A 144,179-nucleotide genomic window follows, 5' to 3' on the forward strand; every position below is an offset into this window, starting at 1 on the left:
ATGGCGATTTGCAAGGTGTGCAAGACTCGCCTGAGCAGGGGGAAAAGTATTAACAACCTCTCCACCACCAGCATGAGCCGCCACATGCTATCCAAACATCCCACTCTGTGGGCAAACGCGGCAGGACAGGGTACCAGCAACACTGCCTCCCTTGGGTTCACCAGACTCACCACCAGACCCGCCTCAGCAGCAGCAGTAGCCCAGCCATTGCGTGGTTCACAACATTCACAAACATCAGACGACGCTGGCACTGTCACTTTCCGGAGTAGTGCTCTTGAGGTCTCCCAGTGTTCATCAAACACAACAACCAACAGCCCTTCCGTGTGCAGCGCTACGGTTCAGTTGTCTGTGTCGGAGATGTTTGAGCGCAAGAGGAAATTGCCAGCAAATGACCCCCGGGCCGTGGCAGTAACAGCCAGCATAGCCAAGCTTCTGGCCTGCGAAATGCTGCCATATCGAGTGGTGGAGACAAACAGCTTCAAGGGCATGATGTCAGTGGCCATCCCACGTTACGTGGTTCCCAGCCGCTACCACTTTGCGCGCTCTGCAGTGCCTGAGTTGCATGAGCACGTGGTCAGCAAAATAACCCGAAGCTTGAAGAATGCCGTTGCCTGCAAGGTTCACCTCACCACTGACACTTGGACGAGTGCGTTCGGCCAGGGTCGATACATCTCCCTTACCGCGCACTGGGTGAACCTTGTGGAGCCTGGCAGCGATTCCTCACCTGCTACGGCGCGGGTGTTGCCCACGCCGCAAACAGCTGCACCGCCGTCCCTCCCACTGGATAACAACAGCAGCACCTACCTCTCTGACTCCTTCTCCTCCAACGCATCTCAAAGCTGTACCTCATCCAGAAACGCTAACCCAGCAGCAGTAGGATCGTGGAAGCAGTGCAGCACAGCTGTTGGCATGCGTCAGCAAGCGTTGCTGAAGCTGATCTGCCTTGGGGATAAGCAGCACACAGGGGAGGAAATTTGGAAGGGAATAAAGGAACAGACGGATTTGTGGCTGGCACCGCTGGACTTGAAACCGGGCATGGTTGTGTGTGATAATGGGAGTAATCTCATTCGCGCTTTAAGGTTGGCTAAGCTGACACACATCCCTTGCCTGGCGCACGTGATGAACCTAGTAGTTCAGCGGTTCCTGAGGACATACCCAGGCGTGGCCGATCTTCTGTTGAAGGTGCGTCGAGTGGCCAAACATTGTAGAAATTCCAGTACTGCTTCGGGGGCACTCGCCAAGATGCAGGAGCGCTTCAATCTCCCCCACCATCGCTTGCTGTGTGATGTCCCTACGCGCTAAAATTCTACGCTGCACATGCTAGCACGCTTTTGTGAGCAGAAGAGTGCAGTGGTCCAGTACATGACGGCGCAGTACCGAGGCGCATCCGGCCAGCTGCCAAGCTTCTGTGGATCCGATTGGGCCAACATGTTGGACCTCTGCCAAGTCCTCCAAAATTTTGAGCAATCCACGTTGCTTGTGAGCAGTGACAACTCTTCAGTCAGCATTACCATACCACTGCTGTGTTTACTGAAGAGGTCAATGTTGAAAATCAAGGAAACAGCTGTCATGATGCAACTGGGGGAATCTGAAGGAGAAAACGATCAGCGTGATGGTACCAACATCAGGCCATCCGCCTCAGGGAACGCTGGCCCCAGCAGCTATGACGAAGAAGAGGAGGAGGAACAGCTGGAGTTGGAGCAGGAATTTCATGCCACCACTGATGAGGGCCAGAGCGGTGCACGTTGGACTTCCACAATTCAGCGCGAATGGTCAGCAGAAGCAGACCAGGAGGAAGGTGACGACTATGATGCATCACAACAACTATCACAACGCTCACAAGAGGATGATGAGGATTCTGGTAGGACTCTTGCACACATGGCTCAATTCATGCTAGACTGCATTGAACGCGACCCACGCATTGTGCGCATTCTGGACAACACCAATTACTGGGTTTATACCCTTCTGGATCCACGGTACAAACACAATGTTCCAAAACTGCTTGAAGAAAGAGTCAGACAGGTCAAAATGGAAGAATACCAGCAGGCCCTTGTGGAGACTTTAGAGAGGAGATTGACATCCTCCCCCTCCTCTAGCCAGTTGTACGCCGACAGACTGACTTCCGCAAACCCAGGACGACCAGGAGGGCAGCAAACAACGCAAGCCGCAGCTAGTGCCCAAAAGGGAACGGTATCGGCAGTGTCCTTGGAGTGGGAAAATTTTCTGACACCCATGCAGCAGCAGCCCACTGAACAGGAAGCGTGCAGATCCACCTCCAACACCGATCGCCTGGAGAAGATGGTCAAGGACTACATGTCAGATGACGTAGCTGTGTCGAACAATCCATCTGCACCCTTCAACTATTGGGTATCGAAGCTAGACACCTGGCACGAACTGGCAATGTACGCAATAGAGGTGCTGGCTTGCCCGGCAGCCAGCGTTATGTCGGAACGCTGTTTCAGTGCTGCCGGAGGCATCGTCACAGATCGGCGTATCCGCCTCTCCACAGAAAATGCAGACCGTCTGACTCAAATTAAAATGAATCAATCCTGGATTGGAAACGACTACGCAACACTCCAGGACCCCAACCAAGTAACATGACCAATGAACATCTGGGATGGTGTAGCGTTACCGGTCCCTGTTTATTGAACCTCTCATCTGTATTACATTTATGACTGCATGGCGGCAAAAAGCATTGCTGCTATATCCGCATGCTTTTTGTCCTCATGCAAGGCCTGGGTTGTTGTGTCTCACAAAGCGTGGCCTTCTCCTCCTGCGCCTGCTCCTGTTCCATCACGTGTGCTGCTGCTGCTGCTGGGTTAGCGTTGCCGGTCCCTGTTTATTGAACCACTTATCTTTATTACATTTATGACTGCATGGCGGTACCTCATGCAAGGCCTGGGTTGTTGTGTCTCACAAAGCGTGGCCTTCTCCTCCTGCGCCTCCTCCTGTTCCATCACGTCTGCTGCTGCTGGGTTAGCGTTGCCGCGTGGTCCCTGTTTATTGAACCACTTATCTTTATTAAATTTATGACTGCATGGCGGTACAAAGCATGCTATCCGCACGCTTCTTGTCCTCATGCAAGGCCTGGGTTGTTGTGTCTCACAAAGCGTGGCCTTCTCCTCCTGCGCCTCCTCCTGTTCCATCACGTCTGCTGCTGCTGGGTTAGCGTTGCCGCGTGGTCCCTGTTTATTGAACCACTTATCTTTATTAAATTTATGACTGCATGGCGGTACAAAGCATGCTATCCGCACGCTTCTTGTCCTCATGCAAGGCCTGGGTTGTTGTGTCTCACAAAGCGTGGCCTTCTCCTCCTGCGCCTCCTCCTGTTCCATCACGTCTGCTGCTGCTGGGTTAGCGTTGCCGCGTGGTCCCTGTTTATTGAACCACTTATCTTTATTACATTTATGACTGCATGGCGGTACCTCATGCAAGGCCTGGGTTGTTGTGTCTCACAAAGCGTGGCCTTCTCCTCCTGCGCCTGCTCCTGTTCCATCACGTGTGCTGCTGCTGCTGCTGGGTTAGCGTTGCCGGTCCCTGTTTATTGAACCACTTATCTTTATTACATTTATGACTGCATGGCGGTACCTCATGCAAGGCCTGGGTTGTTGTGTCTCACAAAGCGTGGCCTTCTCCTCCTGCGCCTCCTCCTGTTCCATCACGTCTGCTGCTGCTGGGTTAGCGTTGCCGCGTGGTCCCTGTTTATTGAACCACTTATCTTTATTACATTTATGACTGCATGGCGGTACCTCATGCAAGGCCTGGGTTGTTGTGTCTCACAAAGCGTGGCCTTCTCCTCCTGCGCCTGCTCCTGTTCCATCACGTGTGCTGCTGCTGCTGCTGCTGGGTTAGCGTTGCCGGTCCCTGTTTATTGAACCACTTATCTTTATTACATTTATGACTGCATGGCGGTACCTCATGCAAGGCCTGGGTTGTTGTGTCTCACAAAGCGTGGCCTTCTCCTCCTGCGCCTCCTCCTGTTCCATCACGTCTGCTGCTGCTGGGTTAGCGTTGCCGCATGGTCCCTGTTTATTGAACCACTTATCTTTATTAAATTTATGACTGCATGGCGGTACAAAGCATGCTATCCGCACGCTTCTTGTCCTCATGCAAGGCCTGGGTTGTTGTGTCTCACAAAGCGTGGCCTTCTCCTCCTGCGCCTCCTCCTGTTCCATCACGTCTGCTGCTGCTGGGTTAGCGTTGCCGCGTGGTCCCTGTTTATTGAACCACTTATCTTTATTAAATTTATGACTGCATGGCGGTACAAAGCATGCTATCCGCACGCTTCTTGTCCTCATGCAAGGCCTGGGTTGTTGTGTCTCACAAAGCGTGGCCTTCTCCTCCTGCGCCTCCTCCTGTTCCATCACGTCTGCTGCTGCTGGGTTAGCGTTGCCGCGTGGTCCCTGTTTATTGAACCACTTATCTTTATTACATTTATGACTGCATGGCGGTACCTCATGCAAGGCCTCGGTTGTTGTGTCTCACAAAGCGTGGCCTTCTCCTCCTGCGCCTGCTCCTGTTCCATCACGTGTGCTGCTGCTGCTGCTGGGTTAGCGTTGCCGGTCCCTGTTTATGGAACCTCTTATCTTTATTACATTTATGACTGCATGGCGGTACAAAGCATGCTATCCGCACGCTTCTTGTCCTCATGCAAGGCCTGGGTTGTTGTGTCTCACAAAGCGTGGCCTTCTCCTCCTGCACCTCCTCCTGTTCCATCACGTCTGCTGCTGCTGGGTTAGCGTTGCCGCGTGGTCCCTGTTTATTGAACCACTTATCTTTATTACATTTATGACTGCATGGCGGTACAAAGCATGCTATCCGCACGCTTCTTGTCCTCATGCAAGGCCTGGGTTGTTGTGTCTCACAAAGCGTGGCCTTCTCCTCCTGCGCCTCCTCCTGTTCCATCACGTCTGCTGCTGCTGGGTTAGCGTTGCCGCGTGGTCCCTGTTTATTGAACCACTTATCTTTATTACATTTTTGACTGCATGGCGGTACCTCATGCAAGGCCTGGGTTGTTGTGTCTCACAAAGCGTGGCCTTCTCCTCCTGCGCCTGCTCCTGTTCCATCACGTGTGCTGCTGCTGCTGCTGGGTTAGCGTTGCCGGGTCCCTGTTTATTGAACCACTTATCTTTATTACATTTATGACTGCATGGCGGTACCTCATGCAAGGCCTGGGTTGTTGTGTCTCACAAAGCGTGGCCTTCTCCTCCTGCGCCTGCTCCTGTTCCATCACGTGTGCTGCTGCTGCTGCTGCTGGGTTAGCGTTGCCGGGTCCCTGTTTATTGAACCACTTATCTTTATTACATTTATGACTGCATGGCGGTACCTCATGCAAGGCCTGGGTTGTTGTGTCTCACAAAGCGTGGCCTTCTCCTCCTGCGCCTCCTCCTGTTCCATCACGTCTGCTGCTGCTGGGTTAGCGTTGCCGCATGGTCCCTGTTTATTGAACCACTTATCTTTATTAAATTTATGACTGCATGGCGGTACAAAGCATGCTATCCGCACGCTTCTTGTCCTCATGCAAGGCCTGGGTTGTTGTGTCTCACAAAGCGTGGCCTTCTCCTCCTGCGCCTCCTCCTGTTCCATCACGTCTGCTGCTGCTGGGTTAGCGTTGCCGCGTGGTCCCTGTTTATTGAACCACTTATCTTTATTAAATTTATGACTGCATGGCGGTACAAAGCATGCTATCCGCACGCTTCTTGTCCTCATGCAAGGCCTGGGTTGTTGTGTCTCACAAAGCGTGGCCTTCTCCTCCTGCGCCTCCTCCTGTTCCATCACGTCTGCTGCTGCTGGGTTAGCGTTGCCGCGTGGTCCCTGTTTATTGAACCACTTATCTTTATTACATTTATGACTGCATGGCGGTACCTCATGCAAGGCCTCGGTTGTTGTGTCTCACAAAGCGTGGCCTTCTCCTCCTGCGCCTGCTCCTGTTCCATCACGTGTGCTGCTGCTGCTGCTGGGTTAGCGTTGCCGGTCCCTGTTTATGGAACCTCTTATCTTTATTACATTTATGACTGCATGGCGGTACAAAGCATGCTATCCGCACGCTTCTTGTCCTCATGCAAGGCCTGGGTTGTTGTGTCTCACAAAGCGTGGCCTTCTCCTCCTGCACCTCCTCCTGTTCCATCACGTCTGCTGCTGCTGGGTTAGCGTTGCCGCGTGGTCCCTGTTTATTGAACCACTTATCTTTATTACATTTATGACTGCATGGCGGTACAAAGCATGCTATCCGCACGCTTCTTGTCCTCATGCAAGGCCTGGGTTGTTGTGTCTCACAAAGCGTGGCCTTCTCCTCCTGCGCCACCCTCCTCCTGTTCCATCACGTGTGCTGCTGCTGGGTTAGCGTTACCGGTCCTTTTTCCTGGAACCTCTTATATGTATTACATTTATGACTGCATGCCGACAAAAAGCATGTTACCTGTGCAAAGAAAACAGACATTTCCCGCATTTAAAAGACAGTTTTCCCTTTGAAACTTTAAAATCGATTTTCTCAAAAACTATAACCTCTTTTTGCTAAAAAAAAAATTTCCTCTTGTACCCACTCCCAAGGTGCACATACCCTGTAAATTTGGGGTATGTAGCATGTAAGGAGGCTTTACAAAGCACAAAAGTTCGGGTCCCCATTGACTTCCATTATGTTCGGAGTTCGGGTCGAACACCCGAACATCGCGGCCATGTTCGGCCTGTTCGGCCCGAACCCGAATATCTAGATGTTCGCCCAACACTAGTGGTCAGTCACTACTAGATTTGACAACTTTGCCTTAATGGATTACTTCTTGTCTGGGTTGTCAGAGGAGGTCTCCGACTTAATGTTAACCGTGCCTGAGCCCAAGACGGTTGATGAAGCCATATCATCGGCCATTCGAGTGGATCGCAGGTTGCGCCACCAGAGGCAGGCTAGGGGCAGTCACCGTGTCAGGGTGACATCGTACGTGGCACCATACGCTACACCCCTAGTGACACCTTCTCCGCCTGTCTCACCCTCCCCGGCCTTGCCACCGCCCGAACCAATGCAGATTGGTCGGTCAAGGCTGACCCAGGTGGAACGAAGGCGGAGAATGACAGAACAGCTGTGCCTGTATTGTGCAGCAGCAGGGCATAGAGTGCGAAACTGCCCTAACAAGTCGGGAAACGAGTTTGCCTAGGAGTAGTGGGGGGTGACACCCTGGGCACGCAAATTGCACCCCTTAAAGAGAAAAAATTACTTCTCCCTTGTACGGTTACATGGGAGGATAAATCTGTATCCACTGAAGCCTTTATTGATTCTGGCTCAGCGGCTAATTTTATGAACTTCGAATTTGCTCAGGAGTTGGGCCTCCCACTCACTCCTGTGAGACCCCCCATTCAGGTTACGGCAGTGGACGATTCCCCTCTGCAACGGAATCATGCCCTGTCACAGACTCCGATGGTGAGACTTACCATAGGGGTTCTGCATGGGGAAGAATTACAATTTTTTGTGCTGCACATGTCAACCTCCACTATTATCTTAGGCATGCCGTGGTTGCAAGTCCATTCACCGCACATCGACTGGGCCACGGGTCAGTTAACCTCCTGGTCTCCCCATTGTTTTCATCAGTGTTTGGGGAAGCTAACATTGGGGCAAACCAGAATTCAGGTGGAAGGGGTACCAGACCAGTATGCTGAATATTCTGATGTTTTCTGCCCTAAAGCTGCCGATAAATTGCCTCCACATCGCCCTTTCGACTGTCCCATTGATCTCCGTTCTGGTTGTGTACCCCCCCGGGGTCGTTTGTACAATTTGTCGGGGCCCGAAAAATTGGCGATGCAGGAGTACATTAGGGAGAATCTGGCCAAAGGCTTTATTCGGCCGTCCCGGTCGCCTGCTGGGGCAGGCTTCTTCTTTGTAAAAAAGAAAGACGGAGGTCTGCGGCCTTGCATTGACTACCGCGGTCTCAACAAGATTACAGTAAAAAATCGCTATCCGCTACCCTTGATAGACGATCTTTTTACACAAATCACTGGCGCCCAGATCTTTTCTAAGCTGGATTTGCGAGGTGCGTACAACCTGGTACGCATAAGAAAGGGCGATGAATGGAAGACGGCCTTTAATACACCAGACGGGCATTATGAGTACCTGGTAATGCCCTTCGGGTTATGTAATGCCCCGGCCGTCTTCCAGGAACTCATCAACGAGGTCTTCAGAGAGGTGTTGGGAAGATTTGTTCTAGTTTATCTAGACGATATTCTTATCTTCTCCAACAGTCTCTCTGAACATAGGACCCATGTGAGGTTCGTTTTGAACAGACTAAGGCAGAATCTATTGTATGCTAAGTTAGAAAAATGTATCTTCGAGGTAACATCTGTCGCTTTCCTGGGGTACATAATCTCTACTACTGGCCTGTCCATGGATCCGGCCAAGGTCTCCGCTGTGTTAGAATGGCCTCAGCCGGTAGGCTTGAAATCGCTTCAGCGGTTTCTTGGCTTTGCCAACTATTATAGGAGGTTCATAAAGGGGTACTCTACGGTGATTTCTCCACTTACCAGTCTCACCAAGAAGGGTGCAGATACCACTCACTGGTCTCCCGAGGCGTTACAGGCTTTTGCCACCCGGAAGGGCTTATTTTGTTCTGCACCCATCCTCAGGCATGTGGATACGTCTTTTCCTTTTATTGTTGAGGTGGATGCCTCAGAGGTCGGGGTGGGGGCTGTGCTGTCTCAGCGATCTGGCTTGCAGGGTAGATTGCACCCGTGTGCCTACTTCTCCCGTAGATTCTCCCCTGCGGAAAGGAACTACGATATTGGCAACAGAGAGCTCTTAGCCATTAAGTTAGCCTTCGAGGAATGGCGACACTGGTTAGAGGGAGCGGAGCATACGGTCACGGTTTACACTGACCATAAAAATCTAGAATACATCGAGGGAGCTAAGAGGTTGAGCCCTCGCCAGGCTCGTTGGTCATTATTTTTTTCTCGATTCTCTTTCATTATTACGTATACACCGGGTAGCAAGAACACTAAGGCGGATGCCTTGTCCAGGTGCTTTGAGTCAGAGACAGCACAGCCCTCCATTCCAGAGACTATTGTTCCCCAGAGGTTGGTACTGGCCGCAACAGAGACTTGGGAGGATTGGAAGGGGACTTTAATTCCCTTCCAACAAGACATCCCAGAAGGAAAACCCGCAGGGGTGCTGTTCATTCCGCTACCGTTCCGTCTCCAGGTTCTAGAGATGTTCCATACGCATAAAAATGCTGGGCATCCTGGAGCATCTAGAACACAGGATCTGGTAGCTAGATGTGCTTGGTGGCCTTCCTTGGCAGCTGATTGCAAGGAATTCGTGAGGGAATGTGCGGTTTGTGCTAAGAGTAAACCCTCCCGGCTGGCACCTGTGGGTACCTTGCAGCCTTTACCCACCCCGAGTGAGCCATGGACCCATTTGTCCATGGATTTTGTAGGTGAACTTCCCAAGTCAGAAGGCATGTCGGTCATTTGGGTGGTAGTCGACCGCTTCAGTAAAATGGCCCATTTCGTGCCCTTGAAAGGACTCCCCTCGGCCCAGGAATTGGCTGACCTGTTTATCACACATGTGTTCCGGCTGCACGGCATTCCGGAAAACATAGTGTCGGATCGGGGAGTCCAGTTCATTTCTAAATTCTGGAGGGCATTCTGCCAACAAATGGGCATGAAGTTGTCATTTTCATCGGGCTACCACCCACAGACCAATGGGCAAACGGAGAGAATCAACCAGTCTTTGGAGCAATTCTTGAGGTGCTATGTTGCAGAAACACAGAACGACTGGGTCAAATTTCTGCCTTTCGCGGAGTTCGCACAAAACAATTTAAAAAGCTCCTCCACCGGATTCTCTCCATTCCAGGTGGTGTCTGGAAGATTGCCCAAGTTCTCACCATTGCCAGTGGCCTCCTCTCCGTTTCCAGCTTTGGAAGCCTGGCAGAGATCTTTTAAAGATATTTGGCGCACGGTGAGAGATAATTTACGAAAAGCTTTTGTTAATCAAAAGGGTCAAGCTGATAAGAGACGTTCAGTAGAGTGGAGCTTCCAACCTGGAGACTTGGTTTGGGTGTCTACACGTCATTTGGCTCTGAAACAACCTTCTGACAAACTTGGTCCCAGGTTCGTGGGCCCATTCCCTGTGACTAGGAAGATCAACGATGTCACATATACCGTTGATCTTCCCACCAGCATGCGGGGAGTGAGGTCTTTCCATGTATCACTTCTCAAACCCGCAGTCCAGCTGGGTCCCACTCCTCCTCCTCCTGTCTTAGTCAATGCCCAACCCGAGTATGAGGTGGAAAAAATCATAGATTCACGTACTGTACAGAACTCGGTGCAGTATCTCGTACATTGGAAGGGGTACGGCATTGAGGAGAGGCAATGGGTACCTGGGAACCGCATGCATGCGGATGAGTTAGTGAGGGAATTTCATACGGTACATCCAGAAAAGCCTGGAAGGAGTTGTCCGGAGTCCACTCCTCGGGGGGGGGGGGGGGGGGGGTACTGTAAGGAAACGCGGAAATGCCGCCGTCTCTCAAGGTGAGGCGGCTGTTTCCGCGTCCAGCATGGCGTCACAACGCGGAAAAAACGCTGCATGCCGCATAGGCAGTGCGGCGGAATCCGCATCAGAGGCGGCCCCCGCACTAGATACATTGCATGACAGTACTGGTGTGGCTGGGACTGATAGTCCACCAAGATTCAGACTTACACGCGCGCGAGCAGAGAGGCAGAGTTTAAATAGCAGTTAGAAGGGTGTTGGCTGACCAGCTGGGTCAGCTGACAAATTCCACTGCTCTCATTGGACCAGCAATTAGGGAGGTCCTGGAAAGGTCCTAGAGTATATATACTGCTGGTTGTTCACTTGCTCTTTGTCTGGCGTGCGATCACATATGTGGGAGCACCCAGATCCGTAGTCAGATCCTTAAGTGTGCCGGGACCAGCTGGAGCTGTAATCCTACACTTAGCTAGATTATTGATAGCTAAAGTACTAGTTTGATTGTGATTTTCTGTTATGACTTTTGCCTGCCTCGACTATCCTCCTGAACTCTGACCTTGTACCTCGATATTTCTGATACTCTGTTGCCGAACCTCGGCTCGTTCCTAGACTCTGTTTCTGCCTCCTGATTTTGTACCCCGATATATCTGATACCCCGTTGCTGAACCCTGCCTGTACTTTGACTCCGCCTTTGCCTACTGTATTTGTACTTTATCTGTCCGTGTGTGTACGACCTGGCTTGTCTGACCTCGAGAACCGACCTCACGATTGGAGGCGGTTCCCAGTCCTGTTAGTGACACTTCTTCCTGAGTGTCACTCTCGGACTTTCCTTCCTACTGTCAGTCTGACTCCTCCCGTCTTGGAGAGCTCAGGTCTGCGGAAGGAATCCGTGCAGTTCTCCTTGCTGCACTGAGGCCTAGGCCTCCTAGTGTTACTGTTACACCAAAACACTACACTCTACTCAGGCGAACAGAGGTTAGTTTGTATATCGGATTATCGGTGAGACTGCAGATCACTTATAATCTGGTATATATCTGTATTTCCGGCGATACTGCAGATCACCGGTAATCAGATACTCTCTGCGCCCACCGATCGTTACACCTTCCCTGTAGGATCTTTACGCTAGCAGGTGCAGAAAAAGAGCAACCAAAATTGCCTCTGACCCCTCTCACCCAGGTCACTCCATCTTCCAGCGCATGCCTTCAGGAGTAAGATTCCGGTCAATCGCTACCAAAACCTCCAGACACAGGAACAGCTTTTTTCCTTAAGCGGTAGCCATACTTAATGCTGAACCATGTTAGAGCTGCTAGGACTTGATAGTAATCAGCACAGAACTGTAAATGAACAATTCTCACATTGCTTACTGCCACTACACTTATAATGTCCTTGACTTGTAATATACACACTGTCTGCCCTTGTATTGTTTTTGTTTGTGTTTGTTAAGCAACTGCCAAGACAAATTCCTTGTAGGTGCAAACTTACTTGGCGAAATAAAATTGATTCTGATTCTGATAACTACCTTTTGTGTTCAGTGAATCCACCTCACTGCATATACCTAGCATCTCCCCGAGATGGACAAAATGGACAAACCAGGTAGAGGAAGAGGCAGACCCAGAGGAAGGACACCTGGCACCGGCAGGTCTGTGCAAGGTTGTGTTGATGTGATTTCGTGTGGCCCTGGCCCAAATTACAGTGCTCAGAAGAAGGCACGTCCCATCACTTCCCATAATTGTGAGGACGTGCTTGACTATTTAACACAGAACACCTCATCTCCCGCAGCCACCAGAGCTACTACAAGCACCACATCCACTGCATTTGACACTTCGCAGGAGTTATTTGGTGGGGAAATCACTGATTCACAGCCAATACTGCTACAACAAGATGAAGGCGCTAAGCAAGTTACACCACCTCATACGTCTGAGTTAGGTGGCGATAGTATGGACGTAACATGTGAGGAGGGGGATGATGGAGTACCTGGTGTTGGTGTAGTTTTGGAGGTGTCTGAGAAAGCAAAGCTGGGCAGGAGGATTATGATGACGATTATACGGATGCCACGTATGTTCCCAATAGAGGAGATGACCAGGGGGACAGTTCAGAGGGGGAGGCAGAGAGGGGTAGGAGGAGACGAGTCCATGAAAGAAGCAGAGGGAGCCCGTCCTCAGAAACAGTTGGGGCAGTGTCCGGCGCCATGTATTGCCAGCTATGGACAGCCAGCCAACATGCCTTTTCAGCTGCTGATTCCACCATAGTGCCATCACCCCAGGGGGGCTCAGCGGTTTGGAAATTGTTTTACCTGTGTGCCTCAGATCAGTTGTCTCTGCCTCCAAAAATTGAGCCGTGGAAAGGCCAACTCTCACGTAGGGACAAGTGCCTTACGAAGGCACCTGGAGAAAAGGCACAAACAGCAATGGCAAGAACACCTGAGGAAAAGCAGCACCCAAAAGACTAGCCACGCTCCGCATCCTCTTCCTCCTTCAGGTGCAGCATCTTCAGCCTCTTTCTTCCTTGAACCTTCACAGCCACCCTCATCCACACTGCCTCTGCCCTTGAGCGGTTCCTGCTCCTCTGCAAACAGCATCCAGGTGTCTGTGAAAGAAGTCTTTGAGTGGAAGAAGCCAATTTCTGCCAGTCACCCTCTTGCCCGGCGTCTGACAGCTGGCGTGGTGGAACTATTAGCTCGCCAGCTATTACCATACAAGCTGGTGGAGTCTGAGGCTTTCCGTAAATTTTTGGCCATTGGGACACTGCAGTGGAAGATACCAGGCCACAATTATTTTTCTAAAAAGGCCATACCCAAACTGTACCGTGCAGTTGAGAGGCAAGTGGTGTCATCTCTGGCGAAGAGCGTTGGGTCAAGGGTCCACCTGACCACGGATGACTGGTCTGCCAAGCACGGGCAGGGCCGCTACATTACGTACACAGCCCATTGGGTCAACCTGGTGACCGATGGCAAGCAGGGAGTACGTGGCTGCGCAGCGGACCAACTTGTGACACCTCCACGGCCTCCTGTCACCTCCTCTCCTTCTCCTCCTGCTACATCCTCTTCGCTGTCATCCTCCTCCTTGCCTGAGTAACAGTCCAACTCTAGTGGTGCTGCCATCTCCTCCTCTCCAGCTGCACAGCCCCATCTCCCCAGAGCCTACGCTGCATGCCAGGTACGACAGTGTCATGCCATCTTAGACATGTCTTGCCTTAAAGCAGAGAGTCACACTGGACCAGCTCTCCTGGCTGCTCTTAACAAACAGGTGGAGCAATGGATGACCCTGCACCAGCTGGAGATCGGCAATGTAGTGTGTGACAACGGCAGCAATCTCCTTTCCGCTTTGAATTTGGGAAAGCTGACACATGTAAAATGCATGGCACATGTGCTGAATCTGGTCGTTCAAAAATTTGTCTCAAAGTACCCAGGCTTAGAGGACGTCCCGAAGCAGATCAGGAAGTTGTGTGGGCATTTCAGGTGGTCTTACACGGCCATGGCACACTTTGCGGACATTCAACGGAGAAACAACTTGCCGGTGAGACACTTGATATGCAATAGCCAGACTCGCTGGAATTCGACCCTGCTCATGTTCACTCGCCTGCTAGACCAGGAGAAAGCCATCACCCAGTACTTGTACAATTACAGTAGAAGGTCAAAATCTGGGAAGATGGGGATGTTGTAGCCCAACAACTGGACACTGATGCGAAATGCATGCAGGATCATGCGGCTGTTTGAAGAGGTGACCAACCTGGTGAGTCACGCTGAAGGCACCATCAGCGACTTGATCCCCTACGCTTACTTCCTGGAGCGTGCCGTGCGTTGAGTGGTGGATCAAGCTGTTGAGGAGCGTCAAGAAGAACAGTTATGGCAGAAGGAGTCGTGGGAGGGATTTTCATCAGAACCAGATGTTTCCTCAACACCCGCGGCAGCACAGAGGGGGGAGGAGGAGGAAGAAGAGGAGTCGTGTGGGGAAGAAGAGGAGTCAGACTCGGATGATGAGGAAGGTGTTTCTGTGGAGGAGGAAGAGGCGGCGGCAGAAGAACAACCACAGCAGCCATCACAGGGGTCTTGTGCTGCTCCCCGTTCCTGTGGTATTGTTCGTGGCTGGGGGGAGGAAGAGGACTTACGTAACGTCACTCAGGAAAAGCAAGAGGAGATGGATAGTACGTCTGGATCTGACTTTGTGCAGATGGCTTCTTTCATGTTGTCCAGCCTGTTGAGGGACCCCCGTACAAAAAAAACTCAAGGGGAATGACCTGTACTGGGTTGCCACGCTACTAGACCCTCGGTACAGGCACAAAGTGGCGGACCTGTTACCAACTCAACAGAAGGCGGAAAGGATGCAGCACTTGCAAAAGAAGCTGGCAATGATGCTTTACAATGCATTTAAGGGTGATGTGACAGCACAACGCAATAAAGGTACCACTGCCAGTAATCCTCCTCCTCCCATGTCCACCCAGGCAAGGACAGGACACTCCAGCGATCTCATGGTGATGTCGGACATGCGGACATTCTTTAGTCCAACGCCTCGCCGTAGCCCTTCGGTATCCACCCTCCACCAATGCCTGGATCGGCAGGTAGCAGTGGCGTCCCTACCATGGGGCGGCCAGGAGCGCTCCGCTCCGGGTGTCAGCTCCAAGGGGGGTGTCATCAAGGCCTCCCCAGAAGCCTTGATGACACAGGAGGGGAAGCAGCGCTGAAGGAGGGGTGGCAGCGTCGGCGGGGAGGGGGGGAATACCCCCCCACATCTCCCTCACCTGGGTCCCCTCCTTCGGCACTTCCCCTCCAAGGGCAGAACGGGCACTGACAGGGCGGCTGATAGCCGCCCTCAGTTTACCCGAGCAGGGCTACAGGAAGATGGCCGCCGAAGCCCGCACTGGAGACAAAAATAGACGGCAAGATGGCCGCCGACGCCATCTTGCCGTCTATTTTTGTCTCCAGTGCGGGCTTCGGTGGCCATCTTCCCGTAGCCCTGCACTGATGACGCAGCAGGAGACGGCGCGGGACATTCAAGAGGAGCTGCGGAGGCTGCCTGGGATTCGGAAGAGAGGTTTCATCTGCAGGTAAGTGAATGTTTTTTTTTTCTTTTACAGGTGCACCGGCCCGGCCACCCACCGCTGCTGCCCACCTACCCACCGCTGCTGCCCACCACCTACCCACCACTGCTGCCCACCTACCCACCAGGCTACCCACTGCTGCTGCCCACCTACCCACCGCTGCTGCCCACCTACCCACCACTGCTGCCCACCTACCCACCAGGCTACCCACCGCTGCTGCCCACCTACCCAGCAGGCTACCCAGCAGGCTACCCACCGCTGCTGCCCACCTACCCACCACTGCTGCCCACCTACCCACCACTGCTGCCCACCTACCCACCAGGCTACCCAGCAGGCTACCCACCACTGCTGCCCACCTACCCACCACTGCTGCCCACCTACCCACCAGGCTACCCAGCAGGCTGCCCATCTACCCACCACTGCTGCCTACCTACCCACCAGGCTACCCACCACTGCTGCCCACCTACCCACCACTGCTGCCCACCTACCCACCACTGCTGCCCACCTATCCACCACTGCTGCCCACCTACCCACCACTGCTGCCCACCTACCCACCAGGCTACCCACCACTGCTGCCCACCTACCCACCACTGCTGCCCACCTACCCACCAGGCTACCCAGCAGGCTGCCCATCTACCCACCACTGCTGCCTACCTACCCACCAGGCTACCCAGCAGGCTACCCACCACTGCTGCCCACCTACCCACCACTGCTGCCCACCTACCCACCACTGCTGCCCACCTATCCACCACTGCTGCCCACCTACCCACCACTGCTGCCCACCTACCCACCAGGCTACCCACCACTGCTGCCCACCTACCCACCACTGCTGCCCACCTACCCACCAGGCTACCCAGCAGGCTGCCCACCTACCCACCAGGCTACCCACCACTGCTGCCCACCTACCCACCGCTGCTGCCCACCTACCCACCGCTGCAGCCCACCTACCCACCACTGCTGCCCTCCTACCCACCAGGCTACCCAGCAGGCTGCCCATCTACCCACCAGGCTACCCACCACTGCTGCCCACCTACCCACCACTGCTGCCCACCTACCCACCACTGCTGCCCACCTACCCACCACTGCTGCCCAGCAGGCTGCCCACCTACCCACCAGGCTACCCAGCAGGCTGCCCACCTACCCACCACTGCTGCCCACCTACCCACCACTGCTACCCAGCAGGCTGCCCACCTACCCACCACTGCTACCCAGCAGGCTGCCCACCTACCCACCACTGCTGCCCCCCTACCCACCAGGCTACCCACCATGCTACCCACCTACCCACCACTGCTGCCCACCTACCCACCAGGCTACTCAGCAGGCTGCCCACCTACCCACCACTGCTGCCCCCCTACCCACCACTGCTACCCAGCAGGCTGCCCACCTACCCACTAGGCAATCAGGCTGCTCACCCTTTACCACCTACCCACCAGGCTATCAGCTTGCCAACACTCAAATCTGCTACCGATATTGTGTATTTTGTGGTCAGATCTGCTACCGACATTGTGTATTTTGTGGTCAGATTAACTGCCGACATTGTGTATTTTGTGGTCAGTTTAACTACCGTCATTGTGTATTTTGTGGTCAGTTTAACTACCGTCATTGTGTATTTTGTGGTCAGTTTAACTACCGTCGTGTATTTTGTGGTCAGTTTAACTACCGTCATTGTGTATTTTGTGGTCAGTTTAACTACCGATATTGTGTATTTTGTGGTGAAATCTGGTGCTGACATTGTGTATGTTCTGGTCAAATCTACCGCAAGATTGAATGATTTTTTTCTGGTCAAATCTGCCGACATGATTGAATGTATTTTCTTGTGAAATCTGCTCACATAACGTGTAATGTCTGGTGAAATGTTCTCGCATTACGTGTATTTTATGTTGAAAGCTTCTGACATTTTGTGTATTTTCTGGAGAAAAGCTGCGCAATGATGTGAATTTTCTGGAGAAAGGTTGACTAAAACTTGGGTGCACTTTTAAATTAGCTCCGCCCCATCCGGTCATAGCCACGCCCATTTTTCGCCGCGGCGCGCTTAGCGCGCCGCAGGTGGCGGACCGTGGGTGGGGGGGTGTCTTTCAATACCTAGCACCGGGTGTCAAATGCCCTAGGTACGCCACTGGCAGGTAGCGACGATGAACCCTTGGACTACTGGATGCACAGACTTGACCTGTGGCCAGAGCTGTCCCAATTTGCCATACAACTTCTCTCTTGCCCTGCCGCAAGCGTCCTGTCAGAAAGGACCTTCAGTGCAGCTGGAGGCATTGTCACTGAGAAGAGAAGTCGCCTAAGTCACAAAAGTGTTCAGTACCTGACCTTTATCAAAATGAATGAGGCATGGATCCCGGATGGCTACTGCCCGCCCAAAGACTAAGTCAGTCCCCACACACAGCATCTCTGCCTGCAGGCCGCTTGCCTTCTCCACCACTACCAACAGGGTCCAGGGCTCCAGGCGGATTCCTGAATTTTTAAGGCCGCTGCTAGCAGCAGCCGCAATACTAATTTTTCTGGTGCGTGTACAGCGGCTGCAACAACCAAACAAAAGGCATGTACATGTGCCTATTCCCCTTCGTGATCATTACCTTGCTGCGGTGAAGGGGCTTGCGCATCACAATGAAGCAATTACCGCCGGCTATATGAGTGTCTCGGGTGGGGGTGGCACACCAAAGATAATAAGGTTGTTGCTTCATTGTGGTCAGACCAAATTTGATCAGCTGGACATCCACTGTTGTTCTATCATTGAGCTACAACAGCCCGGAGACCATATGGGCTGGAAAACCGCCACGGCCTGCACTCTGGCCATGTTGCGCACCAGTCCAGCACGGCCGTCACTATGCAAACATCTGTTTGCGGTGCGTTACAGAGTGAGTTTGGTGTGTCAGTGTGAAGCAGTACCCTAATTACACTCCCTGATTGATGTATACACATGCAAGATGTTTGAAAGTCTTTTAGGCCTGCAATTTAGCATTCACTGTGTTTTCTGCCCTTAAAACGCTGCTTTGCGTCAAATCCAGATTTTTCCCCAGGACTTTTGGCATGTATCCCACTCCGCCACCTGGGGGTCCAGGTGTTAGACCCCTTGAAACATCTTTTCCATCACTTTTCTGGCCAGCATGAGTGTTTCCAGTTTTCCAAGTTCGCCTCCCCATTGAAGTCTATTGCGGTTCGCGAAAGTTCGCGCGAACCGAACCTTCCACGTAAGTTCGCGAACGGGGTTCACAAACCGAAAATCGGAGGTTTGCGACATCTCTACTAAGGAACGCACGATACCCAGCATGACCGCGCAAGGTGCTCGGAATTGGTTTTTAATTTGCGCTTAGTGAAAATACCACAATGTCCCCTATACTTTCCAAGTAGTTTTGGGTCACCTTGAGCTGCTTGGTTACTCTGTTGTTCTGGTCCAAGCCCCTATCCCATACAGCCATATCAATCCCTGCCATGCACTGAGGAGGAACAAAAGTCCGAAACAGGCTGTCTGCATGTGGGGTTGATGTGGCTGTATACATTTTATAAGCTGTAGGTTTGCTATACATCAGTGGTTCTGGATGTAAGCCTGGTTTCAGGGGCATAAAGAGATACTTTGCATATTAAATAGCAGTGCATTGTGGGAGCCCACAGTTTCTCACTCAAATACCTTCTGTTTGAGGAAGGCAAATTACAATAAGTAATACCCAGATAGCGTTTCACTAAGAAAGTATAAATCGCTAAAAGAGACTAAAAAGCCCTTTATAAAAAACAATGCTAAATGTAAGCTTGTTGTAATGATCTGCTCAGCTGCCTGTGCAGGCAGGCAGCTTTTTAACCATTGTTTAGGTTTGCATGCTGCAGGACTCTGGAAAGGAGAGCTTCTGTCAGTGTTGCAGCTTGTGCTTGCTGAGGAATTTGCATACGTTGTCATGCAAATTGCCTGGCCACATTCATTGGAGGCGTGTACTATAAGTACTATGTGTTTCCCACAATGCTTCGCTGGTCATAAGGATTCAGTCCTGTGTAACACTCCTGGAGGAGTGTCAGCCTTGCTCTTTGTTTGAAGATCAGCTTAGAGTAATTTCTGGAAAACTGCACTAGGCAGGTTTCCTTAGTGCAGTTAGGATTGCTTATCTGTCTGTTTGTTCTGTTGCGATTGTCCTGTCCCAGCGGTGGTCGAAAGGAAATGGTTCTGATCTCTGTTCTTGGAGTATAGCTGGTGCAGCGGTTGCTACCAGCTATCTCTTCTGATCTGTCTGCCTGGATCGCACTCGCCTAGCGCTAGTGCTGTGGATCCTTCTGTTCTGCTACTCTGTACCTGGATCGCGCTAGCCCCTTTCGCTAGTGCTGTGGATCCTTTATCTCGCTTGTCCCTGTTTTCGTGTGTCTGTCTTGTCTGCTACGAACGCTTGCTGGAGGCTCGGTGAGGTAACCGTTAAGCAAGCGCTCGCGTCCTCTGTTACATGTTTGTCTGTCGATGGTTAGTTAGTCGTGCTTGTCTCTATTGTGCTTATCATGTGGAGACCGTGCTTCGTACAATTCCTGTCTGGCATTTGTGGAGGTACAGAGGATTGGTTCCTCTGCACTCCTCAGCGCCATCTGCAGACAGGAATTTCCCTCTACGGGTGCGTAGCACCTTTTGCTGGGTTCCTGCAATTATACGCTTGTGGAGGATTTCTGCCGTATCAGCGTGCGCGTTGTGCGCTGATCACGGAGAAAGTTCCACAAGCATTACACTGGTAAAAGAAAAGGTGTTAAAGTGGATCCGAGATGAACTTTTACTCATTCCATAATTGTGTTCCTTTCCTATTGTTTATAGGGCATTCCTCAAGCCAAATACTTTTTGTTTTTGTTTTAATACTCTAATTCCCTATAAACTAAATAAGCCCCACCCACAGTTTTCAGAGAGCCCTGGTACATGGGAGCTGAGTCTGGGCAGGAGGAGGGGGAGGTATTACTAGCCAGAGATTTCAGAGGCAGAGGGAAGGAGGGAGGAGGAGGGGGGATTAGGTTTTTTTCAGTCTGAGTGCTGATGGTGCAGATAAGCCTGCCTCTGTGTAATGTTTACAAACAACATGGCTGCTGTCATTGTATCACAGGGAGAAATAATCACATTCTATTAAAGCTGTTTGCAGCTAGATTTGCTGTGTAAACTATCTAAACTTTAGATAAGATATATAGACAAGTTGCTTGTTATAGTTAGCTTTTCATCTTGGATCCGCTTTAAGTGATTTGCATATTCGGGAGTTATGCATCAGTGTATATGCTATAGGCTTTCTACACCCCAGCGGGTCTGCATGTAAGCCTGGCATAAAGAGATGATTTGCACATTCAGGAGTGGTGCATTATGGGAAACCACAGTTGCTCAATTACAGCTGAATTATCACAAATGCCTTTTGGCAAAATTACATATTGGACACTAAATGACGCATCTGTGAATTAGTCATATGAAAAAGTCTAAACAGGTGAATGAATGGTGAAAGTATTATTGCTATTCTTACCTCCAGATGAATTATTATCTGAAGAACATGCAGATGATGACCCTCGGGGGAGAAGAGGTGACCTTTGATGAGGAGGGGAATTATCTAGCAAAGTTTGACATTTTAAACTTAGTGATGTGGCCAAATTCAACAAAAGAGACAAAGACAGCTGGATATTATTCCCAGAGGGGCGGAGCTTCCCAGATACAGATTGATGACAGCGCGGTATTGTGGAATCCAGCTTTCACTCAGGTATGTTCTGCCTGCAAACAACAAATATTATCTCTACAGAAGCTGATGCACTTCATGTCCAAACCGAAGCAGGAAAGAGAGGACCAGGAAAAAGCTGCCATGGTTTAAAGAGGAACTTTATCCAAGGACTGAACTCCATCTCAGTCAGTAGCCTTTTAGGACCATTGTAGTCCCTTACACACCCCAATGAGTTCTGGGTCACCATGAGCTTGCTGGTTAGTCTGTCCCTCTCGGTGTTACAAGCCCTACTGCATAGAGCCAAATTAATCCATGCCATGCACTGATGAGGGTCAAACAATCCAAAACAGTCTGTATGCATGTTGGGTTATTCTGGCTCTGTACAGATTAACAAGCTGACACATCATTGCATTCCAGCGGTTCTGGAGGTGTGTTTGGCTTCTAAGGGTACAATGGTTAATTTGCATATATTCAGCAGTGATGCATTGTGGGAGACATCTCAAGCTCACTCCAACCTGAATTATCGCAAATTCTTTCTGTTTTAGGAAAGCAAACTTTTGTTTTTCTTAACATCTTAGTAAGGGGGCTTTTAGGACTATTGTAGTCCCTTACACACCCCAATGAGTTCTGGGTCACCATGAGCTTGCTGGGTAGTCTGTCCCTCTCAGTCAGTAGCCGATACCCCTTTTCCTATGAGAAATCTTTATCGTTTTTTCAACTAGAGCATCAAGGGTCTGTGTGACTGATATTGTGGTGAAACCCCTCCCACCAGGTGATGTCATAACCATGGCCCCTGACAGTTTGCTGTCTGTTGTATTGTGGGAAATAACAGTAGTTTCCAACTGCCAGGCAAGCAGCATCTTCCTCTGTGCATAAAACTCTCAGTAACAAACATTCCGTACAGATCACCTGGCAGAACTAAAGAGGTCGCCACCAGTGATACATTTCAGAATGTAAATCAGGGAGAGGAATTTTTTGTGATACTGAAAGATTTTCACCTAGGGAATTGTTATTTTATCCCCTTTTTGTGGAATGAATAATTCCTGGATAATATATACCTTCATTTTTAGATTAGGAATCAGGCGCGTCTCTTATAGCCAGGGCTCGTGCCACGGATATGTTTTGGGATGCCCCAGATGCCCAGCATAAGTGCCCCAAATCTTGTCTAGCTGCGGCCTCTGGATGCTTAATACAACAGCTGCCATTTTGTGGGCGGCGCTCGCTGCTTGTGACAGTCAGTAGCTCAGCCTGCAACTTCACCTATGGGCCGGCTGAACTCTGTACACCGCCGCCCCTGCCAAATCACTTATTTAACCTATTTTGGTTCCTGGACGTAGAAACTACATCCAGGAACCATGTGCGCTACCGCGCGCCCCCGCGGCCGATCGCGCGCATGCACGCACACTCCCTGCCACGGATTCGGTAGCCAGGGAATCAATGTATCGGGCTATGGTGCCCGATCACTGATTCCTCTCCCCCGCTGAAAAAGCGACAGCTTCTCTCGGAAGCTGCGCCTTTTCTGGCCGTCCCCTCCCCAATGCATCACTCTAAGCGTGTGTTACGCTTAGAGTGACGTCATGTAAACAAACTCATGGCCGCCATCTTGTGGCCAAAAAGTAATACTACAACTGAAAATAAAAATACATTAAAATGAACACACATTTACATTATAAATCTATTGTTTACCCCCCACTCTCCCAAAACTACCCAAATAAAATGTTTACTATAAAAAAAAACATTACAATAATAAAAAAAAAACATGTAAATATTTACCTAAGGGTCTAAACTTTTTAAATATCAATGTAAAGATGAAATATTTCTATATTTTTTTATTTTAAACTTGTTAATAATGATAGATGCAAAATGGAAAAAATGCACCTTTATTTCCAAATAAAATATTGTCGCCATACATTGTGATAGGGACATAATTTTAACGGTCTTATAACCAAGATATATGGGCAAATACAATACGTGAGTTTTAATTATGGAGGCATGTATTATTTTAAAACTATAATGGCTGAAAACTGAGAAATAATGAATTTTTCCATTTTTTTCTTATTCTTCCTGTTAAAATGCGTTTACAGTAAAGTGGCTCTTAGCAAAATGTACCCCCCGAAGAAAGCCTAATTGGTGGCGGAAAAAACAAGATATAGATCAGTTCATTGTGATAAGTAGTGATAAAGTTATAGGCTAATGAATGGGAGGTGAACATTTCTCTCATGAAAACCACAGAACCTGAATGGGTTAACCACTTAGTGACAATGTTACAGTATATCTACACCCCTGGAAACTGTATCTTAGCTTCAGGAGTGTAGATATACATATCTTGCCACAATCGTTCTATGCGCGCTCTCACGTGTGTTCACATCGCCACCCGTTAGTACACAGATCAGTGTATTGGCACACAGTTTCCATTAACCAATCTAAGTACCTGCAATCAATGACCAATAGCATCAATAAGATGCTGTGGTCAAAGCGATTTTGTGAGCATTTGCGTTTTTCCTGTACCCTCCATTGAAGCAAAATCACCTCAAAAATGGCCCATGTACCGCTTTTCTGAGCAGATCGGAAACAAACCATGTTAAAAGTGGGATTTGTAGTTTAAAAACAAAGTCTTTTGGAGACCAGAATAAATCATTTCACAAGATGTGGTTGTTTAACCTATTTTGGTTCCTGGACGTAGAAACTACGTCCAGGAACCATGCGCGCTACCGTGCGCTCCCGCGGCCGACCGCGTGCGTGCACGCGCACTCCCGGCCGCGGATTCGGTAGCCAGGGAATCAATGTATCAGGCTATGGTGCCCGATCACTGATTCCTCTCCCCCGCTGAAAAAGCGACAGCTTCTCTCGGAAGCTGTGCTTTTTCTGGCCGTTCCCTCCCCGAAGCGTCACTCTAAGCGTGTGTTACGCTTAGAGTGACGGCATGTGAACAAACTCATGGCAAAAAGTAATACTACAACTGAAAGTAAAAATAAATAAAAATTAGCACACATTTACATTATAAATCTATTGTTTACCTCCCACCCTCTCAAAACTACCCAAATAAAATGTTTACTATAAAAAAAAACAAAAAACATTACAATAAAAAAAAACATGTAAATATTTACCTAAGGGTCTAAACTTTTTAACCACTTCCGGATTCCGGGTGGTTTGGCTGATCTGTGCTGCGGGGGCTCTTCAGCCCGCAGCACAGATCAGAAATCAGGCAGGGCGATCAGACCTCCCCCCTTTTTTCCCCACTAGGGGGATATCCTGCTGGGGGGTCTGATCGCCGCCGCGCTGCTGTGCCTAGCGGGGGGGGGGGGCTCCTCAAAGTCCCCTCCGCAGCACTAGTCCTCCCTCTGCCTCCTTCCCTCCCTCTCCCGTCCCCTGTGTGCGGCGCAGGACGGAAAGCCGTCCTGCGCCGGATAGGATAGGCTTTAGCCTATCAGATGCCGGCGATCCCCGGCCAATCAGAGGCCGGGGATCGCCGATCTCCTCTACGGCGCTGCTGCTGCGCAGCGCCGTATATATGTAAACACCGGGGAAGATCTTCCCCGCGTGTTTACATTTACCCTGCGAGCTGCGATCGGCGGCTCGCAGGGTGTTCACGGAGACACCCTCCGTGAACTGACATGGAACGGCCGCTCATACGAGCGACTGTTTCCATGCTATCCACTTCAGGATTCAGGGGCGTAGTTAAGCGTACGCAGAATCCTGAAGTGGTTAAATATCAATGTAAAGATGAAATATTTCTATATTTTTTTTTACTTTAAACTTGTTAATAGTGATAGATGCCAAATGGAAAAAATGCACCTTTATTTCCAAATAAAATATTGTCGCCATACATTGTGATAGGGACATAATTTTAACGGTGTAATAACCGGGACATATGGGCAAATACAATACGTGAGTTTTAATTATGAAGGCATGTATTATTTTAAAACTATAATGGCTGAAAACTGAGAAAAAATGAATTTTTCCATTTCTTTCTTATTATTCCTGTTAAAATGCATTTACAGTAAAGTGGCTCTTAGCAAAATGTACCCCTCAAAGAAAGCCTAATTGGTGGCGGAAAAAACAAGATATAGATCAGTTCATTGTGATAAGTAGTGATAAAGTTATAGGCTAATGAATGGGAGGTGAACATTTCTCACGTGAAAACCACGGAACCTGAATGGGTTAATTAGGCATTATTGATCTTCCATGAATATTCAAAATTCAATAAATCAATAAGGTACAATTCTTAGTTATATTACAAATAGTTGCAAAATATATATAAACAAATTGAATTGAATTGCTGAGTAATCTGTAGGTATATTAAGGAAAGGCCTATTGTTCTGGTTTGTGTGTTTGCATGGGTGTGGATGTGTGAAAGGCTGAAGGAAGCTAGTCAGCCTGCTGACTCCCGCCTAAAACTCTATACATACGAAATGGGATGGTCCCAACATGCCTTACGATACTATCTCTGATTGGTCTAATTAAATAATGCTATAGTCTCTATTCGCTGACTACCAAACTTAGCTGCTTCAGTTAACTTCATTTATTCCAGAGAGAGCACATGTTCCATTCTGGCTGAAACCAGACTTGGCAGTCGTTTGGTATGCCTTGGCCAGAGATAATGAGAAACATGGGGGAATGGTTAACATATACATTCCAATCGAGAGGGTAGTTTACAGACATCGTGGACCAAGTCTTATGTTAACATTCCCACTAAAGCCTTGTACTCCTATCCTAGATAATTAAAGATTTCTTTTCAATCAAGCTTATCAATATATTACATCTCCCCCTGATTATAGAAGTTAAATCATCTATTAAAATTACTTTCACTTCTATAAATACATCTTTGTATAATGTTATCATTATCAAAAATTTAGTTAAAATATAACAATCATATTCTTTCATCTTTCACTAATAATTACATTCAAATTTTGCTATGTAATGTTGTGGTGTTTGGTGTATACACTTCAGAGTTTTCTGATTATTAGTGATCCGCAGTATCACTAGTAATACAGATATATTTGATTATATGGTGATCTGCGGCATCACCAATAATACAAATATTTATGCGTACTCTGGAAAACAAGGTACAGAAAACTTGTGGAAAACCCACCACACTGACGTTAACTCAGAGGGATGGAGACCTCTGGAAGGAAGGGCAGTGTGTGCGATTCTGCGACTAGGATAAGAACGCAGAATTGCGTTCCTCAACAGTAATGATATGCTGAGGAGTTACTGAGTTCCCCGCAAGAAGAACTCAGCAGAGTTAACCCTTTAGTGGAAAACCCACTAAAGGGGGCAAAGTCAAACGGAAAAACGGTTCGGTATCAGAACTGGCAAAGAAGTACCGAATCGACAGACAGAAATCAAGATCAGAGGTCAAGCCAAGGTCAGCAACGGGAAATCAGATGAGCAGAGGTACAGAATCGAGAAACACAAGGGTAGTCAGAAGCCAAGCCAATAGTCGGTAACGGTAACGGTACGGGCTGGCGAAGTACAAAATCAGGAGACAAGAGGATAAAGAGGTAACAGGCAAAAGGTCATACACAATATAATGCAATAGTACTTTAGGCTATCAACAGAATCTGGCTAAGTGTGGATCCCCAGCTCCAGCTGGTTCTAGCACACTTTGGGATCTGACTAGGGTCTGAGTGCTAACACACAAGTATTCGCTGACTGCAGACAACTTGCAACTGACAGAATGCCTGCTTTTATACTGTGCTGGACTCAAACAGCCCGCCCAGCCATTCAACCAATCACAACGTGGCTCAAGGACCTTGCAGTACAGCTCAAGGACCTTGCTGAGGTCAGCTGACCAGCTGGTCAGCTGACTCTCTTTCTAAGAGTATAAAAGGCTCTACTGCACACGCGCGCGGCCCCTACGGGGTCCAGACTGTCATGAGAGGTGTCTCGGCGAGCAGCATGCCATGAGGCCTGTGAAGGTGTTCCAGGAGTGCAGCCTCGACGTGGAGTACGCTGAGAGGTCTGCGACTGAACGGTGGATCGTGCTACCGCTGCGGACGTGGACGTTTCTCCGCGTTCCGCATGCGGCCATGCGGGCGGTTGCGCTGCTGATGCGGACGCGGACACACGTCCGCGTTCAGCCTGCTGTTGCCTCATTACAGTAACCCCCCTTTCAGGCATGACCTCCGGGCATGCCCCACCCGGTTTCCCAGGATACAACTCATGAAATCTCCTCCTTTTCTCCTCAGCATGAAGATCTCGAAGGGGAACCCATGACCTCTCTTCTGGCCCGTACCCCTTCCAGTGCACCAGATACTGGAGCTTGTTGCGTGAGAAACGGGAATCTAAAATGTCCTGGACTTCATATTCCAATTCCCCATCCACTACCACAGGAGCAGGGGGAGTAGAATCTACCCTTACCGCAGGCTTCAATAAAGAAACATGATAAGTCCTGCCACATCTCATATTAGTAGGTAATTTTACCTTGTAAGTGACCTCATTGATCTTACTCTCTATAGGGAAAGGCCCGATAAAGCGAGGACCTAATTTTGATGATGGTTGCCTGAGAGGAATGTGTCTAGTAGAGACCCAAACATAATCCCCTGGAATAAAGTTCCACTCCGTGGAACGTCTTATATCAGCAAATTTCTTTTGAACAGAAAAAGCTTTGTCCAAATTATCTCGGACCTTCCCCCAGATCTCTCTGAAAGTCCCCTGCCATTCCTGGAGAGCTGGAAGAGGTGACTCCTTGACTGGAAGTGACGTAAACTTGGGACACTTCCCATTGACAATCTGAAAGGGAGAATAACCAGAGGATGCGTTTTTCAAGTTATTGTGGGCAAATTCAGCAAATGGGAGGAATCTTGTCCAGAGATGTTGTGCATCTGCTATGTAACATCTAAGAAACTGCTCCATGGACTGATTGATCCTCTCTGTCTGCCCATTAGTCTGGGGATGGTAACCTGAAGAGAATGATAAAGAAATCCCCAGATCTTTACAAAAGGCCCTCCAGAACTTTGACACAAATTGTACCCCCCTATCAGATACAATATCCACCGGAATTCCATGTAACTTAAAGATGTTATTAATAAATAAATCTGCCAATTTACGGGCAGATGGAAACCCAGACAGAGCAACGAAATGTGCCATTTTACTAAATCTGTCCGTAACAACCCAGATGACAGTGTTACCTTCAGATTCAGGCAGCTCCCCCACAAAATCCATGGAAATGTGGGACCATGGAACCTGTGGAGAAGGCAGGGGCTGAAGAGAGCCTGCTGGAGCTTTTCTGGAGGACTTACTCCTGGCACAGACAGAGCAGGTCTTAACAAATTCCTCACAATCAGACATGTAAGAAGGCCACCAGACTGCCCTATTCAAGAGTTCCTGGGTTCTGGCAATACCTGGATGTCCCACATTCTTATGTTCATGAAACATCTGGAGCACCCGTTCCCGAAAACGAATAGGGACGTACAGAAGTCCCTCAGGTTTTCCATTGGGAACATTGGACTGGCATGCAATAAGCGATTTTGACAAGTCTTCGGAGATCTCAGTGGCTGCCAGAAAATACCTCTCAGGTAGAATATTGACAGGAGTGGCTGGTGGGGCAGATTCAGATTCAAAACACCTGGATAAGGCGTCAGCCTTAACATTCTTATCCCCAGGCTTATAGGTTATGATAAAATCAAACCGGGAAAAAAAAAGTGCCCATCTCGCCTGCCTGGGTGTTAACCTCTTGGCCTTCTCAATGTATTCGAGGTTCTTATGGTCAGTATAAACAGTAAAGGGAAATTCTGCCCCCTCTAACCAATGACGCCACTCCTCTAGAGCTAACTTAACAGCCAACAATTCCCGGTTCCCCACATCATAATTCCTCTCTGCCGGTGCAAACTTTCTTGAAAAAAATGCACAAGGATGAACCTTATTATCAGGTCCAAAAGCTTGCGAGAGGACTGCCCCAACCCCAACCTCCGATGCATCTACCTCTACTATGAAGGGGTGGGTGACGTCAACATGACGCAATATGGGGGCGGAACAAAAAGATTTTTTTAATGATTGAAAGGCCTCAATGGCTTCTGGTGACCAGTTAGTCGCATCAGCGCCTTTCTTGGTCAACTGGGTCATGGGGGCAACAACTGAAGAGTACCCCCTAATAAACCGCCTATAATAGTTAGCAAAGCCTAAAAATCTCTGCAGGGCTTTGAGGCCTGAAGGTTGCGGCCAATCCAACACTGCTGAGACTTTGCTTGGATCCATTGCCAGTCCAGAGGTGGATATAATATACCCTAAAAATGCCACCTCTTTCACCTCGAAGAGGCATTTCTCCAGCTTAGCATATAACTGGTTCTCCCTGAGCTTCTGTAACACAAATTTTACATGCTTCCTGTGTTCCTGTAAATTTTTTGAAAAAATTAAAATATCATCAAGATAGACCACTGTAAACCTGCCAGACACATCTCTGAAAATATCGTTTACAAACTCCTGAAAGACAGCTGGGGCATTGCACAATCCAAAGGGCATAACTAAATACTCATAGTGACCGTCAGGAGTGTTAAATGCGGTCTTCCACTCGTCGCCCTCTCTGATCCGAATAAGATTGTATGCCCCCCTCAAGTCTAACTTTGAAAAAACACAGGCCTCAGTAATCTGAGTAAACAGGTCATCAATGAGTGGAAGAGGGTATCGATTTTTTATGGTGATTTTGTTTAGCTGCCTGTAGTCTATGCAGGGGCGAAGACCACCATCCTTCTTTTTAACAAAAAAGAAACCTGCACCAGCAGGAGACTTGGAGGCACGGATAAATCCCTTCTCCAAGTTCTCCTTGATGTAATCTTTCATTGCCACCTTTTCAGGGCTGGAAAGGTTGTACAAACGACCCCTAGGAGGCAGTGTACCCGGTCTCAATTCAATGGGGCAGTCATAGGGTCTATGTGGAGGCAACCTGTCAGCAGATCAAGGACAAAATACGTCGGAAAAATCAGTGTACTGAGGTGGGACCCCCTGGACCTGGACCTCTGAAGCACACACAGAAATGGATTTAAGACAATTCTCCTGACAATAGGAGGACCAGGCAGATAATTGGCCCTCTTTCCAGTCTATTTGAGGGGAATGCTTCTTCAACCATGGTAGCCCCAATATGACGGATGAGGTGGCCATCTTTAAAACATAGAACTGGATGACCTCAGTGTGCAATACTCCAACCTGAAGTGTGAGCGGCGGAGTTTGACAAAGAGGTGTCTTGTTCTGTAAAGGAGAGTCATCGATTGCTGTAACATAGATGTGTCTTTGTATGGGAAGAATGGGAATGTTAAAGTTTAAAGCCAGGTCTCTGTCAATGAAGTTGGCAGCTGACCCAGAGTCAACAAATGCAGAGGTTAGGAAGTCACTGTTCTCCCAATGAAGAGAACAGGGCAGCAAGATTTTATTCTGACATGGAGGTAGAACTGGCTCGCTTAGGGTGGTACCTCCAACCATCCCTAAACGGACAAGTTTTCCGCCTTCTTACTGCAGTTCTGCACTCGATGACCCTTTTCCCCACAATATAGACACAGACCCTCCTTCCTTCTCCTAGCTTTCTCAGCGACTGAGAGTCGTCCGTGCCCCAACTGCATTGGCTCCTCCTCTGGAACCTCAGGGGAACCAACAGTAGAGGGCGCTCTAACTAGCACAGATGACCTGCCCTTTTTATGATAGCGAATGCGTCTATCGATCTTAACCGATAAGGCAATAGCTGCATCTACATCTTTGGGCTCAGGGTGGCTTATCATGACATCAATAATGGACTCGGAGAGACCGGTCATGTATGTGTCTAGAAGAGTGAACTGATCCCACCTCACTGAGACCGCCCACCTTCTAAACTCGGCAGCGTACTCCTCAACCATACGATTGCCTTGCTTTAGGCATCGGAGTTTACGCTCGGCAGTGCCGGCTAAATCAGGATCCTCATATATGATGGCCATGTTCTTGAAAAACTCGGACACTGAAGATAAGGCAGAGTGACCCTCAGGTAAGCTGAAAGCCCATGTCTGAGAATCCCCTTGTAACAAAGTTTTAATAAAAATTACTCTCTGTACCTCAGAACCAGATGATATGGGCCTCATCTGAAAATAGGCTAAACAACGATTTTTGAAATTACTGAAGTCGGACCGAGAACCAGAAAATCTTTCAGGAAGAGCCATCTTAGGCTCGCTACTGGCTGGGGAGGGTAGAACATTAAGTGGTGCCGGCAGTTTCTGAAAGGCCTCAGTCAGCTGGTTGATCTGGACCTGCTGAGCAGCAACGGTGTTTCTAAGCTCATCGACTGCCACAGTTAAAGTCTGCAACTGCTCGGCAACTCCCTCCATGTTACTTTTACTGGTCTGCAGTACTGTAATGTTGTGGTGTTTGGTGTATACACTTCAGAGTTTTCTGATTATTAGTGATCCGCAGTATCACTAGTAATACAGATATATTTGATTATATGGTGATCTGCGGCATCACCAATAATACAAATATTTATGCGTACTCTGGAAAACAAGGTACAGAAAACTTGTGGAAAACCCACCACACTGACGTTAACTCAGAGGGATGGAGACCTCTGGAAGGAAGGGCAGTGTGTGCGATTCTGCGACTAGGATAAGAACGCAGAATTGCGTTCCTCAACAGTAATGATATGCTGAGGAGTTACTGAGTTCCCCGCAAGAAGAACTCAGCAGAGTTAACCCTTTAGTGGAAAACCCACTAAAGGGGGCAAAGTCAAACGGAAAAACGGTTCGGTATCAGAACTGGCAAAAGAAGTACCGAATCGACAGACAGAAATCAAGATCAGAGGTCAAGCCAAGGTCAGCAACGGGAAATCAGATGAGCAGAGGTACAGAATCGAGAAACACAAGGGTAGTCAGAAGCCAAGCCAATAGTCGGTAACGGTACGGGCTGGCGAAGTACAAAATCAGGAGACAAGAGAATAAAGAGGTAACAGGCAAAAGGTCATACACAATATAATGCAATTAGTACTTTAGGCTATCAACAGAATCTGGCTAAGTGTGGATCCCCAGCTCCAGCTGGTTCTAGCACACTTTGGGATCTGACTAGGGTCTGAGTGCTAACACACAAGTATTCGCTGACTGCAGACAACTTGCAACTGACAGAATGCCTGCTTTTATACTGTGCTGGACTCAAACAGCCCGCCCAGCCATTCAACCAATCACAACGTGGCTCAAGGACCTTGCAGTACAGCTCAAGGACCTTGCTGAGGTCAGCTGACCAGCTGGTCAGCTGACTCTCTTTCTAAGAGTATAAAAGGCTCTACTGCACACGCGCGCGGCCCCTACGGGGTCCAGACTGTCATGAGAGGTGTCTCGGCGAGCAGCATGCCATGAGGCCTGTGAAGGTGTTCCAGGAGTGCAGCCTCGACGTGGAGTACGCTGAGAGGTCTGCGACTGAACGGTGGATCGTGCTACCGCTGCGGACGTGGACGTTTCTCCGCGTTCCGCATGCGGCCATGCGGGCGGTTGTGCTGCTGATGCGGACGCGGACACACGTCCGCGTTCAGCCTGCTGTTGCCTCATTACATGCTACCTCTAATTAGTGTTGGGCGGACACCTAGATGTTCGGGTTCGCGAACGTTCGCCGTACATCGCCGCGATGTTCGGGTGTTCGCGCCGAACTCCGAACATAATGGAAGTCAATGGGGATCCGAACTTTCGTGCTTTGTAAAGCTTCCTTACATGCTACATACCCCAAATTAGCAGGGTATGTGCACCTTGGGAGTGGGTACAAGAGGAAAAAAAAATATTTGAAAAAGAGCTTATAGTTTTTGAGAAAATTGATTGTAAAGTTTCAAAGGAAAAACTGTCTTTTAAATGTGGAAAATGTCATGTTTCTTTGCACAGGTAACATGCTTTTTGTCGCCATGCAGTCATAAATGTAATACAGAGAAGAGGTTCCAGGAAAAGGGACCGGTAACGCTAACCCAGCACCAGCAGCAGCACACGTGATGGAACAGGAGCAGGCGCAGGAGGAGAAGGCCATGCTTTTGAGACACAAAAACCCAGGCCTTGCATGAGGACAAGAAGCGTGCGGATAGCATGCTTTTTACCGCCATGCAGTCATAAATGTAATAAAGATAAGAGGTTCAATAAACAGGGACCGGGCGTCAACGCTAACCCAGCAGCAGCAGACGTGATGGAACAGGAGGAGAAGGCCACGCTTTCAGGTGCCACTCAGGCCTTGCATGAGGACAAAAAAATGTGTGCGCAAAGCAATGCAATGAGTAGTTTTCAGGACACAATGGGCTATTCGGAGGAGCTATTCCCACCCCCACAATCTTCTACCTGTGAAAGGTCAATGGAACAGCCACAAATGTTGTGCCCGGATTCACAACCTTTTTCTGTGGAAAATGCACCTCACACTGAAATGCAAGGCGAGGCCGAGGATGAACATGACGTCAACAACTCAACATGACGCAAAATGGGGGCGGAACAGAAAGCTGCTTTCAATGTTTTGAAGGCCTTAATTGCCTCCGGTGGCCAGTTAGATGCATCATTCATCACACCCAAATCCCAGAGCAATGTGTGCAGGAATTTGAATCTCAGGAGGTGTACCGAGATCATCTGGACAAGTGACCAAGTGACCAAGTGACAAGTGACCAAGTGAAAAGTGACAAAGTGACCAGTGACAAAGTGACAAAATGACAAAGTGACAAAATGGCAAATTGACAAGTGACAAGTGACAAAGTGACAAGTGACAAGTGACAAAGTGACAAGTGACAAAGTGACAAAATGACAAAGTGACAAGTGACAAAGTGACAAGTGACAAAGTGACAAGTGACAAAATGACAAAGTGACAAAGTGACCAGTGACAAAGTGACAACTGAGAGGTTGTTCTGGGGAGCTCCACTGCACTCAGTCGCATATGAGGATAGGTCTCGTCGGGACTGCTGATCCTCCTCAGCTTGCTCAAAGCCTTGAGGGTTCCTGAAGATCCTCTGCTTGGAGTTCGCCGGGGTTCAGCTTGGTGTCGGGGTCGGCGGCGTCCTCCTCACTCCAACGTGGCAGATCATCTGTTGAAGGAAAAAAAAAAAACATTGTTAAAAGTCCAGTACCGCTTCTGAAGGACTCACCAAGAGATGCAGGAGCGCTTTAATCTAGCGCACCATCGCTCGCTGGGTGATGTCCCTCCCTACGCACTGGAATTCTACGCTGCACATGCTAGCACACTTTTGCGCAGTGCCGAGGCGCATTCCAGCAGCTAGCTACCAAGCTTCTGTGGATCTGATTGGGCCACCATGTTGGATCTCTGCCAAGTCCTCCAAAATTTGGAGCAATCCACGTTGCGTGACTGAGCAGTGACAACTCTACAGTCAGCATTACAATACCACTGCTGTGTTTACTGAAGAAATCAATGTTGAAGATGGAAACCGCTGGCATGATGCAAGTGGGGGATTCTGAAGATGAAAACGATCAGCGTGATGATACCAACATCAGGCAACCTGCCTCAGGAAACGCTGGTCCCAGCTATGACAAAGAACAGGACGAGGAACAGCTGGAGTTGGAGCAGGAATTGGATGCCCCCACTGCCGAGGGACAGAGCGGTGCACGTTGGACTTCCACAATTTAGCGGGAATGGACAGCAGAAGAGGAAGAAAGTGATGCTGGTGACGAATATGGTGCATCACAACAATCACAATGCTCACAAGAACATGAAAACAGAGGAGTCTGGCAGGACTCTCTGGCACACATGGCTCAATTTATGCTAGACTGCATTGAACGCGGCCCGCGCATTATTCACTATTCATTATTATTCATTATTCTGGAATCTGGACAACACCAATTACTGGGTTTATACCCAGTTTATACAAACACAATGTTAAAAAACTGATTGAAGAAAGTGTCAGACAGGTCAAAAATGGAACAATTCCAGCAGGCCCTTGAGGATGGAGACTTTAGAGAGGAGATTGACATCCTCCTCCTTCTCTAGCCAGTTGTACGCCGACAGACTGACTTCAGCAAACCCAGGAGGACCAGGAGGGCAGCAAAGAACACAAGCTGCTGCTAGTGCCGAAAAGGGAATGGTATTGGCAGTGTCCTTGGAGTGGGAACATTTTCTGACACCCATGCAGCAGCCCACAGAACAGCAATCGGGCAGTTCCACGTCCTCCAACACCAATCGCCTGGAGAAGATGGTCAAGGTCCAGGACTACATGTCAGATGGCGTAGCTGTGTTGAACAATCCATCTGCAGACAGATGGTGAGTGTGACAGGCAGCACAGAAGGACCATGGCAACTCACTCATAGTACCACAGTTTGATAGTGCTGCCCAAAAAATTATATGGATCCGTGGACCCGGGCACTGCGGGCAGTACTGGGAAGTGGGAACGCAGATTTTAGTACCTAAACACACGATACAACATGTTTTCCGGGGTCGGACTCTGAGGCACATACAGATGGTCCCGATCATCATCCTCATCATACAACTCTTCTCCTGAGTCTGACCCACCCACCACCTCTGCCACCCCAACATCCCCAGACACAGACCCCTCATCGTCCTCAACATTAACTTGGGATGCTGGCCTGAGCCAGACCTCCTCCTCCACATCAGGCCCCATGACCGATGGACACAACGTTCTCCTCCGGGGAGGGCTGCTGCTGCCCACTGGCTGCTGGGGTGAATGTTATAGCTTGCGTGGGGCATTGGCTGTTGCTGTTGTTGGGAGTGCTGCTCACAGCGGAGGTCTCTGAGGAACTCATGGTGAGCTCATATAGTGGTTGGCGGTGAGTGGAGTATTACTGATCCCAGCAATATACACACTGACTGGCAGAGTACGCAATGCTATATAGTCTGGCTGAGCGGTGTACACAGAGTGGCAGTACACACAATGCTATATAGTCTGGCTGAGCTGTGTACACAGAGTGGCAGTAAACAATGCTATATAGTCTGGCTGAGCCGTGTACACAGAGTGGCAGTAAACAATGCTATATAGTCTGGCTGAGCGGTGTACACAGAGTGGCAGTACACACAATGCTATATAGTCTGGCTGAGCCGTGTACACAGAGTGGCAGTACACACAATGCTATATAGTCTGGCTGAGCCGTGTACACAGAGTGGCAGTACACACAATGCTATATAGTCTGGCTGAGCGGTGTACACAGAGTGGCAGTAAACACAATGCTATATATAGCGTGGCTGAGCGAGGTACACAGTGGCAGTACACACAATGCTATATAGTCTGGCTGAGCCGTGTACACAGAGTGGCAGTAAACACAATGCTATATATAGCGTGGCTGAGCGAGGTACACAGTGGCAGTACACACAATGCTATATAGTCTGGCTGAGCCGTGTACACAGAGTGGCAGTACACACAATGCTATATAGTCTGGCTGAGCGGTGTACACAGAGTGGCAGTACACACAATGCTATATAGTCTGGCTGAGCCGTGTACACAGAGTGGCAGTACACACAATGCTATATAGCCTGGCTGAGCCGTGTACACAGAGTGGCAGTAAACACAATGCTATATATAGCGTGGCTGAGCGAGGTACACAGTGGCAGTACACACAATGCTATATAGTCTGGCTGAGCCGTGTACACAGAGTGGCAGTAAACACAATGCTATATATAGCGTGGCTGAGCGAGGTACACAGTAGTGTTGGGCGAACACCTGGATGTTCGGGTTCGGGCCGAACAGGCCGAACATGGGCCAGATGTTCGGCATGTTCGGCCCGAACGCCGAACTCAATGGAAGTCAATGGGACCCCCGAACATGCCCATTTTGGGGGCCCTATGGGGTCGCAGGCATAAGGGGGGAGCATGCCCCGATCGCGGGGGGGTCGGAAATTCCCCCCACCCCCTCCGCTAGCGCTCCCCCCTCTGCCCGCTTCCCCATAAAAAAAGTTTAAGGCAAGTTAAATAGTACTTGGTGGCTGGCCTGGCACTGGCAGTGGAGTGAGGAGGAGGAGGAGTCCGAGTAGCAGAGTGACGCGTTGAGGCCGGGCAGCGGGCGGTTCAGCGGTAGTACCCTTGTGGTACTTCCGCCCTTTCTCTGACCTCACGTCCTCTACGTGATGACGCATACGAGGGTACGCGTGATGCGTACCCTCGTATGCAGAGGACGTGAGGTCAGAGAAAAGGCGGAAGTACCACAAGGGTACTACCGCTGAACCGCCCGCTGCCCGGCCTCAACGCGTCACTCTGCTACTCGGACTCCTCCTCCTCCTCACTCCACTGCCAGTGCCAGCCACCAAGTACTATTTAACTTGCCTTAAACTTTTGTATGGGGAAGCGGGCAGAGGGGGGAGCGCTAGCGGAGGGGGTGGGGGGAATTTACGACCCCCCCGCGATCGGGACATGCTCCCCCCTTATGCCTGCGACCCAATAGGGGGGCCGTATTGCGGCATGTTCGGGCGAACAGGGCCCTGTTCGGCCGAACAGGGGCCCTGTTCGGCCCTGTTCGGCGGCCATTCAGTAGTTCGGGACGAACCCGAACTTAAAAGGCCGAACACCATCAGGTGTTCGGCCGAACTCGAACATCACCCGAACAGGGTGATGTTCTGCAGAACCCGAACAGTGGCGAACACTGTTCGCCCAACACTAGTACACAGTGGCAGTACACACAATGCTATATAGTCTGGCTGAGCCGTGTACACAGAGTGGCAGTAAACACAATGCTATATATAGTGTGGCTGAGCGAGGTACACAGTGGCAGTAAACAATGCTATATATAGTGTGGCTGAGCGAGCGGTGTACTAATGTTCCCAGCAGCGACACACAATGACTGGGGGGGACCCTGGCTAGCGTGGCTGGAGAGCGAACTACCCTGCCTGCCTACCCAAAGCTAAACCCACAGAGAAATGGCGGAGATATGACGTGGTTCGGGTATTTATTTTTCCGAACCACGTGACCGTTCGGCCAATCAGAGCGCTTTCGGGTCCGAACCACGTGACCCGTTCGGCCAATCACAGCGCTAGCCGAACGTTCGGGGAACGTTCGGCCATGCGCTCTTAGTTCGGCCATGCGGCCGAACGGTTTGGCCGAGCACCATCAGGTGTTCGGCCGAACTCGAACATCACCCGAACAGGGTGATGTTCTGCAGAACCCGAACAGTGGCGCCCAACACTACCTCTAATTTTTAGACAAACCAACAACTTTTATTTAAACTAATTGCATTTATATGCTCTTCATACATCCCCTGTGAATGAACTGTAAGAGGGGGGAAAACACTTTTAACCACTGCCTTGCTGGACTTAACTTAAACAGCTAACTTCCTTTGTTCTACATGTGTAATTGGGGGTGTGTGTTAACCCTTTCACTTCTTGTTGTACAGGAAACTTTACATTTGACAAAAATGGTAGATTCTTCTTAAAATTAAACTAATACCCTTAAACTAAACATGCAAGCGTGATGACAAATCTAAACTTTGAATCTCATTACTTTTTCTTCCATTTTTAAAATGATCATAAAACCCTTTTTTTTTTAAATAAAACAATCATAATCCATTGGATCACCTACTAATGTTAAATAACACTAAAATGTATTGCTTTCCAGCTACTAATATCATTAGTATGTTATACACTCATCTTGATGGAATTCATATCACTTATTTATCCATCCCAAATCAATATGAATTAATGTATACCTGTATTCTTCAATTATGTCATATCTCCTTAAAAAATGTGTATTATTATTTGTAAATATCTATAATATATACAGTTTGAACTTTCAAACATATCCTAATCAAATATTTTTTCCATTATTAATCCAAATTAAAAATATTAAATCATAAAAATGTATCATTTAAGGACATGATACTGATGCAATGTGTATAATACCTTAACGTCATCTGATTTACATATAATTATGCTATCTAACTAGCCCTTTGCTCTCTGACAAGCCTTATCATCCTTAAATCAGATTTCAAAGTTTCTTAATACAACCCATTAAACATATAATCAATGATTTTTGCACCATCTAAAATTCCTTTTCTAATATTTCAATCAAACTCTCAAAATAACTTTACATACAAGATATATTATGGAAACCCCTTTCTATCAAAAATATCCATTTCCAAACATTAATCAAACATTAATCAAAAATGTACCTTATTTCTTCCAAAAATGATTGGATCTATAGGCTATTGGATAAAAAAAACTTTCCTTAAAGAACCTTTTCTGTTCTTATCAATATTTTTTCCTAAACTTTTCATTACTTTATGAAAACATCACATATAACCTAACCCTGTTCTGTAACAAACAAAACATAAAAAATTGAACATTAAGACACCAAAACAAAAAATGCAGATGTCTTTTTCATGTGCGTCAAATGAATTAAAAATTATATGTGTGTAAAGAGATTAGATTTTCAGTTCAGTTCATAAAAGGAGGGAGGAAAAAAAAAACAACAAGAAAAAACTCTTCAAATTCTTCAAGCACTTCTGTTCATTCCTTTATCAATGGAAGCATGGAATCTCATCTCAATAGGCTCATTAGCATGTGAAAGCCTTGTAATCTTCGCCATCTTTGCATGTGACCTTTTTTGTCAATCAATCTTTAGAGATACTTCTATAAACAAAATATGGTATCAATAATCTTGTCTCAAGAAAATAACTTTAAACTTTTGTTCTATGTGAGAATCTGCTCAGCTGCCTGTCCAGACAGGCAGCGTTTTGACCACTGTTCACGTCTGCATTCTGCAGGTCTCTTTAAGAGAGACTTTCTGTCAGTTCTGCAGCTTGTGTTGCTGAGGAATTTGCATACATTGGTCATGCAAATCCGTTACCTGCCTTCTTTTGATGACTAGCACTATAAAAGCATTCTGCTCCCAGAATGCTTTGCTGGACATTTCCCTTCCATGGTCTGTTCCTGATGGACACTGCTGGAGTGTCAGCCATTCTCGTTTGTTGAAGTTATCTTAGTGTAATTCGTGGGGATGCACTAGGCAGTTCCCTAGTGCAGTTAGGATTGCATTATCTGTTTTGCCTGTTCCGTCTGTCTTGTGTTTGGATCGCACAAGCCCTAGCGTTAGCGGCTGTGGATCCTTCTGATTGAGTCTGGAGTGTAGGTTGGAACAGCGGTTGTTTCTGCCTACCTCATCTGTTCTGTCTGCCGTGTGTTTGGATCCTTCTGTTCTGTCTCCTGGGATCGCGCTAGCTACTTTTCGCTAGCGCTTGTGATCCTTCTGTTCTGTCTCCTGGGATCGCGCTAGCTACTTTTCGCTAGCGCTGGTGATCCTTCTGTTCTGTCTCCTGGGATCGCGCTAGCTACTTTTCGCTAGCGCTGGGGATCCTTCTGTTCTGTCTTCTGGGATCGCGCTAGCCACTTTTCGCTAGCGCTGGGGATCCTTCTGTTCTGCTACTCTGTACCTGGATCGCGCTAGCCACTTTTCGCTAGTGCTGTGGATCCTATCTCTCGCTTGTCCCTGTTTTCGTGTGTCTGTCTTGTCTGATTCGAAACGCTTGCTGTAGGCTCGGTGAGGTAACCGTTAAGCAAGCGCTCGCGTTCTCTGTTTCGTGTTTGTCTGTCTTTGGTTAGTTAGGCGTGCTTGTCTCTATTGTGCTTATCACGTGGAGACCGCGCATAACCGCGTGCACTGTTGCGAATGAGTGCGGTGTTCGCGGTTAGCTAGCATTTGTTATTTTCCGTATTTCCTTATTGTATTATTTGCTGTGCCTTTGCTACTCTCGTGCTCCGCCTTGCTGTACCTTGTGTCACGTCTGGCGATCGCACCTCTCGCGATCGCGTTCCTGTTTCTTATCTGCTGTGGTGTGTGCACAGTCGCGGGTTGGCGACTAGTGATGCTCAAATACCCCTTTTTAAAATTCGAGTTTGGTCGAATTCGAATAGTAAATTATTCGAGGTCAGTCGAATATTCGAGTCGAATAATTTTTACTATTCGATTCGACCTCGGACTTCGAGCTCACTATTCGAGTCGGTATTCGAGCTCACTATTCGAGCTGACTATTCGAATTGGCCTTAAATAGCTTCCAACACTTGTTTTGAGGGTGAATGATGCAAGAAACATCTTTTTTTCCAAGTAACAACAGCAAGTGATTATGTGGGGATGTTCCTTTAAAAAAAAATGTGGAAAGAGAAGTTGTGTCCTAAATTTTGTTCAGTAGTGTTACTGTATATACTTGTTCTTCTTCTTCTTTATCTTTCTTCTTCTTCTAGATCTTCTTCTTCTATATCTTCTTCTTCTTCTTCTTCTTCATCATCTTCTTCTTCTTCTTCTTCTTCTTCATCATCTTCTTCTTCATCTTCTTCATCTTCTTCTTCATCTTCATCTTCTTCTTCATCTTCATCTTCTTCATCTTCTTCTTCTTCATCTTCTTCTTCTTCTTCTTCTTCATCTTCTTCTTCTTCATCTTCTTCTTCTTCATCTTCTTCTTCTTCATCTTCTTCATCTTCTTCTTCTTCATCTTCTTCATCTTCTTCTTCTTCTTCTTCATCTTCTTCTTCTTCATCTTCTTCATCTTCTTCTTCTTTTTCATCTTCTTTTTCATCTTCTTCTTCATCTTCTTCTTCATCTTTTTCTTCATCTTCTTCTTCTTCATCTTCTTCATCTTCTTCTTCTTTATCTTCTTCTTCTTTTTCATCTTCTTCTTCATCATCTTCACGTATTTCTCTTTTCAATTTTTTTTTAAAGAAATGCAGCTATTTTTGAGCGTAACAAATAGCTGGTGGGCGCACGCATGTTGGAAGCGCCATTGTATGTGCTCCCTGGCAGTGGAAACACAAAGACAGCAGGAGGTAAATTCAGCAGCAGGAGAAGGAGGATGAGTGTGTGGCAGCAGGCAGTCAATGAGGCAGGCAGCTCGCCGTGACATAATAGCCCTGGTACCTAGCGGTGATACCAGGGCTGTAAATAAACACAACAGGAGGTCCCAGACAGCGGTCGTGCAGCCCACATTGTGTCCAATACACAACTGGGACAACACAGTTTTCAACCCGGGCACCTCAGAAAAATTAAACCTTTTTTTTTTTTTTAATGGTTTTTTGGTTTTTGGTTTTACAACCAATATAGCTATTGTTTGACGTAATAGCTGGTGGCAGAGTGGCAGCAGAAGAAGGTAATGCTGTGTACCCTGGCAGTGGGAAACACAGACAGACAGCAGCAGCAGGAGGAGGAATGGAGGAGTAGGCGAGCAGCTATTGTTTGACGTAATAGCTGGTGGCAGAGTGGCAGCAGAAGGTAAATCATCTGTGTACCCTGGCAGTGGGAAACACAGACAGACAGCAGCAGCAGCAGCAGGAGGAGGTGTGGAGGAGCAGTGTGAGTGTGGCAGCAGGTAGGCAGCGTGACATAATAGCCCTGGTACCTAGCGGTGATACCAGGGCTGTAAATAAACACAACAGGAGGTCCCAGACAGCGGTCGTGCAGCCCACATTGTGTCCAAATACACAACTGGGACAACACAGTTTTCAACCCGGGCACCTCAGAAAAATTAAACCTTTTTTTTTTTAATGGTTTTTTGGTTTTTGGTTTTACAACCAATATAGCTATTGTTTGACGTAATAGCTGGTGGCAGAGTGGCAGCAGAAGAAGGTAATGCTGTGTACCCTGGCAGTGGGAAACACAGACAGACAGCAGCAGCAGGAGGAGGAATGGAGGAGTAGGCGAGCAGCTATTGTTTGACGTAATAGCTGGTGGCAGAGTGGCAGCAGAAGGTAAATCATCTGTGTACCCTGGCAGTGGGAAACACAGACAGACAGCAGCAGCAGCAGCAGGAGGAGGTGTGGAGGAGCAGTGTGAGTGTGGCAGCAGGTAGGCAGCGTGACATAATAGCCCTGGTACCTAGCGGTGATACCAGGGCTGTAAATAAACACAACAGGAGGTCCCAGACAGCGGTCGTGCAGCCCACATTGTGTCCAATACACAACTGGGACAACACAGTTTTCAACCCGGGCACCTCAGAAAAATTAAACCTTTTTTTTTTTTTAATGGTTTGTTTGGGTTTTGGTTTTGCAACCAATATAGCTATTGTTTGACGTAATAGCTGGTGGCAGAGTGGCAGCAGAAGAAGGTAATTCTGTGTACCCTGGCAGTGGGAAACACAGACAGACAGCAGCAGCAGGAGGAGGAATGGAGGAGTAGGCGAGCAGCTATTGTTTGACGTAATAGCTGGTGGCAGAGTGGCAGCAGAAGGTAAATCATCTGTGTACCCTGGCAGTGGGAAACACAGACAGACAGCAGCAGCAGCAGCAGGAGGAGGTGTGGAGGAGCAGTGTGAGTGTGGCAGCAGGTAGGCAGCGTGACATAATAGCCCTGGTACCTAGCGGTGATACCAGGGCTGTAAATAAACACAACAGGAGGTCCCAGACAGCGGTCGTGCAGCCCACATTGTGTCCAATACACAACTGGGACAACACAGTTTTCAACCCGGGCACCTCCGAAAAATTAAACCTTTTATTTTTTTTAATGGTTTGTTTGGTTTTGGTTTTGCAACCAATATAGCTATTGTTTGACGTAATAGCTGGTGGCAGAGTGGCAGCAGAAGAAGGTAATTCTGTGTACCCTGGCAGTGGGAAACACAGACAGACAGCAGAAGGGCAGTACACAGCAGCCCACTGTAGGTGTAAAATGTGTGGCTGCAGGCGACGTAATAGTCAAAGTGAACCAGGCTGGCTTAGTGAGCAGGAGCCAGGAGGTGGTAAAGGGTGGTAAGGCACATTAACGATGGTTCCGGCAGCCAGTTCATGTCCCCCTCTCGCCGACAACAGGGGCCAGGAACTCGCCTTCCACCCACGCCTGGTTCATCTTGAGAAACGTCAGTCTGTCCACAGACTTGTGAGACAGACGTGAGCGTTTCTCGGTGACCACGCCACCAGCTGCACTGAAGCAGCGCTCGGACAGCACGCTGGAAGGGGGGCAGGACAGCACTTCCAGGGCGTACTGCGCCAGCTCGCTCCAGATCTCCATGCGCTTGACCCAATACTCCATGGGATCAACAGGGGCATCGCTGTCAAGCCCGCTGTACGACCCCATGTAGTCAGCCACCATGCGGGTCAGGCGCTGGCTGTGACCGGAGGAGGATGCTGCTGCATGCATCTCCTCTCTAGTCACTGCTGCCGGAGCCTCTACAGTCCTGTAGAGCTCGTGGCTGAGAGACAGCAGGTCTGTGGGGCGCTTGCTGCTGCTGGATGCAGGCACCTGCTGCTGCCTCTGTGCTGGCTGCTGGACAGTGGGGGTGGAAGGCTGGGGGAAGGCTTCCTCCAAGCGCTCAACAAGGGCCTGCTGCAAGCTCCTTATTTGTTGCGCTGGGTCTCCTCCTGCAGGCGGCAGGAACTGGCTCAACTTCCCCTTGAGGCGTGGGTCCAACATCATGCTGATCCAGATGTCCTCCCTCTGCTTCATCTGGATCACCCTGGGGTCCCTGCGCAGGCACGTCAGCATGTGCGCTGCCATTGGGAAGAGGCGGGCCACGTCTGCTGGCACATCGACGTCAGTGCTGTCCTCATCCTCCTCCTCTGCCGCCTCATCCTCTCTCCACCCCCGCACCAACTCAGCTGCGCTGTGCTGATCCCCCTCATCAGCAGCCAGGTCAGGGACCTCCACCAAGTCCTCCTCCTCCTCCCCCTCAGAGGTGGACTGCGCAGCTGGTTGCCGCTCCTGCTGGTCCAAGGCTGCCGCTCCCTGTTCCAGCAAAGCATCGAGGGCCCTGTTCAGCAGAGAAACCAGGGGCACCCACTCGCAGACCATAGCATGGTCCCTGCTCACCATGTTTGTGGCCTGCAGGAAGGGAGCCAGCACAAAGCACACCTGCTGCATGTGCCTCCAGTCATCATCGGGGACGATGGACGGGATGTTGCTGGTCTTGTCCCTTCTCTGAGCTGCGGAAACAGTGGCCAGGGCAAGGTACTGGTTGACAGCGTGCCTCTGTTCAACCAGACGCTCCAACATCGCCAGGGTGGAGTTCCAGCGAGTCGGAACGTCAAGGATCAGCCGATGGCGTGGCAGATCCAGCTCCTTTTGCACGTCTTCCAGGCTCGCACAGGCTGCAGCCGAGCGCCGGAAGTGACGCACAACATTCCTTGCCGTTTCCAGCAGTTCGCCCATCCCCTGGTAGGTGCGCAGGAACTTCTGCACCACCAGGTTCAGCACGTGGGCAAGACAGGGGATGTGGGTCAGGTTTCCCCTGTCTATTGCGGCAACCAGATTGGCCCCATTGTCGGCCACCACCTCTCCGACTCTGAGGCCTCTGGGGGTCAGCCAAATCCTCTCCTGCTCCTGGAGTTTGGCCAACACATGGGTTGCCGTCAGCTTGGTCTTCCCAAGGCTGACCAAGTGCAGCAGCGCTTGGCAGTGGCGGGCCTTCACGCTGCTGCTGAGGCGGGGGGTTTGGCCAGGTGTGCCGGAGGATGGCAGAGGATCGGAGGAACCTGCTGCAGTTCCCCTGACCCTGCGGGGTGGCACCACCCACTGTGTTGCTGCTGCTGCTGTGCCCGCTGCTGCTCTCCCATCCTCACCCCCTTCCACCAAGCTGACCCAGTGGACAGTGAAGGACAGGTAGCGGCCTGTCCCGAAGCGGCTGCTCCAGGAGTCCATGGTGACGTGGACCCTTTCACCAACCGCGTGCTCCAGCCCTCGCTCCACATTGGCCATCACAAAGCGGTGCAGTGCAGGAATGGCCTTGCGGGCAAAGAAGTGTCTGCTGGGGAGCTGCCAGTCTGGGGCTGCGCAAGCAAGCAGCGCACGAATGTCGCTCCCCTCCTGCACGAGCGTGTACGGCAGGAGTTGGGAGCACATGGCCCGTGCCAGCAAGCCGTTCAGCTGCCGCACGCGACGGCTGCTGGGAGGCAGAGCCCTAACCACCCCCTGGAAGGACTCGCTCAAAAGGCTCTGGCGTGGCCTTTTGCTGGCACGGGAATCAGCAGACACAGCGGAGGAGGCCACTGAGGACTGGCTGCCAGAACAGGCCTCAGTGTCGGCGGCAGGAGTTGCAGAGGGGGGAGGAGCAGTGCGTTTCCGCACTCCTGCTGGTGCTGCTGGAGGAGCAGGAGGGCGGGTGGCTGCTGTTGATGCTGCTGCTGCTGAAGGCTGTGCAGTGATGGGTGTGGTGCCACTGCCAGCACCAGATGCCTTCAGCCTCTGGAACTCCTCATGCTGGTGGAAATGTTTAGCCGCAAGGTGGTTGATGAGCGAGCTGGTGCAGAACTTTAAGGGGTCTGCACCTCTGCTCAACTTCCGCTGACAGTGGTTGCAAGTGGCGTACTTGCTGTACACAGTGGGCATGGTGAAATATCGCCAGATTGGTGACGTAAACATCCCCCTACGGCATGGAAGCGCTGCTGCCTGTCTCCCTGTGGTGGTTGGGGGGGGGGCTTGGGGGGCTTGGGTGCGGCTGGTGGTGGTACTGGCAGATGCTGCTGCTGCTGCTGCTGAGCCTGAGACACCAGCAGGCTGTGGGACCTGCCTACTGCTGCTGCCAATGCTTGCAATGATGCGCCTCCTTGCAAGGCCCACAAGAGCATCCTCCTCCTCCTCCTCAGAGCTGCTGAGGACGACATCCCCTGGAGGTGGTGGCACCCAGTCTCTGTCTGTCACCGGGTCATCATCATCCTCCCCCTCCTGAAACATGTCCTGCTGGGATGAGGACCCCCCAAACTCCTCTCCTGATGCATGGATGGGCTGCTTGACTGTCGCCACAGTCTTGCTGTCCAATCCCTCATCCCCCAAAGTGCCCATCAGCATCTCCTCCTCAAGATCGCCAACAACAGCAGACAATTTACTCATGATGCCTGGGGTCAAAAGACTGCTGAATGACAGGTCGGCGAGTGACGGTGAACTGGCCTCCTCCCCAGACCCTGCTGGGCGGCTGCTGCGAACAGGGGTGGTGGTGGTGGTGGTGGTGAGGGTGGAGGCCTCGGATGCAGAGCTGATGGCGGGCTGCTCATCCTCCGTCATGAGTTGCACCACAGTGTCTTCATCCTTTTCCTCAATGGGACGTTTCCGACCCGGCTGGAGGAAAATGGGAGCAGGTGCTACACGCTGCTGCTGCTGTGTCTCTGCAGCGTGAGTTGCAGATGCTCCTGCTGGGCGGCGCCCAAGGCGTCCACGGCCAGTGGCTATGGGAGGAATGTTAGCCACTGACGCTGCTGCTGCTGCTGCGGAACTGTGCATGGTGGCGCGCCCGCGGCCGCGGCTTGCCACAATGCTGCTCCCTCTCCTCCTGATTCCCTTGCTGCCCTTCCCCTTGCCCAAACCGCGCTGGCTGCCACTTCCAGACATCTTCAATGTTTTGGGCGTATAGAGAAAAGTTTTTTAAAAGGGCGGCTGAAAAGTGGGGTACTTTAATGGAGTGGGTTGGTTGGTGAGGTGACTGAGTGAGTGTCCCCTAGTACAGTAAGTAAGTAGTAACAGTCAGGAAGTACAACTAGCAGTTACAATAATCAGTAGTAATCACAAGTAAATTTAGTGTGTGTACACTCAGACAGTGAGTGCACGCACACAGGAGCTAGTAGCCTATGAACACAGTGACTGAGTGTCCTAGACTCCTAGTACAGTAAGAGTAAGTAGTAACAGTAAGTAGAACTAACTAATTACAATAATCAATCAGCGATCAGAAGGAAATGGAGTGTGGGTGTGTGTACACTCAGACAGTGAGTGACCGCACGCAGGAGCTAGTAGCCTATGGACAGTGACTGAGTGTCCTAGACTCCTAGTACAGTAAGAGTAACTAGTAACAGTAAGTAGAACTAACTAATTACAATAATCAATCAGCGATCAGAAGGAAATGGAGTGTGGGTGTGTGTACACTCAGACAGTGAGTGCACGCACGCAGGAGCTAGTAGCCTATGAACACAGTGACTGAGTGTCCTAGACTCCTAGTACAGTAAGAGTAAGTAGTAACAGTAAGAAGAACTAACTAATTACAATAATCAATCAGCGATCAGAAGGAAATGGAGTGTGGGTGTGTGTACACTCAGACAGTGAGTGCACGCACGCAGGAGCTAGTAGCCTATGAACACAGTGACTGAGTGTCCTAGACTCCTAGTACAGTAAGAGTAAGTAGTAACAGTAAGTAGAACTAACTAATTACAATAATCAATCAGCGATCAGAAGGGTGTGTGTACACTCAGACAGTGAGTGCACGCACGCAGGAGCTAGTAGCCTATGAACACAGTGACTGAGTGTCCTAGACTCCTAGTACAGTAAGAGTAAGTAGTAACAGTAAGAAGAACTAACTAATTACAATAATCAATCAGCGATCAGAAGGAAATGGAGTGTGGGTGTGTGTACACTCAGACAGTGAGTGCACGCACGCAGGAGCTAGTAGCCTATGAACACAGTGACTGAGTGTCCTAGACTCCTAGTACAGTAAGAGTAAGTAGTAACAGTAAGTAGAACTAACTAATTACAATAATCAATCAGCGATCAGAAGGAAATGGAGTGTGGGTGTGTGTACACTCAGACAGTGAGTGACCGCACGCAGGAGCTAGTAGCCTATGAACACAGTGACTGAGTGTCCTAGACTCCTAGTACAGTAAGAGTAAGTAGTAACAGTAAGTAGAACTAACTAATTACAATAATCAATCAGCGATCAGAAGGAAATGGAGTGTGGGTGTGTGTACACTCAGACAGTGAGTGCACGCACGCAGGAGCTAGTAGCCTATGAACACAGTGACTGAGTGTCCTAGACTCCTAGTACAGTAAGAGTAAGTAGTAACAGTAAGTACAACTAACTAATTACGATAATCAATCAGCGATCAGAAGGAAATGGAGTGTGGGTGTGTGTACACTCAGACAGTGAGTGCACGCACGCAGGAGCTAGTAGCCTATGAACACAGTGACTGAGTGTCCTAGACTCCTAGTACAGTAAGAGTAAGTAGTAACAGTAAGAAGAACTAACTAATTACAATAATCAATCAGCGATCAGAAGGAAATGGAGTGTGGGTGTGTGTACACTCAGACAGTGAGTGCACGCACGCAGGAGCTAGTAGCCTATCAACACAGTGACTGAGTGTCCTAGACTCCTAGTACAGTAAGAGTAAGTAGTAACAGTAAGTACAACTAACTAATTACGATAATCAATCAGCGATCAGAAGGAAATGGAGTGTGGGTGTGTGTACACTCAGACAGTGAGTGCACGCACGCAGGAGCTAGTAGCCTATGAACACAGTGACTGAGTGTCCTAGACTCCTAGTACAGTAAGAGTAAGTAGTAACAGTAAGAAGAACTAACTAATTACAATAATCAATCAGCGATCAGAAGGAAATGGAGTGTGGGTGTGTGTACACTCAGACAGTGAGTGCACGCACGCAGGAGCTAGTAGCCTATCAACACAGTGACTGAGTGTCCTAGACTCCTAGTACAGTAAGAGTAAGTAGTAACAGTAAGTAGAACTAACTAATTACAATAATCAATCAGCGATCAGAAGGAAATGGAGTGTGGGTGTGTGTACACTCAGACAGTGAGTGCACGCACGCAGGAGCTAGTAGCCTATGAACACAGTGACTGAGTGTCCTAGACTCCTAGTACAGTAAGAGTAAGTAGTAACAGTAAGTAGAACTAACTAATTACAATAATCAATCAGCGATCAGAAGGAAATAGAGTGTGGGTGGTGTGTGTACACTCAGACAGTGAGTGACCGCACGCAGGAGCTAGTAGCCTATGAACACAGTGACTGAGTGTCCTAGACTCCTAGTACAGTAAGAGTAAGTAGTAACAGTAAGTAGAACTAACTAATTACGATAATCAATCAGCGATCAGAAGGAAATGGAGTGTGGGTGTGTGTTCACTCAGACAGTGAGTGCACGCACGCAGGAGCTAGTAGCCTATGGACAGTGACCGAGTGTCCTAGACTCCTAGTACAGTAAGAGTAAGTAGTAACAGTAAGTACAACTAACTAATTACGATAATCAATCAGCGATCAGAAGGAAATAGAGTGTGTGTTGTGTGTGTACACTCAGACAGTGAGTGCAGTGCGCACACGCAGGAGCTAGTAGCCTATATGAACAGTGACAGTGAGTGTCCCTACGGGTACAGTAAGAGTAAGTAGTAAGTAAGTACAACTAAATAACAATAATCTATCAGTAATCAGAAGGAAATAGAGTGTGTGTACACACAGACAGTGAGTGAGTGCACACACGCAGGAGCTAGCTAGTAGCCTATAAACAGTGACAGTCAGTGAGTGTCCTACTCCTAGTACAGTATAACTACAATACTATTAGTAAAGGACAGCAGAAATACTGGTATAGATGAGAGAAATAAACAGAGGACAGCTGCCCACAGAGGCAAGGCCCCCCTGAGGCCTAAACCTGTAAGCTTGCAGCAGCTGCCTGTCTCTAATGTAACACACAAGCTACTAACTAAAATACAATGTCTATCTAACTAACAACAATATAGGTGTATATGGCAGGTGTAGGTGAGCAAAAACGCTAGGTAAATGATCACAATAGAGCACTTGCTAAGCCAAAGCACAAAGGAGCAACTCTCTCTCTGTACAAGTCTCAGGCAAGCATGGAGAAACGGAACATGGCGGCCGCTATTTATAGGGTAGGGGCTGGCCAGGGTCCCCCTCTGTGATTGGCTGCCGTCAGAGGGCCTGGGAGCCCTCTGATTGGCTCTAAGGACATCAATCTGGGCTATGACGCTATTCGAGCTCGGTACCGAGCTCGAATAGCGCCGGGTTGCTCGAATAGCTCGAATAGTGAATGGGCTATTCGAGTGTACTCGGATAGCCCATTCGAATAGCTCCAGCTATTCGGAGCTCGAATACCGAGCTCGAATAGCTGGAAAAGAGCTCGAATATTCGAGCTACTCGAATATTCGAGCTCTGCTGAGCACCACTGTTGGCGACTAATTTTATGCACACACACACAATCTGTCTCTGTGCTCACTTTCAATCGCTTCTCTTGCGATTGCGTTTCTTCCCTTCGTACAATTCCTGTCTGGCGTGTGTGGTAGGGCAGAGGAGCTGTTCCTCTGCACTCCACAGCTCCACCTGCCGACAGGAATTTCCCTCTGCAGGTGCATAGCACCTAGCCTGGGTGTCCTCAATTATACGCTTGTGGAGGAAATCCGCCGCGTCAGCGCACGTCTGGTGCGCTGACCACGGAGACGATTCCGCAATCGTTACAGAATGTCCAGCCAAACCAAAATTCCCAGGGCAGAGGGAACCTTCGATTTTGTTCAGATGTCATTGCCTGAGGCAAAGGCATATGTGGATCCTATTATAGGTAGGATCGCACACTACATTAAAGCAGTTAAAAAGTCTGTCCTCGTTCCTGACCCCAACCCATATGGAGATTACCTAGATACTGGGTTGTTTGAACCGCCATTTGCCTCATGGGAGATTGGGGCCTTGTTGGAAGAGTTTGATTTCGATTGGAAAGCCTTTTGCGATTTTTATATCGCAAAGAGCGCGGATGACCTGAATGATTGTCTCGACTCTATGTACCTTTTGATCGATTCTGATGAATGTGATGAGTGTGATGTGGATCTGGTGATTTATGTGTGGCAGACTATTTTGGACGAATTGCACACACACCAACCAATTATTTCCAATAAAGAGACACCATTGTCACATGATTATTCCTGTCTTTCTGGGGTAAAGCAAGTGAGTTTGGACACTGTGCGACCTGAAATGAATGGGTGTGCCTCGACTGTGGACACCTGCGCGAATTCTGATGGAGTTTCTCCCGTTTGTTTAGAGGTTAAATCTGTGCGATCTGATGCCGGTTTCTCAGATGTTCCTGTCGATTGTGATCGGCGTGAGTGTGTCAGCTTTGTCAATGATTTGTGGGATCCCTTGCCATGTAAAAACAGATCTTCTCTCAGTACTACTTTAAGATCCTCCATCTATGATCTCGCTATGGGGAAAATTCCCAAACGATGCAGTTTCAAGAGTAAAATTAATATGATTCCTCATGTTGTTGTCACAACTTCCCCTAACATTGTTCAGTATGAATGCTCAGACCTAGTCAGGTGTGAATGGGAGCCCCCGTTCCAGAAAAAACAGCTCGAAGCGTTGGTGTATGAATTGGAGAACGATTCAGAGTCGTTTTGTGAGTACTACATTGCCAGAAGTGAATCTGTCTTGAGAGCATGTATAAGTTATGCTTCCGCCTTAAGAGAAAAAAAGGGGTGTGAATTTGACTTTGTAAGTCCGCTGATTTGTATGTGGAAAATGATTCTGAATGAATTACGTGTACGTCATTCAGGTGACGTTTGTAAAGATACATTGTCAGCTGGCGTTTCTGAGATCCAGCAATCCAGCCTGGAGACCTCAGAATCCCTGTCTTTGGAGTGTTCGGTTTCGCAACCTAAAGCGATTGTGGATTCGCAAATTTTGCGTTCTGTCTCCTCGGATTCGACATCGTTAGCCGAGTCTAAGAGTGAGACAGCACTTTGGTTTTGTAAACCTGATACTGAAGCACCTTTGCTCTGTCCAGAGAAGGTGTCTCTGAGCCTGCCCTGTATCATGAATAAAGACATTATGTCCACTCGCATTGACATTTGCGAGTCTAATTCTGAAGTAAGTACTGACTCTCCACTCAGTAATCTGGATGAGTCAATATTACCTTGTTTAAAATGTCCTGCAGTGTCCCTAGAGGCTCGTCTAGGTATTGCAACCATTGTTACCTGTTTCTCTGCTATTTTGGAATTGCAGTCTGGTTTGACTGCTATGGAGGAATTTCCCTGCAGTGAAACGAAACTCAGAAAGCCAGAGTTAGTTTCACTAGATATTTCTGTGTATCCCTGTCCTGATGATGAAATTCAGTCTCAGTTTATGGTGGAACCTTCCCTGGGACATCTGCCCGGTTCACAAAATAAAGTTCAAGCCTTGCCCTGTAACATGGATAGTTCAGAATCCTTCTTAGGAAACTTGAAAAAGGATGTTCCTGAGGTCCTGTCTGACCTCCTGGAGATCTCCGAGTTCCTCCCAAAGGGTGCAGAACTTGTAGGAGACGTCTCCTGCCCCCCAAGTCCTTCTGAGATGTTGCCCACTTCAGTAGGCATTGCTGCCTTGCTGGCTACCTTTTCAGCTCTGATGGAGCTTCATGCCTGTGTAGTCAATGATGATATTATTGTCACAGAAATTTCTGAATTTGTATCCGAGTCTTCTTTTGAAAGTCCAGTGCCTGTGACCTCCACTCATGATGATTCTTTGCCCGGTACTGGTTTTGGTCTTGACGTGCCGGACTCTGAGGTTGGCAGTTCCCCGACATGTCCTGAGGTTTCTCCTGTGCTGGTGTACCCCAGTGTGCTCTGTGACCCAGAAAGCCCAAGTGTGCCTCGGTTACCAGCGTACTCAGATGCTTCCTCGGTGGAGACATGCTCTGATATGGCCTGCCTGCTTGCATGCCCAGAAGTGGTCCCTGAAAGTCTTGATCTTGATGGGTGTCCTCGTAATTCTGAATCCGGAATTGTCATTGGTTCCATGGGGGTTCTTGGTAATTCTCCATGTGAGCCTGGTGATTGTTCTACCCTCTTGGGATCTCTGTGGAGCTTCAAAAGGTTCTGGGAGATTCCGGGAGAGATTTTGCTTGGTACCCTGGATAAGATCAACGGTGGCTTTTGTGTTGTAAGGGACACTTCGAACAGGTATTGTGGCAGGTTTGGTATTTTCGGACGCTCCTTGGAAGGTGGTGGGTATTGTCTGGAGGGTGTCGATGGCTTCTTCTCTGGCGTTCACAGTCCTGATGGGTGTTATACTGAGACTGGTAGTACTGATGGGCATGTTTCGGTGGCTTCTGTTTCCGATGAGGTCGGTTTCGGGTGGACTGACTCTGGAATTGGACCTTGTCGGGCTGCCCCGACCTTCATGAGTCTTCTGTTAGAATGGTTTGGAGATATCAGTTTTGAGGGTCGTCTGGAATTCGACCCTAGAAGGGGGGGTACTGTGAGAATCTGCTCAGCTGCCTGTGCAGACAGGCAGCGTTTTGACCACTGTTCACGTCTGCATTCTGCAGGTCTCTTTAAGAGAGACTTTCTGTCAGTTCTGCAGCTTGTGTTGCTGAGGAATTTGCATACATTGGTCATGCAAATCCGTTACCTGCCTTCTTTTGATGACTAGCACTATAAAAGCATTCTGCTCCCAGAATGCTTTGCTGGACATTTCCCTTCCATGGTCTGTTCCTGATGGACACTGCTGGAGTGTCAGCCATTCTCGTTTGTTGAAGTTATCTTAGTGTAATTCGTGGGGATGCACTAGGCAGTTCCCTAGTGCAGTTAGGATTGCATTATCTGTTTTGCCTGTTCCGTCTGTCTTGTGTTTGGATCGCACAAGCCCTAGCGTTAGCGGCTGTGGATCCTTCTGATTGAGTCTGGAGTGTAGGTTGGAACAGCGGTTGTTTCTGCCTACCTCATCTGTTCTGTCTGCCGTGTGTTTGGATCCTTCTGTTCTGTCTCCTGGGATCGCGCTAGCTACTTTTCGCTAGCGCTTGTGATCCTTCTGTTCTGTCTCCTGGGATCGCGCTAGCTACTTTTCGCTAGCGCTGGTGATCCTTCTGTTCTGTCTCCTGGGATCGCGCTAGCTACTTTTCGCTAGCGCTGGGGATCCTTCTGTTCTGTCTTCTGGGATCGCGCTAGCCACTTTTCGCTAGCGCTGGGGATCCTTCTGTTCTGCTACTCTGTACCTGGATCGCGCTAGCCACTTTTCGCTAGTGCTGTGGATCCTATCTCTCGCTTGTCCCTGTTTTCGTGTGTCTGTCTTGTCTGATTCGAAACGCTTGCTGTAGGCTCGGTGAGGTAACCGTTAAGCAAGCGCTCGCGTTCTCTGTTTCGTGTTTGTCTGTCTTTGGTTAGTTAGGCGTGCTTGTCTCTATTGTGCTTATCACGTGGAGACCGCGCATAACCGCGTGCACTGTTGCGAATGAGTGCGGTGTTCGCGGTTAGCTAGCATTTGTTATTTTCCGTATTTCCTTATTGTATTATTTGCTGTGCCTTTGCTACTCTCGTGCTCCGCCTTGCTGTACCTTGTGTCACGTCTGGCGATCGCACCTCTCGCGATCGCGTTCCTGTTTCTTATCTGCTGTGGTGTGTGCACAGTCGCGGGTTGGCGACTAATTTTATGCACACACACACAATCTGTCTCTGTGCTCACTTTCAATCGCTTCTCTTGCGATTGCGTTTCTTCCCTTCGTACAATTCCTGTCTGGCGTGTGTGGTAGGGCAGAGGAGCTGTTCCTCTGCACTCCACAGCTCCACCTGCCGACAGGAATTTCCCTCTGCAGGTGCATAGCACCTAGCCTGGGTGTCCTCAATTATACACTTGTGGAGGAAATCCGCCGCGTCAGCGCACGTCTGGTGCGCTGACCACGGAGACGATTCCGCAATCGTTACATTCCACCTTTGAACAAACAACTTACATGACATTGTCTAAACCATTGCAGTCCTTTGATGAGGACACAACTTTTACCATGAACTTTAATAAATCTCGTTTATCTAATAAACATACGTTTCATAACCTTAGATAAACCTAATATAAAGCTCAATAAAATAAAAAAAACACCATGTCATCTTAAAACCATCCTTCACACTTTATTGTGAGGACAGCAAAGTTATATTCTCTGATGTAAATGTGTAATAGCATGTTAATATGTGTGTGTGCGTTTACATAACATGCTAATCTCATGTGTATATGTCATTATTAGTCTACCTGCTGTGTGTGTGTGCAAATTGCAAGTAAACTAAATGATACCTTTACATTTCTTACACAATGATAAACAAAAATGATCAATACATTATCTATAAAGACTTTTCTGACGTATCTTGACTCATGCAGTTTGGGTGACTGCAAATGATTCAGATTACATGACTCCAGCTGTTCTTAATTAACCCTTCTCTTGCTTAACATGGATACCACTGTTTCTTATACAAACAGACGAAAGCATCTCCCAAACAACTTCTGCTAAAACATTTCTATGTCACTAAAAAACTTAACTTGAAAACTTTCTTTAATTTTTATTTAAAATGACCTCATCTTATATACTTGTTACTAACAAATTAACATAACAAGATATATTCTTTTTACTCTAATCTCTTGACATAAGTCTCTTTCTTATGATTAAACTTTACTAGCTCACTGAGTCTATACAACTGGCCTACTAAAGTACATAGCAACTGACGTAACCAATTACTAATATCCAAAATAAACTCAAAGGAACATGAAATCCACTTTTCTATAAACAACTGATACTCGAATTACCTTTAAATTCAATATCCCATCCAATATTGTACCTCAATTTTCATCAATTTACAGAAAGGAAGGAAATCACCACCATCTCTGATTCTCTTCACATACTTCTCAGGAAACAAAATTTAATAATTAAGGAGATAGAATACATGTTTACACCAAATCATAAAGGGGAAATAAAAAATGTTATCACATAAGCACATATAGAATAAACAAACAATAACTTTTGTCAGAGTTCTGCTTTAACCTGTTGTCCTTTAACCACTTGCCGACCGCCCACAGCCCATGGGCGGCGGCAAAGTGGACGCCTAAAGGACCGCAATACGCCTTCAGGCGGCGCGTCCTTTAGGCATGCCGGGGGAGCGATCGCGTCATTGATGACACGCGCTTCCCCCGGCAACTGGCTCCGCCCACCCGCCGTAACATCCCGCCGGCCGTACGGAAGCGCCGGCGGGATGTTAACCCCGCGATCGCCGCATACAAAGTGTATAATACACTTTGTAATGTATACAAAGTGTATTATACAGGCTGCCTCCTGCCCTGGTGGTCCCAGTGTCCGAGGGACCACCAGGGCAGGCTGCAGCCACCCTAGTCTGCACCCAAACACAATGACCTCCCCCCCCCCCCCCGCCCACTGATCGCCCACAGCACCCCTCAGACCCCCCCCTGCCCACCCCCCAGACCCCTGTTTGCACCCAATCACCCCCCTAATAACCCATCAATCACTCCCTGTCACTATCTGTCACTCCCTGCCCCCTCCTGATCACCCCCCCACCCCTCAGATTCTCCCCAGACCGCCCCCCCCCAGACCCCCCCCCCCCCCTGTGTACTGTATGCATCTATCTTCCCTGATAACCTGTCAATCACCCGTCAATCACCCATCAATCACCCATCAATCACCCATCAATCACCCCCTGTCACTGCCACCCAACAATCAGCCCCTAACCTGCCCCTTGCGGGCAATCTGATCACCCACCCACACCAATAGATCGCCCGCAGATCCGACATCAGATCACCTCCCAAATCCATTGTTTACATCTATTCTCTCCTCTAAACACCCACTAATTACCCATCAATCACCCATCAATCACCCCCTATCACCACCTGTCACTTTTACCTATCAGATCAGATCCTAATCTGCCCCTTGCGGGCACCCAATCACCCGCCAACACGCTCAGATTGCCCTCTGACCCCCCCTTATCAATTCGCCAGTGCATTAATTACATCTGTTCTTCCCTGTAATAACCCACTGATCACCTGTCAATCACCTGCCAATCACCTATCACCCATCAATCACCCCCTGTCACTGCCACCCATCAATCAGCCCCTAACCTGCCCCTTGCGGGCAATCTGATCTCCCACCCACACCATTAGATTGCCCGCAAACCCGCCGTCAGATTACCTCCCAAATGTATTGTTTACATCTGTTATCTTCTCTAAACACCCACTAATTACCCATCAATCACCCATCAATCACCCCCTATCACCACCTGTCACTGTTACCTATCAGATCAGACCCTAAGCTGCCCCTTGCGGGCACCCAATCACCCGCCCACACGCTCAGATTGCCCTCAGACCCCCCCCCCCCTTATCAATTCACCAGTGCATTAATTACATCTGTCCTTCCATGTAATAACCCACTGATCACCTGTCAATCACCTGCCAATCACCTATCACCCATCAATCACCCCCTGTCACTGCCACCCAACAATCAGCCCCTAACCTGCCCCTTGCGGGCAAACTGATCACCCACCCACACCAATAGATCGCCCGCAGATCCGACATCAGATCACCACCCAAGCGCAGTGTTTCCATCTATTCTCTCCTCTAAACACTCACTAATTACCCATCAATCACCCATCAATCACCCCCTATCACCACCTGTCACTGTTACCCATCAGATCAGACCCTAATCTGCCCCTTGCGGGCACCCAATCACCCGCCTACACGCTCAGATTGCCCTCAGACCCCCCCTTATCAATTCGCCAGGGCATTATTTACATCTGTCCTTCCCTGTAATAACCCACTGATCACCTGTCAATCACCTGTCAATCACCCATCAATCACCCCCTGTCACTGCCACCCATCAATCACCCCCTGTCACTGCCACCCATCAATCAGCCCCTAACCTGCCCCTTGCGGGCAAACTGAACACCCACCCACACCAATAGATCGCCCGCAGATCCGACGTCTGATCACCTCCCAAGTGCAGTGTTCACATCTGTTCTCTACCCTAAACACCCACTAATTACCCATCAATCACCCCCTGTCACTGCTACCTATCAGATTAGACCCCTATCTGCCCCTAGGGCACTCAATCACCCGCCCACACCCTCAGAATGCCCTCAGACCCCAGCCCTGATCACCTCGCCAGTGCATTGCTTGCATCTATTCCCCCCTCTAATCACACCTTGAGACACCCATCAATCACCTCCTGTCACCCCCTAGCACACCTACCCATCAGATCAGGCCCTAATTTGCCCCGTGTGGGCTCCTGATCACTCGGCCAAACCCTCAGATCCCCCTCAGACCCCCTTCCGATCACCTCCCCAGTGCATTGATTGCATCTATTTTCCCCTCTAACCACCCCCTGAGACACCCATCAATCACCTCCTGTCACCCCCCTAGCACTCCTATCCATCAGATCAGGCCCAATACAACCTGTCATCTAAAAGGCCACCCTGCTTATGACCGGTTCCACAAAATTCGCCCCCTCATAGACCACCTGTCATCAAAATTTGCAGATGCTTATACCCCTGAACAGTCATTTTGAGACATTTGGTTTCCAGACTACTCACGGTTTTGGGCCCGTAAAATGCCAGGGCGGTATAGGAACCCCACAAGTGACCCCATTTTAGAAAAAAAGACACCCCAAGGTATTCTGTTAGGTGTATGACGAGTTCATAGAAGATTTTATTTTTTGTCAAAAGTTAGCGGAAATTGATTTTTTATTGGTTTTTTTTCACAAAGTGTCATTTTTCACTAACTTGTGACAAAAAATAAAATCTTCTATGAACTCGCCATACACCTAACGGAATACCTTGGGGTGTCTTCTTTCTAAAATGGGGTCACTTGTGGGGTTCCTATACTGCCCTGGCATTTTAGGGGCCCTAAACCGCGAGGAGTAGTCTAGAAAACAAATGCCTCAAAATGACCCGTGAATAGGACGTTGGGCCCCTTAGCGCACCTAGGCTGCAAAAAAGTGTCACACATGTGGTACCGCCGTACTCAGGAAAAGTAGTATAATGTGTTTTGGGGTGTATTTTTACACATACCCATGCTGGGTGGGAGAAATTTCTATGTAAATGGTCAATTGTGTGTAAAACAAATCAAACAATTGTCATTTACAGAGATATTTCTCCCACTTAGCATGGGTATGTGTAAAAATACACCCCAAAACACATTATACTACTTCTCCTGAGTACGGCGGTACCACATGTGTGGCACTTTTTTACACCCTAAGTACGCTAAGGGGCCCAAAGTCCAATGAGTACCTTTAGGATTTCACAGGTCATTTTGCGACATTTGGTTTCAAGACTACTCCTCACGGTTTAGGGCCCCTAAAATGCCAGGGCAGTATAGTAACCCCACAAATGACCCCATTCTAGAAAGAAGACACCCAAAGGTATTCCGTTAGGAGTATGGTGAGTTCATAGAAGATTTTATTTTTTGTCAAAAGTTAGCGGAAAATTGATTTTTATTGTTTTTTTCACAAAGTGTCATTTTCCACTAACTTGTGACAAAAAATAAAATCTTCTATGAACTCACCATACTCCTAACGGAATACCTTGGGGTGTCTTCTTTCTAAAATGGGGTCATTTGTAGGGTTCCTATACTGAACTGGCATTTTAGGGGCCCTAAACCGTGAGGAGTAGTCTGGAAATCAAATTTCGCAAAATGACCTGTGAAATCCTAAAGGTACTCATTGGACTTTGGGCCCTTTAGCGCAGTTAGGGTGCAAAAAAGTGCCACACATGTGGTATTGCCATACTCGGGAGAAGTAGTACAATGTGTTTTGGGGTGTATTTTTACACATACCCATGCTGGGTGGGAGAAATACCTCTGTAAATGACAATCTTTTGATTTTTTTACACACAATTGTCCATTTACAGAGTTATTTCTCCCACCCAGCATGGGTATGTGTAAAAATACACCCCAAAACACATTGTACTACTTCTCCCGAGTACGGCGATACCACATGTGTGGCACTTTTTTGCACCCTAACTGCGCTAAAGGGCCCAAAGTCCAATGAGTACCTTTAGGATTTCACAGGTCATTTTGCGGAATTTGATTTCCAGACTACTCCTCACGGTTTAGGGCCCCTAAAATGCCAGGGCAGTATAGGAACCCCACAAATGACCCCATTTTAGAAAGAAGACACCTCAAGGTATTCCGTTAGGAGTATGGTGAGTTCATAGAAGATTTTATTTTTTGTCACAAGTTAGTGGAAAATGACACTTTGTGAAAAAAACAATAAAAATCAATTTTCCGCTAACTTTTGACAAAAAATAAAATCTTCTATGAACTCACCATACTCCTAACGGAATACCTTGGGGTGTCTTCTTTCTAAAATGGGGTCATTTGTGGGGTTCCTATACTGCCCTGGCATTTTAGGGGCCCTAAACCGTGAGGAGTAGTCTGGAAATCAAATTCCGCAAAATGACCTGTGAAATCCTAAAGGTACTCATTGGACTTTGGGCCCTTTAGCGCAGTTAGGGTGCAAAAAAGTGCCACACATGTGGTATCGCCGTACTCGGGAGAAGTAGTACAATGTGTTTTGGGGTGTATTTTTACACATACCCATGCTGGGTGGGAGAAATAACTCTGTAAATGGACAATTGTGTGTAAAAAAAATGAAAAAATTGTCATTTACAGAGATATTTCTCCCACCCAGCATGGGTATGTGTAAAAATACACCCCAAAACACATTCTACTACTTCTCTTGAGTACGGCAATACCACATGTGTGGCACTTTTTTGCAGCCTAACTGCGCTAAGTGGCCCAAAGTCCAATGAGCACTTTTAGGCTTTACAGGGGTGCTTACAAATTAGCACCCCCCAAAATGCGAGGACAGTAAACACACCCCACAAATGACCCCATTTTGGAAAGTAGACACTTCAAGGTATTCAGAGAGGAGCATAGTGAGTCCGTGGCAGATTTCATTTTTTTTTTGTCGCAAGTTAGAAGAAATGGATTCTTTTTTTTTTCTTTTTTTTGTCACAAAGTGTCATTTTCCGCTTACTTGTGACAAAAAATAATATCTTCTATGAACTAACTATGCCTCTCAGTGAATACTTTGGGATGTCTTCTTTCCAAAATGGGGTCATTTGGGGGGTATTTATACTATCCTGGAATTCTAGCCCCTCATGAAACATGACAGGGGGTCAGAAAAGTCATAGATGCTTGAAAATGGGAAAATTCACTTTTTGCACCATAGTTTGTAAACGCTATAACTTTTACCCAAACCAATAAATATACACTGAATGGTTTTTTTTTATCAAAAACATGTTTGTCCACATTTTTCGCGCTGCATGTATACAGAAATTTTACTTTATTTGAAAATTGTCAGCACAGAAATTTAAAAAAATCATTTTTTTGCCAAAATTCATGTCTTTTTTGATGAATATAATAAAAAGTAAAAATCGCAGGAGCAATCAAATAGCACCAAAAGAAAGCTTTATTAGTGACAAGAAAAGGAGCCAAAATTCATTTAGGTGGTAGGTTGTATGAGCGAGCAATAAACCGTGAAAGCTGCAGTGGTCTGAGTGGAAAAAAAGTGCCTGGTCCTTAAGGGTTAGAAAGACTGTAGTCCTCAAGTGGTTAAACATTAAATTTTTAAATGTCCTTGAATTTGAATATATTGTGTACAGTCTAAAATATCAGTGCATACATTACTGTAATAATAATCTACAGCAATGATCAGAGTATACAATTGTATTTCAGATATTTGATCCACCAACACCATGTCCCTTGTATACCAATAATTTGAACTGGTACATCTGATTTCACACCTCTGACCGGAAAGAGATATGAAAAACATGTCACCATTCATCAATTATATTTTCATAAATTTCCACCTTTCTTCCGGTAAAGAAAAATAGACCTATACAAAAATACAGCATATATAAGTATAAGGATATACTTATTCATGACAAATCACTCATGGGACTGAGCCTTCAGCACATATCATAATCTGCTCATATTACAAATCATGATAACATTCAACTGAACACATATATTGTCTTTTAAAATATATTTTTACCTTATAAAGTGTCAAAATCATCTAAATGTAATAACTATAGTCATGAGCCACCAAATTTATTTTATACATTACAGGTCAAATTCTTCTGTCATTGATGCAATCGTTATTTGCAACAATTCGGCTTTATTTAATCAAAATTAAACCAAATCCCTTTATTTCACAATAAACTCACTAAGAATATCCTCCTGATTAAACCTATAACTTAAAAAAACTTATTTTATCAACTTTTGTGTAAATCGATTGTTACAATATCTGTCTGTCATCTGTGGACACAAGCAATCACATCTTACTTATGAATGCTAACTCTTATCACAATATCCTCATCAATCATCTAATACAGAAACAGATATGTATATCATCAAACTATGATGATTAATGCTCCTATGCAAAGTTATAATAAGCTCAATTTAATTAATTAAAAAAAATTGTAATATCCATTATAATATTAATGACTATATTTTATACTTTTTATCAAAACTCAAATGGAAAAATAGGACAACAACTCTGAAACTTTTTATATCATATATAGCTTGCAATGTGAATATATTTATGTGACATCTACAATGATTTTACACTCCGATTAGAATAGTTGTAACATGAGACATGCTGCTGCAAAGAGAACATGTCATTTTGGTAACCAATTCATAAAATATCACTTTTAAATACCCAGAAACGTTTTATTTTTTCCCTGGCTTTCAGGATTATTGCGCTTCTAATAAACCACTATTACAGATATATTTCCTTTTTATATAAACTGTCACTTATTCATGGTCTATACATTTTCTTTCACACAAGTGGCCAATTAAACTAAATATAAAATCCTTACTTTACTTATAGAAGCCATTATGGTAAGTTTTGCTTCTATGATCCAATTACACTATCAAAAGCTTCAATACAAACAATTTTTTCCCACGTTTAGCTTGCAGCTCTGTGAACAAAAATATCTCCATCTTTAACCACTTTACCCCCAGCGGTACGAATTTCTCCGCCCCTTTTTTCCCCCCTAAAAAACCAGGGACGGAGAAATCCGTACCTTCCGCGCTACCGCCGCTGTCCGCGCTCCCGCCGCTCGTGCGCGCGCACCCGCCGCTCGTGCACGCCGCCGCCCGCTCGCCCGGAGATCAATGAACGGGAAAATCCATTCCCGTTCGTTGATCTTTCAGAAACAGCGAGATCATTGTGAGTCTCCCAGCCTCCTACTGCTTCCTGTAAGCGTCCTTCCGGACGCTTACAGGTCGCATGTAAACAAACACTCTGTGGCCATCTTGTGGCCAAATAGTAAACTACACCCTAAAAGCATTTTACATATTCAAACATTACATTTACACAATAAATTAACTCATTACCTCCCACACTCCCCAATTTTTTTTTTTTTTTTTGTAATTAAAAAAAAAAAAATACAATAATAAAAAAAAAAAAAATAGTTACCTTAGGGACTGAACTTTTTAAATATTTATGTCAAGAGGGTATAACACTGTTACTTTATAAACTGCGGGCTTGTAATTAGGGATGGATGCAAAACTGAAAAAAATGCACCTTTATTTCCAAATAAAATATTGTCGCCAAACATTGTGATAGGGACATAATTTAAATGGTTTTATAACTGGGACAAATGGGTTAATACATTTCATGGGTTTCAATTACAGTAGCATGCTTTATTTAAAAACTATAATGGCCGAAAACTGAAAAATAATAATTTTTTCCCACATTTTTTCCTATTTCCCCATTAAAACACATTTAGAATAAAATAATTCTTGGCATAATATCCTACCTAAAGAAAGCCTAATTGGTGGCGAAAAAAAACAAGATATAGTTCATTTAATTGGGATAAGTAATGATAAAGTTATAGACGAATGAATGGAAGGAGCGCTGAAAGGTGAAAATTGCTCTGGTGGTCAGGGGGTAAAACCCCTCAGTGGTGAAGTGTAGTGTTGGGCGGACACCTAGATGTTCGGGTTCGCGAACGTTCGCCGAACATCGCCGCGATGTTCGGGTGTTCGCGCCGAACTCCGAACATAATGGAAGTCAATGGGGATCCGAACTTTCGTGCTTTGTAAAGCTTCCTTACATGCTACATACCCCAAATTAGCAGGGTATGTGCACCTTGGGAGTGGGTACAAGAGGAAAAAAAATATTTGAAAAAGAGCTTATAGTTTTTGAGAAAATTGATTGTAAAGTTTCAAAGGAAAAACTGTCTTTTAAATGTGGAAAATGTCATGTTTCTTTGCACAGGTAACATGCTTTTTGTCGCCATGCAGTCATAAATGTAATACAGAGAAGAGGTTCCAGGAAAAGGGACCGGTAACGCTAACCCAGCACCAGCAGCAGCACACGTGATGGAACAGGAGCAGGCGCAGGAGGAGAAGGCCATGCTTTTGAGACACAAAAACCCAGGCCTTGCATGAGGACAAGAAGCGTGCAGATAGCATGCTTTTTACCGCCATGCAGTCATAAATGTAATAAAGATAAGAGGTTCAATAAACAGGGACCGGGCGTCAACGCTAACCCAGCAGCAGCAGACGTGATGGAACAGGAGGAGAAGGCCACGCTTTCAGGTGCAACTCAGGCCTTGCATGAGGACAAAAAAATGTGTGCGCAAAGCAATGCAATGAGTAGTTTTCAGGACACAATGGGCTATTCGGAGGAGCTATTCCCACCCCCACAATCTTCTACCTGTGAAAGGTCAATGGAACAGCCACAAATGTTGTGCCCGGATTCACAACCTTTTTCTGTGGAAAATGCACCTCACACTGAAATGCAAGGCGAGGCCGAGGATGAACATGACGTCAACAACTCAACATGACGCAAAATGGGGGCGGAACAGAAAGCTGCTTTCAATGTTTTGAAGGCCTTAATTGCCTCCGGTGGCCAGTTAGATGCATCATTCATCACACCCAAATCCCAGAGCAATGTGTGCAGGAATTTGAATCGCAGGAGGTGTACCGAGATCATCTGGACAAGTGACCAAGTGACCAAGTGACAAGTGACCAAGTGAAAAGTGACAAAGTGACCAGTGACAAAGTGACAAAATGACAAAGTGACAAAATGGCAAATTGACAAGTGACAAGTGACAAAGTGACAAAGTGACAAGTGACAAAGTGACAAGTGACAAAGTGACAAGTGACAAAATGACAAAGTGACAAAGTGACCAGTGACAAAGTGACAACTGAGAGGTTGTTCTGGGGAGCTCCACTGCACTCAGTCGCATATGAGGAGAGGTCTCGTCGGGACCGCTGATCCTCCTCAGCTTGCTCAAAGCCTTGAGGGTTCCTGAAGATCCTCTGCTTAGAGTTCGCCGGGGTTCAGCTTGGTGTCGGGGTCGGCGGCGTCCTCCTCACTCCAACGTGGCAGATCATCTGTTGAAGGAAAAAAAAAAAACATTGTTAAAAGTCCAGTACCGCTTCTGAAGGACTCACCAAGAGATGCAGGAGCGCTTTAATCTAGCGCACCATCGCTCGCTGGGTGATGTCCCTCCCTACGCGCTGGAATTCTACGCTGCACATGCTAGCACACTTTTGCGCAGTGCCGAGGCGCATTCCAGCAGCTAGCTACCAAGCTTCTGTGGATCTGATTGGGCCACCATGTTGGATCTCTGCCAAGTCCTCCAAAATTTGGAGCAATCCACGTTGCGTGACTGAGCAGTGACAACTCTACAGTCAGCATTACAATACCACTGCTGTGTTTACTGAAGAAATCAATGTTGAAGATGGAAACCGCTGGCATGATGCAAGTGGGGGATTCTGAAGATGAAAACGATCAGCGTGATGATACCAACATCAGGCAACCTGCCTCAGGAAACGCTGGTCCCAGCTATGACAAAGAACAGGACGAGGAACAGCTGGAGTTGGAGCAGGAATTGGATGCCCCCACTGCCGAGGGACAGAGCGGTGCACGTTGGACTTCCACAATTTAGCGGGAATGGACAGCAGAAGAGGAAGAAAGTGATGCTGGTGACGAATATGGTGCATCACAACAATCACAATGCTCACAAGAACATGAAAACAGAGGAGTCTGGCAGGACTCTCTGGCACACATGGCTCAATTCATGCTAGACTGCATTGAACGCGGCCCGCGCATTATTCACTATTCATTATTATTCATTATTCTGGAATCTGGACAACACCAATGACTGGGTTTATACCCAGTTTATACAAACACAATGTTAAAAAACTGATTGAAGAAAGTGTCAGACAGGTCAAAAATGGAACAATTCCAGCAGGCCCTTGAGGATGGAGACTTTAGAGAGGAGATTGACATCCTCCTCCTTCTCTAGCCAGTTGTACGCCGACAGACTGACTTCAGCAAACCCAGGAGGACCAGGAGGGCAGCAAAGAACACAAGCTGCTGCTAGTGCCGAAAAGGGAATGGTATTGGCAGTGTCCTTGGAGTGGGAACATTTTCTGACACCCATGCAGCAGCCCACAGAACAGCAATCGGGCAGTTCCACGTCCTCCAACACCAATCGCCTGGAGAAGATGGTCAAGGTCCAGGACTACATGTCAGATGGCGTAGCTGTGTTGAACAATCCATCTGCAGACAGATGGTGAGTGTGACAGGCAGCACAGAAGGACCATGGCAACTCACTCATAGTACCACAGTTTGATAGTGCTGCCCAAAAAATTATATGGATCCGTGGACCCGGGCACTGCGGGCAGTACTGGGAAGTGGGAACGCAGATTTTAGTACCTAAACACACGATACAACATGTTTTCCGGGGTCGGACTCTGAGGCACATACAGATGGTCCCGATCATCATCCTCATCATACAACTCTTCTCCTGAGTCTGACCCACCCACCACCTCTGCCACCCCAACATCCCCAGACACAGACCCCTCATCGTCCTCAACATTAACTTGGGATGCTGGCCTGAGCCAGACCTCCTCCTCCACATCAGGCCCCATGACCGATGGACACAACGTTCTCCTCCGGGGAGGGCTGCTGCTGACCACTGGCTGCTGGGGTGGATGTTATAGCTTGCGTGGGGCATTGGCTGTTGCTGTTGTTGGGAGTGCTGCTCACAGCGGAGGTCTCTGAGGAACTCATGGTGAGCTCATATAGTGGTTGGCGGTGAGTGGAGTATTACTGATCCCAGCAATATACACACTGACTGGCAGAGTACGCAATGCTATATAGTCTGGCTGAGCGGTGTACACAGAGTGGCAGTACACACAATGCTATATAGTCTGGCTGAGCGGTGTACACAGAGTGGCAGTAAACAATGCTATATAGTCTGGCTGAGCGGTGTACACAGAGTGGCAGTACACACAATGCTATATAGTCTGGCTGAGCCGTGTACACAGAGTGGCAGTACACACAATGCTATATAGCCTGGCTGAGCCGTGTACACAGAGTGGCAGTAAACACAATGCTATATATAGCGTGGCTGAGCGAGGTACACAGTGGCAGTACACACAATGCTATATAGTCTGGCTGAGCCGTGTACACAGAGTGGCAGTAAACACAATGCTATATATAGCGTGGCTGAGCGAGGTACACAGTAGTGTTGGGCGAACACCTGGATGTTCGGGTTCGGGCCGAACAGGCCGAACATGGGCCAGATGTTCGGCATGTTCGGCCCGAACGCCGAACTCAATGGAAGTCAATGGGACCCCCGAACATGCCCATTTTGGGGGCCCTATGGGGTCGCAGGCATAAGGAGGGAGCATGCCCCGATCGCGGGGGGGTCGGAAATTCCCCCCACCCCCTCCGCTAGCGCTCCCCCCTCTGCCCGCTTCCCCATAAAAAAAGTTTAAGGCAAGTTAAATAGTACTTGGTGGCTGGCCTGGCACTGGCAGTGGAGTGAGGAGGAGGAGGAGTCCGAGTAGCAGAGTGACGCGTTGAGGCCGGGCAGCAGGCGGTTCAGCGGTAGTACCCTTGTGGTACTTCCGCCCTTTCTCTGACCTCACGTCCTCTACGTGATGACGCATACGAGGGTACGCGTGACGCGTACCCTCGTATGCAGAGGACGTGAGGTCAGAGAAAGGGCGGAAGTACCACAAGGGTACTACCGCTGAACCGCCCGCTGCCCGGCCTCAACGCGTCACTCTGCTACTCGGACTCCTCCTCCTCCTCACTCCACTGCCAGTGCCAGCCACCAAGTACTATTTAACTTGCCTTAAACTTTTGTATGGGGAAGCGGGCAGAGGGGGGAGCGCTAGCGGAGGGGGTGGGGGGAATTTCCGACCCCCCCGCGATCGGGGCATGCTCCCCCCTTATGCCTGCGACCCCATAGGGGGGCCGTATTGCGGCATGTTCGGGCGAACAGGGCCCTGTTCGGCCGAACAGGGGCCCTGTTCGGCCCTGTTCGGCGGCCATTCAGTAGTTCGGGACGAACCCGAACTTAAAAGGCCGAACACCATCAGGTGTTCGGCCGAACTCGAACATCACCCGAACAGGGTGATGTTCTGCAGAACCCGAACAGTGGCGAACACTGTTCGCCCAACACTAGTACACAGTGGCAGTACACACAATGCTATATAGTCTGGCTGAGCCGTGTACACAGAGTGGCAGTAAACACAATGCTATATATAGTGTGGCTGAGCGAGGTACACAGTGGCAGTAAACAATGCTATATATAGTGTGGCTGAGCGAGCGGTGTACTAATGTTCCCAGCAGCGACACACAATGACTGGGGGGGACCCTGGCTAGCGTGGCTGGAGAGCGAACTACCCTGCCTGCCTACCCAAAGCTAAACCCACAGAGAAATGGCGGAGATATGACGTGGTTCGGGTATTTATTTACCCGAACCACGTGACCGTTCGGCCAATCAGAGCGCGTTCGGGTCCGAACCACGTGACCCGTTCGGCCAATCACAGCGCTAGCCGAACGTTCGGGGAACGTTCGGCCATGCGCTCTTAATTCGGCCATGCGGCCGAACGGTTTGGCCGAGCACCATCAGGTGTTCGGCCGAACTCGAACATCACCCGAACAGGGTGATGTTCTGCAGAACCCGAACAGTGGCGCCCAACACTACCTCTAATTTTTAGACAAACCAACAACTTTTATTTAAACTAATTGCATTTATATGCTCTTCATACATCCCCTGTGAATGAACTGTAAGAGGGGGGAAACACTTTTAACCACTGCCTTGCTGGACTTAACTTAAACAGCTAACTTCCTTTGTTCTACATGTGTAATTGGGGGTGTGTGTTAACCCTTTCACTTCTTGTTGTACAGGAAACTTTACATTTGACAAAAATGGTAGATTCTTCTTAAAATTAAACTAATACCCTTAAACTAAACATGCAAGCGTGATGACAAATCTAAACTTTGAATCTCATTACTTTTTCTTCCATTTTTAAAATGATCATAAAACCCTTTTTTTTTTAAATAAAACAATCATAATCCATTGGATCACCTACTAATGTTAAATAACACTAAAATGTATTGCTTTCCAGCTACTAATATCATTAGTATGTTATACACTCATCTTGATGGAATTCATATCACTTATTTATCCATCCCAAATCAATATGAATTAATGTATACCTGTATTCTTCAATTATGTCATATCTCCTTAAAAAATGTGTATTATTATTTGTAAATATCTATAATATATACAGTTTGAACTTTCAAACATATCCTAATCAAATATTTTTTCCATTATTAATCCAAATTAAAAATATTAAATCATAAAAATGTATCATTTAAGGACATGATACTGATGCAATGTGTATAATACCTTAACGTCATCTGATTTACATATAATTATGCTATCTAACTAGCCCTTTGCTCTCTGACAAGCCTTATCATCCTTAAATCAGATTTCAAAGTTTCTTAATACAACCCATTAAACATATAATCAATGATTTTTGCACCATCTAAAATTCCTTTTCTAATATTTCAATCAAACTCTCAAAATAACTTTACATACAAGATATATTATGGAAACCCCTTTCTATCAAAAATATCCATTTCCAAACATTAATCAAACATTAATCAAAAATGTACCTTATTTCTTCCAAAAATGATTGGATCTATAGGCTATTGGATAAAAAAAACTTTCCTTAAAGAACCTTTTCTGTTCTTATCAATATTTTTTCCTAAACTTTTCATTACTTTATGAAAACATCACATATAACCTAACCCTGTTCTGTAACAAACAAAACATAAAAAATTGAACATTAAGACACCAAAACAAAAAATGCAGATGTCTTTTTCATGTGCGTCAAATGAATTAAAAATTATATGTGTGTAAAGAGATTAGATTTTCAGTTCAGTTCATAAAAGGAGGGAGGAAAAAAAAAAACAACAAGAAAAAACTCTTCAAATTCTTCAAGCACTTCTGTTCATTCCTTTATCAATGGAAGCATGGAATCTCATCTCAATAGGCTCATTAGCATGTGAAAGCCTTGTAATCTTCGCCATCTTTGCATGTGACCTTTTTTGTCAATCAATCTTTAGAGATACTTCTATAAACAAAATATGGTATCAATAATCTTGTCTCAAGAAAATAACTTTAAACTTTTGTTCCACCTTTGAACAAACAACTTACATGACATTGTCTAAACCATTGCAGTCCTTTGATGAGGACACAACTTTTACCATGAACTTTAATAAATCTCGTTTATCTAATAAACATATGTTTCATAACCTTAGATAAACCTAATATAAAGCTCAATAAAATAAAAAAACACCATGTCATCTTAAAACCATCCTTCACACTTTATTGTGAGGACAGCAAAGTTATATTCTCTGATGTAAATGTGTAATAGCATGTTAATATGTGTGTGTGCGTTTACATAACATGCTAATCTCATGTGTATATGTCATTATTAGTCTACCTGCTGTGTGTGTGTGCAAATTGCAAGTAAACTAAATGATACCTTTACATTTCTTACACAATGATAAACAAAAATGATCAATACATTATCTATAAAGACTTTTCTGACGTATCTTGACTCATGCAGTTTGGGTGACTGCAAATGGCTCAGATTACATGACTCCAGCTGTTCTTAATTAACCCTTCTCTTGCTTAACATGGATACCACTGTTTCTTATACAAACAGACAAAAGCATCTCCCAAACAACTTCTGCTAAAACATTTATATGTCACTAAAAAACTTAACTTGAAAACTTTCTTTAATTTTTATTTAAAATGACCTCATCTTATATACTTGTTACTAACAAATTAACATAACAAGATATATTCTTTTTACTCTAATCTCTTGACATAAGTCTCTTTCTTATGATTAAACTTTACTAGCTCACTGAGTCTATACAACTGGCCTACTAAAGTACATAGCAACTGACGTAACCAATTACTAATATCCAAAATAAACTCAAAGGAACATGAAATCCACTTTTCTATAAACAACTGATACTCGAATTACCTTTAAATTCAATATCCCATCCAATATTGTACCTCAATTTTCATCAATTTACAGAAAGGAAGGAAATCACCACCATCTCTGATTTTCTTCACATACTTCTCAGGAAACAAAATTTAATAATTAAGGAGATAGAATACATGTGTACACCAAATCATAAAGGGGAAATAAAAAATGTTATCACATAAGCACATATAGAATAAACAAACAATAACTTTTGTCAGAGTTCTGCTTTAACCTGTTGTCCTTTAAACATTACATTTTTAAATGTCCTTGAATTTGAATATATTGTGTACAGTCTAAAATATCAGTGCATACATTACTGTAATAATAATCTACAGCAATGATCAGAGTATACAATTGTATTTCAGATATTTGATCCACCAACACCAAGTCCCTTGTATACCAATAATTTGAACTGGTACATCTGATTTCACACCTCTGACCGGAAAGAGATATGAAAAACATGTCACCATTCATCAATTATATTTTCATAAATTTCCACCTTTCTTCCGGTAAAGAAAAATAGACCTATACAAAAATACAGCATATATAAGTATAAGGATATACTTATTCATGACAAATCACTCATGGGACTGAGCCTTCAGCACATATCATAATCTGCTCATATTACAAATCATGATAACATTCAACTGAACACATATATTGTCTTTTAAAATATATTTTTACCTTATAAAGTGTCAAAATCATCTAAATGTAATAACTATAGTCATGAGCCACCAAATTTATTTTATACATTACAGGTCAAATTCTTCTGTCATTGATGCAATCGTTATTTGCAACAATTCGGCTTTATTTAATCAAAATTAAACCAAATCCCTTTATTTCACAATAAACTCACTAAGAATATCCTCCTGATTAAACCTATAACTTAAAAAAACTTATTTTATCAACTTTTGTGTAAATCGATTGTTACAATATCTGTCTGTCATCTGTGGACACAAGCAATCACATCTTACTTATGAATGCTAACTCTTATCACAATATCCTCATCAATCATCTAATACAGAAACAGATATGTATATCATCAAACTATGATGATTAATGCTCCTATGCAAAGTTATAATAAGCTCAATTTAATTAATTAAAAAAAATTGTAATATCCATTATAATATTAATGACTATATTTTATACTTTTTATCAAAACTCAAATGGAAAAATAGGACAACAACTCTGAAACTTTTTATATCATATATAGCTTGCAATGTGAATATATTTATGTGACATCTACAATGATTTTACACTCCGATTAGAATAGTTGTAACATGAGACATGCTGCTGCAAAGAGAACATGTCATTTTGGTAACCAATTCATAAAATATCACTTTTAAATACCCAGAAACGTTTTATTTTTTCCCTGGCTTTCAGGATTATTGCGCTTCTAATAAACCACTATTACAGATATATTTCCTTTTTATATAAACTGTCACTTATTCATGGTCTATACATTTTCTTTCACACAAGTGGCCAATTAAACTAAATATAAAATCCTTACTTTACTTATAGAAGCCATTATGGTAAGTTTTGCTTCTATGATCCAATTACACTATCAAAAGCTTCAATACAAACAATTTTTTCCCACGTTTAGCTTGCAGCTCTGTGAACAAAAATATCTCCATCTTTAACCACTTTACCCCCAGCGGTACGAATTTCTCCGCCCCTTTTTTCCCCCCTAAAAAACCAGGGACGGAGAAATCCGTACCTTCCGCGCTACCGCCGCTGTCCGCGCTCCCGCCGCTCGTGCACGCCGCCGCCCGCTCGCCCGGAGATCAATGAACGGGAAAATCCATTCCCGTTCGTTGATCTAGCCCCCGCAATGATCTGCTGCTTCTTTCAGAAACAGCGAGATCATTGTGAGTCTCCCAGCCTCCTACTGCTTCCTGTAAGCGTCCTTCCGGACGCTTACAGGTCGCATGTAAACAAACACTCTGTGGCCATCTTGTGGCCAAATAGTAAACTACACCCTAAAAGCATTTTACATATTCAAACATTACATTTACACAATAAATTAACTCATTACCTCCCACACTCCCCAATTATTATTTTTTTTTTTGTAATTAAAAAAAAAAAAATACAATAAAAAAAAAAAACATAAATAGTTACCTTAGGGACTGAACTTTTTAAATATTTATGTCAAGAGGGTATAACACTGTTACTTTATAAACTGCGGGCTTGTAATTAGGGATGGATGCAAAACTGAAAAAAATGCACCTTTATTTCCAAATAAAATATTGTCGCCAAACATTGTGATAGGGACATAATTTAAATGGTTTTATAACCGGGACAAATGGGTTAATACATTTCATGGGTTTCAATTACAGTAGCATGCTTTATTTAAAAACTATAATGGCCGAAAACTGAAAAATAATAATTTTTTCCCACATTTTTTCCTATTTCCCCATTAAAACACATTTAGAATAAAATAATTCTTGGCATAATATCCTACCTAAAGAAAGCCTAATTGGTGGCGAAAAAAAACAAGATATAGTTCATTTAATTGGGATAAGTAATGATAAAGTTATAGACGAATGAATGGAAGGAGCGCTGAAAGGTGAAAATTGCTCTGGTGGTCAGGGGGTAAAACCCCTCAGTGGTGAAGTGTAGTGTTGGGCGAAAACCTAGATGTTCGGGTTCGGGCCGAACAGGCCGAACATGGCCGCGATGTTCGGGTGTTCGAGCCGAACTCCGAACATAATGGAAGTCAATGGGGACCCGAACTTTTGTGCTTTGTAAAGCCTCCTTACATGCTACATACCCCAAATTTACAGGGTATGTGCACCTTGGGAGTGGGTACAAGAGGAAAATTTTTTTTAGCAAAAAGAGCTTATAGTTTTTGAGAAAATCGATTTTAAAGTTTCAAAGGGAAAACTGTCTTTTAAATGCGAGAAATGTCTGTTTTCTTTGCACAGGTAACATGCTTTTTGTCGGCATGCAGTCATAAATGTAATACATATAAGAGGTTCCAGGAAAAGGGACCGGTAACGCTAACCCAGCAGCAGCACACGTGATGGAACAGGAGGAGGGTGGCGCAGGAGGAGAAGGCCACGCTTTGAGACACAACAACCCAGGCCTTGCATGAGGACAAGAAGCGTGCGGATAGCAATTTGCGTTTTGTCGCCATGCAGTCATAAATTTAATACAGATGAGAGGTTCAATAAACAGGGACCGGAAACGCTAACCCATCACAGATGTTCATTGTTCATGTTACTTGGTTGGGGTCCGGGAGTGTTGCATAGTCGTTTCCAATCCAGGATTGATTCATTTTAATTTGAGTCAGACGGTCTGCATTTTCTGTGGAGAGGCGGATACGCCGATCTGTGACGATGCCTCCGGCAGCACTAAAACAGCGTTCCGACATAACGCTGGCTGCCGGGCAAGCCAGCACCTCTATTGCGTACATTGCTAGTTTGTGCCAGGTGTCTAGCTTCGATACCCAATAGTTGAAGGGTGCAGATGGATTGTTCAACACAGCTATGCCATCTGACATGTAGTCCTTGACCATCTTCTCCAGGCGATCGGTGTTGGAGGTGGATCTGCACGCTTGCTGTTCTGTGTGCTGCTGCATGGGTGTCAGAAAATTTTCCCACTCCAAGGACACTGCCGATACCATTCCCTTTTGGGCACTAGCTGCGGCTTGTGTTGTTTGCTGCCCTCCTGGTCGTCCTGGGTTTGCGGAAGTCAGTCTGTCGGCGTACAACTGGCTAGAGGAGGGGGAGGATGTCAATCTCCTCTTTAAAGTCTCCACAAGGGCCTGCTGTTATTCTTCCATTTTGACCTGTCGGACTCTTTCTTCAAGCAGTTTTGGAACATTGTGTTTTTACCGTGGATCCAGAAGGGTATAAACCTAGTAATTGGTGTTGTCCAGAATGCGCACAATGCCTGGGTCGCGTTCAATGCAGTCCTAGGCCGAAGAGGTCATAGCCTAGGGTCACAAAAACCTGTTTATTTGGGCTATTTCAATGGTAGTGATGGTGACGTACATAAATCTCAGCCATGGCCGTTAGCAACGTCTGAATTTCACGAAATGTCTCATGCAGGTAGAAGACATATTGTTAGACTTGGATTCCAAAGATGGGGTCCCTACATCTCTGCAAACCAGAGTTACAGGGGTCCAAAATTGGTAAAATCCCCCATAGACTTTCATTGCCTCCCTATTTCACTTTCCAAAATCTCACATCTTTTCAAAGGGCAATGGCTCAGCAGTACCAAATTTTCTAGCATTGTAGGGACCCTTAGGGGGAACATGACTGGTGAGTTTCGGGCCCCTAGGCCAAAGAGGTCATAGCCTAGGGTCACAAAAACCTGTTTATTTGGGCTATTTCAATGGTAGTGATGGTGACGTACATAAATCTCAGCTATGGGCGTTAGCAACGTCTGAATTTCACGAAATGTCTCATGCAGGTAGAAGACATATTGTTAGACTTGGATTCCAAAGATGGGGTCCCTACATCTCTGCAAACTAGAGTTACAGGGGTCCAAAATTGGTAAAATCCCCCATAGACTTTCATTGCCTCCCTATTTCACTTTCCAAAATCTCACATCTTTTCAAAGGGCAATGGCTCAGCAGTACCAAATTTTCTAGCATTGTAGGGACCCTTAGGGGGAACATGACTGGTGAGTTTCGGGCCCCTAGGCCAAAGAGGTCATAGCCTAGGGTCACAAAAACCTGTTTATTTGGGCTATTTCAATGGTAGTGATGGTGACGTACATAAATCTCAGCTATGGCCGTTAGCAACGTCTGAATTTCACGAAATGTCTCATGCAGGTAGAAGACATATTGTTAGACTTGGATTCCAAAGATGGGGTCCCTACATCTCTGCAAACCAGAGTTACAGGGGTCCAAAATTGGTAAAATCCCCCATAGGCTTTCATTGGGCCTACTATTTACCGTTCCAAAATCTCACACCATTTCAAAGGGCAATGGCTCAGCAGTGGCAAAACTCACCAGTCATGATCCCCCTAAGGGTCCCTACAATGCTAGAAAATTTGGTACTGCTGAGCCATTGCCCTTTGAAAAGATGTGAGATTTTGGAAAGTGAAATAGGGAGGCAATGAAAGTCTATGGGGGATTTTACCAATTTTGGACCCCTGTAACTCTGGTTTGCAGAGATGTAGCGACCCCATCTTTGGAATCCAAGTCTAACAATATGTCTTCTACCTGCATGAGACATTTCGTGAAATTCAGACGTTGCTAACGGCCATAGCTGAGATTTATGTACGTCACCATCACTACCATTGAAATAGCCCAAATAAACAGGTTTTTGTGACCCTAGGCTATGACCTCTTTGTCCTAGGAGCCCGAAACTCACCAGTCATGTTCCCCCTAAGGGTCCCTACAATGCTAGAAAATTTGGTACTGCTGATCAATTGCCCTTTGAAAAGATGTGAGATTTTGGAACTGTAAATAGGAGGCCCAATGAAAACCTATGGGGGATTTTACCAATTTTGGACCCCTGTAACTCTGGTTTGCAGAGATGTAGGGACCCCATCTTTGGAATCCAAGTCTAACAATATGTCTTCTACCTGCATGAGACATTTCGTGAAATTCAGACGTTGCTAACGGCCATGGCTGAGATTTATGTACGTCACCATCACTACCATTGAAATAGCCCAAATAAACAGGTTTTTGTGACCCTAGGCTATGACCTCTTCGGCCTAGGACTGCATTGAACGCGACCCACGCATTGTGCGCATTCTGGACAACACCAATTACTGGGTTTATACCCTTCTGGATCCACGGTACAAACACAATGTTCCAAAACTGCTTGAAGAAAGAGTCCGACAGGTCAAAATGGAAGAATACCAGCAGGCCCTTGTGGAGACTTTAAAGAGGAGATTGACATCCTCCCCCTCCTCTAGCCAGTTGTTCGCCGACAGACTGACTTCCGCAAACCCAGGACGACCAGGAGGGCAGCAAACAACACAAGCCGCAGCTAGTGCCCAAAAGGGAATGGTATCGGCAGTGTCCTTGGAGTGGGAAAATTTTCTGACACCCATGCAGCAGCACACAGAACAGCAAGCGTGCAGATCCACCTCCAACACCGATCGCCTGGAGAAGATGGTCAAGGACTACATGTCAGATGGCATAGCTGTGTTGAACAATCCATCTGCACCCTTCAACTATTGGGTATCGAAGCTAGACACCTGGCACAAACTAGCAATGTACGCAATAGAGGTGCTGGCTTGCCCGGCAGCCAGCGTTATGTCGGAACGCTGTTTCAGTGCTGCCGGAGGCATTGTCACAGATCAGCGTATCCGCCTCTCCACAGAAAATGCAGACCGTCTGACTCAAATTAAAATGAATCAATCCTGGATTGGAAACGACTACGCAACACTCCCGGACCCCAACCAAGTAACATGAACAATGAACATCTGTGATGGGTTAGCGTTTCCGGTCCCTGTTTATTGAACCTCTCATCTGTATTACATTTATGACTGCATGGCGACAAAACGCAAATTGCTATCCGCACGCTTCTTGTCCTCATGCAAGGCCTGGGTTGTTGTGTCTCAAAGCATGGCCTTCTCCTCCTGTGCCACCCTCCTCCTGTTCCATCACGTGTGCTGCTGCTGGGTTAGTGTTACCGGTCCCTTTTCCTGGAACCTCTTATATGTATTACATTTATGACTGCATGCCGACAAAAAGCATGTTACCTGTGCAAAGAAAACAGACATTTCCCGCATTTAAAAGACAGTTTTCCCTTTGAAACTTTAAAATCGATTTTCTCAAAAACTATAAGCTCTTTTTGCTAATTTTTTTTCCCTCTTGTACCCACTCCCAAGGTGCATATACCCTGTACATTTGGGGTATGTAGCATGTAAGGAAGCTTTACAAAGCACGAAAGTTCTGGTCCCCATTGACTTCCATTATGTTCGGAGTTCGGCTCGAACACCCGAACATCGCGGCCATGTTCGGCCCGAACCCGAACATCTAGATGTTCGTCCAACACTACACGTGACCCGTTCGGCCAATCACAGCGCTAGCCGAACGTTCGGGTAACGTTCGGCCATGCGCTCTTAGTACGGCCATATGGCCGAACAGTTTGGCCGAACACCATCAGGTGTTCGGCCGAACTCGAACATCACCCGAACAGGGTGATGTTCTGCAGAACCCGAACAATGGCGAACACTGTTCGCCCAACACTAGTGAAGTGGTTAAACAAACATCAGCATTGTGTAGGTCTGCATACTGTCTATTTTGCATGCTTTTCATTTTAGCAAACTCTAAGTAACTATTTCCCTAATTAACTAGCAAATATTCTTGATTTCTTTAACAACTTTGGACAACGCATCTGACTTTTAAAACTTTTAGCCGATTCAACAGAAAATAAAACATAATCACCTTATGCAGACAGACTTCTGGTTCCACCCACATCTTATGGAGGTCCATCATTCGCCTCTGATCTGGTCTCTTCCTTGCTTCAGGTTCAATCGCAAAAATAGTTTCACAAATACCCAGCTTTCTCTTTTCTCCTAAGTCCCCTGTTTTTGAAACGAGTTTGTGATCATGGCTGAGTTAATCTTCGTGAATCATTTACGACTGGCTGACGCGCCAAATGTTAAAAGTGGGATTTGTAGTTTAAAAACAAAGTCTTTTGGAGACCAGAATAAATCATTTAACAAGATGTGGTTGTTTAATTAGGCATTATTGATCTTCCATGAATATTCAAAATTCAATAAATCAATAAGATACAATTCTTAGTTATATTGCAAATAGTTGCAAAATATATATAAACAAATTGAATTGAATTGCTGAGTAATCTGTAGGTATATTAAGGAAAGGCCTATTGTTTTGGTTTGTGTGTTTGCATGGGTGTGGATGTGTGAAAGGCTGAAGGAAGCAAGTCAGCCTGCTGACTCCCGCCTAAAACTCTATACATACGAAATGGGATGGTCCCAACATGCCTTACGATACTATCTCTGATTGGTCTAATGAAATAATGCTATAGTCTCTATTCGCTGACTACCAAACTTAGCTGCTTCAGTTAACTTCATTTATTCCAGAGAGAGCACATGTTCCATTCTGGCTGAAACCAGACTTGGCAGTCGTTTGGTATGCCTTGGCCAGAGATAATGAGAAACATGGGGGAATGGTTAACATATACATTCCAATCGAGAGGGTAGTTTACAGACATCGTGGACCAAGTCTTATGTTAACATTCCCACTAAAGCCTTGTACTCCTATCCTAGATAATTAAAGATTTCTTTTCAATCAAGCTTATCAATATATTACAAACCACTCAGATGGGAACTGTCTCATAGAGATTATTGGTGTAAACGCTTTCAGGGCGTTTTTGAAAAAAATGCTCACGCTTAAAATTTGCCAAAAACGCCTCTAGGGCTTGATTCACTAAAGCGTGATAACTGCTATCACAGCAATTATCACGCGATCTGCTGCGTGCAAACCCTTGTGGCTCCCCAGCTGCTCTATTGTCCCAGGATTTCCTCTGGTATCTTCTCCAGTGGTGGTGTTCTGCACATATGCTGCACAACCGCGCCAGGCCCCGTCATGTTCCCGTGGCTGGAATCATTCTGCACCTGTGCTGCCCAACCGCGCCACGCCCCCGTCATGTTCCCGTGGCTAGCCTAGGATCATTCTGCACCTTTGCTGCCCAACCGCACCACGCCCCCGTCATGTTCCCGTGGCTGGAATCATTCTGCACCTGTGCTGCCCAACCGCGCCATGCCCCCGTCATGTTCCTGTGGCTGGGATCATTCTGCACCTTTGCTGCCCAACCGCGCCACGCCCCTGTCATTTTCCTGTGGCTGGGATCATTCTGCACCTTTGCTGCCCAACCGCGCCATGCCCCCGTCATGTTCCCGTGGCTGGAATCATTCTTCACCTGTGCTGCCCAACCGCGTCACGCCCTGTCATATTCCCATGGCAGGAATCATTCTGCACCTGCGCTGTCCAGCCGCACCACGCCCCTGTCATCCTCCCATGACTGGGATCATTCTGCACCTGCACTTCCCAGTCACACCATGCAGCCATCATGTTCCCGTGGCTGGGATCATTCTGCACCTGCGCTGCCCAGCCGCACCACGCCCCTGTCAAGTTCCCATGGCTGCGGTCATGCTGCACCTGTGCTGCCGAGCCGAACCATGCCTCTCCATCATGCTTCCATGGCTGGGGTCATTCTACACCTGTGCTGCCCTTCTGCACCACGCCCCCGTCATGCTCCTGTGGCTGGGATCATTTTGCATTGCACTGCCCAGCTGCACCACTCCCCCATCATGTTCCCTTGGCTGGGATAATTCTGCACCAGTGCAGTACTACCGCACAGGCACAAAACACCGCAACTGGTCCAAATTTGGAAAATACCGGAGGTGATCCTGGGAGAACAGAGCGGCTGGGGAGGTTGGCGAGGGAGACCACAGTCCTCATGAACCTGGAGGAAGCCCACAGTAAGCCCCCAACTCCTGTGGAAAAACTGATTTACTTACTTTTGACATATAGGTGTTCAATTGAAAGTGATGTATACATATATACATACACTTGACCTATCCTATACATTTTTAAAGCGACTTAATAAAGATATAGCTTTGAATGACTTGCACAAAGAGGGCTAGTCCCTAAAAAATACAAAGGGTTCCCGGTGTAGCCCATATATGTCAAATTCGGCTACAAAAAGGGTGCCTGGTGTAGCCCATACATGCCAACTTTGGCTACAAAGGGTGTCTGGTGTAGCCCATATATGTCAAATCCGGCTACAATAGACACCTGTTGTAGCCCACATATGCCAAATTTGGCTACAAAGGGCACCAGGTGTAGCCCATATGCCAAATTCAGCTACAAAGGGTGTCCTGTGTAGCCCATATATGCTAAATTCGACTACAAAGGGTGCCTGGTGTAGCCGAAAAAGCTAGTTTTAGTTTATAAAAAGGATGCTGTTATAGGCAAAAATTTGTTAGGCTGTAAAAGGGCTCTAGATATAGCTAAGAAAAGGGATTACTATGACCTAACTGCTCCCTACTCTCACACAGAACCCTCCCCTGATATTGCCTAAACATAACCTCCCTGGTGGAGCCTAACCCTAACACCTCCCTGGAGGTGCCTAACCCTAAGACACCACCTGGTGATTATTATGACCTACCTTCTCCCTACTCTTCCACAGAACCCTCCCCTAAACCTAACCCCCACTGGTGCTGCCTAACCCTAAGACCCCCAGGTGGTGCCTAACCCTAAGACTCTGTGTCATGATATCGCAGCTAGTTCTGATGTTGGGATAATACAGAAGCCATATTTTCCATTTTTATGTCCGCTGTGTATTCTGTCAGATGTGTGTATGTATACTAGTCTGCCAGTGGGCTTCATGTGAGTTCCTGTATGTAAATGTAAATGAACTCTGCATTCATTGTCCAGCAGGAGAAGCTACCATTGACTGCTTCTGATTAGGAAACACTTAATCAAACAGTTGCTTTGAAGCATATACAGGTGATCGGCTACCCTTTGGTCTGAAAAGCTACCCTTTGGTCTAAATACTGTCTCATATGTATACTTTGCTTTGTCACCTGTAACCTATCCTCCCAGCAAGGAAAGAGGTAATTAGATAATGAGCTCCTCTTTTGTCCTGCATCCTGCAAAGGTGTTGCATTGCTTTTTTTTTTTTTTTTTTTTCTTTTCTTGATTAGCTCAGAGCCTAGCCACAGTTTATGAAGGCCCAACCATATTGATAGGCTTCATCACCACGCTCTTGGTGTTGGGCATAAAGTCTCATCATATTTGCTAATCAGAATTTGCCAATCAAATTTAATTATTTCATAAAATTAAATAAAGAAGGGGAGAAAAGAAACAGACCAAAGATGAAGAAAAGTACCGCATCCTCCCGCGTACAAGACGCGCCCCCCCCCCCTCAGCAACCACGGAAGAAAAACTGTGCACCCCACAGCGCAACATTTATCTACACACTGCCCTATGCTGGACACCACACACGCACACAGACACACGCACAGACACGCGCGCACACAGACACGCGCGCACACAGACACACGCGCACACAGACACACGTGCAGACACACGCACGGACACACGCACGGACACACGCACAGACACACGCACAGACACACGCACAGACACATGCATAGACACACGCGCACAGACACACGCACAGACACCCGCACAGACACACAGACACACGCACAGACACACGCCCAGACACGTGCGCGCACAAACACACGCACGGACATACGCACGGACATACGCACGGACACACGCATGGACACACGCACGGACACATGCACGGACACATGCACGGACACACGCACGGACACACGCACGGGCACACGCACGGGCACACGCACGGACACATGCACGGACACACGCACGGACACACGCACGGACACACGCATGGGCACACGCATGGGCACACGCACAAACACACGCACGGACACACGCTTGGGCACACGCACGGGCACACGCATGGGCACACGCATGGGCACACGCACGGGCACACGCACGGACACGCACACAGGCACGGGCACACGCACAGACACACCATGCACACACACACCACACTACTAACACTCGTTCCAGTTGGGGGGCTGTCCCATACTCCCAGTTGTCCCACCCACTGGAGAACACGGTGAGTAGAAAAGAAATCACCAAGAGAAAAGTGTAAAAGTGTAAAGAATAGCTACTTAACATTACCCTTAGAATAATATGGCTAGAATTTGAATTTCTCAGAACAAAAATTATACAGCTTTATCCATCTGTTTTGTTCATTGGTAACAGTCATTGGGGCCTCGGGGGGATGTGAGTACTCTATCTCTAAGAGCTCGTTAAATCTAGTGAGCCAACTTGATATTGTAGGGATAGTGTGGGTACCCCAGTGTTCAATAATTAGTTTCTTGCCGATCAAGGTTGAAAACATTAAGAGGTCCATAGATAATTCAGTAGTGGTTTTCAGGCCCTGACCAAAGATTGCCTCTATTTTGTTGATACGGAGGTCTAGGTCTGTGTTTACTCTTAAAAAAACCTCAACCTTTTCCCAAAATTTCTGGATTGAGGGGCAGGACCACCAAATGTGGGAATAATGTAAAACTGGATAAGAACATCTCCAGCAAATAGATGGAACGGAACTGTATAATTTATTAAGGGCATCCGGAGTAGAATACCAGCGCATGATTACTTTATATTGCATTAATTGAAGTACTGTATTTTTAGGCATCCAAACATTCTCTATAAAGCTCAACCAGCGTTTATTGTCCAGATTAATTTGCAGTTCACCTTCCCACCTCTCCCTAATTCTGTCCCGTGAAGTGCCCGTGAAGTGCAGCAGCGACCCATACAGAAGTGACAAGCTCCCTGGGGGTTTAGTCCTAGCCAGAAACCATTTTTCAAAATTGGAAACTTCCGTCCTAACAGGGCCTAAAGACCTGATTTCTTTGAGTATATAACTTGATATTTGGTAATATTTAAAAAATGGAAAATGTGGAGGCGGGCTGGCTAGACCGAACCTTCCTAGGAAATCCCAGAGTCTAGTATCTTGTTCTAAACCGGTTCCATTAAGCCAAGTCCTGTCCATCCCTGGGGTAAAGCCAGGGTTATTAACTATAGATAATAGGGGGCATGGTCCTGGGAGTGTTTTAATCAAATATTTAAAAGTAGTCAGAGTTGGGCCTATTAATGGTTGAGTACAACCTCTAGACAACCTGTTCAGTACCTGTAGATTGCATGACAGGGCAAAATGTTTGTTCAGATATTCTAGCTCCAGATCTGTCCAAAAGCTATGATCTTTGCCTTTCCTCCAGTCTAGTATTCTACCCAAGTGGACTGCTTGGTAATACTTATAAATATCCGGTATAGCCAGCCCTCCTCCTTCCCTCCTTTGAATAAGGTGTCTATGTGAGATTCTACTTTTTTTGCCCCTCCATATAAATCTCTGCAGCACAGCCTGTCCACCTCGAAACCAGGATCTTGGGACAAAAATAGGAAGACACTGGAACACAAAGAGTAATCTAGGGAGGATCATCATTTTGATGATAGATATCCTGCCCAATACATTGAAGCAGGGTCTGTCCCACCCGTCCAGCAATTTTTTACAGTCGGGTAGAAGCCTGTCGTAGTTGGCCCCAAATAAGTCACTCTCATTTGAGCATAATTGTATCCCCAAGTAATCAATACAGCTAGTCTGCCATTTAAATGGTACTATGGATTGAATAGTGTGTCTAGAGAGGGGTGAACAGCCCAGGTCCAGAATAGTGGTTTTCTTTATATTAACTTTAAAATTCGAACAGTGACTGAAGGATTCTAATAATTGAACTGCCCTTGGTATTGATGTGGCCGGTTCTAAAACAGTCAGCAGTAAATCATCTGCGTAAGCAAGTATTTTGATTTCATTCTGGCAGGTCTTTAAACCTGTTATCAAATGATCTCTCTGTACAGCCTGAATAAGGGGTTCTAATGCTAAATTAAAGAGGTAGGGTGAAAGGGGACAGCCCTGTCTGACTCCATTGCAAACTGGAAAGTCAGAAAAGACAGCCCCATTAACTTTAATTGCTGAACTTTGATTTGCATAGAGCTTTTTAACTCGGTTGCAAAAGGAGTTTCCTACTTTAACTGTATGTAAGACTTTATATAGATAGTGCCTATTAAGTCTATCGAAAGCTTTTTCGGCATCTATCGCCACCATTGCCGCCTCAACTCCACGTCCACGGACCTTATTACAGAAACCAACAGCAGTGTACACGTTTTCATACAGTTGTTTTTTATTACGGAAACCACACTGTTGTTCCCCCAATAATATATCGTACACTTTAAGGAGTCTATTTGCAAGAATTTTTGAGTATATATTGACATCTATATTTATTATAGAGATAGGTCTAAATTTGCTGCAATCAAGGTTTTCCTTTCCTTCTTTAGGAATCACTGTTAGTACTGCTTTATTTGATAGATCCGAGAACATGGTTGGTGAGTCAACCTCATTTACTAGAGCACAGAATGGTGTTGCCAATTCCTTACAAAAGGTTTGATAGAATTATGCTATAAAACCATCTAGACCTGGGCTTTTCCCCCTCCCCAGAGCCTGAACCGCAAGAATGAATTCCTCCTCAATAATCGGGGTATTTAGGGACTGTTGTATTTCAGAACTGACCAAGGGAGGTGAATACTGAGATAATAAGTCAGACCCTGGTTCAGTTTGTTCTATAGATTGCAAGTTGTATAGTTTGGAAAAATAGTTAGCAAATCCTATACCTATTTCCTCAGTGCTATTTAATATAGTCCCATTGGGGCCTATTATTTTTTCAATGAAGTTTTCTGATTTTTGCTTTTGAAGCAGGCCTGCGAGAACTTTCCCGGGTGTATTACGGCCGAGTACTAAAACTTTTTTATCGTTTCTAAGCTGTTTTATCATTTTTTCGTTTAGTATTTTATTAATCTGAGTTCTGATAGTTTGCAGTTTCTTAGATATTTCGGTTGTGATTTTTTTTTATTCAAAAACTCCGACTGACCTAATTCGGCTAACAGGTCCTCCAGTTCCTTTTTTTTTTCTCTATTCCTCCTGATGCCATATTTTATGAGGACACCGCGAATCACACACTTCATTGTATCCCAGAGGGTCTGCTCTGAAACATCAGGAGACCTATTCAACAAGTAGAAATCACTAAGACTAGTTTTTATTTCGGTGATCATGTCAGGTATTGAAAGTAGTCCCAGATCTAACCTCCATTCTCTTCTTGTAACTTGTTCCTTTTTCCATGTCAAGGACATAAGGATTGGGGCGTGGTCTAATAGTGTAAAATTGCCAATCTTAATCTCCGTAATATTTTGTATCAAATCCTGAGGATGAACCAGAAAAAGATCAATACGAGTGTATGTCTGATGTCTTGGAGAAAAAAAGGAATAATCTCTTTTATTTGAATTAAAAACTCTCCATGCATCAAGTAACTTTTCTGCATGTAGAGATTTTTTGCATTGCTTTGAACTTTGTGTATATGTAAACAAGCCAAAATACAATCCAAACTAAAATGAGTCTGGACAGTGGAAGCTAACACAGGAACGTTTGAAGTTTACATATGACAGCCTACTGGAAGTGAGTGAGGTGGTTTGAAGTCTATGTGTAAAAACAGGAAAGCTTTGAAGGTTGCATATCACAGAAAGGATATGACAATCTGAGAGATTGCATTAGTTTTGGGACTAAACATTAAATACCCCCGGGCCACACTGCGGACTATATAAGTGGCCTAGGATAGTCACAACGGGTAGCTCCTTGGAGATAGCAAAGACGCTAAAACTGCCCCGACTACTGGTCAGAAGCTGCGTTCTCCCGCAAACAACGCTCTGTATATGCTGGTAACATTTATTTCCCTGTTATTTTATGCAAACTGTCTTGTGTGTATCTTTGTAATTTTTATTTTGTAATTTTTACTTTGTTTTTGTAAATCTTTTGTATATATTATTTTCTGCATTGTTCCACTTTTTTTTTACTAAGCTAACGCTCATAGCCTAGAGAGACTGCAGTGTGATTAGAGATGGGCCGAACGGTTCGCCGGCGAACGGTTCCAGGCGAACTTGGGGTGGTTCGCCTTCGCAGAGAACCGGGAACCTTTTTTCAAAGTTCTGTTCGCCCATAGACTTTAATGGCCGCCGACTTTAGCGGTTAATAGCAAAGTCCCCTTGCATAGTAAAAGCACCAAAATTGTTGGAAATGTTAAGTGGAATAGTGGGAACAAGAGGAATTTTTTTTTTCAAAAAGACATTATACTTTTGAGAAAATCAATTTTAAAGTTTCAAAGTAAAATGAGCTGATTCATAAAAAAAAGAACCGATTCATTAAAAAGAACTGGATGATTCGTGAACTGTTAGTATAGCAGAGAATGCGTCCTGAGCAGGACGTGAAGCTGCCGGCTCCGCTGCTGTCTCTCCCCACCTGCCTGCACCTGTCACCCTCACCTAGCCTGGCACCCATGGGTGCACCGGGTGCCAGGCTAGGTGAGGGTTACAGGTGAGGAGGTGGGGAGAGACAGCAGGAGCCGGCAGCTATGCGTCCGAAAGGATGCATTCTCTACTATGTGGGAAGCATCAGAGATATTCAATCAACTTAATTGAAGATCGCAACATAAGAGGATACATTGTTCGTTGGATCGTTTACCGTGGATATTGGCGTGGGAAATCTCACACCATTTCAAAGGGCAATGGCTCAGCAGTGGCACATTTTCTAGCATTGTAGGAACTGTTAGGGGGATCATAACTGGTGAGTTGCGGGCCCCTAGGCCAAAGAGGTCATAACCTAGGGTCACAAAAACCTGTTTATTTGGGCAATTTCAATGGTGGAGATTCTGACGAAGATAAATTGCAGCCATGGCCGTTAGAAACGTCTGAATCTCACGACATGTCTCATGCAGGTAGAAGGCATACTTTTACTCCAAAGTTGGGTTCCATACATCTCTGCAAACCAGAGTTACAGGGGTGCAAAAGTGGTCAAATCCCCCATAGGCTTTCATTGGGCCTCCTATTTAACTTTCCAAAATCTCACACCATTTCAAAGGGAAATGGCTCAGCAGTGGCAAATTTTCTAGCAGTGTAGGAACTGTTAGGGGGATCATAACTGGTGAGTTTCGGGCCCCTAGGCCAAAGAGGTCATAGCCTAGGGTCACAAAAACCTGTTTATTTGGGCAATATCAATGGTGGAGATTCTGACGAACATAAATCGCAGCCATGGCCGTTAGCAACGTCTGAATCTCACGAAATGTCTCATGCAGGTAGAAGACATATTGTTATACTTTTACTCCAAAGTTGGGTTCCCTACATTTCTGCAAACTAGAGTTACAGGGGTGCAAATGTGGTCAAATCCCCCATAGGCTTTTATTGGGCTCCCTACTTCACTTTTCCGCTTTCATTGGGCTCCCTATTTTACTTTTCACCCAAGGTGGGTGCCAGCCTAGGTGGGGGTTGACAGGTGCAGGCAGGTGGGGAGAGACAGCAGGGAGAGCCAGCAGCTTCACGTCCTGCCTAAGATGCATTCTCTGCTATACTAACGGCTCAGGAATGAGCCAGATCTTTTTAATGATTTGGTTCTTTTTTAATGAATCGACTCTTTTTTTAACTTTAAAATCAATTTTCTCAAGAACTATAAGGTCTTTTTGAAAACAAATGTTTTCCTCTTGTTCCCACTGTTCTTCTTAACATTCCCAGTATTTTGGTGTTGCTAGCTTTTAAAGGGGCTTTGCTATTAACCGTTAAAGCCGGCGGGGGTATATTTTCCCACGGTCAGAAGGAGAATTTACATTGAAACTTTAAAATTGATTTTCTCAAAAACTATAAGGTCTTTTTGAAAAAAAAATGTCCCTCTTGTTCCCACTGTTCTTCTTAAAGGGGCAGTATAGCGAACAATTGTAAAATTTAAAATATGAGCAAACATAGACAAATAAGAAATACATTTTTTCCAGAGTAAAATGAGCCATAAATTACTTTTCTCCTATGTTGCTGTCACTTACAGTAGGTAGTAGACAATGTGACAGAAGCGACAGGTTTTGGACTAGTCGATCTCTTCATAGGGGATTCTCAGCATGGCTTTTATTCTTTGTAAAGATATTCCAGAAAAAGGATTTAACCTGCTGAGCGGTCTGGACGAGCTCAGCTCGTCCAACACCGCCAGAGGCTGCCGCTCAGGCCCTGCTGGGCCGATTTTTGTCAAATAAAAAGCAGCACACGCAGCCGGCACTTTGCCAGCCGCGTGTGCTGCCTGATCGCCGCCGCTCTGCGGCGATCCGCCGCGAGCAGCGGCGAAAGAGGGTCCCCCCAGCCGCCTGAGCCCAGCGTAGCCGGAACAAAAAGTTCCGGCCAGCGCTAAGGGCTGGATCGGAGGCGGCTGACGTCAGGACGTCGGCTGACGTCGATGACGTCACTCCGCTCGTCGCTATGGCGACGATATAAGCAAAACAAGGAAGGCTGCTCATTGCGGCCTTCCTTGTTTATTCTGGGCGCCGGAGGCGATCGGAAGATCGCCTCCGGAGCGCCCTCTAGTGGGCTTTCATGCAGCCAACTTTCAGTTGGCTGCATGAAATAGTTTTTTTTAATTTAAAAAAAACCCTCCCGCAGCCACCCTGGCGATTTAATCAGAACGCCAGGGTGGTTAAACAATGATGCTGGCCAGCCTCCCTGCTCGCTACACAGTTTTTTGGCAGTTAGACAGAGCAACTGCCATTCACTAAGTGCTTTTGAAAATAAATAAATCCCTGAAAATCCCCCCATGAAGAGATGGACTAGTCCAAAACCTGTCGCTTCTGTCAGATTTCTACTAGCTACTGTGACAGCAACATAGGAGAAAAGTAATTTGTTGCTCATTTTACTATGAAAAAAAAACAGACTTCTTATTTGTATATGTTTGCACATATTTTAAATTTTACAATTTTTCGCCATAGTGCCCCTTTAACATTTCCTACAAGTTTGGTGTTTCTAGCTTTCAAAGGGGCTTTGCTATTAACTGCTAAAGTCGGCGGGCGTTTAATTTTCCAACGGTCAGAAGGAGTTATTTTAAAATGATTTTCTCAAAAACTATAAGGTATTTTTGAAAAATGTTTTTCCCCTCTTGTAGTCACTGAAAGATCTCAGGTGTTAGACACCTTGAAACAGCTTTTCCATCACTTTTCTGGCCAGCATAAATGTTTCTAGTTTTCAAAGTTTGCCTCCCCATTGAAGTCTATTGCGGTTTGCGGAAGTTCGTGCGAACCGAACCTTCCGCGGAAGTTCGCGAACAGGGTTCGTGAACCGAAAATCGGAGGTTCGGCCCATCACTAAGTGTAATTTACATTACAAAGTCCGTGCCTGATTGTGCCGTGCTACTGTACGATTGTACTGTGTGTGTGCATGGTGTTTCCGTATTCGGCCTAAAGCGCAAAGCTGACCCGACTACGGAAACACGGATTGCGTGCAGATCACTTGACAGCAAAGTGGAAGTGTCTAGCGGCAGCCAGTGGTGGCAGTGAGAAGTGCTTTGAGGGGAGACAGCCTTGTTGTAGCTTAAATAAGGCTGCTCCCCTCTCGATCTGGTCAAACCCGCAGTTGGGAACCGTATCTGCAGGCTTGCCGCGGGGCGGGTTCCTGACACTCTGCTGGTGGTGCCTAACCCTAAGAACCCCAGGTGGTGCCTAACCATAAGACCCCCCCCAGGTGGTGCCTAACCCTAAGACCCCCCCAGGTGGTGCCTAACCCTAAGACCCCCAGGTGGTGCCTAACCCTAAGACCCCCCAGGTGGTGCCTAACCCTAACACTCCCCTGGTGGTGCCAACCCTAAGACTTCCCTGGTGGTGCCTACCCCTAAGACTCCCCTGGTGGTGCCTAACCCTAAGACCCCCCAGGTGGTGCCTAACCTTAAGACCACCCAGGTGGTGACTTACCCTAAGACTTCCCTGGTGGTGCCTAACCCTATGTCCCCCCGGTGGTGCCTAACCCTTACCCCCCTAGTGGTGCCTAACCCTAAGACCCCCCCCACCACCACCATCACTTGTGATGCCTATTGCTACCCCCCCCCCCCCCTGCACCACCAAATCAAAAATCTTGCCTGTAAAAGGGTGCCCTTTTGTAGCAGAATAAAAAACCTTGTAGTTGAAAACCTTGTAGCTGAATAAAAAATAAGGGCTACAAAGGGGCGCCCACTTGTAACCTATATCGAAACTTCGGTGCCCTTTTCACCACCTTGTAGCCCATATTTGCAGAAATAACATTGATGTCTATGGAGGTGCCCTTTTCATACAGGCAGCTCAGGCTCCCTTTTCAACGGATCCCGTGTTATGCTGCTTTCAATGATAAATGACGAGTTCATTATTCCTTCCCAGACTCCGCCCAGCTCTGTGTGCAGTGTGAGCTGCCTCCCGGGATATCACAGAAAACCTAAGGAAGGATTCCACAGGTGCTGCTATGACTGTGCCCCGTGCCCAGAAGGAGAGATCACTAACGCCACTGGTGAGAGCGTAAATATCACTGTATAATCCTACGGGTCTACCTCATTCATAACGCTCTTCAGAAAGAAGGAATATCGTATCTGCATACTTCATACTGCTTAGACCTTTTAGTGTCCACAATCCTCTGGCAGGGAAGCAGTAAGGGTGGAGATAAACCTTACCGTAAGGCACTATAGGCATGAACCTAAAGACGTATGATGATGTTAAGGCGGCTCACTCTCCTCCCCAAGTGCCTCCCTCCGGCCTTATCTATGCAGACTCCTGATGAGAGAGTGAATGAAAGGTTACTCACCCAGCTCTTGGGATTTCACTGACAAGATCTCCCTTCAGTAGGGGGCACCACTAGCTACTTTATACTGAGGGTACCTCCGGCTACCTAATATTAAGGGGCACCTATAGCTACCTAAGTTGGGGAAGAGAAGTAAGGGAAAAGTGACAGCTGGGACAGCCAGCACACTTGTGGTACGGCAGGGGTTTGTAGGTTCATGGAAGGTGAAGTCTAGGGAGCAAGGACATCTGTGCCTATAGGCTCCTGTAATATGAATCAGGGCCTGACCTTTAGTGTCTAAAGCAGATGCTAGGTGATGAATGAAATCCACCTTTTGAGGAAATTCCCCATTTTCTCAAGGCTTACACAAGGCAGGGAATAATCCAATTTAAAACAAAAACAAGTTTGATCTTCTGATGTCTCTTCACAAAATCTTGACAAAAAAAAATGAGATGAACATCTCCGTGATTTCTCCATCTCTGATAAACTGCTGACTGCCAGGTCTTGGGGAACCCCAAACAGAACATTGAATATAGCTCTTGGCAATATTAGATCCATAACCTTATGGTTAGAATTTTGCAAGAGAGGGGGGAGGGTGCAGTGCCACCTTGGATAAGAGGGCTAAGGGTTGGGTTAGCTAAACATGGTGCCTCAGAAATACAGAAATAAACAGTAACTCGCTGCCTAAGGCTCACTGATGTCCCTTTTAAGGTAGCCATACACTGCTCGACTTGCCATCAGATCGACCAACAGATAGATCCCTCTCTGATCAAATCTGATCAGAGAGGGATCGTATGGCTGCCTTTACTGCAAACAGATTGTGAATCAATTTCAGCATGAAACCGATCTGCAGCTGCTGCTGCTGCCGCCAGAGTTGAGCGATGCAGCTGGTATCAGACAAGAGGGTCTCCTGGGACGAGTAAAGGTTCCAGGCATGAGATATCTGGAGGTTAGTGTGGAAATGTAAGGAGGTGACCACTTATGTAGAGTTTTTTATGATAGGATGAGGAGATTAAACTGGATCCTTTGGTAATATGTAGCCAATGGAGAGATTTACAGGAAGGAACTGCGTCAGAGGATGAGAGGAGAAGTGGATAAGAAGGGCAGCAGAGTTCTGTAGGGACTGGAGAGGGGCCAGTCTGGTTTTAGTATACTGCAGAGTAGGGTGCTACAATAGTCCAGAGGGATACTGTATGCATTGGAACATGTACAAGAATTTAGATGCCTCCTGTGAAAGGAAGGGATAGATTCTGGAATTGTTCTTGAGATGGAAGTAGCAGGAGGTAGTTCATGTGTTAATATGTGGTCTAAATGAGAGCCCAGCGTCCAGAATTACACACAAACAGATATGTTTAGGAGTTGAGGTTGGGGTGGTTTCTATATTAATTGTCACTATGGGTGGGGGAGCAGAGAGAGAAGTTGGAAATATCACAAAATCTCCATTTTAAGTTTAAGAAAACAATATGATATGAATGTAGAGACAGCAGATAGACAGTCAGGGACTCAAGCTCATTTTGTTGACAGGGATGCTCGGATACCACTTTTTAAAATCTGAATTGATTCGGATCCGGATAGCTAGAAATCTGGATCTGAATTGAATATCCGTATCCGAACGTTCTGGTATCCAAATAGAATCTGATACCCAAACCCATTAGCTGGGTAAATCCAAATTAATTTGGATATCTGGATAGAAAACCGGAAGTGGCCTTTAAATTGCTTCCAAAACGTTTTTTAAAGTAAATGATGCATGAAGCATCATGTTTTTTTTGTTTTGGTTGTAAATTAACCCATTCGCGTTCCGTCATTTTCACTTGAGAAATGTTCACCTCCCATTCATTAGCCTATAACTTTATCACTACTTATCACAATGAACTGATCTATATCTTGTTTTTTCCGCCACCAATTAGGCTTTCTTTGGGGGGTACATTTTTCTAAGAGCCACTTTACTGTAAATGTATTTTAACAGGAAGAATAAGAAAAACACGGAAAAAAATCATTATTTCTCAGTTTTCAGCCATTATAGTTTTAAAATAATACATGCCTCCATAATTAAAACTAATGTATTGTATTTGCCCATATGTCCCGGTTATTACACCATTAAAATTATGTTCCTATCACAATGTATGGCGACAATATTTTATTTGGAAATAAAGGTGCATTTTTTCCGTTTTGCATCTATCACTATTTACAAGTTTAAAATAAAAAAAAAATATAGAAATATTTCATCTTTACATTGATATTTAAAAAGTTTAGACCCTTAGGTAAATATTTACATGTTTTTTTTTTATTGTAATGTTTTTTTTTTTTTTTTTATTAAACATTTTATTTGGGTATTTTTGGGAGGGTGGGATGTAAACCATAGTTTTATAATGTAATTGTGTGTTGTTTTTAATTTTTTTTTACTTTTAGTTGTAGTTTTACTTTTTGGCCACAAGATGGCGGCCATGAGTTTGTTTACATGACGTCACTCTAAGCGTAACACACGCTTAGAGTGACGCAGGGGGGAGGCAACGGCCAGAAAAAAACACAGCTTCCGAGAGAAGCTGTCGCTTTTTCAGCGGGGGAGAGGAATCAGTGATCGGGCACCATAGCCCGATACATTGATTCCGTGGCTACCGAATCCGCGGCTGGGAGTGCGCGTGCACGCGCGCGATCGGCTGCGGGAGCGTGCGGTAGCGCGCATGGTTCCTGGACATAGTTTCTATGTCCAGGAACCAAAATAGGTTAACATCAGAACTAGGCTCCAGACTGCGGTCATGCAGCTCACAATGGGCTTGATTCACAAAGCGGTGCAAAGTGTTTGCACGCCTGTGAAAAGCCCTTTATCACGCCTAAACTCAGTTTAGGCGTGATAAGAAGAAACTCGCGCGATCTCCCGTGCGCAAAGTTTTGCGCACGTAGCGCACCGCGCTGCGCGCGCAGTGTACCGTGCTTCGCGCGCAGCGTCCATTGAGCCCTATGGGACTTTGCGCGCGCAGCGCGGTGCGCTACGCGCGCAAAACTTTGCGCGCGGGAGCTTCGCGCGAAGAGCAGCACAAATCGGTGATAACTCAGCTTTGCACGGCTTATCACGCCTAAAGTCTTTTAGGCGTGATAACTGAGTTATCACCGCTTTGTGAATCAGGGCCATTGTGTCCAAAATCCAACCACACAACTGGGACATCACAGTTTTCAGCCCAGACACCTCAAAAAAATTACACAGCAATTGTGTTTTGGGTTAAATATAGGTGGTATTAGCACAGCAGCTCCCCCTGGTGGTGGGAGCAGCACAGGCAGCAGGAGCAGGGCAATGCAGCAGCAGCAGGTGTAACATGTGCCAGGAGCATGCCGGAGATTGTACCGTGTCTGTGGCACGTAGCGTTGGTACCACGGCTGTAAAAAAATTGCGAACCAGGTGGCTTAGTTAGTAATAGTTAATCAGGAGGAGACAGGAGGTTGTGGTGGTGGTGGTAAAGGGTGGTAAGGCAGGCATAGTGATTCCCAAACACTTCATGTCCCCCTCTTGCCAACAACAGGGAAAGATTCGCCCAACAGTGTCTGGCAGCGTTTTTTCCTTGCACGGGAAGCGGCGGAGGGAGCAGAGGAGGCCACCATGGATTGGCTGCCTGAACAGGCCTCAGTGTCGGCAGGAGTGGCAGAGGGGGTTCTGGTGCTCCAAGTCTGACCACTGCCAGCTTGCTGTGAACAGGAGTGCTGGTGGGGGTGGAGGTCTCAGTTTTAGAGCTGATGGTGGCCAGCTCATCCACCATCAGCTGGAAAATGGCCACTACACACTGCTGCGTCTCTGCAGCGTGACTCCCCCTAATAGCTGGACAGCCAGTGGGTAGCGGCAGAATGGACACTGACGTGGCAGAACTGCTGACGGTGGCCGCAATGTTGCTCCCTCTCCTCTTGGCCTTGCTGTCCCTCCCCCGGCTGCCAGTGCCAGTAAACATAGTACAACTTATATGTGATGATGTCACCAGATGATGTGGGGTACTTGTTCTTTATTAAAATCGGGGTTGGACTTTAAAGAAAATCAGCACGGAGTGACAGACAGCAGAGTAGAAGACAGTGCACACTAACTGTCTAACTGTCACACTGACACTGCTCAGCACAGCAGCACTGCAGTAATCTGTAGTAAGCTAACACAGTACTACTCTAACAACTAACTAGCACTGCAGTACTAACTACACAATAACACAGTAATCCTATTCCCTAACCTATACTGTAGCTAAGGCTAATACCAGGCCAGCAGCAGGCCTGGCCTGTGCGCAGCACACACACAGACACAGGACCTAACTAGCAGCTGCTGCAGCACAGAGTCTGACTGTCACTGAATGAAATCAAACAATTACACAAGCTAGCTAACTAAAAATCAATAGAACAATAGTGTAGTGAAGGTGTTTAGCACTCAAAACGTTAGGTTTATTACTGTATACAGCACTTGCTAGGCCAGCAGCACTGGAGATGTCTCTCAGTGAGAAGTCACAAGCAAGGACGAGACTTCTCATTGTGGAACCCCTCCTTATATACAGGAGGGGCTTGCAGGGTTCTCTTCTGTGATTGGTTGCTAGGGCTTAGGCTGGGAGCACTCTGATTGGCTCAATGAAGTCATGGAGTAATTTCCATGGTTACCGTATCCGGATTTGGATATCCGACCTAAGTATCCGACCAGATTCCGGATTTCAGATAGATGTCCGAGTTAACTCGGATAGTGTTATTCGTATTTACACAGATATTCCTAATCCGAGTTCGGATAGCGGAAAAAGTTCGGATTATCTGGGTAGTTCGGATACCCTAAATCCGGATGAGCATCCCTGATTGTAGATAGGTCAGAAGCTGATAAATAGATTTGGGTGTCATCAGCTTGGGGTGATATTGAAAACCAAAAGAGCTTACTAACTGTCCGAGGACAGAGCCTTGAGGTACACAGAACAACACACAGCAGGCCTGGAGAGGAGTTAGTATTGGAGTAGGATACATTGAAGTAAAGTGTAATGATGACACTGCTTTGATCTTTTTTAATTCCCAAGAATATTTTTTCTTTATTTTTTTACTGATAGTTTTTGTTTTGTAGATATGGAGAGATGCTTGAAGTGCCCGGAGTATAGCTGGTCTAATGAGAGAAGAGACACGTGTATTCCAAGGACTATTGTGTTCCTATCTTATGGAGATACACTTGGATCGTGCTTTGTTCTTGCTGCACTTTTTCTATGTTTCTTGACTTGTGTTGTGGTTGGTCTGTTTGCCAAACACAAAGAGACAGCTGTTGTAAAAGCCAATAATAGAAATGTCAGTATGGTCCTTCTCCTCTCACTGATCTTGTCCTTCTTGTGTCCTCTGCTGTTCATCGGACTTCCCACCAAGGAGTCTTGTATTTTCCGCCAAGTGGCTATGGGGGTTCTTTGTACCATTTCAGTGTCTTCCGTTTTCTCTAAAACAGTCACTGTTGTCTTGGCTTTTAGAGCTACCAGACCAGGCTGGGCACTAAGGAGATGCCTGGGTAGACATTTTTCTGTATCTCTTCTGATGGTGTGTTCTTCTGGGGAGGTTATGATCTGCATCTTCTGGTTGGCCATCTCTCCACCATATCTGGAATATAACACCAAGGTAGAAATTGGAAAGATGATATTTCAGTGTAACGAGGCCTCTGTTACTGCTTTCTATGCTGTGATCGGCTACATGGGATGTTTAGCTGTGTTGAGCTTTATTGTAGCATATTTGGCCAGGAAACTTCCGGACGCCTTCAATGAAGCTCAGTACATCACCTTCGGCATGCTGGTCTTCTGCAGTGTTTGGATTGCCTTCATCCCAGCCTACCTCAGCACCAAAGGGAAGTACATGGTGGCTGTGGAGGTCTTCTCCATCTTGGCCTCCAGTGCTGGACTCCTGGGCTGCATCTTCATTCCCAAATGTTACATCATTCTGATGAGACCAGAACTGAACATTAGGTCTAATTTGATGACGCAAGAACAGGTGAAGCCAACTCTAAAGTAAAAAAACAAAATGCACAATCCCATGCTAGTTTATATAGACTTTTAAATTAAAAAGTACATCTTTGTAACAAATAATTGCAGCATGTTCAACAAAATTATAGGTTAGAATGAGACAGGAAATCGAGGTTGAAACCAACAGATGGTTTGTTCTGACTCTAACTAGTCTTTACTAGAGTTAGTGCTCATCAGACATTGCAGTACCTTATTTAGTTCACATAGTCTGGTCCAATGTCCTGATGAAATGCTTGACTGAGCGAAACGGTGGTCAACCTCCGAGTCCACACTGACTTCTCCCTCACTATCACCAATGTGAGTCTGCTTTTCTGCTTTGGATAGGAAACATGCAATTTGTATTAATGTTTTAGCCAGATGAAATAAATATTGTCATTTCAAGGATGGCTCCTCTACTACCTCTACCTTCAGCTGGTTGAATTTAAAGCATACCTGAGGGGACATGTGATATGATGAGATAGACAATGGTATGTACAGTGCCAAGCACACAAATAACTATGCTGTATTCCTTTTTTTCTTTCTCTGCCTGAAAGAGTTAAATATCAGGTATATAAGTGGCTGTCTCAGTCCTGACTCAGACAGGAAGTGACTACAGTGTGATAGTGATGAGCGAAAATGCAAAAAATTTGATTTGCTGAATTTTTGCTGAATTTTCGCCTAATTTCGTTTCGACAGGCAAAGTTTCATTTGAATTTTTTTGCGCTAATTTTCGCCTAATGCCCGTTATTTTCGCATTACTTGTGTATTATTGCGGACATTTTTTTCCGCATAAGGGCATTAGCGTCCACATACAGAGACGTTTCTTGCGTATTATTGTGGACATTTTTCCGCATAAAGGCATAAGCGTCCGCATAGAATGAATTTACATGCGGATTATTGCGGACACTTTTCCACATAAGGGCATAAGCATCCGCATACAATGGATTTCCATGCGGATTATTGCGGACATTTTTCCGCATAAGCATTCGCATACAATTTTTGATGCTGGTCGAAAAAGCAAATATTTCTGAAGATTTTCGTGAAAATTCACCGGTTTTCGAAAACGGGATTTTTCGATGCGAAAATGACTTAGCCGAATTTTCGCAAGCAACACTGCAGTGTGACCCTCACTGATAAGAAATTCCTCTTTTTACCTCTTTTTTGCTCTCAGAAGCCATTTTCTGCTAGGACAGTGTTTTATAGTTGGAATTTTCTATCAGTGAGTGTCACACTGTAGTCACTTCCTGTCTGAGTCAGTACTGAGTCAGCCACTTACATACCTGATATTTAACTCTTTCAGGCAGAGACAGAAAAAGGGAACACAGCATAGTTATTTGTGTGCTAGGCACTGTACATACACATGTCTATCTCATTATGTCACATGTCACCTCGGGTATCCTTTAAGTAATGGACCAGACTATGTGCAGGACAATAGACAATTAGCAGGCTGGTAAATGCCTTCACAAAGTTTTGAGGGAATGTGATTAGAGGGAACTGCAGGCAGCCATCATAAATCCTTATAAGAAAAAGGCTGTTGGCCTATCTACTATGTTGATCCTCTGTATGAAACACAGACCCAGAACAGTATTGCAGATCAGGTGTTCTGACTCAAGTCTGGCTCCTATTGGCTTGTTTCAGATGCAACCAGTTTTACACTTGAGATGTCTATTGGCAGTCTGATGCCCCGCCCCCACAGCATTGCACTGCCCAAAATCCCCATCATGTGACACTGTGGCAGAGTACGCCGACAGAATCATATGCATAAGCCCCCCCCACGAGGGTCTGGAAAGCCAACAGATTCTTCAGAATATGTAAAAATGCAGAAGGGAACAGGAAGCCCCCCATGGTTAGAGATGGCCCGAACATCCGATTTTCGGTTCGCGAACTTGGTCCGTGCGAACTGACGCGAACCGCAATAGACTTCAATGGGGAGGCGAACTTGGAAAACTAGAAAAAATTATACTAGCCACAAAAGTGATGGAAAAGATGTTTCAAGGGGTCTAACACCTGGAGGGGGACATGGCGGAGTGGAATACATGCTAAAAGTCCTGGTGAAAATTCAAAGCAAAGCAGCATTTTAAGGGCAGAAATCACATTGAATGCTAAATTGCAGGCCTAAAGTCCTTTAATATTCTTAATTAACCATTAATACTTACCTGTCCCTTTAAATAAATGATCCCTCGCAATATCCTCGGAAATTGGCTAATCAGTTACAATGTAACAAAGTTATTACAATGTAACAACTTTGTTACATTGTAACTACGCCGCACCCGACGTCACTCGCCGCTCAGCCGCCGCATACACTTACGCGTCCGTGCAGGACGCTAAGTCCCCACCGGCTCCCGTCGTCCACCCCGCCCACATCTGTCACCCACATGTGGGTGACATGCGGGTGACATGTGGGAGAGGCGGGGAGGGCAGCGGAGCCGGCGGAACTTAGCGTCCTGCACGGACCCGACAGAGCTCTGAGCTATATAGCTCAGAGCTCTCTAAGCATCCTTGTATTTGGGCTCCAAGGAGCCCCATTGGTCCTTAGCAGAGCAATGGGGTTCCTTCTGATTTAAAGGATGTTGTATGTGCGCAGAGCATGCGTGTCTAGGCCACAGGATTGCACTTGCGGCCCAGACACGCATGCTACAAAGGTGTGGCAGGGCAAGAGGTGGGTGGGCCATGGCACAGGTGGGTGGGCCACAGGGCAACAGGTGGCAGGGCCACAGGTGGGTGGGCAAGAGGTAGGTGGGCCATGGCACAGGTGGGTGGGCCACAGGGCAACAGGTGGCAGGGCCACAGGTGGGTGGACAAGAGGTGGGTGGGCCATGGCACAGGTGGGTGGGCCACAGGGCAACAGGTGGCAGGGCCACAGGTGGGTGGGCCATGGCACAGGTGGGTGGGCCACAGGGCAACAGGTGGCAGGACCACAGGTGGGTGGGCCATGGCACAGGTGGGTGGGCCACAGGGCAACAGGTGGCAGGGCCACAGGTGGGTGGGCAAGAGGTGGGTGGGCCATAGCACAGGTGGGTGGGCCACAGGGCAACAGGTGGCAGGGCCACAGGTGGGTGGGCAAGAGGTGGGTGGGCCATGGCACAGGTGGGTGGGCCACAGGTGTCAGGGCAACAGGAGGCAGGGCCACAGGTGGGTGGGCAAGAGGTGGGTTGGCCACGGCACATGTGGCAGGGCCACGGCACAGGTGGGTGGGCAACACGTGGGTGGGTGGGTTGGCAAGGTGACACACATCAATATCAAAAGTGGAATACATCACAATCAAACTAAACACAAATGAAAAGCCAAAAGGCCCCCCAAACAACACTTGTAGTCAACATACCCTCTTGCATTTTATTTTTGCGGTTCAGGTCATCAAACCCCTCGACGTAGGACTTGGCTATCTTCTGCCACAGTGTTCTGCACAGCCTTATATTGCTGTGGTCTTGCTGCCCCTTGTCCCACAAGGCAGATCGTTGCTGCACCTGTAGAATCAGGTCCTCAGCTATGTTAGGCCTCACCTCTTCGTCCGACATGCTGCCAAATATCTCCAGCCACAAGTCACTGCTGCTCCACTCCTCAAACGCTGGGCCCATGTGTCACCATCCAAAATGGCCACTATGACCATAGAAAACGCATAGGAAGTGGGTAGAATGTCCAGATTTTATAGCCAGTGTGTTTTGTCCTTTCCGTTTCTCATTGGTTTCAGCTGTGCGGATGGTACAGTGAGGATCCGGTCCGGGTGTGGCGACCGGATCCGACGTACGTGAAAAATAGAGCTAGTTGGAAAAGTGTCCAGAGTCCGTATCCGGTCCGCGTGGAACGGACGAGTATGTACGCATCCATAGACTATCATTGGATTGCCAAACGTCCGTTCCGTTTGTACAGTATACGTTCCGGATCCGGTCTGGAAAATTCGGACTGCTAACGCAAATGTGAACCCAGCCTAATAATTTTATTATATATTGTGTATTAATCTTTTGGTTAAAAATGCTTTATCTATCTGACATTTTACAAACTCCATAATAACTAAATTTACCATAACATTTTCATGTTTTTTGTCGTCACTAATTTCAGCATAAGACTTAGTTCCCAACAGGGCCGGGCCGAGGCATAGGCTGGAGAGGCTCCAGCCTCAGGGCGCTGTGTAGGAGGGGGCGCAAAATTCATTCAGGTGTCATTCCTAATTGTGTTTGAAGCAGAAAGAAATAAGAAAAGGGGATACATGGCAGTGACTGCAAGCCAGATAACTAGAGATTAAGGTGTTGGGGAGGTTGTGGACCCTGTGGCGCCTCTTAGTCTAATAGCAATCAGTGTGTGACGGCTGGGGTGGGAGGGATGGAGGGGCGCACTTTGGTGTCTCAGCCTTGGGTGCTGGACGACCTTGTCCCGGCTCTGGTTCCCAACACAAAGAAAGGCATGGTGGTGACTTTGCTTTGCTTTGTCTGAAAGTATAATCTTAGTCTGCAAATGAAATGATAAACAATTCGTCTTAGCTTCATTTCAAATGCATTCTGAAAATGTTGCTGTTTGCACTTTGCACAAGGAATAATACTCTAGCTAGCATATAACTGACACTAATTCTTCAAATGTATACTTAGCTTTTGGCAAGCTTATTTAAACCATTATAGTCAGCTAAAAAGAATATAAAAGACAGGGTTTCAATGTGGTTACTTAGGGCTATTTCACACTAGAGCCCTTTTTCAACGTTTCAACGCAAAGTCAAAACTTTGCGTTGACCAAGGTAAAATGAAAGTCCATAGACTTTCCTTTTACCTTTCACATCCGATGCTGCTTTTTGATACTTTGTGGTACGATGCACCAGGGAGCATTTTATCGTCAGGAATCAGTGTTTTCGGGTTCATTAATTACTACCGTCGCTACTCAGCCTCACACCGCAGTTTCCCGATGACACGCCGCAGCCTATTCAACGCGTGCGGGAAACGTCTTCTGCACGCATTGTCCAATGTGAAAAAGGCCTTATAACCCAGAATCTGACATTCAGAAACATGGCCATGACTGCACTGCTGAGGAGAAAAATCTGACATTATCCCAGTCCCCAAGAAACCTGGTGTCACAGATCTAAACAACTACAATCCTGTTACCTTAACCACAATTATCATGAAAACGTTTGAAAGACTGGTTCTCTCGCACCTGAAGCACCAAACCGCCACTCTATTGGATCCCCTCCAGTTTGCTTAGAGGGAGAACAGGTCAGAAGTAGACGCCATTAATATCTGCCTGCAACACATCACAGCTCAACCGGACAGACCTAAAACCTATGCCAGGATCCTCCTCCTAGACTTCAGTTCCGCTTTCAACACCATCTGCCCAAACATCCTGCACGACAACCTCCTTCAACTCCGTATCGACACTACTCTTTGCGCCTGGATCAAAGACTTCCTCACCAACAGGACACAGCTAGTTAGAATTGGCAGCTGTTCCTCTAGAGTTAGAATCACCAATACAGGCGCCCCGCAAGGATGCGTACTATCCCTGATTCTCTTTTCCCTATACACAAACAACTGCACCTCCTCGGGCAGACACGGTTAAGGTCATCAAGTTTGCAGATTATACCACCATCCTTGGCCTCATTGGCGAAAACGGGGAACAGGAATATCGGAACAAGATTGAGCGGATCTACAATTGGTGTAAGGTTAATAAACCTGTTCTAAATATGGCAAAAACTGTGGAGATGATCGTGGACTTCAGAAAGAATGCACCACCTCCTGGATTTCCATCGAAGGAACTGAGGTCTCCAGGGTGAAAATTGCTCGGTTTCTGGGCACCACCATCACTGACAGGTTGAAGTGGGATGTGAACACCACCATAACACAAAAGAAGGCCCAGCAGAGGCTGTTCTTCCTCAGGCAATTGAGGAAGTTTGGAATGCCGTGTGAACTACTGACCAGGTTCTACATAGCCACTATTGAGTTTGTCCTTAGCTCCTCATTCACTGTTTGGTACTCAGGGGTGAGCAAAAAAGACAAGCACAAACTCCGGCAAGTGATAAAAGCTGCTAAGAGGATTATCGGGTCACCCTTGCCCCCCTAGACCTCCTCCACACATCCAGAATGAGGTCCAGGGCCAATAAGATCACAAGGGACCTGTAACGATTGGTGTCAGCAACACAGATTTTTCTGATTATTGGTGATCTGCAGTATCACCAATAATAAAGATGCTATAGCTGATTATTTGGTAAACTGCAGAATTACCAATAATACTAGTATAGCTAGACACAGGACACCCAATGTGATATAGTGTTTTGTGCAACAGTAATTGGAGAGATTATCTCCCGAGAAGCAGGAGATACAACACTTCTGCAGCCTAGGATTCCCTGAGGGGCAGGGAATCAGGCTGTACTGCAGCCAGTGGACCTTGGATAGGTAGAGACCCACTGACTGTGCTGCACGATGGTCTCCACTGGAGCTGATGACCATAGGCCTGATATTCGATAAAGGATCCAATCCGGACTCAACCATCATATGTGAATTCTTCAGAAATACATATTTATTTGTTTGCAGCGGTTATACAGCATGAAAACAGCACAACGTTTCGGGCGTGAGGCCCTTTCTCAAGTGCTTAATCAACTGGTTCACATCCCTATAATATATAACCTGCTGTGACATAAACACACCCTTCTGACACATCAGTGGGCGGGCACTAGCTTCTATTCACAGATTAACCCTATCCATAGAGGGCAGCTACAAAAGACTTTTTAGACTAAAGTCCTCGTTAAGGCCATGCGGAAGTTGCGTACCCAATCGGTCCATCCACTATGCCTCCCTTCTCAACAATAAAGTTCTAAAATCTCTTCCTTCTTGTGTTTGCACAACTTCAAGGACCTGCCACCTAAGCTGACTGACACTGTGTCTCATATCAATAAAATGTCTTGCTAGGGGGTACCCTCTCTTTTTACCCTTTTCCCTTTCCTCCTTTTCCATCCTTTCCCTCAGGGTCTCAGGGTTACGTATGTGGCACCTATGCTCATTTAACCGTGTTTTTATGTCCCTAGAAGTCTGGCCCACGTAGGCCAGACCGCATGGACACTTGATGACATAAATAACCCCCCTAGTGTCGCATGTGGCAAAGTCCTTTAAGTGAATAGATTCACCAGTCATGGGGTGATTCACAATGGGACCCCTGATGATGGCATTACAGTGTTGGCAACTCAAACAAGGGAATGTACCTTTTTTAGGTTCCCCCAGGAATAACTGTCTAGCTGGTCTAGATCTACCAATATCTGCCCTCACCAGGGTGTCCCTGACCGATTTCGCCTTCCTATATACAAACCTTGGGGGTGACCTGCATGCATGGGCCAACTGGGCATCCGCCTCAACCAAAGGCCAAAACTTCAAGACCATGTCACGTAAAGCACTAGACTCCCTGCAATACGTGGTCACAAAATTAACATCACTCTCAACCTCCTGCACATGCTCCTTATACGTCCTCAATGTTTCTCTCGCTATCTCTCCCACCTCTCTCGCATAATCCTCACATAATTTTTGATTGTAACCCCTTCTCACAAAATCCTGAGTAAGGAGCCGCGCCTGCTTCCAATATAGAATGTCGCTAGATGTGATACGTCTTAATCGTATATATTGGCTTTTTGGAAGGCCATTCAATAATACGAGGGGGGGACGTGGTGGTCGTGCGAGGGGAGGAAGGGGCGGAGCCAGAGGCGGAGGCGGAAGAGGACGCGGAAGAGGCGCAGGGGGAACACAGAAACCACAAGTTACTCCCCAGCCGAATCGGCCAGCCACCCGCAGCCAACAGTAACAATGTGCCGCCCAGGAGCAATTACAACACGGCGGGATGAAGCGACAGCCGCCGGAGGTAAGCCACTGCAGAGAGTCATGCTGGGTGCGGGGGTTGAAGAGACTGGTATGCAGAGTGATATGTGGGATGATGTGATTGATGGCCACAGCCAACAAAACCCTGTTGATTTTAATAGCACAACGCTCACTGATAGAAATCAGAGGGTTATTAACATCTCAGATCGGGTATTGTCTCCTGCTGAACTTTCTTTGCTTGACAAGGGATTAGGATTTGTTCCCACGAGTAGTATCAATATGTTTAATGTAAAGACGGACCTGTATAAATATACCAGAAATGTGAAGTGGCGTGTGTGGCATAGCTTGCAAACTCCTAAGAAGGGACCTTTGACTCGTCCAGCGGATATTATAGAGATACCCAATAGACTCAGAACACGGTGTAAGACTGATCCGCCATTCTCCAGTAGTACATTGGATTTATTTGAGAAATTGGTGCTGAAGGAAACGGAGAAAGCTGTAAAGGGGAAAAGGGCATTAAAGGAGCATAATTTGACGAGAGCAGAGAAAGCTGCTCTGAGAGACTTAAAGGGTGATCCGACGATAATTATTAAAAAAGCGGATAAGGGGGGTGCAATTGTTATACAGAATCGCAAGGACTATATCGGCGAAATCCAACGTCAGCTAAACGATGAAACATGTATAAAACATTATCTAGAGACCCCACTTTACAATTTAAACAGGAGATAGATATTTTATTAGATGATGCAGTTGAGACATGGCTAATAACTAGGGATCTAGCGACAGCCCTGAAAAAAGACACACCAAGAACCCCGGTGTTTTATACATTACCAAAAGTGCACAAGGATTTATATCACACCCCCGGAAGACCTATAGTGTCGGCAGTAGATTCCCTTTTGGAACCCCTCGGCATCTTTGTTGATACATGGCTTCAGCCCATAGTTAAAGCTGATGAACGCTGTTTGAGGGATACTACACAATTTTTTAGTGTATTGAACCACATGGATGCTGGCGAGATACGTTATTTGGTCAGCATGGATGTGGTCAATTTATATAATAACATAATCCATGAGGAGGTGTTACTGTCTGTTAAAGGGAGACTTATGAATGAAGAAAGGATTTCTAATGAGACGCTTGCGTTCATTATGTCATGTCTGGAATTTTGCCTCTCCCATTCCTATTTCAGGTTTGGTGATGAATATTATCTGCAGTGCCTCGGGGTGCCGATGGGGGCCCCTTATGCCCCTACGGTGGCTAATATCGTCATGTCTGATTTTGAAAAGGTCCAATTTTTGGGCACGGAGGCTCCTGTTGGCATCCGGGGGTACTGCAGATTTATTGATGACCTGTTTTTTGGTTGGACGGGATCGGAGGAGGAGCTGCACTTGTTTTTCAATGAATTGAATGAAAAACATACTACATTGAAATTTAAGATGGAATTTGATAGACAGATCTTACATTTTTTAGATGTAGAGATAATTAAAAATTTAAATGGTTTCGATACCGATTTATATCGCAAAGATACGGATAAAAATGGCTTCTTGCTGGCTAGCAGCTGCCATCCTAGGCCTTTATTGAATGGCCTTCCAAAAAGCCAATATATACGATTAAGACGTATCGCATCTAGCGACATTCTATATTGGAAGCAGGCGCGGCTCCTTACTCAGGATTTTGTGAGAAGGGGTTACAATCAAAAATTATGTGAGGATTATGCGAGAGAGGTGGGAGAGATAGCGAGAGAAACATTGAGGACGTATAAGGAGCATGTGCAGGAGGTTGAGAGTGATGTTAATTTTGTGACCACGTATTGCAGGGAGTCTAGTGCTTTACGTGACACGGTCTTGAAGTTTTGGCCTTTGGTTGAGGCGGATGCCCAGTTGGCCCATGCATGCAGGTCACCCCCAAGGTTTGTATATAGGAAGGCGAAATCGGTCAGGGACACCCTGGTGAGGGCAGATATTGGTAGATCTAGACCAGCTAGACAGTTATTCCTGGGGGAACCTAAAAAAGGTACATTCCCTTGTTTGAGTTGCCAACACTGTAATGCCATCATCAGGGGTCCCATTGTGAATCACCCCATGACTGGTGAATCTATTCACTTAAAGGACTTTGCCACATGCGACACTAGGGGGGTTATTTATGTCATCAAGTGTCCATGCGGTCTGGCCTACGTGGGCCAGACTTCTAGGGACATAAAAACACGGTTAAATGAGCATAGGTGCCACATACGTAACCCTGAGACCCTGAGGGAAAGGATGGAAAAGGAGGAAAGGGAAAAGGGTAAAAAGAGAGGGTACCCCCTAGCAAGACATTTTATTGATATGAGACACAGTGTCAGTCAGCTTAGGTGGCAGGTCCTTGAAGTTGTGCAAACACAAGAAGGAAGAGATTTTAGAACTTTATTGTTGAGAAGGGAGGCATGGTGGATGGACCGATTGGGTACGCAACTTCCGCATGGCCTTAACGAGGACTTTAGTCTAAAAAGTCTTTTGTAGCTGCCCTCTATGGATAGGGTTAATCTGTGAATAGAAGCTAGTGCCCGCCCACTGATGTGTCAGAAGGGTGTGTTTATGTCACAGCAGGTTATATATTATAGGGATGTGAACCAGTTGATTAAGCACTTGAGAAAGGGCCTCACGCCCGAAACGTTGTGCTGTTTTCATGCTGTATAACCGCTGCAAACAAATGAATATGTATTTCTGAAGAATTCACATATGATGGTTGAGTCCGGATTGGATCCTTTATCGAATTGCTTTGTATATGGAGGTATGATGGAGCCTCTTCCCTGTCTGTGACTCCCAACAATATCAAGCTTCAAGCTGAGGCCCGCAGGTTATATGTTTTGTTGCATAGGCCTGATATAGCAGCTAAGAACCACCTGAAGAGCAGGCGTCACAGGTAGTCAGTAAGGCTGATCACCCAGGGGCTAGGTAACAGCCAGAAAGGTCAGACAAGCCAGGTCGGCAACACACGGACAAACAAAGTACAGAAGCGGAAGACTTATTCGGTATCCAGGTAAAGGCAATGTTGGCAACAGGTAATCAGATGGGCAGAAGTACCAAATCAGAGAACAGGAAAGTAGTCAGGAAAGCCAGAGGTCATAACAGGTGACAGTATATATATCAATCCTAGTCTTAGGTGTGAGGTCCTTGGTCTCAACACCTGGGAACTAGTCTAACAGATGATAGTAACAATATAGCAATCTCCTAGTCTTAGGTGTGAGGTCCTTGGTTTAAACACCTGGGAACTACTAACACATAAACAGTAGCAAGCAATAGTACTTTAAAGCTATCAATGGAATCTGATTCAGTGTGAATTCCCAGCTTCGGCTGGTTCTAACACACTGTGGGATCTGACTCAGGTCTGAGCGCTCACACGTATATGTTCGCAACAGCAGACAACTAGCAAGTGACAAGCGAGTCCTATATATACTAAAAGCGCTCCACAGCGCCGCCCCAGTCACTCAGCCAATTCGGAGCAAAGCTGGAGTCAGCTGATCGGCATGATCAGCTGACTCCTCTTCTAGCAGCATAAAGGTCCTGTCACCTGGCGCGCGCGCGCGTAGTTCTCCATCTGTGTGCACTAGAAGGACCAGGCAAGGTAGCATCACGCTGCTGCGTGGCAGCAGCCGCCGGCTGGGACGCAGAGATAGCCGCCATGCTGCTCTCCCATGCGGCGGCATCTCCGCTATTCATTACAGTACCCCCCCTGAGGAGTGGACCCCGGACACTTCCTACCCGGTTTCTCAGGATGTAAGTCATGAAACTCTTTTTTCAATTCCTCAGCATGCATGTGACAATCCGGCACCCAAGTTCTCTCCTCCAGACCATACCCCTTCTAGTGTTGGGCGAACAGTGTTCGCCACTGTTCGGGTTCTGCAGAACATCACCCTGTTCGGGTGATGTTCGAGTTCGGCCGAACACCTGATGGTGTTCGGCCAAACTGTTCGGCCATATGGCCGAACTAAGAGCGCATGGCCAAACGTTACCCGAACGTTCGGCTAGCGCTGTGATTGGCAGAACAGGTCACGTGGTTCGGACTCGAACGCGCTCTGATTGGCCGAACGGGTCACGTGGTTCGGGTAAATAAATACCCGATCCACGTCATTTCTCCGCCATTTGTCTGTGGGTTTAGCTTTGGGTAGGCAGGCAGGGTAGTTCTCTCTCCAGCCAGGCTAGCCAGGGTCCCCCCAGTCATTGTGTCGCTGCTGGGAACAGTAGTAGTACACCGCTCAACCACACTATATAGCATTGTGTTTACTGCCACTCTGTGTGTCTGCTGGGAACAGTAGTACACCGCTCACCCTGTATAGCATTGTGCTCTGTGTTGCTGCTGGGAATAGTAGTACACCGCTCACCCTGTATAGCATTGTGCTCTGTGTCGCTGCTGGGAATAGTAGTACACCGCTCACCCACACTACATAGCATTGTGTTTACTGCCACTCTGTGTGTCTGCTGGGAACAGTAGTACACCGCTCACCCTGTATAGCATTGTGCTCTGTGTCGCTGCTGGGAATAGTAGTACACCACTCACCCACACTATATAGCATTGTGTTTACTGCCACTCTGTGTGTCTGCTGGGAACAGTAGTACACCGCTCACCCTGTATAGCATTGTGCTCTGTGTCGCTGCTGGGAATAGTAGTACACCGCTCACCCACACTATATAGCATTGTGTTTACTGCCACTCTGTGTGTCTGCTGGGAACAGTAGTACACCGCTCACCCTGTATAGCATTGTGCTCTGTGTCGCTGCTGGGAATAGTAGTACACCGCTCACCCACACTACATAGCATTGTGTTTACTGCCACTCTGTGTGTCTGCTGGGAACAGTAGTACACCGCTCACCCTGTATAGCATTGTGCTCTGAGTTGCTGCTGGGAATAGTAGTACACCGCTCACCCACACTATATAGCATTGTGTTTACTGCCACTCTGTGTTTCTGCTGGGAACAGTAGTACACCGCTCAACCACCACTGTATACCATTGTGCTCTGTGTCGCTGCTGGGAATAGTGGTACACCGCTCACCCACCACTGTATAGCATTGTGCTCTGACTCGCTGCTGGGAACAGTAGTACACTGCCTACCCAGCACTATATAGCATTGTGTTTACTGCCACTCTGTGTACACCGCTCACCCAGCACTATATAGCATTGTGTTTACTGCCACTCTGTGTCTCTGCTGGGAACAGTAGTACACCGCTCACCGCCACTGTATAGCATTGTGCTCTGTGTCGCTGCTGGGAATAGTGGTACACCGCTCACCCACCACTGTATAGCATTTCTGTACTGCCACTGTACTGCTGCCAGTTAGCGTGTACTTTAAGGATAAGTGAAATGAGGAAGAAATCCGGTGAAAGAGGGAGGGGCAAGGGAAGAGGTGTTTCCCATGACGGTTCACGTACAGGCCACAGGGGAGCACCGAAGAAAACCCACTCAATACCGCCCATGTTGTCCAGGACAACAACCCTCACAAATCCAAAAGAACAGGACCAGATAATTACTTGGATGACCTCTCAAGCGTCCAGCAGTGGGTTAAGCAGCACCAGCACATCATGCACGAGGTCCGAGTCCTCAGCCAGTTACAAGGAGCCAGTGGGCACAAAGCTGACACAAAAGGCAGCGACACCATGCACACAACTGCCAGATAACCAGTCCGAAGAATTACCTCAGGACACAATAGGGTATTCGCAGGAGCTATTCCCAGCCCAACAAACTTCCACCTTTCAAAGGTCAATGGAACAGCCAGAAATGTTGTGCCCGGATTCACAACCATTTACTGTGGGAAATGCACCGCGCACTGAAATGCAAGGCGAGTCCGAGGACTTTGAAACCCAAATCCCAGAGCAAGTTGGGCAGGAGGGGTTTCGATTGCATGAGGTCGGCCGAGAAGATCTTGAAGACGACGTTGAAGTGTGCTGCGCAGAGGTTGTTGTGGGGAGCTCTACTCCACGGCGGCGGCCCACAATCACATATGACGAGTTTGAGGAGATGGAAGAGGAGGAGGGTATGGACAATGTTGACAGAGACCCAGATTTTGTATGTGGAGAACATCGCCGTCGTAGCAGCACAGATGAGTCTGTTGAAGAACCCACTGCTGCACGAGTTCGCCTTGTGCCACAAGGTAGGCGGCGCGAAATTTCAGGCACCACAAGCGTGGAAGTTCCTTTGAGACGCAAAAGAGGCGCAAACAGAAATCGCCAGCAAGGCAGGTGCTCCAAAGTCTGAGCTTTCTTTGAAGACTGCACTGAGGATGGTACCATGGCGATTTGCAAGGTGTGCAAGACCCGCCTGAGCAGGGGGAAAAGTATTAACAACCTCTCCACCACCAGCATGAGCCACCACATGCTATCCAAACATCCCACTCTGTGGGCAAACGCGGCAGGACAGGGTACCAGCAACACTGCCTCCCTTGGGTTCACCAGACTCACCACCAGACCCGCCTCAGCAGCAGCAGTAGCCCAGCCATTGCGTGGTTCACAACATTCACAAACATCAGACGACGCTGACACTGTCACTTTCCGGACTAGTGCTCTTGAGGTCTCCCAGTGTTCATCAAACACAACAACCAACAACCCTTCAGTGTGCAGCCCTACGGTTCAGTTGTCTGTCTCGGAGATGTTTGAGCACAAGAGGAAATTGCCAGCAAATGACCCCCGGGCCGTGGCACTAACAGCCAGCATAGCCAAGCTTCTGGCCTGCGAAATGCTGCCATATCGAGTGGTGGAGACAAACAGCTTCAAGGGCATGATGTCAGTGGCCATCCCACGTTACGTGGTTCCCAGCCGCTACCACTTTGCACGCTCTGCAGTGCCTGAGTTGCATGAGCACGTGGTCAGCAAAATAACCCGAAGCTTGAAGAATGCCGTTGCCTGCAAGGTTCACCTCACCACTGAACGAGTGCGTTCGGCCAAGGTCGATACATCTCCCTTACCGCGCACTGGGTGAACCTTGTGGAGCCTGGCAGCGATTCCTCACCTGCTACGGCGCGGGTGTTGCCCACGCCGCAAACAGCTGCACCACCGTCCCTCCCACTGGATAACAACAGCAGCACCTACCTCTCTGACTCCTTCTCCTCCAACGCATCTCAAAGCTGTACCTCATCCGGAAACGCTAACCCAGCAGCAGTAGGATCGTGGAAGCAGTGCAGTGCAGCACAGCTGTTGGCATGTGTCAGCAAGCGTTGCTGAAGCTGATCTGCCTTGGGGATAAGCAGCACACAGGGGAGGAAATTTGGAGGGGAATAAAGGAACAGACGGATTTGTGGCTGGCACCGCTGGACCTGAAACCGGGCATGGTTGTGTGTGATAATGGGAGTAATCTCATTCGTGCTTTAAGGTTGGCTAAGCTGACACACATCCCTTGCCTGGCGCACGTGATGAACCTAGTAGTTCAGCGGTTCCTGAGGACATACCCAGGCGTGGCCGATCTTCTGTTGAAGGTGCGACGAGTGGCCAAACATTGCAGAAATTCCAGTACTGCTTCGGGGGCACTCGCCAAGATGCAGGAGCGCTTCAATCTCCCCCACCATCGCTTGCTGTGTGATGTCCCTACGCACTGGAATTCTACGCTGCACATGCTAGCCCGCTTTTGCGAGCAGAAGAGTGCAGTGGTCCAGTACATGACGGCGCAGTACCGAGGCGCATCCGGACAGCTGCTAAGCTTCTGTGGATCCGATTGGGCCAACATGTTGGACCTCTGCCAAGTCCTCCAAAATTTTGAGCAATCCACGTTGCCTATGAGCAGTGACAACTCTTTAGCCAGCATTACCATACCACTGCTGTGTTAACTGAAGAGGTCAATGTTGAAAATCAAGGAAACAGCTGTCATGATGCAACTGGGGGAATCTGAAGGAGAAAACGATCAGCGTGATGGTACCAACATCAGGCCATCCGCCTCAGGAAACGCTGGCCCCAGCAGCTATGACGAAGAAGAGGAGGAGGAACAGCTGGAGTTGGAGCAAGAATTTCCTGCCACCACTGACGAGGGCCAGAGCGGTGCACGTTGGACTTCCACAATTCAGCGCGAATGGTCAGCAGAAGCAGACCAGGAAGAAGGTGACAACTATGATGCATCACAACAACTATCACAACGCTCACAAGAGGATGATGAGGATTCTGGCAGGACTCTGGCACACATGGCTCAATTCATGCTAGACTGCATTGAACGCGACCCACGCATTGTGCGCATTCTGGACAACACCAATTACTGGGTTTATACACTTCTGGATCCACGGTACAAACACAATGTTCCAAAACTGCTTGAAGAAAGAGTCAGACAGGTCAAAATGGAAGAATACCAGCAGGCCCTTGTGGAGACTTTAGAGAGGAGATTGACATCCTCCCCCTCCTCTAGCCAGTTGTACGCCGACAGACTGACTTCCGCAAACCCAGGACGACCAGGAGGGCAGCAAACAACACAAGCCGCAGCTAGTGCCCAAAAGGGAATGGTATCGGCAGTGTCCTTGGAGTGGGAAAATTTTCTGACACCCATGCAGCAGCAGCCCACAGAACAGCAAGCGTGCAGATCCACCTCCAACACCGATCGCCTGGAGAAGATGGTCAAGGACTACATGTCAGATGGCGTAGCTGTGTTGAACAATCCATCTGCACCCTTCAACTATTGGGTATCGAAGCTAGACACCTGGCACGAACTGGCAATGTACGCAATAGAGGTGCTGGCTTGCCCGGCATGTCGGAACGCTGTTTCAGTGCTGCCGGAGGCATCGTCATATCCGCCTCTCCACAGAAAATGCAGACCGTCTGACTCAAATTAAAATGAATCAATCCTGGTTTGGAAACGACTATGCAACACTCCCGGACCCCAACCAAGTAACATGAACAATGACCATCTGTGATGGGTTAGCGTTGCCGGTCCCTGTTCATGGAACCTCTTATCTTTATTACATTTATGACTGCATGGCGGTAAAAAGCATGCTATCCGCACGCTTCTTGTCCTCATGCAAGGCCTGGGTTGTTGTGTCTTAAAAAGCGTGGCCTTCTCCTCCTGCGCCTCCTCCTGTTTCGTCACGTGTGCTGCTGCTGCTGCTGGGTTAGCGTTGCCGGTCCCTGTTTATTGAACCTCTCATCTATATTACATTTATAACTGCATGGCGGCAAAAAGCATTGCTATATCCGCATGCTTTTTTTCCTCATGCAAGGCCTGGGTTGTTGTGTGTCAAAAAGCGTGGCCTTCTCCTCCTGCGCCTCCTCCTGTTCCATCACGTGTGCTGCTGCTGCTGCTGGGTTAGTGTTGCCGGTCCCTGTTTATTGAACCTCTCATCTGTATTACATTTATGACTGCATGGCGACAAAAAGCATGTTACCTGTGCAAAGAAACATGACATTTTCCGCATTTAAAAGACAGTTTTTCCTTTGAAACTTTACAATCAATTTTCTCAAAAACTATAAGCTCTTTTTCAAATATTTTTTCCTCTTGTACCCACTCCCAAGGTGCACATACCCTGCAAATTTGGGGTATGTAGCATGTAAGGAAGCTTTAGAAAGCACAAAAGTTCGGGTCCCCATTGACTTCCATTATGTTCGGAGTTCGGCGCGAACACCCGAACATCGCGGCCATGTTCGGCGAACGTTCGCGAACCCGAACATCCAGGTGTTCGCCCAACACTAACCCCTTCCAGTGGACCAGATACTGCACAGAATTTTGCACCAATCGAGAATCCAAAATCTTCTCGATCTCATACTTGGGTTGGTCGTTAACCATCACAGGGGGGGGGGGGGGGGGGAGAGGAATCCACGTGCACTGCAGGCTTCAACAGAGACACATGGAATGATCTCACACCTTTCACGCTAGCTGGGAGATCAACTGCATACATGACGTCATTAATCCTTCTGGACACCGGGTATGGTCCTACAAATCTGGGTCCCAATTTAGGTGACGGTTGCTTTAAAGCCAAATGCCGAGTGGATACCCACACCATGTCCCCTGGGGAAAACTTCCACTCTACAGACTGTCTCTTATCCGCCTGTTTCTTCTGAGCCTGGAAGGCTTTCCCCAGATTCCTCTTAACCATTCCCCAAATCTCCCTCAATGCCCTTTGCCAATCCTCCAGGGCCGGAAATGGGGTAGATGACACAGGTAATGGGGCAAACTTGGGAGATCTTCCTGAAACTACCTGAAATGGGGAGAATCCTGAAGAGGAACTCTTCAGATTGTTATGTGCAAATTCTGCAAACGGCAAAAACTTTACCCAGTCAGACTGTGCATCTGTCACATAACATCTGAGAAACTGCTCAAGGGACTGGTTTATTCTCTCAGTCTGGCCATTGGTCTGTGGGTGGTAGCCTGATGAAAATGAAAGGTCCATCTCCAGCTGATGGCAAAAGGCCCTCCAAAATTTTGACACGAACTGGACTCCCCGATCTGATACTACATTCTCTGGAATGCCATGCAGCCGGAAAATGTGCTGGATGAAGAGATCAGCCAACTCCTGGGCCGAGGGGAGTCCTTTCAGAGGGACAAAATGAGCCATCTTACTGAATCTATCTACTACCACCCAAATGATTATCTTGCCCTCAGACTTGGGGAGTTCTCCCACAAAGTCCATCGACAGATGGGTCCAGGGTTTACTGGGCACTGGTAAGGGTTGTAGTGTACCCACTGGTGCCTGACGAGAGGGCTTACTCCTGGCACAAACTGAGCACTCTCTTACAAACTTCTTACAATCAGTTGCTAGCGTAGGCCACCAAGCGCATCTGGCCAGCAAATCCTGAATTCTGGCAGCCCCAGGATGCCCTGCATTTTTATGGGAATGGAACAATTGCAGGAGTTGTAGGCGGAAGGGTAGTGGTACAAACATGACTCCCTCAGGCTTCCCTTCTCAGAGCAGGGACAAAGTCCTCCAGCACCCAAGGCTGAGACACCAAAGTGCGCCCCTCCATCCCTCCCACCCCAGCCGTCACACACTGATTGCTATTAGACTAAGAGGGCCACAGAGCCCACAACCTCCCCAACACCTTAATATCTAGTTATCTGGCTTGCAGTCACTGCTATGTATCCCCTTTTCTTATTTCTTTCTGCTTCATACACAATTAGGAATGACAGCTGAATGAATTGTGCGCCCCCTCCTACACTGCGCCCTGAGGCTGGAGCCTCTCCAGCCTATGCCTCGGCCCGGCCCTGTCCCTTCTGGAACATCCTGCTGATAGGAGCCCAGAGTAGCTGTCCAATCCTTCCAGGTCTCAGTAGCTGCCAAGACTACTTTCTGAGGTAGGATGGTTTAGGGTTGAGGGCTGCACTTTCTCGGGCTCGAAACACCTAGATAGGGCGTCAGCTTTGACGTTCTTACTCCCTGGGGTGTACGTTATGACAAATCTGAATCTTGAAAAGAACAAAGACCAACGGGCCCGTCGAGGACTGAGTATTTTGGCCCCTTCTATGTACTCCAAGTTTTTATGATCTGTATAAACTGTGATAGTATGCTCTGCCCCTTCTAGCCAATGTCGCCATTCTTCGAAGGCTAATTTAATGGCCAAAAGTTCTCAATTGCCAATATTGTAGTTCTTCTCAGCAGGAGAGAACCTACGGGAAAAGTAAGCACAGGGGTGAAGTTTGCCCTGCAGACCAGAGCGTTGAGACAGTACAGCCCCGACCACGACCTCTGAGGCATCGACCTCTACAATGAAGGGGAAGGTGACATCCACATGTCTCAAAATAGGAGCAGAACAGAACAGTTTTTTCAATGTGGAGAAAGCAGAATGTGCCTCTGCTGACCAGTGGTATGTGTCAGCCCCTTTCTTGGTAAGACTGGTGAGGGGTGACACTACCGAAGAGAAACCCTTAATAAATCTCCTGTAGTAATTGGCAAAGCCTAAAAATCTTTGGAGTGCCTTCAAACCCACAGGTTGTGGCCACTCCAAAACAGCCAAGACTTTTTCTGGATCCATGGAGAGACCAGATGTGGAGATAATATAACCCAGAAAAGGAACAGAAGTGACCTCGAAGAGGCACTTCTCTAACTTGGCATACAGTGAATTCAGTCTTAATTTCCTCAGAACGAACTTGACATGTTTACAATGTTCTGTCAGATTAGGAGAAAAAATCAGTATGTCATCTAGATACACTAGCACGAATTTCCCCAGTACCTCCTGATTTTTTTACTGTAATCTTATTTAAACCTCGGTAGTCAATGCAGGGTCGGAGGCCTCCATCCTTTTTCTGTATGAAAAAGAATCCTGCCCCAGCTGGTGAGCGAGAAGTGTGGATGAAGCCTTTGGCCAAATTCTCTTTGATGTAATCCTGCATTGCCACCTTCTCAGGTCCTGATAGATTATAAAGGTGACCCCTAGGAGGCATACAACCAGATCTTAAATCGTTGGGTCAATCGAAGCTATGGTGAGGCGGGAGTTTGTCTGCAGACTTGGGACAGAACACATCAGAGAATTCCGCATACTGTACTGGCACACCTTTAACCTGAATCTTGGTAGCGCAAACAGCAACTTTCTCTAAACAATGATGATGACAATGGGCCGACCAGCTCTTTAGCTGACCTGAAGCCCAGTCAATCTGAGGAGAGTGAAGTTGTAACCAAGGCATACCAAGAATAATGGTATAGGTTGCCATCTGCAGGACCAAGAACTGTAAACTCTCTTTATGTAACACCCCTACATTACACACCAACAATCAGTGGTGTAGCTAAGGAGCTGTGGGCCCCGATGCAAGTTTTACAATGGGGCCCCCCAAGCACTCTATACATAACAATTGATACGGCGCACCAAAACCTGCCAAGGACAACCACAGTGTCAGAGGAGCAAGAAGGGGATGGGGAACAGTTAGTTAGAGATCACTACTATTCAAAGTATCTATAGAAGTGATTATTACCAGCACAGGACCAATAGAGAGCTAATACTGCCATTAAAGAGAGGGCCCTTCGGGGCCCCTCTGGCCCAAGGGCCCCGATGCGGTGGCTACCTCTGCACCCCCTATTGCTACGCCCCTGCCAACAATGGGGTCTGAGAAAGAGGTTGTCTACTCTGTAATGGAGAGTCGTCAACTGCAGTAACCAGAATCTGTCAGTCTAATGGAAGTAAAGGAATTCCCAATTTCTTAGCAAAGTCATAATCTATGAAATTAGCTGCAGAGCCGGAGTCTACAAAGGCTTCTGTGGGGACAGTCTGATGGAAAAGGGAAGGAGCAGACGATTATTGTTTAGAGGTAGAAACTGCTCGCCTAGGGTATTACCTCTGACTACACCTAGGCGACAGCATTTCCCGACTTCTTAGAACAATTCTGAACCCTGTGACCCTCCTCAGCACAGTATAAACAGAGTTTTTACGATTTCCTGCTATTATTTTTCACCTGCGTCAATCTAGAGTGTCCGATTTGCATCGGCTCTGGCGGGGGTGACGAGGGTGGAGAGGAGGCGTAGGAGACATATCTTACAGCATTTCTACCCTGGGACTGTCTTTGATAGCGTAAGCAGTGATCTACCCTTACAGCTAAAGCGATTGCCTCGTCAATGGACTTAGGCTCGGGATGTCCCAACATCAATTCGGAAACTGCATAAGATAAACCTGACAAAATGTAGTCTAATAGTGCATATGTTCCCCACCTAGCTGATACAGCCCACTTCCTGAACTCTGCCGCATAAACCTCTACCGAATCTCGACCCTGGCTCAGGGTCTTTAGCTTTCGTTCAGCGGTGGAAGCAATATCCGGATCATCATATATAATGGCCATGTGTGACGGATTGCGGAGAAACCGCTGCGCCTTCTGACAGTGAGGCGGCGGTGGCATGCGGTTTCCCCGCAGCAACATGCGTCTGGTTTGGCTGGACCCAGTAGTGCACACAGATGGAGAGCTACGCGCGCGCGCGCCGCAAGACAGGCTCTTTATAACAATAGGAGAAGGATCAGCTGATCGAGGCGGTAAGCTGATCCCAGCTCAGTGGTTGATTGGTTGATGGGAGCTGGGTGGCGCTGGAGAGCGCTCCACTATATATATCTCTTGCTGTTCAGTTGCTCGTTGTCTGGCGTTATACCTATGTGTTAGCACTCAGACCTAGTCAGATCTTTCAGTGTGGTGGAACCAGGAGGATCTGGGAATCCACACTTAGCCAGTTTACTGTGTATTATCTGTGTTATTCCTTAGACCAGTTCCAGGGTGTAGAGACCACGGACCTCACACCCCAGACTAGGAATACTGTGTATCATCTGTGTTATTCCTTAGACCAGTTCCAGGGTGTAGAGACCACGGGCCTCACACCTCAGACTAGGAATACTGTGTATCATCTGTGTTATTCCTTAGACCAGTTCCAGGGTGTAGAGACCACGGACCTCACACCCCAGACTAGAAATACTGTGTTATCATCCTGTTATACTTCAGACTAGTTCCAGGGTGTAGAGACCATGGACCTCACACCCAGACTAGGCATTGTTTGATATCTGTTATGACGTATTGCTTTCCTGACCACTCCTCTGATCTCTGATTCGGTACCTTGCACTTCTGATATTCTGTTGCCAAACCCTGCTTGCCTTGGATACCGAATCAGCTTACCGTTTTTGTACTTTATCTGTCAGTGTGTTGCCGACCCAGCCTACCCGACCTTTCTGGCTGTCACCCACCCCTTGGGTGCTCAGCCTCCCTGCAGGGGCCATCTGCCTCTCAGAAGGGGCACTGCTGCTAAACCAGTCAGGGTCTCCTTCTCCTGGAGTCCTTGACTGCAGTAGAGTCTGTCTCTACTTATTGGACCACCTGCTACCCCGGTGGTCCAATTTCTACTGTTACACCAAACACTCACACACGTCAGGTGTCCAGAGGTTAGCAATATATCTGTATTATCGGTGATTCTGCAGATCATCAATAATCAGGTATATATCTGTATTCTTAGTGATACTGCAGATCCAGAGGCGTAGCTAGGGCTTTCAGCGCCCGGGGACAAAGACTATTAATGCGCCCCCTAAGGTGAAGACTGCGCCGCGTATAGTTCCCAGTATGGGTAGGTAGTGCCCCAGTATAGCTAGTATAGTGCCCAGTATAGGTAGGTAGGGCCCCAGTATAGCTAGTATAGTGCCCAGTATAGGTAGGTAGGGCCCCAGTATAGCTAGTATAGTGCCCAGTATAGGTAGGTAGGGCCCCAGTATAGCTAGTATAGTGCCCAGTATAGGTAGGTAGGGCCCCAGTATAGCTAGTATAGTGCCCAGTATAGGTAGGTAGGGCCCCAGTATAGCTAGTATAGTGCCCAGTATGGGTAGGTAGTGCCCCAGTATAGCTATTAAAATGCCCAGTATAGGTAGATAGGGCCCCAGTATAGCTCGTATAGTGCCCAGAATAGGTAGGTAGGGCCCCAGTATAGCTAGTATAGTGCTCAGTATGGGTAGGTAGTGCCCCAGTATAGCTATTAAAATGCCCAGTATAGGTAGGGCCCCAGTATAGCTCGTATAGTGCCCAGAATAGGTAGGTAGGGCCCCAGTATAGCTAGTATAGTGCTCAGTATGGGTAGGTAGTGCCCCAGTATAGCTATTAAAATGCCCAGTATAGGTAGGGCCCCAGTATAGCTCGTATAGTGCCCAGAATAGGTAGGTAGGGCCCCAGTATAGCTAGTATAGTGCTCAGTATGGGTAGGTAGTGCCCCAGTATAGCTATTAAAATACCCAGTATAGGTAGGGCCCCAGTATAGCTCGTATAGTGCCCAGAATAGGTAGGTAGGGCCCCAGTATAGCTAGTATAGTGCTCAGTATGGGTAGGTAGTGCCCCAGTATAGCTATTAAAATGCCCAGTATAGGTAGGGCCCCAGTATAGCTCGTATAGTGCCCAGAATAGGTAGGTAGGGCCCCAGTATAGCTAGTATAGTGCTCAGCATGGGTAGGTAGTGCCCTAGTATAGCTAGTAAAATGCCCAGTATAGGTAGGTAGTTCCCCAGTATAGCTAGTATAGTGTCCAGTATAGGTAGGTAGTGCCCCAGTATAGCTAGTATAGTGCCCAGTATATAGGTAGTATAGTGCCCCAGTATAGCACCCCAGAGTCCCTCTGCCACGCTTCACTCACCGTCAATATCCCCATACAGACAGTGCTGTGCGGTGTGGGTGCGCTCTGCTTCTGGTCACCGTCCTCCTCTCCACCTGGCAGCCCTGGGCTGGCTGATTTATCCAGTCCTGCTCCGAGCCTCCAACCACGCTGTCTAGGAAGGATGGGGCTGGCTCTGGCTGGCAGCGCCTCTGTCTGCTCTCTGCCGCTCTGTGCAGCGTCCCACTGCTATGGACGCTGTGCGGTGGTGCGGCGATGACGTGTGACGTCACTTGTGACGTCACTGAGTGGGGAGACTCGGCCGGCGCCGCAGGCGCTGAAGAAATAATACATTTTAAAGGAGAAAAAAAAAAAAGGACACTGCAGCTGGGCGCCCTTGGCAACCATGCGCCCTGGGGCACTTGTCCTACTCCGACCCCCCCAAGCTATGCGTCTGTGCAGATCACCAATAATCAGATTCTCTCTGCGTGCTGACACCAATCGTTACAGAACGCCAGACCAAACCAATATGGATGCACTTAGCAGTCGTCTTGACACACTCACCACCTCGGTGGAAAATCTCATCAGAGTGATGGACGGCCAGCAGGCCCAGATCTCTGCTATATCTGGGTCACTACAAGTCCTTCAGACGACTGTAAATCCAGTGCGATCCCCTCCGATTACAGACTTGAGAATGTCTGTACCAGAAAAGTTTTCTGGCCATAGATCTGACTTTCAGAATTTTAAGAATCGTGTGATGTCGTATTTTGAACTGAGGCCTAACCTGTCAGGAACAGAGGCACAGAGAATTGTCTTTATTAAAACCTTACTCTCAGGAGATGTTCAAACCTGGGCGTATAACTTAGAGTCAGGGCATGAAGCACTCAGGTCAGTTGAGGAGTTTTTTAAGTCCATGGCCACAATCTATGATGATCCAGACATTTCCTCTACCGCAGAGAGGAAGTTGAAAACCTTGCGCCAGGGCAAGGATCCTGTGGAGGTTTATGCAGCGGAGTTCAAGAAGTGGTCGGTATCGGCCAGGTGGGGGGCTTTTGCATTGCTAGATTGTTTCCTATCGGGGTTATCAGACGCAGTCTCTGGTTTGATGTTGGGATATCCTGAACCTAAAACCATTGAGGAAGCAATCTCTTTGGCAGTACGGGTTGATCGTAGGTTACGATATCAAAGACTAGAGATGTTGCGAACCTCCGATTTTAGGTTCACGAACCCTGTTCAATGGGGAGGCGAACTTTGAAAATTTTAAAAAATTCTACTGGCTGGAAAAATAATAGAAAACATGTTTCAAGAGCTCTAATGCCTGGAGGCACACCTGATTGAGTGAAATACACATCACTGCTGGAGGACCCACCCTCCCTCCCTCCTCCAAGCAAGGTCCTTATACCATTTGACTCAGTTGTCTGCCTGCACTAATTAGTTATGGGACAGCTGCTACACACTCTGCTAGGGAGATTTTAATTAGCCTCTTGTGGGTCTCCTCCCTTGTACCCTTTTACCTATTCCGGAGGGTCTCATCTGCCAGGGAATTATCCTATTTCAAAAACCAGTATGCATCATACCATGGCTGGGAATCAAACCCAGATCTCACTGTGTGGTGGGTAAGCACACTAACCACGATACCACTACAGTAGTAACTGAAGCTGGCCTAAAATTTACCATTTATGCTCAATGCAATAGAAACATTAGGTTGCTTAAAGGGAACCTTAACTGAGAGTGATATGGATGTTTCCTGTAAACAATACCAGTTGCCTGGCAGTCCAGCTGATCTTTGTGACTGCAATAGTGGCTGAATCAACCCTGAAACAAGCATGCAGCTAATCCAGTCTGACTTCAGTCAGAGCACCTGATCTGCATGCTTGTTCAGGGGCTGTGGCTAAAAGTATTAGAGACACAGGATCAGCAGGCAATTCAGGCAACTGGTATTATTTTAAAAGGAAAAAAAATCCATATCCTTCTCCGTTTAGGTTCCCTTTAAGGATTTGTAGCATAAAAGCCAACTCACATTGGCTGGGATTTGAACCTGGGTCTCACTGTGTGGTGGGCAAGCACACTAACCACTGTACCACAACAGTAGTAACTGAAGCTGGCCTAAAATTTCAAATCTCAGCTTGCCACCACACAGTGAGACCCAGGTTCAAATCCCAGCCAATGTGAGTTGGCTTTTATGCTACAAATCCTTAAAGGGAACCTAAACGGAGAAGTATATGGATTTTTCCTTTTAAAATAATACCAGTTGCCTGAATCGCCTGCTGATCCTGTGTCTCTAATACTTTTAGCCACAGCCCCTGAACAAGCATGCAGATCAGGTGCTCTGACTGAAGTCAGACTGGATTAGATGCATGCTTGTTTCAGGGTGTGATTCAGCCACTATTGCAGTCACAAAGATCAGCTGGACTGCCAGGCAACTGGTATTGTTTACAGGAAACATCCATATCACTCTCAGTTAAGGTTCCCTTTAAGCAACCTAATGTTTCTATTGCATTGAGCATAAATGGTAAATGTTAGGCCAGCTTCAGTTACTACTGTAGTGGTACCGTGGTACCGTGGTTAGTGTGCTTGCCCACCACACAGTGAGATATGGGTTCGATTCCCAGCCATGGTATGATGCATACTGGTTTTTGAAATAGGATAATTCCCTGGCAGATGAGACTAGAAGGGAATAGGTAGAAGGGAGGAGACCCACAAGAGGCTAATTAAAATCTCTGTAGCAGCTGTCCCATAACTAATTAGTGTAGGCAGACAACTGAGTCAAATGGTATAAGGACCTTGCTTGGAGGAGGAGGGAGGGTGGGCGGGCTTACAGCAGTGAGACCAGTGTGTTTGGCAATAATATATCTGCTGACAGTGATATGGAGGGTCAAAGTTTTGCTCAATGGGGCGAATCGAACTTCCGCAAAAGTTCGCCTGATGCAGGCGAACGCGAACCCCCAAAGTTCACCTGAACCGTTCGCAGGCGAACCGTTAGCGACATCTCTATCAAAGACAAACCCGTGGTAGGGACCGAGTCAGATATGTCTCCTATACCACTTCTCCACCGGCCTCACCGCCACCTGAGCCAATGCAAATTGGTCAGTCCAAATTAACGAGGGGCAGAGCAGAATCGCAGGAAGACGGAGCAGCTCTGTTTGTGCTGTGCAGAGGAGGGTCATAGAGTGCAGAATTGTCCCAAGAAGTCGGGAAACGCTGCCGCCTATGAGTAGTCAGAGGTAATACCCTAGGCGTGCAGTCGTTACCTCTACATGACAATCGTCTGCTACTTCCCTGTTCTGTCACATGGGAGGGTCAGACTGTTTCCACTGAAGCTTTCATTGATTCCGGTTCAGCGGCTAATTTTATTGATTACGATTTTGCTAAAAAATTGGGAATACCCATGCTCCCTTTGGATCAAACGATCCGGGTCACTGCTGTGGATGACTCTCCTCTGCAGAGTAAGCACCCTTTATCTCGTTCTCCTAATTTGCAACTCACAGTGGGGGTTTTACATGGGGAAAGTCTGCAATTTCTGGTTCTGCATATGACAACCTCTACCATTATCCTTGGCATGCCCTGGTTACAAATTCACTCGCCTCAGATCGACTGGGTTTCAGGTCAGCAAATGAGCTGGTCATCCCATTGTTATCATCATTGTTTAGTGAAAGTTACCATGGGTAATACCAACATTCAGGTTGAAGGTGTACCAAAACAATACGCAGAATTTGCCGACGTCTTCTGTCCTAAGTCAGCGGACACCGTACCTTCGATTGTCCCATTGATCTGAGATCTGGTTGTATGCCGCCCAGGGGTCATCTTTATAACCTATCTGGGCCAGAGAAACTAGCTATGCAGGAATACATCAGGGAAAACTTGGCGAAAGAGTTCATCCGTCCCTCTCGCTCATCAGCAGGGGCAGGTTTCTTTTTTGTAAAGAAAAAAGACGGAGGCCTTTTTTGTATTGTATTGATTATCGAGGCCTGAATAAGATCACAGTGAAAAATCGCTACCCTTTGCCATTGATTGACGATTTGTTCACGCAGGTGACCAATGCCAAGATTTTTTCCAAGCTAGATCTCAGGGGTGCATACAATCTAGTCCGTATCAGAGATGGTGACGAATGGAAGACGGCCTTCAACACGCCCGACGGGCATTACGAGTACTTGGTGATGCCCTTCGGGTTGTGCAACACACCAGCCTTCTTCCAGGAGTTAATCAATGAGGTGTTCAGGGAGATGTTGGGAAAGTTTGTTCTGGTTTACTTGGACGATATATTGATCTTTTCGTCCAGTCTCTCGGAACATCGCCAGCATGTCAGATGGGTGTTGAAAAAGTTAAGACAGAATCGACTTTATGCCAAACTGGAGAAATGCCTCTTCGAGGTAGAGTCAGTAGCCTTCTTGGGGTACATTATCTCCACTTCTGGTCTCTCGATGGACCCAGGGAAAGTTTCTGCTATTCTGGAGTGGCCTCAGCCTGTGGGGCTGAAGGCACTTCAGAGATTCCTGGGGTTTGCTAATTACTACAGAAGGTTTATTAAGGGGTACTCTACCATCATTTCCCCTCTCACCAGTCTCACCAGGAAAGGGGCTGACACTCACCACTGGTCACCAGAAGCTCATGCGTCCTTTTCGACTTTAAAGAAACTGTTTTGTTCTGCCCCGATACTGAGGCATGTTGATGTCGCCTTTTCCTTCATTGTAGAGGTTGATACCTCAGAGGTGGGGGTGGGAGCTGTGTTGTCTCAGAGATCAGGTTTGCAAGGCAAGTTGCACCCATGTGCCTACTTTTCTCGCAGATTTTCACCCACTGAGAAAAACTATGATATTGGCAACCGGGAGCTCCTGGCCATCAAATTAGCGTTTGAGGAATGGGGGCACTGGTTAGAGGGTGCAGAAAATATTATCCCAGTTTATACAGATCACAAGAATTTGTAGTATATTGAGGGGGCTAAGAGACTTAGTCCTCGCCAGGCCCGATGGTCCCTGTTTTTTGCCAGATTCAGATTTGTAATCACGTATACTCCCGGAAGCAAGAATGTTAAAGCCGATGCTCTTTCCAGGTGCTTTGAGCCCGAGTCAGTGCAGCCTGAAGTTCCTGAAACCATCCTACCCCCAAAGGTAGTTTTGGCAGCCACTGAGACATGGAGAGATTGGACAGCCACGTTGAGTCCCTACCAACAGGATGTACCAGAGGGAAAACCTGAGGGGGTCATGTTTGTGCCGTTGCCTTTCCGCTTACAAATCTTGCAATTCTTTCATTCTCACAAGAATGCTGGTCATTCTGGAGCCACGAGAACCCAGGATCTAGTAGGTAGATGTGCCTGGTGGCCTACTTTGGTTACAGATTGCAAGGAATTTGTAAGAGAGTGTGCAGTATGTGCAAGGAGCAAACCCTCTCGTCAGGCCCCCGTTGGCACTTTACAGTCCTTGCCAGTTCCCAACGAACCCTGGACTCATATTTCCATGGATTTTGTGGGTGAACTCCCTCGGTCTGATGGCAAGTCAGTCATTTGGGTGGTAGTGGACCGGTTCAGTAAGATGGCACACTTCGTCCCTCTGAAAGGACTCCCCTCAGCCCAGGAATTGGATGATCTCTTCATCCTGCACATCTTCCGGCTGCATGGCATTCTGGAAAATGTAGTGTCAGATCGGGGAGTCCAATTTGTTTCAAAATTTTGGAGGGCCTTTTGCCATCAATTAGATATGGAACTCGCATTCTCATCAGGCTACCACCCACAGACCAACAGTCAGACCGAGAGAGTTAACCAATCGCTGGAACAATTCCTCAGGTGTTATGTTGCTGATGCGCAAACTGATTGTGTAAAGTTTTTGCCATTCGCAGAGTTTGCGCACAACAACCTGAAGAGCTCCTCTTCTGGGTTCTCTCCATTCCAGGTGGTGTCAGGGAAGTCACCTAAGTTTACTCCTTTGCCGGTCGCGTCTACTCCTTTCCCAGCTCTGGAGGACTGGCAAAGGGCTCTGAAAAGAAATTTGGGGAATGGTTAAGAGGAACTTAGGGAAAGCTTTCGAAACCCAGAAGAAGCAGGCCGATAAACATTGGTCACTAGAGTGGAGATTCTCCCCAGGAGATTTGGTGTGGGTGTCCACTCGTCACTTGGCCTTAAAGCAATTGTCACCCAAGCTGGGTCCTAAGTTTATAGGACCTTTTCCAGTGGCCAAGAAAATCAATAAAGTCACGTATGCCATTGATCTCCCACCCAGCATGAAAGGTGTGAGATCATTCCATGTATCCCTGTTGAAGCCAGCAGTACAGGTGGACTCCTCTCCCCCCCCCCCCCCCCTGTGTTGGTGGATGACCAACCAGAGTATGAGATTGAAAAGATTTGGATTCTCGCCTGGTGCAGAATTCTGTGCAGTATCTGGTCCACTGGAAGGGATATGGCATAGAGGAGAGATCTTGGGTGCCAGATTGCCGCATGCATGCGTAAGAATTAAAGAAAGAGTTCCATGACTTACATCCTGGGAAGCCTGGTAGAAAGTGTCCGGAGTCCACTCCTCGGGGGAGGGGGTGCTGTGACGGATTGCGGAGAAACCGCCGTGCCTTCTGACAGTGAGGCGGTGGTTTACCCGCAGCAACATGCGTCTGGTTTGGCTGGACCCAGTAGTGCACACAGATGGAGAGCTACGCGCGTGCGCGCCGCAAGACAGGCTCTTTATACCAATAGGAGAAGGATCAGCTGATCGAGGCGGTCAGCTGATCCAAGCTCAGTGGTTGATTGGTTGATGGGAGCTGGGTGGCGCTGGAGAGCGCTCCACTATATATATCTCTTGCTGTTCAGTTGCTGGTTGTCTGGCGTTGCGAATACCTATGTGTTAGCACTCAGACCTTAGTCAGATCTTTCAGTGTGGTGGAACCAGGAGTATCTGGGAATCCACACTTAGCCAGTTTACTGTGTATTATCTGTGTTATTCCTTAGACCAGTTCCAGGGTGTAGAGACCACGGACCTCACACCCCAGACTAGGAATACTGTGTATCATCTGTGTTATTCCTTAGACCAGTTCCAGGGTGTAGAGACCACGGACCTCACACCCCAGACTAGGAATACTGTGTATCATCTGTGTTATTCCTTAGACCAGTTCCAGGGGTTAGAGACCACGGACCTCACACCCCAGACTAGGAATACTGTGTATCATCTGTGTTATTCCTTAGACCAGTTCCAGGGTTTAGAGACCACAGACCTCACACCCCAGACTAGGAATACTGTGTATCATCTGTGTTATTCCTTAGACCAGTTCCAGGGTGTAGAGACCACGGACCTCACACCCCAGACTAGGAATACTGTGTACCATTTGTGTTATTCCTTAGACCAGTTCCAGGGTGTAGAGACCACGGACCTCACACCCCAGACTAGGAATACTGTGTATCATCTGTGTTATTCCTTAGACCAGTTCCAGGGTGTAGAGACCACGGACCTCACACCCCAGACTAGGAATACTGTGTATCATCTGTGTTATTCCTTAGACCAGTTCCAGGGTGTAGAGACCACGGACCTCACACCCCAGACTAGGAATACTGTGTACCATTTGTGTTATTCCTTAGACCAGTTCCAGGGTGCAGAGACCAAGGACCTCACACCCAGACTAGGGAACTTATGTTATCATCCTGTTATACTTCAGACTAGTTCCAGGGTGTAGAGACCACGGACCTCACACCCAGACTAGGCATTGTTTGATATCTGTTATGACGTATTGCTTTCCTGACCACTCCTCTGATCTCTGATTCGGTACCTTGCACTTCTGATATTCCGTTGCCAAACCCTGCTTGCCTTGGATACCAAATCAGCTTACTGTTTTTGTACTTTATCTGTCAGTGTGCTGCCGACCCGGCCTGCCCGACCTTTCTGGCTGTCACCCACCCCTTGGGTGCTCAGCCTCCCTGCAGGGGCCCTCTGCCTCTAAGAGGGGGCACTGCTGCTAAACCAGTCAGTGTCTTCTTCTCTTGGAGTCCTTGACTGCAGTAGAGTCTGTCTCTACTTATTGGACCACCTGCTACCCCGGTGGTCCAATTTATACTGTTACACCAAACACTCACACACGTCAGGTGTCCAGAGGTTAGCAATATACAGTGGTGTGAAAAACTATGTGCCCCCTTCCTGATTTCTTATTCTTTTGCATGTTTGTCACACTTAAATGTTTCTGCTCATCAAAAACCGTTAACTATTAGTCAAAGATAACATAATTGAACACAAAATGCAGTTTTAAATGATGGTTTTTATTATTTAGTGAGAAAAATAACTCAAAACCTACATGGCCCTGTGTGAAAAAGAAATTGCCCCCTGAACCTAAAAAAACCCTTACCAGCAATAACTGCAATCAAGCATTTGCGATAACTTGCAATGAGTCTTTTAGAGCGCTCTGGAGGAATTTTGGCTCACTCATCTTTGCAGAATTGTTGTAATTCAGCTTTATTTGAGGGTTTTCTAGCATGAACCACCATTTTAAGGTCATGCCACAACATCTCAATAGAATTCAGGTCAGGACTTTGACTAGGCCACTCCAAAGTCTTCATTTTGTTTTTCTCCAGCCATTCAGAGGTGGATTTGCTGGTGTGTTTTGGGTCAACGTCCTGCTGCAGCACCCAAGATCGCTTCAGCTTGAGTTGACGAACAGATGGCCGGACATTCTCCTTCAGGATTCTTTGGTAGACAGTAGAATTCATGGTTCCATCTATCACAGCAATAGAGTTGGGCCGAACGGTTCGCCGGCGAACGTGGTTCGCGCGAACTTAGGTGGTTCGCGTGCGGGTGTCGCACGCGAACGTTTTGCGGCAAAAGTTCGCAAAAAATCGGTTCGCCCCATAATGCACCTGAGGGTCAACTTTGACCCTCTACATCACAGTCAGCAGGCCCAGTGTAGCCAATTAGGCTACACTAGCCCCTGGAGCCCCACCCCCCCTTATATAAGGCAGGCAGCGGTGGCCGTTATGGCCACTCGTGTGCCTGCATTAGTGAGAGTAGGGCGAGCTGCTGCAGTCTCTCATAGGGAAAGATTAGTTAGGCTTAACTTCTTCCTGGCTGCATACCTGTTCTGTTCAGTGAGCCCTCAGCCCACTGCATACCTGTACTGTGATCCTGCCACTGCATACCTGTTCATTGATCCTGCCACTGCATACCTGTTCAGTGATCCTGCCAGTGCATACCTGTTCATTGATCCTGCCACTGCATACCTGTTCAGTGATCCTGCCAGTGCATACCTGTTCATTGATCCTGCCACTGCATACCTGTTCATTGATCCTGCCACTGCATACCTGTTCAGTGATCCTGCCAGTGCATACCTGTTCATTGATCCTGCCACTGCATACCTGTTCATTGATCCTGCCACTGCATACCTGTTCATTGATCCTGCCACTGCATACCTGTTCAGTGATCCTGCCAGTGCATACCTGTTCATTGATCCTGCCACTGCATACCTGTTCAGTGATCCTGCCACTGCGTACCTGTTCAGTGATCCTGCCACTGCATACCTGTTCATTGATCCTGCCACTGCATACCTGTTCAGTGAACCCGCCACTGCATACCTGTTCTGTTCAGTGAACAGTTTGGTGTGTCAGTGTGAAGCAGTACCTTAATTACACTACCTGATTGATGTATACACATGCAAGATGTTTTAAAGCACTTTAGGCCTGTCATTTAGCATTCAATGTGATTTCTGCCCTTAAAACGCTGCTTTGCATCAAATCCAGATTTTTCCCGGGGACTTTTGGCATCTATCCCACTCCGCTATGCCCCCCTCCAGGTGTTAGACCCCTTGAAACATCTTTTCCATCACTTTTGTGGCCAGCATAATTTTTTTTTTTTCAAAGTTCGCATCCCCATTGAAGTCTATTGCGGTTCGCGAACTTTAACGCGAACCGAACCTTCCGCGAAAGTTCGCAAACCCGGTTCGCGAACCTAAAATCGGAGGTTCGGCCCAACTCTACACAGCAAGCCTTCCAGGTCCTGAAGCAGCAAAACAACCCCAGACCATCACACTACCACCACCATATTTTCTTGTTGGTATGATGTTCTTTTGCTGAAATGCTGTGTTACTTCTGCGCCAGATGTAACGGGACACGCACCTTCCAAAAAGTTCAACTTTTGTCTCGTCGGTCCACAACATATTTTCCCAAAGTCTTGGCAATCATTGAGATGTTTTTTTTAGCAAAATTGAGACTAGCCTTAATGTTCTTTTTGCTTAAAAGTGGTTTGCGCCTTGGATATCTGCCATTCAGGCTGTTTTTGCCCAGTCTCTTTCTTATGGTGGAGTCGTGAACAATGACCTTAAATGAGGCAAGTGAGGCCTGCAGTTCTTTAGATGTTGTCCTGGGGTCTTTTGTGGCCTCTCGGATGAGTTTTCTCTGCGCTCTCGGGGTAATTTTGGTCAGCCGGCCACTCCTGGGAAGGTTCATCACTGTTCCATGTTTTTGCCATTTGTGGATAATGGCTCTCACTGTGGTTCGCTGGAGTCCCAAAGCTTTAGAAACGGCTTTATGACCTTTACCAGACTGATAGATCTCAATTACAGTACTTTGTTCTCATTTGTTCCTGAATTTCTTTGGATCTTGGCATGATGTCTAGCGTTTGAGGTGGTTTTGGTCTACTTCTCTGTGTCAGATAGCTCCTATTTAAGTGATTTCTTGATAGAAACCAGTGGTGCTCAGCAGAGCTCGAATATTCGAGTAGCTCGAATATTCGAGCTCTTTTTCAGCTATTCGAGCTCGGTATTCGAGCTCCGAATAGCTGAAGCTATTCGAATGGGCTATTCGAGTGAACTCGAATAGCCCATTCACTATTCGCGCTATTCGAGCTAACAGCGCTATTCGAGCTCGAATACCGAGCTCGAATAGCGTCATAGCCCAGATTGATGTCCTTAGAGCCAATCAGAGGGCTCCCAGGCCCTCTGACGGCAGCCAATCACTGAGGGGGACCCTGGCCAGCCCCTACCCTATAAATAGCGGCCGCCATGTTGTGTTTCTCCGTCCTTGCCTGACTTTGCACAGAGAGAGATCTGCTCCTTTGTGCGTTGGCTTAGCAAGAGCTTTATTGTGGTCATTTACCTAGCGTTTTTGCTCACATACACCTCCTATATACACCTATATTGTTGTTAGTTAGATAGACATTGTATTTTAGTTAGTAGCTTTTGTGTTACATAGAGAGAGACTCAGACAGCTGCTGCAGGCTTACAGCTTTAGGCCTCAGGGCCTTGCCTGTGTGGGCAGCTGTTCTCTCCTGTCCTCTGTTTATTTCTCATCTATACCAGTATTTCTGCTGTCCTTTAGTACTGATTGATTGTATTTTGTATTGTAGTTATATACTGTAACTGTACTAGGACACTCACTCAGTCACTGTTCATAGGCTACTAGCTCCTGCGTGTGCGTGCAGTGCACTCACTGTCTGTGTACTGTACACACACACTCTATTTCCTTCTGAATAGTTATATACTGTAACTGTACTAGGACACTCACTCACTGACACTGTTCATAGGCTACTAGCTCCTGCGTGTGCGTGCACTCACTGTCTGTGTACTGTAGTGTACACACACTCTATTTCCTTCTGAATAGTTATATACTGTAACTGTACTAGGACACTCACTGTCACTGTTCATAGGCTACTAGCTCCTGCGTGTGCGTGCAGTGCACTCACTGTCTGTGTACTGTACACACACACTCTATTTCCTTCTGAATAGTTATATACTGTAACTGTACTAGGACACTCACTTACTGACACTGTTTATAGGCTACTAGCTCCTGCGTGTGCGTGCACTCACTTTCTGTGTACTGTAGTGTACACACACTCTATTTCCTTCTGAATAGTTATATACTGTAACTGTACTAGGACACTCACTGTCACTGTTCATAGGCTACTAGCTCCTGCGTGTGTGTGCACTCACTGTCTGTGTACTGTACACACACTCTATTTCCTTCTGAATAGTTATATACTGTAACTGTACTAGGACACTCACTGTCACTGTTCATAGGCTACTAGCTCCTGCGTGTGCATGCACTCACTGTCTGTGTACTGTACACACACTCTATTTCCTTCTGAATAGTTTTATTCTGTAACTGTACTAGGACACTCACTCACTGACACTGTTCATAGGCTACTAGCTCCTGCGTGTGCGTGCACTCACTGTCTGTGTACTGTAGTGTACACACACTCTATTTCCTTCTGAATAGTTATATACTGTAACTGTACTAGGACACTCACTGTCACTGTTCATAGGCTACTAGCTCCTGCGTGTGAGTGCACTCACTGTCTGTGTACTGTAGTGTACACACACTCTATTTCCTTCTGAATAGTTATATACTGTAACTGTACTAGGACACTCACTGTCACTGTTCATAGGCTACTAGCTCCTGCGTGTGCGTGCACTCACTGTCTGTGTACTGTAGTGTACACACACTCTATTTCCTTCTGAATAGTTATATACTGTAACTGTACTAGGACACTCACTGACACTGTTCATAGGCTAGCTCCTGCGTGTGCGTGCACTCACTCACTGTCTGTGTACACACACTCTATTTCCTTGTGATTATTACTACTGATTATTGTAACTTCTAGTTGTACTTACTGACTCTGTAACTACTTACTTACTGTACTAGACACTCACTCAGTCACCTCGCCCACCAACCCACTCCATTAAAGTACCCCACTTTTCACCCGCCCTTTTAAAAAACTTTTGTGTTTACGCCCAAAACATCGAAGATGTCTGGAAGTGGCAGCCAGCGCGGTTTGGGCAAGGGGAAGGGCAGCAAGGGAATCAGGAGGAGAGGGAGCAGCATTGTGGCAAGCCGCGGGCGCGGCCGCGCCACCATGCACAGTTCCGCAGCAGCAGCAGCATCAGTGGCTAACATTCCTCCTATAGCCACTGGCCGTGGACGCCTTGGGCGCCGCCCAGCAGGAGCATCTGCAACTCACGCTGCAGAGACACAGCAGCAGCAGCGTGTAGCACCTGCTCCGATTTTCCTCCAGCCGGGTCGGAAACGTCCCATTGAGGAAAAGGATTCAGACACTGTGGTGCAACTGATGACGGAGGATGAGCAGCCCGCCATCAGCTCTGCATCCGAGGCCTCCACCCTCACCACCACCACCACCCCTGTTCGCAGCAGCCGCCCAGCAGGGCCTGGGGAGGAGGCCAGTTCACCGTCACTCGCCGACCTGTCATTCAGCAGTCTTTTGACCCCAGGCATCATGAGTAAATTGTCTGCTGTTGTTGGCGATCTTGAGGAGGAGATGCTGATGGGCACTTTGGGGGATGAGGGATTGGACAGCAAGACTGTGGCGACAGTCAAGCAGCCCATCCATGCATCAGGAGAGGAGTTTGGGGGGTCATCATCCCAGCAGGACATGTTTCAGGAGGGGGAGGATGATGATGACACGGTGACAGACAGAGACTGGGTGCCACCAACTCCAGGGGATGTCGTCATCAGCAGCTCTGAGGAGGAGGAGGAGGATGCGCTTGTGGGCCTTGCAAGGAGGCGCATCATTGCAAGCATTGGCAGCAGTAGGCAGGTCCCCCAGCCTGCTGGTGTCTCAGGCTCAGCAGCAGCAGCAGCAGCAGCAGCAGCAGCAGCAGCAGCATCTGCCAGTACCACCACCAGCCGCACCCAAGCCCCCCCCCCCCAACCACCACAGGGAGACAGGCAGCAGCGGTTCCATGCCGTAGGGGGTTGTTTTTGTCACCAATCTGGCGCTTTTTCACCATGCCCACTGTGGACAGCAAGTACGCCACTTGCAACCACTTTCAGAGGAAGTTGAGCAGAGGTGCAGACCCCTTAAAGTTCAGCACCAGCTCGCTCATCAACCACCTTGCTGCGAAACATTTCCACCAGCATGAGGAGTTCCAGAGGCTGAAGGCATCTGGTGCTGGCAGTGGCACCACACCCATCACTGCACAGCCTTCAGCAGCAGCAGCAACAGCAGCCACCCGCCCTCCTGCTCCTCCAGCAGCACCAGCAGGAGTGCGGAAACGCACTGCTCCTCCCCCCTCTGCAACTCCTGCCACCGACACTGAGGCCTGTTCTGGCAGCCAGTCCTCAGTGGCCTCCTCTGCTGTGTCTGCTGATTCCCGTGCCAGCAAAAGGCCACGCCAGAGCCTTTTGAGCGAGTCCTTCCAGGGGGTGGTTAGGGCTCTGCCTCCCAGCAGCCGTCGCGTGCGGCAGCTGAACGGCTTGCTGGCACGGGCCATGTGCTCCCAACTCCTGTTGTACACGCTCGTGCAGGAGGGGAGCGACATTCGTGCGCTGCTTGCTTGCGCAGCCCCAGACTGGCAGCTCCCCAGCAGACACTTCTTCGCCCGCAAGGCCATTCCTGCACTGCACCGCTTTGTGATGGCCAATGTGGAGCGAGGGCTGGAGAACGCGGTTGGTGAAAGGGTCCACGTCACCATGGACTCCTGGAGCAGCCGCTTCGGGACAGGCCGCTACCTGTCCTTCACTGTCCACTGGGTCAGCTTGGTGGAAGGGGGTGAGGATGGGAGAGCAGCAGCGGGCACAGCAGCAGCAGCAACACAGTGGGTGGTGCCACCCCGCAGGGTCGGGGGAACTGCAGCAGGTTCCTCTGATCCTCTGCCATCCTCCGGCACACCTGGCCAAACCCCCCGCCTCAGCAGCAGCGTGAAGGCCCGCCACTGCCAGGCGCTGCTGCACTTGGTCAGCCTTGGAAAGACCAAGCTGACGGCAACCCATGTGTTGGCCAAACTCTAGGAGCAGGAGAGGATTTGGCTGACCCCCAGAGGCCTCAGAGTCGGAGAGGTGGTGGCCGACAATGGGGCTAATCTGGTTGCCGCAATAGACAGGGGAAACCTGACCCACATCCCCTGTCTTGCCCACGTGCTGAACCTGGTGGTGCAGAAGTTCTTGCGCACCTACCAGGGGATGGGCGAACTGCTGGAAACGGCAAGGAACGTTGTGCGTCACTTCCGGCGCTCAGCTGCAGCCTGTGCGAGCCTGGAAGACGTGCAAAAGGAGCTGGAGCTGCCACGCCATCGGCTGATCCTTGACGTTCCGACTCGCTGGAACTCCACCCTGGCGGTGTTGGAGCGTCTGGTTGAACAGAAGCACGCTGTCAACCAGTACCTTGCCCTGGCCACTGTTTCCGCCGCTCAGAGAAGGGACAAGACCAGCAACATCCCGTCCATCGTCCCCGATGACGACTGGAGGCACATGCAGCAGGTGTGCTTAGTGCTGGCTCCCTTTCTGCAGGCCACTAACATGGTGAGCAGGGACCATGCTATGGTCTGCGAGTGGGAGCCCCTGGTTTGTCTGCTGAACAGGGCCCTCGATGCTTTGCTGGAACAGGGAGCGGCAGCCTTGGACCAGCAGGAGCGGCAAGCAGCTGCACAGTCCACCTCTGAGGGGGAGGAGGAGGAGGACTTGGTGGAGGTCCCTGACCTTGCTGCTGATGAGGGGGAGCAGCACAGCGCAGCTGAGTTGGTGCGGGGGTGGAGAGAGGATGAGGCTGACGAGGCAGAGGATCAGGATGAGGACAGCACTGCCATCGATGTGCCAGCACACGTGGCCCGCCTCTTCCCAATGGCAGCGCACATGCTGGCGTGCCTGCGCAAGGACCCCAGGGTGATCCAGATGAAGCAGAGGGAGGACATCTGGATCAGCATGATGTTGGACCCATGACTCAAGGGGAAGTTGAGCCAGTTCCTGCCGCCTGCAGGAGGAGACCCAGCGCAACAAATAAGGAGCTTGCAGCAGGCCCTTGTTGAGCGCTTGGAGGAAGCCTTCCCCCAGCCTTCCACCCCCACTGTCCAGCAGCCAGCACAGAGGCAGCAACAGGTGCCTGCATCCAGCAGCAAGCGCCCCACAGACCTGCTGTCTCTCAGCCACGAGCTCTACAGGACTGTAGAGGCTCCGGCAGCAGTGACTAGAGAGGAGGTGCATGCAGCAGCATCCTCCTCCGGTCACAGCCAGCGCCTGACCCGCATGGTGGCTGACTACATGGGGTCCTACAGCGGGCTTGACAGCGATGCCCCTGTTGATCCCATGGAGTATTGGGTCAAGCGCCTGGAGATCTGGAACGAGCTGGCGCAGTACGCCCTGGAAGTGCTGTCCTGCCACGCTGGTGGCGTGGTCACCGAGAAACGCTCACGTCTGTCTCACAAGTCTGTGGACAGACTGACGTTTCTCAAGATGAACCAGGCGTGGGTGGAAGGCGAGTTCCTGGCCCCTGTTGTCGGCAAGAGGGGGACATGAACTGGCTGCCGGAACTTAGAACCATCGTTAATGTGCCTTACCACCCTTTACCACCTCCTGGCTCCTGCTCACTAAGCCAGCCTGGTTCACTTTAACTATTACGTCGCCTGCAGCCACACATTTTACAACTACAGTGGGCTGCTGTGTACTGCCCTTCTGCTGTCTGTCTGTGTTTCCCACTGCCAGGGTACACAGAATTACATTCTGCTGCCACTCTGCCACCAGCTATTACGTCAAAAAATAGCTATATCTGTGTAATTGGTTGTAAAACCAAAACTACAAAACCATAAAAAAAAAGGTTTAATTTTTCAGAGGTGCCCGGGTTGAAAACTGTGTTGTCCCAGTTGTGTATTGGACATGATGTGGGCTGCACGACCGCTGTCTGGGACCTCTTGTTGTGTTTATTTACAGCCCTGGTATCACCCGCTAGGTACCAGGGCTATTATGTCACGCTGCCTGCCTGCTGCCACACTCACACTACTCCTCCATTCCTCCTGCTGCTGCTGCTGTCGGTCTGTGTTTCCCACTGCCAGGGTACACAGAATTAAATTCTGCTGCCACTCTGCCACCAGCTATTACGTCAAAAAATAGCTATATATCTGTGTAATTTGTTTTACAAACAAAACCAAAAAACCATAAAAAAAAAAAAAAAGGTTTAATTTTTCAGAGATGCCCGGGTTGAAAACTGTGTTGTCCCAGTTGTGTATTGGACACGATGTGGGCTGCACGACCGCTGTCTGGGACCTCCTGTTGTGTTTATTTACAGCCTTGGTATCACCCGCTAGGTACCAGGGCTATTATGTCACGCTGCCTGCCTGCTGCCACACTCACACTACTCCTCCATTCCTCCTGCTGCTGCTGTCTGTCTGTGTTTCCCACTGCCAGGGTACACAGAATTAAATTCTGCTGCCACTCTGCCACCAGCTATTACGTCAAAAAATAGCTATATATCTGTGTAATTTGTTTTACAAACAAAACCAAAAAACCATAAAAAAAAAAAAAGGTTTAATTTTTCAGAGGTGCCCGGGTTGAAAACTGTGTTGTCCCAGTTGTGTATTGGACACGATGTGGGCTGCACGACCGCTGTCTGGGACCTCCTGCCTGCTGTGTTTATTTACAGCCCTGGTATCACCGCTAGGTACCAGGGCTATTATGTCACGCTGCCTGCCTCATTGACTGCCTGCTGCCACACACTTATCCTCCTCCTCCTGCTGCTGAATTTACCTCCTGCTGTCTGTGTGTTTCCACTGCCAGGGAGCACATACAATGGCGCTTCCAACATGCGTGCGCCACCAGCTATTTGTTACGCTCAAAAATAGCTGCATTTTAAAAAAAAAAAAAATTTGGAAAGAGAAATAAGTGAAGAAGAAGAAGACGATATAGAAAAAGAAGGAGAAGAAGAAGAAGGAGAAGAAGAAGAAGAAGAAGAAGATGAAGAAGAAGGAGAAGGAGAAGAAGATGAAGAAGAAGAAGATGAAGAAGATGAAGAAGATGAAGATGAAGAAGATGAAGAAGATGATGAAGAAGAAGAAGAAGAAGAAGAAGAAGAAGAAGAAGAAGAAGAAGAAGAAGAAGAAGAAGAAGAAGAAGAAGAAGAAGAAGATCAAGAAGATCAAGAAGAAGAAGATGAAGAAGATGAAGAAAAAGAAGATGGAGAAGATGAAGAAGATGAAGAAGATGAAGAAGAAGAAGAGGAAGAAGATGATGAAGAAGAAGAAGAAGAAGAAGAAGAAGATGAAGAAGAAGAAGATGAAGAAGATGAAGAAGAAGATGAAGAAGATCAAGAAGAAGAAGATGAAGAAGATAAAGAAGAAGATGGAGAAGATGAAGAAGAAGAAGATGAAGAAGATGAAGAAGAAGAAGAAGAAGATGAAGAAGATGAAGAAGAAGAAGAAGAAGATGAAGAAGAAGAAGAAGAAGATGAAGAAGATGAAGAAGATGAAGAAGAAGATGAAGAAGATGAAGAAGAAGAAGATGAAGAAGAAGAAGATGAAGAAGATGAAGAAGAAGATGATGATGCAGAAGATGAAGAAGATGATGAAGAAGAAGAAGATGAAGAAGAAGAAGAAGAAGAAGAAGACAATATAGAAGAAGAAGAAGAAGAAGAAGAAGATATAGAAGAAGATATAGAAGAAGAAGATATAGAAGAAGATATAGAAGATAAATAATAATAATAATAATAATAATAAGAAGTATATACAGTACTGAACAAAATTCTGGACACAACTTCTCTTTCCACCTTTTTTTTTTTAAAGGAACATCCCCACATAATCACTTGCTGTTGTTACTTGGAAAAAAAGATGTTTCTTGCATCATTCACCCTCAAAACAAGTGTTGGAAGCTATTTAAGGCCAATTCGAATAGTCAGCTCGAATAATGAGCTCGAATACCGTCTCGAATAGTGAGCTCGAAGTCCGAGGTCGAATCGAATAGTAAAAATTATTCGACTTGAATATTCGACTGACCTCGAATAATTTACTATTCGAATTCAACCAAACTCAAATTTTAAAAAGGGGTATTTGAGCACCACTGATAGAAACAGGTGTGGCAGTAATCAGGCCTGGGGGTGACTACAGAAATTGAACTCAGGTGTAATAAACCACCTTTAAGTTATTTTTTAACAAGGGGGGCAATCACTTTTTCACACAGGGCCATGTAGATTTGGAGGTTTTTTTTCTCACTAAATAATAAAAACCATCATTTAAAACTGCATTTTGTGTTCAAGTATGTTATCTTTGACTAACAGTTAACGGTTTTTGATGAGCAGAAACATTTAAGTGTGACAAACATGCAAAAGAATAAGAAATCAGGAAGGGGGCAAATAGTTTTTCACACCACTGTATCTGTATTATCGGTGATTCTGCAGATCATCAATAATCAGGTATATATCTGTATTCTTGGTGATACTGCAGATCACCAATAATCAGATTCTCTCTGCGTGCTGACACCAATCGTTACACCATGGCTTTAAAAAATTCCTGAACCAATGTCAGAGCCTCGTGCTCTGCATGAAGACTATATGCCCATGTCTGTGAATCCCCTGTCAAAAGGGTCTTTATAAACGTAACTCTCTGAGACTCAGTTCCTGAAAGGGTAGGCCTCAACTCAAAATATGATAGCACTCGATTTCTGAAATTCTGAAAGTCAGATCTATGTCCAGAAAACTTTTCAGGTACAGACATGCGAAGGTCTGTAACTAGAGGGGGTTGCACTGTATTCACAGCCGTTTGGAGAACCTGTATTAACCCAGACAAAGCTGTGATTTAAGTCTGCTGGCCATCAAGCACCCTGATGAGAATATCCACCGAAGTGGCTAAACTGTCAACTCGGCTGTGTAGTGCGTCCATATTGTTTGGGTCTGCTGTTCTTTAACGATTGGTGCCAGCAACACAGATTTTTCTGATTATTGGTGATCTGCAGTATCACCAATAATACAGATGCTATACCTGATTATGTGGTGATCTGCAGAATCACCAATAATACTAGTATAGCTAGACACAGGACACCCAATGTAGTATAGTGTTTTGTGCAAGAGTAATTGGAGAGATTATCTCCCGAGAAGCAGGAGATACAACACTTTGCAGCCTAGGATTCCCTGAGGGGCAGGGAATCAGGCTGTACTGCAGCCAGTGGATACCTGAGGAGCAGGAATCACTGTCTAGAGTAATATTGATGATGATTGGTCTGCAGCTAGGGATTCCCTGAGGAGCAGGGAATCAGACTGTACTACAGCCAAGGATTCCCTGAGAGGCAGGGAATCAGACTGTACTGCAGCCAGTGGACCTTGGATAGGTAGAGACCCACTGACTGTGCTGCACGATGGTCTCCAGTGGAGCTGGTGACCATAGGCCTGATATAGCAGCTAAGAACCACCTGAAGAGCAGGCGTCACAGGTAGTCAGTAAGGCTGATCACCCAGGGGCTAGGTAACAGCCAGAAAGGTCAGACAAGCCAGGTCGGCAACACACGGACAGACAAAGTACAGAAGCGGAAGACTTATTCGGTATCCATGGGCAGCACGGTGGCGTAGCGGTTAGCTCTCTCGCCTTGCAGCGCTGGGTCCCAAGTTCGAATCCCAGCCAGGGCACTATCTGCAAAGAGTTTGTATGTTCTCTCCGTGTCTGCGTGGGTTTCCTCCGGGCACTCTGGTTTCCTCCCACATTCCAAAAAAAACATACGGATAAGTTAATTGGCTCCCCCTAAAATTGGCCCTAGACTACAGTACTTACACTACATAATATAGACATATGGCAATGGTAGGGATTAGATTGTGAGCTCCTTTGAGGGGCAGTTAGTGACAAGATATATATATATACATTGTACAGCGCTGCGTAATATGTCGGCGCTATATAAATACTAAATAATAATAATAATAATATCCAGGTACAGGCAATGTTGGCAACAGGTAATCAGATGGGTGGAAGTACCGAATCAGAGAACAGGAGACTAGTCAGGAAAGTCAGAGGTCATAACAGGTAACAGTATATATATCAATCCTAGTCTTAGGTGTGAGGTCCTTGGTCTCAACACCTGGGAACTAGTCTAACAGATGATAGTAACAATATAGCAATCTCCTAGTCTTAGGTGTGAGGTCCTTGGTCTCAACACCTGGGAACTAGTCTAACACATAAACAGTAGCAAGCAATAGTACTTTAAAGCTATCAATGGAATCTGACTAAGTGTGAATTCTCAGATCCGGCTGGTTCTAACACACTGTGGGATCTGACTCAGGTTTGAGCGCTCACACGTATATGTTCGCAACAGCAGACAACTTGCAAGTGACAAGCGAGTCCTATATATACTAAAAGTGCTCCACAGCGCCACCCCAGCCACTCAGATAATCCGAAGCATAGCTGGAGTCAGCTGATCGGCATGATCAGCTGACTCCACTTCTAGCAGCATAAAGGTCCTGTCGCCTGGCACGCGCGTAGTTCTCCATCTGTGTGCACTAGAAGGACCAGGCAAGGTAGCATCACGCTGCTGCGCGGCAGCAGCCGCCGGCTGGGACGTGGAGATAGCCGCCATGCCGCTCTCCCATGTGGCGGCATCTCCGCTATTCATTACAGGACCCCTCCCACCATCAGGGCCAATAAGATCACACGGGACCCCACCCCTCCCACCCTGGTGGCCGTTTCTTTAACCTCCTTCCCTCAGGACGCCGCTACAGGGCCATAAACACAAAAACTACCAGACACAGAAACACCTTTTTCCCCCAGGCCGTCCTCCTCCTCAACTAGCTCTCTGCAACAACATCCTGCAGTCTCCACCAGCCACGCAAGAAAGGCATGTCCACATGTTTGAACTCTAGCCGTGACATCGAACCACATCCCATGACAAGCCGCTAGCATTACATGTTTACAATTTGCATTATCACATGTTGTTATTGCACTATGTTGTTGTTGTTGTTATTATTGTTGCTGTTGCTCCTGTTGTTATTCACACTACTGTTGTTATTGCACTATGCCGAATGCCGTTTGTTACCACAAATAACTCTGGGTGCGGTACCTGCCGCACTTGGTGAATAAAGCATATTCTATTCTATTCTTATGATTCTAACCCTGCGACCTCCCCCCATCTGTCCTCATCAAGACAGAGCCTGTCGTATACACTTACCTTGTCTCTAGATACTGCCCTGCACACGATCTCTGCTCTACTAACAACACTCTCCTCTCCCCTGTAGGGCTGGTCCACACGGGTGTCTGCCCGGCTTCTGGGGGCGTTATGTTGGCGTTGTTTTCAGGCTTTTGGCGGCTGTCAGTTGTGGTCGGCGGTTGGGGACATTAGCCACGGCGGTTAACCGTGCCCGGCTGCCAGGGAAAATCGGGGTCTGAGCGTCATGTTCTTGAACCCACTGTTAAAAGCCCAGTACAAATGCTCCCATTCACTCGACGCCGAGTCCCGAACGCCGGCGGTAAACGCGGGGCAGACACCTGTGGGAGGCAGCCCTAAGTCACCTCTTCTCAAACCCTTCACTCCGGCTGCTGCACACAGGCTGCACCATCCACAGTCTGTACCCCCTGACAGTGTTGTGAGCATGCTGCTGTGTATGCTGGTAGATGTAGTCCATGGATGCAAGTACATTCTCTGATACTCACATCTCTTGGACTACATCTCCTAGCATGCATTGCCGGGAAATACAAACTGCGGTCGGTGCAGCTGATGTTAAGCGAAGATTGCGATGGGGACCAGAGGAGCAGCACACCATAGTTAAATAATGGTGCTCACCAGCACCCCCCACACATTCTACACAAACACACACCACACACTATATACACACACACACACACACACACACACTC

General features: G+C 47.3%; 1 protein-coding gene across 1 annotated transcript; it reads left to right on the forward strand.

Annotated features, from left to right (window-relative positions):
* Positions 1-21,111: 21,111 nt before the first annotated feature.
* LOC137571098 (vomeronasal type-2 receptor 26-like) lies at positions 21,112-97,973 on the forward strand (the record flags this gene model as incomplete). Its single annotated transcript, XM_068279779.1, has 3 exons — positions 21,112-21,195; positions 91,592-91,718; positions 97,045-97,973. Coding segments are annotated over 3 exons (1,131 nt in total), but the record flags the coding sequence as incomplete, so codon positions are not given.
* Positions 97,974-144,179: the final 46,206 nt, after the last annotated feature.

The sequence above is a fragment of the Hyperolius riggenbachi genome, chromosome 4 (assembly GCF_040937935.1).
Source record: "Hyperolius riggenbachi isolate aHypRig1 chromosome 4, aHypRig1.pri, whole genome shotgun sequence".
NCBI lineage: Eukaryota > Metazoa > Chordata > Amphibia > Anura > Hyperoliidae > Hyperolius > Hyperolius riggenbachi.